Source organism: Mixophyes fleayi, chromosome 6 (genome assembly GCF_038048845.1).
Source record: "Mixophyes fleayi isolate aMixFle1 chromosome 6, aMixFle1.hap1, whole genome shotgun sequence".
Classification (NCBI taxonomy): domain Eukaryota; kingdom Metazoa; phylum Chordata; class Amphibia; order Anura; family Limnodynastidae; genus Mixophyes; species Mixophyes fleayi.
This window is the reverse complement of record NC_134407.1, coordinates 76,322,484-76,466,662: the sequence shown is the minus strand read 5'-3', so window position 1 is coordinate 76,466,662 and position 144,179 is coordinate 76,322,484. Positions and strand designations below refer to the sequence as shown.

Genomic DNA, 144,179 nt, shown 5'->3' with positions numbered 1-144,179 from the left:
GGATTGGTAAGGTGTTTTTTTTCTTTGTTTTTGTTTTTCTTCCTATCCACAGCGGGATATAGAAGGGGCAGAGTGAGGTGGCACAGCACGGATGCAGAGGAGGCAGAGCGCGGATGCAGAGGGAGCAGAAAGGATGCAGAGGGGGCAGAGCGCGGATGCAGAGTGGGCAGAGCGTGGATGCAGAGGGGCACAGAGTGTGTGGATGCAGGAGGCACAGAGTGTGTGGATGCAGAGGGGCACAGTGTGTGGTGATGCAGAGGGGGCACAGAGTATGTGGAGATGAAGAGGGGGCACAGTGTGAGTTAGCTGTAAATTATTCTTTGACAGAAATATAATTAAAAAAAAATATATATATAAAATACTTTTTTTCTTTGGATTTATTTGTATTATTTTTGCATACAACTAAATAAGTATCTCTGTCCTGACCTAAATACTTATTACGTTTTTTTGACTGCTTATAAAACGGGACTGCTCAATAATTATTTTGGAGGGGTGCCTTGAAAAAATTATGGAGACTCTAAGGGTGCTGCAAACTGCAAAAGTTTGGGAACCACTGGCCTAAACCCATTAGTTCCTCAATGTATCATTGATCCCTCTAATATCGTGGCTCTCACCAGAACTGAGACATCCAAGTCTCTTCTCACGTGCCTCGCTATCCGACTTTGGGAAGGACCGCGACCTGCGTGTCTCCTGCGGCGGAGTCCATACCTCCTTGCGGGGGTCCCTGGTGAATACCAGGGGCACGTTTGATTCCGCACCTTCCTCCGAGTAGTGCCAACAAATTGTCAACATTTCAGGCTGGTCATGATTTTTGCCAAGCTGGAAAGGGACCTGAATTCTTCCAAAATGGGAGTGGTATTGGTGGTCTGGAGACTGGTTTGATTGGATTGGGGCATGGCCTAATGTGTGACAATTTTCTATTCTGGAAACTTGTGTTTGAACATCCAAGTCTAGGCATGCCCATAGCAAACTAGCACAGAACCTGCAGGGACTTCTATTTCCATTGCATTTGAAGTGTCTACGTGGAATACAGTATAACAAATATATTAATTCACCTCCTGTTAACCTCTGTGGTGTAAAACTCAGAGGAGGGTATGCAGCAGATGATGTCAGTGAAGAACAGGAAGAGAAAGCTGTCTGAAGAGACACATCTGTTCTTGCAACATTCAAAGCATGCTCAACATTCTATAACATAATCTGATGTTCCACAAAGCTGCAGAACTCAAACCTTTCCAATAACATCCACTGTGAAGAACATACAGAAAAGGGATGTGCCATTCTGTAGGCTGAACCAACTTTTCATAATAATTGAGAGTTCTCTATCGGTTCACAAACAGCCAGTTACAATACTGAGGTACTATGGGGTCTATTTATTAATATGTGGTGATAAGGCTGTTTTTTTTTCCATCACCAACTATTGCTGCAATTTATCAATAAAATATCATCAGAGCAGCTGAGTGATATTGAATTGCTTCAGCAATACGGGCACAGAGTGGTAAGGGTAAATTTGCTGCCTCTTCAGGCCAGGCTGATGGGAAATATGCGATCGTGAACCAGATAGCTGATTCATGCATGCACATTGGCAGTGGCTACCTTGGGCTGGGTCAGTGGGCCACCGACATTTTTTGTCCTTTTCTATAGGCTGCTGAGTTGAGTCTCACCCCCCGAGCTAAAACTTGCCAGCCCTACCTTGCACATTGGAACTGAAAGTCCAGACTTGGACTTTCAGTTCCACTTAATAAAAAAAAGAGAATAAAATATGAAAATACAAAATTTAAATATTTTAAAAATATGGATCATCGAAAAATGGTTTATTCACAGAGATGGATATAACATAATAAATATTGTGGAGGCACTGCCATGATGTTTGTCTTATTGGGTTCCCCATGGTTCTCATGGGGAAGCTTATTTCTAGCGCCTGTTGCCTGCCGTATGGCTGTTTCAACCTTTCATAAATATGTCTCAATCAGTGGAGCCAACAATTTTGTGGATACATAGTACCTTTTACCTCAGTGATGCCACTAGTGACCAATGAATAGAATGGCTGCATTCTCATGAATATTGTTTCAGGCCATAAAATGGTTGCCTCCATTGTGCACACTAATACATCATATGTAGAATGTCCGCTTGAAATGTAAATTAGGCATGTCATCATAAAACCTTATTTGAGACTTTTAAAAATTGATCGGATGTAAATTGGATATACTTATGTCCGTATTCAAGTACAAGATGATCTCAAGAATGTTTCTATTTAAATTCGGGTGTAAGTACGCTCTGCCTATATGGTACTTGCCATATGTGCACAGACAGAACACGCTGCTAGATACGCACAATGCGTATGTGCCATATATAGTCCCATCAGAGCACAGGCAAACAATAAATAAATACATAACATATTTAATAAAAATTAATTTTAAATGTTTTTTATCATTTTATTTTTTATATGAAAAACTATTTCAGGATGTTCTTTATGCGTACTGTACATAAAATGCATTTTTACAGTTTGTCTTAATTGCAAATATATGTTCTGGCATTCATATGCGTCTGTCATCACTATCAATCAGCAGTTATACCTGCCCTGTAGCTGGTGCGAGTGATACAGCTAAAAAAATATGCCTTAGAGATGCCCAGAGCTTGAATCGCATGAATGTGCATGTGCTCTACCTTACTGTACATTGCCTACGTGCATACACCTGTTCTCTCCCATGTTCCAACATTTAAATCTTTGGGGCGTACTACCAAGAACTGATACCTTGAGATCCTACACTCTCAGGGTCATGATAAATGATCTTGCTGGTATATTTGTATCATTGTACAGTGATGCCCAAAAGTTGTGAGAATGACACAAGTATTGGTTTTCACAAAGTTTACTGCTTCAGTGTTTTTAGACCTTTTTGTCAGATGTTGCTATGGTATACTGAAGTAAAATTACAATCATTTCATAAGTGTCTAAGGCTTTAATTTACAATTAAATTAAGTTTATGCAAAGAGTTATTATTTGCTGTGTTGACCCTTCTTTTTGAAGACTTCTGCAATTCGCCCTGACATGCTGTCAATCAACTTCTGAACCACATTTTGACTCTGCATAAACTTAATGTAATTGTCAATAAAAGCCTTAGACACGTATGAAATGCTTGCAATTTTACTGCAGTATACCATAGCAACATCTGACAAAAAGGTTTAAAACTAACGAAGAAGCAAACTTTGTGAAAAAAAACTTTTGGCCATGACTGTACATTGAGTGGTAATTCAGGCATATGTCTTTAGTTACCATCACTCGAAGATGAGCCCATCTGTTACCGTTATGCAGTATTTTGCACTGACAACTACCACACAATCGGGGGCTTCACTTTCTCTGTTTTTGCATTTTCTCTCTGATTGCGATAAAAATTACCTAGTGTTTTATATTAGTTATTCTACATTGGCTTTTTAAAGTGTGGTTTACTTTTGGACGCTTCCCACCTTATGTCCTGCCTCCCTCATCTTTTTAATATGTGGGGGTCACTAGGACTAGGGCCACCACTGCTACCTGAAGTGGACTGCACCACATATCTGAAAGCAGCCACGCAGCTCACAGCGCAGGAGGACTGTGCAATTTAACAGTCTATGGAATTAGATGGATGGACCGCTGTGTAAGCTGCAGATAGCTGTGTGTTCTGGTTTCAGGTAATGGCCTAGCAGTGGTCCAGAGAAGGGGCCAGCCTATTTTATATGATGGATTTGTTCTCATTTTGTAAACAGTACTGGGAAAATGACAGATGGGATCTGATTGGTTTCTATGGGTTGATGAGCATTTTCTTGTGCAAAATTAAATCCTCCTATCAATATCCTGTGCTTACCCCTGGTCTACCCTTGATGTAACAGACTCCTATAGATGTGGCTGTGATGACATTTTCCATGAAATTTTAACTGGAGAGGTCTTTTTCTTCCACTGCACAGAAGGGGAATGCTTCAACCAAGTAATGCAATGCAGATATTAAGATACATACTACACTTTAACCCATAGAATCAGACATTCCAAGAATATTTTAAAATGCACTTTTCGTCTCAATTTAAAATCCTCTCTGATAAGTTTTTCTAATAGTCATATTAAAAGCAGGAGGTGAAATGTCAGTTACATGAACTCTAACATTAAGGTCTCTTCAAAAACATCAGTGAAATCACATTGTTTTTTTCCATTTAATCCTGGAATACGGACAGCTGTATATTCACTATAGAATGTTAATATGTACTTGCTAATTGCACCATGGTATAGGCTCCTTTGAAAATAAAAACATGATAATCTATGTATCAGATTTGTTGTCTACAGAGAGGCTACTAAACTGCTTGTAACTCTTGTACTGTGGAATGTTGAAGTGGAGTCACAGAATAAAGATTAAACTATGGAAAAGATTAATTCTTTTAATAGGAGTTCAGAGAATAAGTCTATATATTTTAAGGTCATACCTGCTGGCAACTTTCTGATCGCAACTTGTCCTTCCACCTTCTGCGGTCCTTGCTGTTATCCCTTCAGGCTCCCTCTAGCTCTGACAGTTATTTTCCTCGCCCACTTTCTATTTCTTTTTTTCCCCACCCTTTCTTGTTTAAAAACAAGCGCTTTGGTCTGACTGTGTAGGCTTTGCTGAGTACTAGCAGAATACATGGATCCGTTGGTCATTCCTGCAGTCTCATTAACCACCTTTATAAATGGACTATTTAACATCCGGAACTTTAGAGCAATTGTTATTATCCAGTATTTATAAAGTGTATTTTACTGCATACAGAAAAGTTGGAACCTCACACACATTTGGGCTCATTTGCTAACATTGCATTTAGGTGCAAAAATGCACTGAACCACAGAAGCCAGCAATTGGCTTAAGTCTGCCTAGTGCAAGTTATTCATGGAAGGTCATTTGTGAACCACAAAAGTGTAAATGGCAGCAGAAATGTTAATTTTGTGGTATCATACGCCAACTGTTGTGCAATTGCACCTGGTTTTATGGGGAAGCGCATGGATTTGTGGACTAAGATTGCATCTGTGGGGGTGCACAAATTTGCACCATCTGATGGGAGGGGTTGTTGGAAAACAAAGGCATTATTTCCTAAATCTGGATTAAGCGCACCTAGTTTTGCACTGAGTTTTCCAGCTTTCATTTTCTAGGATGAAGTTGAAGAGCTCTCATTTACACGTGCGTTCACTGCTTTACAGAAAGGCGAATAGCCATTTCCTTCCATTAAAAGGACTTGAATCCCAGATTTCCTTATAAACATTTATTCAGAAACGTAAGTGGACATTATATTTCACTGAGTCTTTCAGTTCATCCTTGTGTAACACCCCCTGTGGTGTTGCTGTTGATGCCTCCCAGTGGCTGAGTGTGTGGCTCGGCAATGAGACCCAGAGAAGACACACCAGGAGGGTTGCTTAGCAGCAAGGCTGGTATGGGAGGATAGAACCTGTATGGCAGTTGGGAGTGTAACAGTTGGGGGGAGACCTCTTTCAAGCCATGACCCAGGGGGTAGAAGGGAGGGGATAATGTCTGAACGTATTAGTTGGAGCACCAGATCTTCAGGGAAGGAAAGTCCTCTGAATAAGGACCAGAGAGAGTCCTGTGAGAGACCCCAGGATAGGTGAATAGCAGTGCAGAGCATATAAGAGATAGAGATCCTCTGGAGAGGGAAGTGCTGCAAGGAGCAGTGAGCTGCAGTTGAGATTTACACAGTGAGTGGACACTGCAATGAGTGAGAAATGTGAGCTAAAAAGTCACCAATTTAAACGTGACCTAGCAATTAATATTCTGTCCATGTAATGATTAAGCACTGTGCTAAAGGAGACAGGAGATGTATATATGAACTGTACATATTTACTTTATTACTGCAACAGTTTAAGAATGTGTTATAGTGAAGGAGTGTAAATAAAGAGTTTATTTTGCAATATAGAGAAGGTCTGGCGCCCAAATTATTGAAACATCTGATTGCACTGCACCACCAAGGTACATGACCTGTGTCCCCACATCTTCAAAGAGACTTTGTAATAAAATAACCTACATGTGTAGGGATCCCCTGGTAATTTACACCCATACCCATGAACTAGCCAGGGCTCAGAAGGGGGTGTACTGTGTAACCTGTGCACTTCACACTGCACACCGGGACAGGGGGTTACACTTATCAAGCATGATCAGCACTAACCTATCCTTAGGCTAGATACACAATGGAGGTTTTTTCAGCCAATCATTGGGCCAATCACCCTATATACGACTGTTCGGTCAGATATCGCGTTAATGTGTATACTTATACAATGAATGAAAGTAGTTCCAAAGTGCCGATTGTCGTTTCATTTGGTTGGTCGTACTGTTTGATAATCTCATTCCAATCACCTTCCGATCCTGCTGTGTGTTTGAATTCATGACCCGATTCCACAACCAACTGAAGATAGTTCCTCAAACTGCAATTCCTTTCGGGTTGTGTGTATGTAAATTTCTGATGTCTTTACCCAGGGCCGCCATCAGAAATCATGGCTCCATGAGCAACAGCGCAACACATACCTACCTGGGGGCCGCTGTCTTGCAGTCCGCTTGTCTCCGCTACTCTGTCTTCAGCCTGGCTGTCACCGTGACAGCCAGGCACCAGAATGCGATCGCAGGGGTGGAGGAATCATTCCCCCTGCGATCATGTGATTTGTTACAGGCAGATCACATGATCGCAGGCTTGTTCCTGACTAGCCCTATTCTGTGAATTGACCTCGGCTTCGTTATTGATCATTCTCTCCTGCGCTCCTGATACCTGACCCGGCTAGCCCCTGACTACGAATTAGGATTCTCCCTGTGGCATATCCTGATTTCTCGGTTCTGACCCGGCCTGCCTGACACTGCTTCCATTCTATCGTTTCACTGGTTGCTCCCTCTGAGGACCGCGACCTGCGTGTCTCCCGCAGCTAAGACCATACTTCCTTGAGGGGTTCCTGACGAAGACCTGGGACACGTTAGACTCCTCGCCTCTTTGGTGAGTAGTGCTAAAACCAGTAAGCAGAATACTCTGTGTTCGTGACATGTTTAGTGAAAATTTGAGCTCCACAAATGCGGTCGAAGAGCTCCGAAATGAGAGGAAGAGGACAGCAGTTCTTGATGGTTATGGAGTTCAGTTTGCAATAATAGATATAAGGTCTGAGCCACCCGTCCTTTTTCTTAACAAAAAAGAATCCAGCACAAGCGGGAGAAGTGGATTTACGGATAAAACAGCGTTCAAGGCTTTCGGAAATGTAGGCAGCCATAGCCTGAGTCTCCCTCCGGTAAGGTTAATGGGAACACTCTACCATTGGGAATCCTTTTGCCAGGGATAAGGTCGATGGGACAATCCCAAGGACGGTGAGGCGGTAGAGATTCCGCAGCAGTCTTGCTGAAGACGTCCAAGAAATCTGAATAAGCTTCAGGGAGGATGGGTTGAGCTGTAGAGGTGAGACAAGAGATCGAAGTCCTGGCAGGAAGTATCGGAGACAGTCATCGATGCTTGCATGTGGAACCCAATGAGATAACCTGGGCATGGTGCCAGTCGAATTGGGGTGAATGTGAACTGAGCCAGGGTAGTCCCAGAATTACTGGATTGATGGACTGTGGAAGAATTAGGAAACTTATCCATTCAGAATGGAGAGCTCCTACCGACAACCGTATAGGACTGGTAATGTGATCAATGGAGCCGTTGCTGAGGCGTTTACCATCTATCGCAGTCAGAACCGAGGGCTGTGGAAACGGGTGAATGGAGAAATGGAGAAATGGAGCTTGGAGGCCAACTTCAATAGGGAAAATGACTCATTCTCCTGTTTTATGTCACTGTGTGTACTGCAATGTGCATGGAGAAAAGCAAGAATGCTGGAGAATTGTCTGAGGAGGTCAGACATAAGATTGTAGCCAAGCACGGATAATATTGAAGCTACAAATTAATCTCCAGAGGCCTTGATATTTCCGTTTCTACCAATGTTATTAGGAATTTTAAGGCCTATGCACTGTAGCCAACCTCCCTGGAAACTTTTTAGAACATTGTAACGCAGGATTGTTTGAATAGTGGTGAAAGTAGCTTAATCAATTGCCAAACAGATTCAAGCTGTCCTTGAGACACAAGGTACGCCAGGTTCAATTTGCACCATTCGTCACCAACCCGATAAAAGTGGGTATTATGGTAGAAGGCCCACTGCTAAGAGCCCAATTTCAGTTTGCTAAAACACACCTGAACAAGCCAAATTCTTTCTGGGAGAATGATCTGTGAGCAAATTAGTGCTTTTTGGTAAAGCACATCACCCCATTTGTTTACAGAATGTAAAATGAAAAGAATACCTTTCCTACAGTCAAATATGAAGGAGGTTTAGTGATGTTTTGGGGTAGCTGTGATGTATTTGGAACTGGGTGTCTTGAACATATACATGGCATAATGGAATCTGGTCCTTACCAGGCCATTTTGAAGCGCAAAGTTGAACCCAGTTTCAAAAATTTGGGTTTCCATCGAAGAACATAGGTTTTCCATCGGGACAATGACCCCAAACACTTCACAAAGCACCCAAGAATGGTTCAAGACAATACGCCGTTCAGTTCTGAAATGGGCTGCAATGAGTCCACATCTAAATCCCATAGAACATATGTGAAGAGATCTGAAAACAGCAGTTGGGAGAAGTCACCCTTCAAATATGGGACAACAGGAGCAGTTTGCACAAGAAGAGTGGATCAAACTGCCAATAGAAGGGTGCAGGAAGCTCATTTTGGGTATAGGAAGTGGTTATTTGGCCCAAAGGCTCTGCTACCAAATATTAAATCTACGGTATCAATAATTTTGTCAATGCCATTTCTTACCTGATACTGAAATCTGTCAGTCTTGCTATACATCCAGATGTGCTTTGTGGAAGACGGGCTGTAAGACATCGGGCACACAAATGGTAAGTATTATTACTACTGTTGGTCCCTTTTGGACCAACCATAAATCCAGATGAGATCAGTGTCCTACAGCACCTAAGATCCCATTAACAACGTTGGTCCTTTTTGCTGCAATGTTAGCCATCATTCTGCAGCTTAGAAATGCACTTGACTTAATATACGTTAAGGTGCCGCCAACTTATATTAAAATGCAAGGTGGTAGGGACATGCACCAAGCCGTCCGTGTTAAAAATGGTTCAGGGAATCTGTGTGCTGATTGGGCCTTCCCCTGTACATGTTGTATGCTGAATCTAGTCATAATACATGAGCAACAAGTATACTTTGAAAACCTATTTAGAGACTAGTGATATCCTGGCTCCAGAGCTAAGAATATCTATCACACCAATTCTTTGTTAATTTAATAACATTCTGCAGTTGCCAATACATTCCTCATACGTCATCTCTCTTCATGGAAAATATATTTTGGGTCTGCTAGCACTGGATTTCCTCATGTTTCTCATCTAGGCAACTGACACCTGTGTAAAATTACACTGAGGCCGCATCCAGGCGGACTTTTTAACATTTATCTGAAACGCTTTGATGCTTCTAAAAGCCCTCTCCATGCAGTTAAATGGGGTTCTTAAAAAAAAAAAAAAAGACGACGTGCTGTATTGTGTTTTTAAAGAGAGGATAAAAGTATTTTGATGTTTCAGATATGCTTCTAAGTTGCCTCTCCATTCTCTTCAATTAGCTTCTAAAAAAAACATTCAGAAAGACCTCTGAGTGCGTTTACAAAAATGCAAAGATATAAAAGCCTGTCTGAAATAGCCTAAATGAAAGAAACATCTGCTTAATTTGTTATTGTATGTACTGACGCATGTAAAAGGGAGTTAGATCTCCCTTAGTGTGATATCTCTGTAAACCTGATACAGAGACATAAATAGTTATATTATTATGTCATGTAAGACAAGTGGTGTAATTAAGATATTGCAGCTAACGACACATCAAAATGATAACCTGTTGGATATTTCCACACTAATGAGCCAGTGTTACATATGGCAGAAATAATGAAAACTGACAAGCTTGGCTTGAGTGGGTGCTTAGTAAGGTGTTTATCATCAGATCACAGCACAGCTCCTGAAATCTAGCTCTCTAAATCACTCACAGGTAATTTATTCAAGATGAGAGCAGGATTTAAAGCAACTCCAAGGGGTAGGAAGGGATTTTATGAAATCCTTAGGGATTTTATTCTTAGTGGTCTGGAAACCATTCCTCTATGACAGGGGAAAAAACAAAAAAACAATTGAACAATTTTATTGAATCAGATAGTTGCCAGGAAAGAAGAAAGGGGGGGGGGGGATGGGGGGGTGATGTGTCTGTAAAAAAAAATTGATCAACTATCTTATCCATTTCATGTTTGCTAAAATTTGGATGCCAGGGGGATACTTTGTTTCGTGAATCCACAAATTGCATACATATCATGCCTGGAGTATTCCAGGTATTTGTGAAAAATAAAATGTATATTATCTTCGATATATATATATATCTGTGTTAATATTCACATTTCTTTTCATAGTTTTCTTCAGATTTGTAATTAATAACCCATGGCAGTTTCATATTGCTTCTTTTGCCAAGTTAAAGTGGAAGTTTTAGCATGTACGTTACTGGACAGTTACACAGATGGAGCACATATATAAAGGGAACCTTGCATGCATTTGCATATTAAGTGAAAATTCGTCACTTGTAGCCCGTTCGTGTATCCTCTGGGTAGCAGTATTACCCATGCAGCACCGCACCCCAACTGGGCTGCATAATATGTTGGGGTTTTATAAATGATGGATAATTATGTTTTCTGTGCAAGTTGTGAGCTGCTCCTCTCTACCCTTGCTCCTTAAGCATCAGTCTGTCAGTTTTACTGTACCTTCCATGTGTCTCTGCTTCCACTTGCACCTTCCTATAATAGGAGTGCAGGAATCGATAGTAAAGCTATTTCCACATACATGTTTTTCTCTTACATCCAATCTGGGGGACACTGCTACCATGGGGTTTTATGAGGGCGCATGGAGTTGGCACTTAAATAGTTAATGTAACTGTTGACAGAAGCTCCTCCCCTCTGCAACCCCTGTAGCCAGGGCCGGACTGGGACTAAAAATCAGCCCTGGCATTTGAAGCATACAGGCCCACCTCTATTGATGAGCAGGAAAAAACTGTGTTACCTCTGCGCAGCCGCACCAAGGGTGTGGCCACATTATGTTGGGGGCGTGGTCAACATGGGGCATTGATGCATACATTATAATGAAACATTACATTTATCATGTCCTCCCCATCCACATCATGCTACCTCCCACCCCATAAACACATTACAACAACCCAGCGCACTGTACTTATCTATGCTTCTGATGCTGCTGACATCCATCAAGGTGGGAACTTCCTGTAGCGTGAGCAGGGAAGCTCTTAGTCTCACAAGATTAAGAAATCTCATGAGACTTAGAGCTCCTCTGCTTGCTCTGCAGGCTGTGCCCTGTCCGGGAACTGGGAGTAACTATCAGATTCCTCCTGCTAACCAGAGCTGGAATAAGGCTCGGGGAGCCCTAGTCACTTAAGACAGGGGGGCTCCTATGATGTAATATGGTTATTAGACACATTTTCAACAAATACACAGGCAATACTGTGTGCACTACTGTGAGGTGCAGTTCTGCCTTCACAAGCAGTATAATGTGAAGTAGGACATACCTCCCAACTGTCCTTGCAGTCAGACCAAATCCCGACGAAGCGGGACAGTCACCCACCAAATTCATGACAGTTGGCAGACTGTTCTGCTTTCTCCTACCTGACTTGTGGCTGCTGGTGTCTTTAGATCAGTTGCTGCTTGTCTGGATCCTGAAATGTTGGGGGCCCTATTTGGAAATAAAATAGGTACATGAAATTTAGAAAACTCCAAACAGCACCGCTGTTAAATCAATATAGCACCAACGTTTTTAAAAGTAGGCCTCACTCCAGCCCCAGCATTAAAATAATTATATTCCCATTTAATAAATAAACCTATTTCCCTCCCTACATACAGCCCCAGCATTAAATTAATAGTATTTACTGCCATTAAATTCATAGTCACATTTAATAAAGAGACCTAATTCTCCCCAAACTCATCGCCACATTCATTAGCCCCCAAACCACCCCATCTTAAATTAATAGTCCCTACTATTACATTGCCCCACCATTACCCCGCAAACAAAATAGCACCCATTAATTAGCCAGCATCTACCTCACACACACTACATTGCCAAAAGCTCCCTGTGCAATCACACACACATTACTGTGCCCCTTCATCATCACCACGCTATGCCCCCTTATGATCGCACTGCGCCCTCCATGCTGCTATCCCCCCCTTAATCACACTCTGCCATGCTGCTTTTGCCCTTCCTCACACTCTGCCATGCTGCTTTTACCCTTCCTCACACTCTGCCATGCTGCTTTTACCCTTCCTCACACTCTGCCATGCTGCTTTTGCTCTTCTTCATCACCTTGTTCCATGCTGCCCCCACCTTCTTCATTCCCTTGTGCCTTTTATCTCTGCCCCCCTACTTCATCCCCCGTGTGGCTCTTATCCCCACCTTCTTCATTCCTGTGTGCCTCTTATCCCCACCTTCATTCCTGTGTGCCTCTTATCCTCACCTTCATTCCTGTATGCCTCTTATACCCACCTTCATTCCTGTGTGCTTCTTATCCCCACCTTCATTCCTGTGTGCCTCTTATCCCCACTTATCCCCAATGAATGTCAGGCGTGACGTGATGATGTCACGCCCGACATGCAGTGCAAGTGGAGAGGGGGAGAGGGACGCAGGCAATGATCATGTGAGTATTTGTATACTCACATGATCTCGTGCGCGCCCTCCCCCTCGCTGCGCAAAAGAAAAAGTTAAAGAGACCAAAAAAAAAGAAAGTGAGGACGGTTGGTGGGCTCAGGTGTTAGGAACCCCTCCAGCCGGCACAACACAACCCGGAGTCTACTCTGCCAATCAGGTGTTCACTGGAGTCCCTGATGGTGGGAACAGACTGGGCTGCAGACTGACAGAGGGTCGTGAAGTGTGTACCGGCTGGGGAGAACCCAGGCAAGCGGAGTGAGGTCCACGCAGAGGTCAAGGGCCGGCAGCAGGTAGCAATTCCAATTAACAAGCCGGGGTCAAGGGTCACAAGCAGACAGGAAAAAACGGTAAACAGGCCAGAGGTCAGGGTCACGAGATACACTAGCAAAGTCCAAATCCAAGCCAAGGGTCATACACGGGAGGTCAGCAGAAGTTCAAGAGATAGGAACAGGCACAGAGCAGGTCAGCAGACTGGGAAGCAGAAGCTATAACCGGCAATGAGGCAGCAGACCTCATTGCCTTAAGTACTGAAGCAGACCAATGAGAGCCCAGCTCTCCAAATGCACACAGACTGTCCCAATTAGCCTGCAGGCTTGCCCCGCTGTTGCGCACGCACCCGACTGCCCTGTAATGCCGGGACGCGGCGCAGGAGAGAAGAGCGTCTTGCCGTTGCAACGGCCGACGAGCCCTCTGAAGTGATGTCCCGGTCGCCATAGCGACGGCCGGGACGGAGATAGGGGAGTCGCGGCGGCTGAGCACCGCCGCTGCTCGTAACAGTACCCCCCCTTGAGGAGGGGTCGAGGGACCCCGACATCCAGGTTTTCTTGGAAACTTGCTGAAGGCCTCCTTCAACTGTTTAGGGGCATGAAGTTGTCTCCGCCCCAAGACCGCTCTTCTAACCCACGGTTCCTCCACTGCACCAGGAAGTGCACCTGCCCTTGCACTTTTTTTAGACTCAAGGATCCTCTGAACCACGTATCTTTGTGGTTTGTTAGAATTTTTTCCAGGCACACTTGAAGACTGGGTTTGACTAGGATATAGTACCGGTTTCAACAGCGAACAATGAAATGTGTTGGGGATTCTCAACGAGCCCGGAATTTTTAACCTTCATGCGACAGAATTAACCTGCTTAATGATGGAAAATGGCCCAATGAACTTAGGGCCCAACTTCTTGCAAGGCTGTCTGAGCCTGATATTTTTCGTAGACAGCCACACTTTCTGGCCCACCTTGAGAGAGCAGATGGTACGGTGGCGGTCCGAATTTTTTTTTGCAACAATTGAGGCTTGTCTCAATGATGACTGGACTTTCCTCCAGATAACTCTGAGATCCCTGGCAGTGGAGCGGATCTCCTGGATACCAATGGACTTGAGTGAGTACAAAGAGTTAGATCTGGGGTGAAAACCATAATTGCCAAAAAACTGAGAGGTTTTGGTAGATGAGTGACAGGAATTATTACAGGCAAATTCCGCCCAGGGTAACAAGGAGGACCAGTTGTCATGGAACTCCAATGTGTAGCATCGTAAAAACTTCTCTAAGGACTGGTTAACCCTTTCGGTTTGCCCATTTGATTGAGGGTGGTATGCGGATGACAAACTGACCTTGATTCTGAGAAGGGTACAGAAGGATTTCCAGAATTGTGCTATGAACTGAGAACCCCGATCGGAGACGATGTCAGTAGGGAGTCCATGGTGACGGAAAATATGTTGAATGAATAAGACGGCCAAATCTCGAGCAGTAGGAAGTCTGGTTAACGGAATGAAATGTGACATTTTGCTGAACCGGTCTACCTCGACCCAAATGGAATTGTGTCCTGTAGAGGGTAGCAGATCTACTATAAAGTGCATGGACAAGTGTGTCCATGGTTTTGCAGGAATGGCCAAAGGAACCAACTGGCCTACCGGGCGAGTCTTGGGAATTTTGTTTCTGGCACAAACCTCACAAGACAGGACGTGACTCTTGACGTCAGCAGACAAAGATGGCCACCATACAGTACGGGAAAGGATTTCCAACGTTTTGAAGACTCCAGGATGTCCAGCAGTCTGATTATTGTGTGCTTCAGCAAGGACTGCCTTCCTTAGATGAACTGGGACAAACAAACATCCTACTGGAGTATTATCAGGAGCTAATCTCTGAAAGGTACAGCTCAGGTCTTGGGTTAACCCAGCATGGATCATAGACACGGGAACAATAGGCTCTGGACTAGTAACCGGAGCATGGTGTGCCAGGAAGCTTCTGGACAGGGCGTCTGCCCGGACATTTTTAGAACCTGGTCGGTAGGTGATTATAAAGTTAAAACTGGTGAAGAACAGCGACCAACGAGCCTGTCGGGGGTTCAGTCGTTTGGCCGACTGTATATACTGCAGATTCTTATGATCCGTTATAACGAAGATCTGGTGTGCAGCGCCTTCCAGCCAATGTCGCCATTCCTCAAAGGCCCATGTAATTGCTAACAGTGCTCGATTTCCCACATCATAGTTGGTTTCCGCTGAAGAGAACTGGTGGGAAACATAGGCACATGGATGTAAGCGGTGAGTATGGGGATCTTTTTGTGACAAGATGGCCCCTGCACCGACGTCAGAGGCATCAACTTCAAGAATAAATGGTACCTTAGGATCCGGGTGTCTAAGGACCTGAGCAGACACGAAGGCTTTCTTCAGGGTTTCAAATGCAGTTATTGCCTGTGGAGACCAATTAGCTGGATCGCTTCCCTTGCGAGTCAAGGTGACGATAGGAGCCACGATATCAGCAAAGCCGCCAATAAATCTTCTGTAATAATTGGCGAATCCCAGGAATCTCTGGACCGCCTTGAGGTTTTTCGGTTGTACCCAGTCCAGGATTGCTTGGACCTTGGTTGGGTCCATGCAGAATCCTTTTGAGGAGATTATATAACCTAGAAAGGATACCTTCTGAACTTTAAACTCGCACTTTTCGAGTTTAGCATAAAGATGGTGTTCTCGCAATTTTTGTAGGACTTGTCTGACATGACCCTGGTGTACTGACAACGACTCCGAATATATGAGGATGTCGTCCAAGTAGACAACAACGAAATGTCCCAGAAACTCACGTAGCACCTCATTAATCAGATCCTGGAATACTGCAGGGGCATTACTAAGACCAAACGGCATGACCAGATATTCGTAGTGGCCCGAGAGTGTATTGAATGCCGTCTTCCACTCATCACCTGCTCTTATACGTATGAGGTTATATGCACCTCGAAGATCAATTTTTGTAAAGATAGTTGCCCCTCTTAGTTGATCAAAAAGTACGGAGATGAGAGGAAGGGGATAGGTGTTTTTAATTGTAATGAGATTCAGCCCTCGGTAGTCGATACAGGGTCTGAGTCCACCGTCTTTTTTGGATACAAAGAAGCACCCTGCTCCTACTGGAGACTTGGATGGCCTGATGAAGCCTTTCTCCAGGTTTTCGTCAATGTATTCCTGCATGGATTTGGTCTCTGGACCGGAGAGTGAGTACAGGCGTCCCTTGGATAATTTAGAACCAGGAATAAGCTCGATGGCACAGTCAAATTCCCGGTGCGGTGGTAGAGTATCAGCAGCCTTTTTGGAGAAGACATCCCAGAACTCATGATACTGTGAGGGAAGCTGTTCCGGAATAGACTGAATCACACGCAGAGGTAGTGTCAAGCACGACTGTGTACAATAAGAGCTCCACTGGACAATTTCTCCTTTTACCCAATCCATGACAGGGTTATGACGGGATAGCCAAGGGTGGCCCAGAATCAAGGGAACTGACGAACATTCGATAAGGAAGAAAACGATGGACTCCGAATGGAGAGCTCCAATGTTCAATTGTAGTAGCGGGGTCTCCCAGGTAATCTTTCCGCCGGGCAATGGACTCCCATCTAAGCCACATACAGTAATGGCAGACTTGAGTTTAATCATCGGAATTCCAGCAGAGCTGGCAAACCCAATGTCGAGGAAGTTGCCTGCAGCTCCACTGTCAATGAAGGCCGACAGGTTCACAGAACCAGCACTGGATGTGAGTTGTGCAGGGATTAATACAGCATTTTTTGGGGAAACAATTTGCAGACCTAGGTGAACCTTCCCCTCATTCCCTAGGCATGCTCTTTTCCCGGCTTATTAGGGCAGGCAGGAACGGGAAAAGTGACCTTTAGTGCCACAATAGAGACATAAGCCTTAGGATCGCCTCCTGTCTCTTTCCTCAGGGGAGAGACGATACGCTCCTAGTTGCAGAGGCTCCTCATCATCCGTGATAACAGCAATCAAGGCAGATGGAAGAGAAGATGCCTCCTTCTCAAACTTACGTTCCTTAATTCTTCTGTCGATTTTAATGGCGGGGTGCATCAGATCCTCGGGTATTGCACCAAAGAGTCTTTAATCTGTTCCGACAGGCCTAGACGGAACTGGCTACGTAAGGCGGGGTCATTCCATCCACTATCAGGTGACCATCTACGAAATTCAGCGCAGTATTCCTCTGCCGACCGCCGTCCTTGTTTCAAGGCCCGTAGATGAGCTTCAGCGGAGGCCATTCGGTCCGAGTCATCATATAGTAGACCTAATGCCTCGAAGAAAGCGTCTACTGACTACATGGCAGGACTGGTCTGTGGCAAGGAAAAGGCCCAGGACTGGGGGTCACCCTGTAGAAGGGAAATGATAATCCCGACTCTTTGCTGCTCTGAACCGGAAGAGTGGGGTCTCAGCCGAAAAATAGAGCTTGCAGCTCTCCCTGAAATTCCGGCACAGGGATCTATTTCCGTCAACCGATCCGGCAAATGCATTTTGGGTTCACAGGTGGAATCTGGAGTGGATTGTGAGGTTTTTGCAAGTTCTTCCTGAACGGACAAACGCTTAGCCAATCCCTGGATCATTTGGTACAAGGACTCAACATGGCCTGCTAGGGCTTGCGCCGGAGACGGTGTGGATCCGCTTCCATCCATCACAACCTCGTCTCAGTGTGTGGGCCGGTTATAATGTTAGGAACCCCTCCAGCCGGCACAACACAACCCGGAGTCTACTCTGCCAATCAGGTGTTCACTGGAGCCCCTGATGGTGGGGACAGACTGGGCTGCAGACTGACAGAGGGTCGTGAAGTGTGTACCGGCTGGGGAGAACCCAGGCAAGCGGAGTGAGGTCAACGCAGAGGTCAAGGGCCGGCAGCAGGTAGCAATTCCAATTAACAAGCCGGGGTCAAGCAGACAGGTAAAAACGGTAAACAGGCCAGAGGTCAGGGTCACGAGATACACTAGCAAAGTCCAAATCCAAACCAAGGGTCATACACGGGAGGTCAGCAGAAGTTCAATAGACAGGAACAGGCACAGAGCAGGTCAGCAGACTGGGAAGCAGAAGCTATAACCGGCAATGAGGCAGCAGACCTCATTGCCTTAAGTACTGAAGCAGACCAATGAGAGCCCAGCTCTCCAAAGAGCCCAGCTCTCCAAATGCACACAGGCTGTCCCAATAAGCCCGCAGGCTTGCCCCGCTGTTGCGCACGCGCCCGGCTGCCCTGTAATGCCGGGACGCGGCGCTGGAGAGAAGAGCGTCTTGCCGTTGCTACGGCAACGGCCGACGAGCCCCCGGAAGTGATGTTCCGGTCGCCATAGCGACGGCCGGAACGGAGGTAGGGGAGTCGCGGCGGCTGAGCACCGCCGCGGCTTGTAACATCAGGCGCCGCGATCAAATACTCACATGAATGCTGCGCGGGGTACCGGACCGGCCCAACTGACCATCGGCCCTTCTGGCAAATGCCAGAAGTGCCAGATGGCCAGTCCGGCCCTACCTGTAGCTCAGTGTTATTCAAGTGCCCGAGGAGTTGGGCTGTTTTCAGTACTGCTCTGCCGTACATGCTGTTAGTTAGAATAGATTTTCTTTTATTTATTATTGTTTATTTTTTACTTAGGACGGGGTAAGTGCTGTAAGCAGCACTTACACCCATAGGACTAAACGGAGCAACGCTCCGTTAATTTCAGTTACTCTGGAAGATCTCTTCACTTAGAGGCAGTGATAGCCGCGTGTTGACGAGGCTGTCACTGATTTCTCCTGACAGGTCCGCGCTGCCTCAGGCATAGAGCGGTGTGCCCTGATTGGTGAGCGCCCATTATAGGGAGATACCAAGTCCCCCGCTGAGGTGGAGGGGGAACTTGGATCTCACTGGGCAGAAAAATGAGAGAGCAAACAGTGCGGGTAGTGAGAGAAGAGAGGCTTCCCCCACAACACCTAAATGACAGATGCAGTTTACTGCTCTCCTCACAGAAGACTGTGACATCAGCTGTTAAATTACAGCGGGCGGCTCCTTCCCTATTCATCCTCCAACAGGCCTTGGGTCCTCAGCAGCTAAGTATCCCTTTGGGGAATAACTAGTTAATAAGGTTCCTTGTTGTAATAGAGAGAAAACTGTTTGTTTATATATATATATATATATATATATATATATATATAAAATCTACAGTATAGAGTGTTATTATAGAAGGCTCTAAAGTTAATGGAGACAGTATTTTACATGAGTGTTGAGTTAAATTATTATGAGACATTAATTTTATTACCCAGAGATTAATTTCCATACTGTTTTGAGGCATTAGCCAGGGTCAAAACAAAAGGGGTTATACTATTATCTCTGTGGTGTGATTGTTTAAAGCCTGTCTGTTTTAAATGATAACACATAATTTTTACTTGACAGATACAAGTACTATTACACACATATAGTGGTTAAAAACTGAGGAGGAGCATGTTGTGTTCATATAAGACTGCTCCCCCTACACAAATTGGTATGTTCCATTGGAGCCAGTTCAGGAGAAGTGACAGATGGAGCCAGTTGTAGAACCTCCTGTGCAGTTTTACCTCAGATGCTACTTAAAAAACAAACAAACTCTGCCCTAGACATGGTTCTGGAGGAACCATGAGTTTTATCTTACACATATCTGTACAATATTTACATACTTTTACTAATTCCTTCACATAGATAGTCTTACTGTTGGGATTCTTTCTTTTGTGAGGATTTTTCTTTTATATATATTAACACAAATTGTGTTTGGGAGTACAACTCTGGGTTTATCCCTGTAGGGTTAGGAGATATGTGTACGCATTTAATTATATATGAAAGTTAAAAAAAAATAAAAATAAATGTAGTATAACAGACTATTGATATAGAGTTACCTATTTATGTTGCATCATAAATATTGCAAAACATATCTGACAAAGGTAAAAGAAACAAGGTGGTATATTTTACCTCTACAAAATGTAAAACCAAACTACCCAGTGGATGGTAGGATCCGGGGTCAGTTTGTGTGGATGGTGATGCAGATGGCTAGGGTGGGTGCACACGAGGGCACCCCTCAGATGGGGGATGCAATGAAGGCAACTTTATTGGGACCGGCGGTGGCGGCACTATTTCAGTTGCTCACCCATCCTGCAGAGATACCCGCAGTGGATGCGATTATCAATATGGTTCAAAATGTATCAGTGCAGCCTTCTAAGACTGCTGCCTTTACGATATCTTCAAAGGTTGCAGGGGAAGGTTCTTCTGTCTTCCCAGCTCCTCTTCATATCCAGGGTCAAATCCAGGCGGAAGTTTATTGGTCTACTTCATTGGTACAGAACCTTGAAAAATGTAAATACATTTCTTGAGTCCACGAGAATTTGGACTTACCGTAAAAGGCGTAGGTCTGCTCATCCTCTCTTAGTGGTCTCTGATTCAGAGGCCCAGTGGGAAAGAGATGCCAGGGGTGATGACATAATCACTCCTGGCCCACACACAGCGTCCACGTGTGTGTGGTGAATCACCACACACACGTTGCCGGAGGTGAGGCTGGGAGTTTCCGGGTCTGGACTATAAAAGCCAGACCGAGACTTCCCCTCTCTCTCTGCCTGCTTGCCTGCCCCTGGACAACGAGCATTACACTACACTACAGAAAATATATATTACACTGCAATACACTACAGCAAAGGATATGAATACACTATACTACAGAAAACCTACACTACGCTACAGAAAAGGATTCTATACTACAGGAACGTTCCCTACATTGCAGATAAAGAATTGGATCCAGGATACAAGGATTTGATAAGTATCATTGATGATAATATATATACATCTATAAAGCTATATGTGTTTGTAATGTTGAGTTGACTATTTATATACATACCGTATTTCCCCATGTATAAGACGCACCTTTTTCCCAAACAGTTTGGGTCTAAAGCCTGGGTGCGTCTTATACAGGGGTAGCGGGGATGCAGGTGGGGGGGGGGCAGCGGGGGAGCAGGACAGCGGGGGGGATCGAGGGGAGCGGTAGCAGGGATCCAGCAGGCGGGGGACAGGCAGAGAGTAGTAGCAGGGATCCAGCAGGCGGGGGACAGGCAGAGAGTAGTAGCAGGGATCCAGCAGGCGGGGGACAGACAGAGAGTGGCAGCGGGGACCCAGCAGGCGGGGGACAGGCAGAGAGTAGTAGCAGGGGACAGACAAAGAGTGGCAGCGGGGATCCAGCAGGCGGGGGACAGGCAGAGAGTAGTAGCAGGGATCCAGCAGGTGGGGGACAACAGAGAGTGGCAGCGGGGATCCAGCAGGCGGGGGACAGGCAGAGTGGCATCGGGGATCCAGCAGGCGGGAGACAGGCAGAGAGTGGCAGCGGGGATCCAGCAGGCGGGGACAGGCAGAGAGTGGCAGCGGGGGTCTAGCAGGCGGGGGACAGGCATAGTGGCATCGGGGATCCAGGAGGAGGGGGGGAAGCGATTGCAGGGAGAGTGAGCAGCCGGCCATTATACTCTCCCTGCGTTTTTTGACAGCTACTATTTTTTTTTTTAAATTTCGGACCCAAAATTAAGGTGCGTCTTATACATGGGAGCGCCTTATACATGGGGAAATACGGTATATTGTTTGATATCTGTGATAGTTAAATCAATATTATAGATACTAATTCTTATGAAGGATACAAATGTAAAGCTAGGATAGTGTAAGGAATAAAAGTGGTGAACCTATGATTCATTTTATATTGATATGCCATGTTATGTTGAACAATGTTATGATATATGTGTGAGCTGTGAATACAAGCTTTTCTGTGTTAACAGTAAAATACTTTGATTTAAATACATACATATGTTGTGAGTATTGGTTATTTATAATGAATATATAATGCGAAGTACTGCTTAGATACAGTTGTTATTGGATAAATAATTCTGTAAAGCTTAAGTGTTATTTAGTGTGGTCAAAGGACTGATTAAGGCAACATTGTGTAAGGAAAAGTGCATAAAAGTGCGAGTTTTATAATGAGTGTATCTGAGAATAGAATAAGAGGATAGTGTGCGCATGTGAGGTGCAACCACAGGTCCTTTACAAAGAACATGCTTTCTTCCACTTCAGTGGTTAGAGAGATAAAGACCTGGGCCTATCAGCTTGCTGATGGTCTACAGGATTCTGATTTGCTTCCTCTGACATTACAACTTAAAGAAGACTCAGGATATCTATATGAGGCAGCTCAGAATGAATCTTCTTCCATCTCTGCATCAGTGGTTACAGATTGAAGAATTTTGTGGTTGTGTTCATGGAATGCAGATAGCAAATCCAGAGTTCTTGGAATCTCTTCCTTATGCCAGCTCTGTTCTTTTAGGTGCAGAGCTATACAACACCATAAGTCAGGCTACGCTACAGGTGGAAGAAGTTTCTTCCTCCCTGTTAATGTCCAGAAGCCACGAGGACCTTGTTTTAGTTGCTTTCGTCTACCATCTCAGGGTGGCTCTTTAAATCGTGGGCAGTCTTACAGAGTTAATCTTATCACATCCAGGGCCAGTCACAGAGGGGCAGGCTGTCCTATTCCAACAGGTGTCCAGAGCCTAAAAACCCTGAAAAGCCTGATTCCTCTTCACCTTGCGGTCGTTGTGGGTTGATGCCTTTTGTTGTTCCTGAACCAATGGGCGGCTTCCACTCAGGATTGGTGAATTACAAAAATCATGTACCGTGGCTACATGATAGACCTCCAAAGTCGGCCACCTCACCGTTTCTTTTCCACCACTCTGCGAGACAAAGTAAAGAGATTAGCTATGAGATAGTTGATGATTGTGTTTCTTACTACGGGAGTTATCTATCAGGCCCCGGAGGGACAAAGGGGTAGAAGTTTCTATTCAAACCTCTTCCTGGTTCACAAGCCAGATGGCTCCTTTTGTCCCATCGCATATTGCAGTGGGGAACTCCAACTTTCAATTCCATTAGGCCTTTCCAAGGCTCCTTATGTGCCTTCTAGAGACCATAAGTCTTTACAAATATGGCGGCAAAAGCAGCACATTTGTGTACCCTGGGAGTCTGCATCATCCCATACTTGGATGATTTGCTAGTAAAGGCAAACTCGAATGAGACCCTCCAGTTCCATCTTTGGCTATTCAAATAAGTGCTGGAACCAAAATTTGCAAAAAGCCCAATTAATCCCCTGAGGATGTTTTTCATTGGCCTTATACTGGATATCAGACTGTAGAAGGTGTTTCTACCAATCAACAAGGTGCATTTTCTTCAGGTCTACATACTACTATGTATGAAACTAATAGGCGAGATGGTCTCCACATTCGAAACGTTTTCGTATGGTTCCACTCTTGCATAGATCAGTGGGACTTCTAGTTCAACTAGTCGAGATTCCACCTTCAGCTGCTCCTCAGACACGCCAGTTGTCTCCCAGGATGCACCTTTCACTTGGTTGGTGGCAGGTCACTTGATGGGGGGCAGGTCCTTTGTCCCATGGTCCTGGATAATAGTCACAGGAGTGTTGGAGCCGGATGAAGGAGACTCCCCAGTTATTTTTCTGGGTGGAAATGTTTGCTTCGGAAAATTCTGCGATATTCATCCTGGGTGTAGAAAATTGGGTGGCCGACTACCTAAGCAGGTACACTGTGTTGCTAAGGGAGTGGTCTCTACTCAAGGAGATGTTTTGATGGTTAATCCAGAAGTGGGAACCTTCGGATGTGGCCCTCATGGCATCTTGCGGAAACCACTAGGTGCCCAGGTTCTGCTCCAGGGCCAGAGATCCCTTGGCGTGCACGGTGGATGTCATGAACATGACATAACATCAGACACTGCAGAATTCCAGTGATCCTGATTGCACCCGATTTGCCACGTCGAACTTGTTATGCAGATGTACTGCGGATGACAGTTGGTAAAGGGTGGCGACTTCCTACTGCTTCAGGGGCCATTTCAGCACCCTGACCCCCAAGGTTGTTGGTACCATGTTGAAGGCAAATAAACCGGTCTTTGCCCTAAAGTATCATAGTGTGGCGGACCTTCATCAGTTGGTGTGAACGCAGGACTTGTCATACGGCAGACTTTCGACTCTCCAGGTTCTTAGCTTTTTCGCAGGATGGTTTGGAGGCGGACTTTCGCCTTAGTTCCCTGAAGGTGCAGGTATCAGCTCTTTCTATATATTTTGAGAAAAGGCTAGCAGTTATATCGGAGGTGCAGACTTTCCTCCAAGGGGTTCTACACATCCAGCCTCCTTATGTACCACCTAAGGCCCCTTTGGAATTTAATTTGTTACTTAGGGATCTTAAATCATTTCTCTTTGAACCGTTGGAGTTGACTGAACTCAAGTTCCAAATTTGGAAGGTGATTTTTCTCTTAGCCATCGCTTCTGTGATGAGAATTTCAAAACTTTGGTCTCTCTCGTCATTCAGCTTATCTGGTATTCTATACTGACAGGGCTGTATTGTTCAAGATACCTTCCTTACAACCAAAAGTGGTCTGGTTTTCATCTTAATCAAGAGATTGTCTTCCCAGGAGGTGACTGCCTTTTCAGTTAAGGGATCCTTAATTTCATTGGATTTGGTCCATGCTCTAAAAATGTTTGTGGACAGGACGTCCACTATGCGTAGGTCGGCTTCCCTTTTCTTGTATGATGCTCACAGGAGGGGCTGGCTGGCTACAAAACAAACTGCTGCTAGGTGGAAAATGTTTCCAGTCAGGCAGGCTTATATTAGTTCTGTTTGGCCTGTACTTGATCATGTCGTAGCGCATTTCATCCGTTCCGTGGAGGACCTCTTGGGCTGCGCGCAATGGTGCATTGACAGATCAGCTCTGTCTGGCGCCAACCAGGTTCTCTGTCCACACTTTACCTGGTTTTACCATTTTCATGGTTTTTGTGTCTCCTGACGCAAGTTTTGGATGCAAAGTTTTGCAGGCCGGATTGACAGAGCTTTCCCTCCATCAAGGGGCTACTTTAGCAGTGTCCCCCAAATTAGATGAAAGAGAAAAGAGGATTTTTGTACTTGCGTTAAATCCTTTTCTCGGATTCCATCTGGGGGACACTGCGTTCCCGTCCTTTGCTCTTCTGTTGCTTTTGTTTGTTGCATGCTATTCTGTTTCCCTTCCTTGGGGCTTTTCAATTACACTGAGGAGCTACAGGGGTTGTAGAGGGGAGGAGCTTCTGTCAACAGTTACATTAACAGTTTAACTATTTAAGTGCCAACTCCATGCGCCCTCTTACAACCCCATGGTGGCAGTGTCCCCAAGATGGAATCAGAGAAAAGGATTTAACGTAAATACAAAATTCTTCTTTTTTTCTGGCGTTTCATCAGCATTACAGTGTGAAAGTCCTGCAAACATAATTTTACACTACTACAATTAATTTTTCCTTTGCATTTTACCCTCATGAGTAGAAGTAGCTTTACCAAGAACAGAAAAAAAAATACAAAAATAAACACCAGTTTTGCTTCAACATTATATACAGATCAGACGTGGGCATCGCATTTCCATTAGGAAGGGAGACTATTTCTGTCACCACCTGTGCAAAGTGACAAAAAAGGAGTTGCTACTGTCCCCGCTTAATCTGTTGAGATAGAACCCGGATTCCTGACCAGGATTACAACCTGTGGCATTTAGAGCATGGACCAGTTCTGGCAAATGCCAGAAGGGCCGATGGCTAGATGGGCCGGCCCCATTACTCGGTGCACAGACTGTCTTGCTGGAACCCGGCATGACAGTCTGTGCGCCGAGTAATGGGGCCGGTCCTACACTGACTTCCTGGTGGCTGAGCGTCCCCCCTCCATCCCTCCCCTATTAATGGGTCTCTGGCGATCATGGGAAGTGTGATAGGTGCCGTCCCATGCATGAAGAGAGTCTGCAGAGCGCGCCTTGGATCAAACAAGGTAAGGGAGGGAGAGGAGGGGAGTAGTTTGTGTAACAGGGTATGAATATAGTGTGTGTGACAGTGTAACTATAGAATGTATGTGTGTGTGCAGGGTATGAATATAATGTGTGTGACAGTAAATATAGTATGTGTGTGTGTGTGTGTGTGTGTGTGGGCCAGTGTAAGACTATAGTATGTGTGTGGGGGCCAGTGTAAGACTATAGTATGTGTGTGGGGGCCAGTGTAAGACTATAGTATGTGTGTGGGGGCCAGTGTATGTTTCATTTCTTGCTGGGGTTGTTTGGAGGGAGGGAAATAGATGTATTAATCAAATGTGAATACTATTTAATGTTGGGGCTGGAGGGACGCCTAATTTTATAACGTGGGTGCTATATTGATTTAACACCAGGGCTGGTTGGAGTTTTCTAAATTTCATGTACTCATTTTTTTTCCAAATAGGGCCCCCAACATTCCAGGACAAACCAACTGATCTAAAGTCACTTTCACCACTTGTAGCTGCTGGTGTCAAGACAGGTAGCAGAGACCAGGACAGTCTGCCATCTGTCCTGAATTTGGTGGGTGACTGTCCCACTTAGTCATAATTTGGTCTGACTTCAAGGACAGTTGGGTGATATGTCCTGCTTCCCATTGTACTGCTTGTGAAGGCAGAACTGCGTGCACCAAACAGTAGTGCTCACAGTATTGCCAGTGTATTTGTCGAAAATGTGTCTAATAACCATACTACATCATGGGAGCCCCCCTGTCTAAAGTGCCTTGGACCCCCGAGCCTTAATCCAGTTCTGTTAGCAGGAGGAATCTGATAGTTGCTCCCAGTCCTGGACAGGACACAGCCTATGAGCTCTAAGTCTCATGAGATTTATTAATCTTGTGAGACTAAGAGCTTCCCTGCTCACTCTACAGGAAGTTCCCACCCTTATGGATGTCAGCAGCACCAGAAGCATAGATAAGTACAGTGGGCTGGGGATGTCATAATGTGCCTGGAGTGGATGGCGTGATGTGGCTGGGAGGGCGTGATAAATAAAAATGTTTTATTATAATGTATGTATCAATGCCCCATGTTGGCCACACCCACAACACATTGTGGTTACGCCCTTTTCGGCGCCGCCGCTGCACAGCAGCACATAATTTCTTTCATGCTAGAACTGAGGTGGGTCTGTGTACTTTAAATGCCAGGGCTGATTTTTAGTCCCAGTCTGGCCCTGGCTTGGACTGATTTTTTTAATTGAAAAAGTATCTTTATTTTGTATGAAAGGTACAAAAAAACCCCGATACATTACATTCCAGTGTACTGTGTCGCAGCGCAACTGAAAGCACAATACACCGTGCAACATAAATCAGACATACTTTTTAATACAAGATATAATGTACAAAATATGACATCCCACACTAAACATCAAGTACTGCACTAACCATGCATCACTTTGACAGCACAACAGATTCAAATAAGCAATGGATGTGAGGAGGCATGCTTCTGCATACCCTTTTTGCAGGCAGAACAAATCACTCGAAACCGAGTCTTATCTACACAAACTATCTGCAGGACATTGTATTGATTTACTGAGCTCAGCTGTTTGTATCTACTGTGATCATTGCTTGATAACTATAAGATCAAGCTCATATATGGAATAAAAACATTTGTTTTATCTTACAAACCTTGCTTATCCTGTACACTCCCATTACACACCTTTCCTTAGCACCAAGGAGACTTTGGCCTTTGCCCCTGAAGCTTGCACAGGCCTGGACGAGTGCTGTCACCGAACGCTGGTCAAAGCAGAAGACAGTGATGTCATCCATGTAGAGTGGGCACTTGGCCACTAGTTTGTCTGGCCCTAGTGCGGTGATGCCTCCTGTCTCTGGATTCGTTGCCTTGTTAAAGCTTAGTAGAGTGAAACGCGCGTCGGCGTTACACGCGCTGTTTCTCCTCTGCTTATACTACTCTATATACATTTATAATATCTGGATGCTCTAGGGACTTATAATAACCGATACTTGCTGTATCTTATACTGGCTATTTACTCAAAATTAGATTCCTCTAGTATATCGTACCAATGCAGTAGCTACTGTCATATTGAGCTTATTATGGTCTCCTCCTGAAATATCAGCGGCTCTGCATTTCTATGACACTACACTCTGAGGACTTAATAAGCCATGTTTCCATCTCATATGTGAATATTGTGGGACAAAATGTATCTACATAGTAGGGACACTATATTCAACTATATAACACAACAGTAATCCCTATTGAGGGTTTCTCTCCTCTTTTTATATATGAAATCTAATGATGCGGCCAAATCTTGGAAAGATATGCTCCTTTATATGTGGGTATGTGATCATTAGACCTTCAATCTAACCTTACTTCATGTGCACTTAGGCAGAGAACCTATGATAATTCTCCATTTCATTTAGCATCCACTATGTGCACTTAGGTAGAGAACCTGTGATAGCTCTCTATTTATCTAGCATCCGTTATATAATATATATTATTTATCTATTGGAGAAACAGCGTGTTCCGATAGTTAATCTATCGGTCTTATCAGTTACTTATTTCTGGTTCATTTTGTCATATACTCGTTTTTAATATTTCACTACTTCTAATTTTCTATTAAGTAACATATTTTTTAATTGAAACTAATAAAATTTGGATATGTTTTAATATAATTCTATAATCCTTTGAGTGCCCCATGACACATAAGGTGTTTTCCAAGTTTTCTCTCAGATTTTGTCTCTGGATTCTGTCTGATGCACAGTGCAAAAAGCTCTATACAACAAACAAAAGGAAGAGGTGAAACCCTTGTCTGACCCCAGACATAGCAGAAAAAGGGTCAGTTTTCCAGCCGTTCACTAAAACTGAGCTGTAAATGTCCAGGTACATAAGGGTAACATATGAACAAAAAATTTCACCCAAAACATTTGTGCAAAGCCCTACGCATAAACTCATGGAAAACTCTGTCAAAGGCCTTCTCCTGATCAAGATTGACCAGGGGCACATGTGCATAGCTATCATTGATCTAATGGACCATGTCGCTCAGCAAAGCAAGGCTATTTGCAATCCTACAACCAGGAATGCCGCAAGTCTGATCTGGATAAACAATCTGCCCAATGACAACCTTTAGCCTGTTGGATAGTACCTTGGCGAGGATCTTGTAGTCCATGCTCAGGAGAGAGATGGGACGCCAATTTTTAAAGTCACATTTCTCCCCCTTGCACTTATACAGGATCATAATCAGTCCCTTTCTCAGAATAGGAGACATTCTGCCCTCCACCACCATCTCCTCGTACAGTTCGAGAAGATCTGGCCAATGAGGTCCCACAGAGGTACATAGAGCTTTGCTGGGAGACCATCACTGCCCAGGATCCTACCCAGCCTAAAAGATCTAGCGGCAGAGAGCAGTTCCCCCAACAACAAGGGAGCATCCATGGCCTTTTTACCTGCAGGATCAATAGTGTTAGTGATACCTCACAGGAATAAATTAGCTTCGGTATCAATAGTCTTAGGGGAGTAGAGGTTGCTGTAGTAGTCTGTGACTACTCCCAGGACGTCCTTCTTCCCCTTTTCTGGGACTGCCAGTCTTATCTTGCAGCTTAGTCAGGGGCGAGTGTCCGGAGTGGAGTTTTCTTAAAAACGAAGAGTTACATTTCTCACCTTTCTCCAGATTCAATGCCCTTACCAGGTGTATGAGGATTTCTCATAGAGTTTCCCACAAAAGGGGCAAATTCCGGTCCTGCTAACTTCACCGCCTCCCAGTATCTCTTGCAGATCTCAATGAAGGCAAAGGTGATGTAGAAAATACCCTTGATGTAGCTCTGGATGCTGAGGGCTTCAGCCTTCAATAAGCTTTGTTGAAGGACCATCTTCTTACAAATGTCTCAGCAGTGAGGTCTGGAACTCTTCCCTTAACTTCCTTCAGCTTGAGACGACCAGGGTTCCAGGGTGGGCATTCTCTGAGGGGGATCCTGGCTAGGCTTCCCTTGTCCTGAAACAGTTGCTCACTATTATCTCTCTCTCTCGCATATAATATAAAGATCAAAAATAGTACTGAAACAAAGCAAAGTATTGGACCCATTATGGGACTTTTATTAACATGGAACAGTTATGATTTGGAAATGTTGATAAATAAATTTCACAACTTGTTAAGTTTTTTTTTAAAGTCAACAACTCTTACAAACCAGTTACTATAGACAGGTGTGTGTGTGTAATTTTATATATATATATATATATATATATATATATATATACAAACACACATACACACTATCCCCATAGTCAAATATTACCAATATTATTTAGTGTGGCACTGTTATAGAATGTCCCCTTTCCAGGATGTCGGTTCCTCAACTTTCTGCACCGCTGGAACTGCCCGGTCAAATGTAACGGCTGTTTTTTTTAAGTGGAAATGTCTAGGAGCAACAGCAACTTGGTGGTGAGATGGTAAACCACACAAGCTCATAGAATGAGACCACTGTTTGTTAAAGCGTGTAAAAAATCATCTGCCCTCATTTGCAACACTCACTACTGAGTTCCAGACTGCCACTGGAAACAATGTCAACACAAAAACTATTCGTCCGGAGTTTCATGCATTCAGTGTCCATGGCTGAGCAACCACACACAAGTCTCAGATCACCATGCGCAATGCCAAATGTTGACTGGACTACAGTAACATACATCATCATTAATGGACTCTTGTGCAGTGAAAATGCGTTCTCTGGAGTGACTAAACACACTTCACCATCTGGCAGTCTCGCGGACGACTCTGGGATTGGTGGGTGCCTGGAAAACCCTTACTGCACAAATATGTGCTGCCAACTATAAAGTTTGGTGGAAGTGGAGTTAATACTGGTGTAGTACTATTTTTTCATGATTTGGTCTTGGTTCCCTAGATTCAGTGAAAGGAAATCTTAATGCTACAGCATACAATGACATCCCAAAGAATTGTGTTCTTCCAACATTGTGGGAACAGTTTTGGGAAGGCCCTTTCCAGTTTCAACATGACATTGACCCTTTGCACGAAGCACCATCAAGGTCCATCAAAATAGTTTATTTTGGAAGAACTTGATTGGCCTGCACAGAGCCATGACCTCAACTCCTCTGAATACCATTGGGATGAATCAGAGCGCTGCCTATGAACCAGGCCTTATTGGCCAACATCAGTGCCCGACCTAATGCTTGTGGCTGAACAGATGTGAATCCACCATCCCTGTTTCAAAATCTAGTAGAAAACCTTCCCAGAAAAGACAAGGCTGTTATAGCAGTAAATAGGGAATCAACTCCATATTAATGGTCCTGGTTTTGGAATGAGATATTCGGGTGTCCACATACTTCTGGCCATGTAGTATTTTATATTTATTACATATATAGTTATCACCGTGTAAATTTAGAAGTAGCTCTAATGGGAATGTAAGTGAATGGAATTTGATAGTTTTAAAATTAAAGCAGTAGGAAAAGTTGCGGTATAGCATACCACCGTATACACCTCCACTTTGACCAATATATGTGTATGTGTGTGTATATACACTTGCTGAAGTACCTGCCACTGAGCGGGTTTAAATCTTCAATTTATTAAATTATCAATGAGTGGATGTAACTGTCAACCTTTTAAAAATAATTAGCAGCTTATTAGCTCTTCCAACATAACCATGAGGTGGCTGTCCAGTGTCATTTTTGTTTCTATATTAAATGTCATCCAAATACATCCTGTGGGAAGCCCAGAACAGGCTCTTCAAGTTCTGCCTAGCATACACCAATGGGAGGTAGGACTGGGACACTAACCCCCCTAAAACCTGGCCAGGATCCAACTGGACCACTTCATGTTGGTTTCATTGCAATTGGTGCAGGGGTGTTCGCATGTATATGCAAGATATATATATATATATATATATATATATATATATATATATATATATGTAGTGCCAGTGGAAATGATGGCCTGCACATGTGCACTAATGCCAGGGATTGATAAAGCTTTGCTCTCAGTGATATCACAGTGACCAAGGGAGCGAGGGAACAGTGACCGTTAGGTGGGAGGAATGACTTTAAACTGGCAGTTGCAGTGTGACAGTTGTTCTCGGTCAGCAGTGAAACCTGTGAGTTTGTCAGGGAAGAACCCTGTCACGTTGCCAGCAGAAGAAACCCTGTGAGTCTCTGAAGAAAATCAGCTCAGGAGGAAACAGCCAGGAGGGACAGAAGAGTATCAGCTCGGACAGGAGGGAGAGCCCAGTCAAACTCATGAACCCTGTCCTTTGAGGAAAAACAGCTGGATTTTCCTGTGAGACGTCTGAGGAGAAAACCGAATCTAAATGGATAAGTAACCCCAGTTTATTTATTATTTGATGGGACTTAGTATTGTGAATCTTGTTATTATGTAGATAGTTACTTAGTGGGAAGGCCCGAAGATAACTTGTACACCCCTTTGCAGGACTATGATAAACTATCAGGGGTAGTAATAATGAAAGATCGTTAGTAATCAGAGACTGAGATATATTGTGGACATCTGCACTAAACAACAAAATTGACCTCAGACCAGTGACAATTATTGCAGTGAAGTACAGGGGAGAGATAGCTCAATGCCGGACTGGACCTGTGTGAAAGGACGAGGCAAGGAGGAAAGTGAAAAGCTAAGGAAAACTGACTAGCGACTTATGGAGCCTATTCTACCATAGTCTGTTTCTGGAATAGTGAAGTGGAGAGACATTTGCTTGTCACTAATTTCCTCATAATGCCACTTAAATGCATTTTATTGCTAAATATGCATATGTTTATGTATAACAAGTTAAATTAGTGGATATGTGTTGAGTTTAGAATGTACTATTGCTAGACATTATTACAGTTGGAGAATAATTGCAAGTAAGCATTTAAGGTAGCGGTACCTCTTGGCTAGAGTAAGAAAGGGTAAGGTATTGCATTGTATTCTTGTACATGTACTATATTTCATCTGTTTTAAAGCAATACTTTTAAAATACAATTTATATGAGATATTCTATTTTGGTATATATAAAGTTTAATTAGACATGAAAATCCTTTGAGAGCACGCGCCCAATCAATAAAAGTGCCGGCGTGGCTATCAAAGACCAATTTGCCTATTGCTGTCTTTTTCTGAGTGTACCTGTGGTTTTGTTAGTGGGGGTGGAGGGTTTTTGGTCTCCCTCTGTTGTTGCTTGTCAAGAACACTACCCAACGAAGAACCTACTGCACTCAGACCAAGGTGGAGACACTGTGCTTGCTAACTGAGAATAGAAGTAAAGGAAACACCACAAATCACAATACATTTTACATAGACACCTAGCTGATCTATGGGAATAGAGATGCTATATCATCATCAGTTATTTATATATCGCCACTAATTCCGCAGTGCTGAACAGAGAACTCATTCACATCAGTCCCTGCCCCATTAAAGCTTAGAGTCTAAATTCCCTAACATACACACACATAGACTAGTGTTAATCTGATAGCAGCCAATTAACTAGAGATGAGCGGGCTCGGATTCCGCTAATCCGAGCCCACCCGAACAGTGCGGATCCGAACGGGATCCGAGCACTGTTCGGATACTTCCGGTGGGCAAAAAAATTGAAAACGAGGCTCTGTCGTCCAAGTCTCGCGTCGAATCTCACGAGGGGTGGGAGGGAGGGCCCAGAACAATTCCATCTTGTACCTCTTTTTTTGGCATTATGTGCTCAAGCTACCTCGGTGCAACCTTTTGGCCTAAAAACAATATTGTGAGGTGTTCAGAATAGATTGGAAATTAGTGGAAATGATTGTTATTGAATGTTATTGAGGCTAATAATAGCATAGGAGTGAAAAAAAAACCCCACAAAACTGTTTTTTTAGCACTTTTTATGCTTTTTTAAAAATAAATCAGAACCAAAACCTTTCGTCGGATGTTTTGGCAAAACAAATCAGAACCCAAAACCTCAAGCTAATCAGAACCCAAAACCCAAAATACAAAACACTAAAAGTGGCCGGTGCACACCCTTACAATTAACCTACTAGTATGTTTTTGGAGTGTGGGAGGAAACCCACTCAAACGCGGGGAGAACATACAAACTCCACACAGATAAGGCCATGGTTGGGAATCACCCATGACCCCAACGCTGTGGCCACTGTGCTGCTGACTAATAGACATAGCAAGGATGTATACATAAAATATATATATAGTGATGGCCTATTGATAAAGTATGTAAGACACTTGCCGTTTCATATCACTTGCCTTTATTGTCTGTTCACTTTTGATACACTATGTGTGGCGTTTGTTTTTTGTTTTGTTTTTTTAGATTTTTCTGTACTTGCAAAAAAGTGCTGAGAATAAGAAGCTGCCCACTGTATGTTATATTAATATTTGTTTATTTGGCTGGTTTACTATTGCACTTTATCACTATGTTTTAACATTTGATGCATTATCACCTCACATCTATATTACTTATTTTCATTTTCACTATATATTATATAAATTATATTACACATACACACACATCCCAATCAGCCACAGCATTAAAACCACTGACACGTAATGACTGTTAAGTGCGTATTGTCGCTAACCAATAACGATTGTCGAATCTCGATTTGTGTTTCCAACGCACAAAGATTTATTCTCAAAAGGTAGCAGAATATATTCAAGCAAAGTAATAATAAGTACAGCCGTTACTTATCGCAGGCGCTCTGGATCCAGTGTACAGTCATTCAATCCTGAAGTCTGGGGACAAGATGTCTGCACACTAGATGAGGAGCTGCTGTTTATATGCACACAGAATTACAGTAAAACAATGCAGATGGTATAGCTGGCTTCTATTGGTCCAGGTTTCAGGAAGGTCAAAGGGGTTGTCAATCATTGGCTAGTTCAACCTAAAGAATCCAAAGGAGGGGGGTCATCTCTCCAGGGGGTTGGCTCCGATCTTCCCGCCAAGATTCCTTAGTCTTAATAGTCCATAACTCCTTATCATTCATAACTTGCGTATGCACTATGCGATTCCTTCGCAGAGTGAACCGGACAGTAGCAAATGTTAAGGGGATTGTTATGATACCACACATGATATGATTCCTACAACCTGTACCATATGTTTTACTGATATGCATATAACTTATAATATTACACTTAAATACTACTATATTTCGACATAAATGACTATGTGTTGCAACTACCATTTAATGTGTACTATTTTACAAGTATGCGTGTTTGTGCGAATGTATGTAAAAGGCTAAATACTGTTGCTGCCACGTGTTGCAGCTGCGTACGCCCTTTTACGCCGTAGCGTACCGTACGCATCTTTTCAGACAAAGACAACCAAGTTTGCTCGATTTTAATTGAAATGACTTTATCCAATTTGCTGACTTCGACATGACTTACATTGATTATCTGGTTACAATAGCACATGTGAAGTCGGTTTGTTGAAAGTAGGAAAATTGACAAGCGTAATGATCTGAGCAATTTTGACAGGGACCTAATTGTGATAACTAGATGACTGGGTCAGTGTGGCAGGCTTGACAAAATGACTGCTGAAACCCCATTTTGTTGTTTATACTTTGATAACCAAGTGATTTCACAATGCTTATATAATAAAGACCTTTCTAGAAACTTCACATATTTTGTTAGGGAGGTGTCTTTGTACTTACTGCACAAGTGAGCTTCTTATCACTATTAAACCAATGGAAAGTCCAAAAATCATGTTTATAACTTAAATGCAAATGGTTTTAGGGTCCTGGCCTATAAAAGCAACTGCGATATAACCTCGGCCTCAGCTTGGATCCCTGTGGGGATGCCAAGCACCTGTGTTGTTTCCAGTTTGTTCAACTTGGCTTTAAAGATAACGGCAGAGACACGGCGAAAGACTGGGTCTAGGATAATCTGTGAGTAAACATATTTACTGGGACAATCTATTTTCAGTAGCTAAGTAACAATTTTTATTTACTCTTTGTACGAATTTCACTTTCTTTTTATTTTATATGTCACGTTATTAATCCATGGTAACCAGAGCCAATTATTTCCCATGAGAAACAGTCAGATCATCTACAAAACGGCAGGTCTTGGGTGTTCCTGGTATGCAGTGCTTAGTCCATACGGAAAATGGTGTAAGGAAGGACAACCGGTGAATCAGTGACGGGGTCATAGGCACCCAAGACTCGCTAATACACCTGGGGAGCAAAAGCTAGCCTGTATGGTCTAATCTCACAAAACAGCTACTATAGCACAAATTGCTGAAAAGGTTATTGCTGGCTATGCTTGTGTCAGAACTCGCAGTGCATCGCAGCTTGCTGCGTAGTTGCAGTAAGATTAGTGTGCCCATGCTGACCCCTGTCAACTGCTGAAAGTGCCTACAATGGACATGTGAGTACCAGAACTGGACAATTGAGCAATGGAAGAAGGTGGCCTGCTCTGATGAATCACATTTTTACATCATGTGGACGTCCAGATGCATGTGCACAATTTACCTGGGGAAGAGATGGCACCAAAATGCACTATAAGGCAAGCTGGCGGAGGCAGTGTGATGCTCTGGGCAATGTTCTGATGGGAAACCTTCGGTCCTAGCATTCATATGGATGTTACTTTTACACCTACCATCTGCAAAAACATTATTGCAGACCAAGTACACCCCTTCATAGCTACAGTATTCCCCGATGGCAGAGGCCTCTTTCAGCAGGATAAAGTGCCCTACCACTCTGCAAAGTGTTCAGGAATGGCTTGAGAAACATGACAAACAGTTCAAGGTGTCGACTTGGCCTCCAAATTCCCTAGATCTCAATCTGATCAAGCATCTGTGGGATGTACTGCAAAAATGAGCCATGGCAACTCCTCCAGGCAACTTACAGAACTTAAAGGATCTGCTGCTAAGTGCCAGATACCACAGGACACTGCCAAGTGGGGTCAAAGCGGTGTTGGTAACATGAGGGGTCCTACACAATATTAGGCAGGTGATTTTAATATTGTGGCCGATTGGTGTATGTATGTGTAATATATCTATCTATAACTATAGACATGGTCTGAGGCAACTTTATTAGGTACACCTTTGTCCCAACACAGCTGGCCCATGTTGACATGATAGCATCACACTGTTGTGTCCTGTTCCACCACATCCGAAAGGTGCCATTGGATGAAGATCTGGTGACAATGGAGGCCACACGACTACCCTGAACTCATTGTAATGTTCGTGGAACCAGTTTAAGATGACACGTGCTTTGTGACATACAAAACAGAGGATAACAGAAATGGGCGCTAATGAATATCCAGAAGCTGCCAAAGATATACACGAAAGTCCACTTACTGTCAAATAATGGCTGTTATGGATGCAATAGTAAAACTCACAGCGCTAACCGGATGATCACACACACAAATTCGTCAGATAATCATGGAAAACTGTAACGAATAATAAGAAACATAGCACAGTACTGTCTTTAAAGTATAAGAATAGGTGACTATAATGTCCCAGAGGTGATCCCTTGTAAAGTGTGCAGCGGGTATTGAGCCAATTAAAGTAGAACCACGTGAGGGAATCCCCGCAGGGTATCTGCTTACAAGAGGACTTCTTTCACACTGCATTCAATAAATCTCTGATGTTGAAAAGGGAGTCCTTCTATGGAACTTGACTCCAGCGATTAATATATAAAGCCAAAAACAGAATGACATAGTGTAATTCCATTTATTGATGGCAAATATAAAACATTAAAATAGAAGTGGTGTCCTTCTATCAGCGTACCATAAGTCTGAGATAACATGCACAAAACGACAAGAGGATGAAATTACCGGATCCGGTTATTCTTTCCACTGTGCAGTGTAGCGATTCTCAGCCGTGCTTTGTGACATGTTATCCTCCTAGAGGTAGCCATTAGAAAATGAGTAGACTATGGGCATAAAGAAATGCACATGGTCAGCAACAATACTAAGGTAAAATGTAGCATTTAAACAATGCTCAATTGGTTTTAAGGAGCCTAATGTGTGCCAAGAAACCATTCCCTGCACAATTACACCACCATCCCCTTGCCACAGAGCAGGATGGAATCATGGTTAATGTTGTTTTAAACAAATTTTGACTCATCTACATCTCATAGCAGAGATTGAAATTAGTCAGACCAGGTAACGATTTTGAAATCTTCAACTGTTTATTATTGGTGTGCGTCTGCCTATTATAGCCTTTACTGTTCTTACTTGACAGCAGTGGTACCTGATATGGTCTTCTGAAGCTGTAGTCCATCTACTTCAAGGTTTGCTGTGCTGTGTGTTCAGAGATGTTTTTCTGTATAACACTGTTGTAACGCCGTTATTCGCGTTAGGCTGGGTACGTTTACAGCTGATTGATGCTAAACGACCGATTCCAAACCACACTGTATCGTTGATAAAATCGTTAAGGATATCGCATCAGGAGAAATTTTGTATAGTGTGTACTCAGCCTTACTGTCGCCTTTAACCACTGACAGTCTCCTATGACCTCGCTCATTAACAAGGCGTTTTTTGCCCACAGAACTGCCGCTCACTGGCTGTGTTTTGCTGTGTGCACCATTCTCTGTAAACTCTAGAGCAGAGGTGTCCAAACCCAGTCTTCAAGAGCTACTACAAATAGTTCATGTTTTCAGAATTTCTTTAATCATGCACAGGTGAGTTCATCTATTTGGCTGGGTCAGTAATTATCCCACCTGTTTCTACAGAAAAAAAATCCTGAAAACATGACCGGTTGGTAGCTTCTGAAGACTGGGTTTGGACTAGGGATGTGTACCGGCCAATTTTCGCGTATTGGGTTCTGATTACCTTCAGGTTTTGGGTTCTAATGGGTTTTGCCAAAACACCCCCCCTCAAGGTTTTGGGTTCTGATTTTTTTTTTTTAAAAAGCAAAAAAACTGCTAAAATCCTGTTTTTTTGTTTGTTTTCATTCCTACGCTATTATTAACCTCAGTAACATTCATTTTCACTCATTACCAGTTTATTCTGAACATCTCACACCTCCCAATATTATTTTTAGGCCAAAAGGTTGCACCGAGGTAGCTGGATGACTAAGCTAAGCGACACAAGTGGACAGCACAAACACAAGGCCCATCTAGGAGTGGCACTGCAGTAGCAGACAGGATGGCAGTTTGAAAAACTAGGCCCCAAAGAGCACATAATGCCAAAAAAAGAGGTGCAAGATGGAATTGTCCTTGGGACCTCCCACCCACCCTTATGTTGTGAAAAAAGGACATGCACACTTTAACAAACCAATCATTTCAGCGACAGGGCCTACCAAACTACTGTGGCTGAAATGATTGGTTTGTTTGGGCCCCCACACAAAAAAAAGCAATTCATCTCTCCCTGTACAAAGTAAACTGGCTCTACTGAGGCAAGATGTCGTCCTCATCCTCATCCTCTGATTCCTCGTCCGCTTCAGTGTGTACTTCCTAATCCTCACACATTATTAATTCGTCCCCGCTGGACTCCACAATCACAGGTCCCTCTGTAGTCTCTGGAGGCCAGCGCTGGTCTTGATTGAAGAATTGATAATTCATTTTTATGAACATCATCTTCTCAACATTTTGGGGAAGCAACCTCCTTCGCCGCTCACTGACCAGGTTCCCCGCTGCACTAAAAACTCTTTCCGAGTACACACTGGAGGGGGGACAACTCAGGTAAAATAGAGCCAGTTTGTACAGGGGCTTCCAAACTGCCTTTTTTTCCTGCCAGTAAAAGTAAGGACTGTCTGACATGTCTACTTGGATGGTGTCAGCAAAGTAATCCTCCACCATTTTTTCAATGGTGACAGCATCCAATGCAGCGACAGTAGACATGTCTGCAATGGTTGGCAGGTCCTTCAGTCCAGACCAGATGTTCTCATCATCCCCGCCAGCGGGTCATTTCTGAAAACTCAGCTGTTTCCTCGCAGCCACAGGTGTGGAAGAAAATGAAGGAGGAGCTGTTGCCATGTAACGGTCCTCTTCAGATGACAATCTCCTGATCAGCAGGTCTTTGCACCGCTGTAGACTTGTGTCCGCCGGAAACAGAGACACAACATACGCTTTAAACCGAGGATCGAGCACGGTGGCCAGAATGTATTCCTCTGACTTTAAAAGACTGACCACCCTCGGATCCTGGCAAAGCGTACGAAGGGCTTCATCCACAACAGCTACATGCTTTGTGTAATCGCAATGCTTTACCAGCTCCTCCCTCACTTTCTCCAGCTGCTTCTGCAACAGCCTGATCAGGGGAATCACCTGACTCAAGCTGGCAGTGTCGGAACTGATTTCTCGTGTGGCAAGTTTAAACGGCTGGAGAACCTTGCACAACATGGAAATCAGTCTCCACTGCGCTTGACTCAGGCGCATCCCCACTCCTTTGCCTATGTTGTAGGTGGCTGTGTAGGCTTGAATGGCCTTTTGCTGCTCCTCCATCCTCTGCAGCATATAGAGGGTGGAGTTCCAGCGTGTCACAACCTCTTGTTTGAGGTGATGGCAGGGCAGGTTCAGGCTTTTCTGATGGTGCTCGAGTCTTCAGTAGGCAGTGGCAGAATGCCGAAAGTGTCCAGCAATTTTGCGGGCCACCGCAAGCATATCCTGCACATCCCTGTCACTTTTCAGGTAATGCTGCACCACCAAATTTATTGTGTGGGCAAAACATGGCACGTGCTGGAAATTGCCCATATGTAATGCCCGCACAATTTTACTGGCGTTGTCCGACACCACAAATCCCCAGGAGAGTGTAAGTGGGGTAAGCCACTGCGAAATGATTTCCCTCAGTTTCTCTAAGTGTTGTGCCTCTTACTGAAACCGGTGATACACAACATTGCCTGCCTTGGAACGAGCAGGCGTTTCGGAGATGCTGCTACTGATGCAGCTGCTGCTGCGGAAGGCGATGCATCTATCCAGTGGGCTGTCAAAGTCATATAGTCCTTAGTTTGCCTTGAACCACTTGTCCACATGTCCGTGGTTAAGTGGACAGTGGGTACAACCGCATTTTTCAGAGCACTGAGGACACTTTTTCGTACTTCTCTGTACATCCCGGGTATCGCCTGCCTAGTGAAGTGGAATCTAGACGGGATTTGATACCGGGGACACAATACCTCCATCAACCATCTAAATCCCACTCCACTGATAGCGGACACCAGACGCATGTCAAACACCAACATAGCTGTCAAGGATGCAGTTATCCGCTTTGCTATAGGATGACTACTGTCGTACTTCGTGCTCATGGAAAACGACTGTTGTACGGTAAATTGTTTAGTGAAAGACGTAGCGGTCTTAAGACTTCCCCTCTGGGAAGATGACAGACTCCCAGCAGCAACAGCAGCAGCGGCAGTAGTAGGCATACCGCTGCAGGATCCTCCGGAAGAATCCCGGATTGAAGAGGACTCAGTCATGCCGGTGACATGGCCTGCAGTACTATCTCTGATCGAGATCGTGGAGGAAATTGACGAGGAGGGTGTTGCTGGTGTGGATACAACAGGACCAAGGGATTTAGGTGTCCCTGGACTGCTGACGGTCCTAGCCACAGTTCCTAAACTAAACACTGAATTATGAAGGGTCTTCAGGTGACGTAGAAGGGAGGATGTCCCTAGGTGGCAAAGTTCCTTACCCCTGCTTATTGCAGCTTTACATAAACTACATATGGCAATACAATTGTTGTCCGGATTGGGATAGAAATAATTCCAGACCGAAGAGGTGGATTTTTTGGTCTTCTGCCCAGTCATGACGATGGGCTTTTTTGCCCCATGGACAACAACTGTTTCCCCCCCTGTTGCCTCATTTAAGATAACCACATCAGCATCCTCCTCGTCAAGCTCCTCCTCAGCGCCAGCTACATCAATATCCTCCTCCCGGTGTGCAACATTGACACCTTCATTATCCAAATTTGTAACTGAACTGTGGGTGATCCTCCCAGCATATGCAGAGGGCGTGCTGCAAATGGTGGAAGGAGCCACCTCTTCCCGTACAGTGATGGGAAGGTCAGGCTTCGCAACCACCAACACCCTTGGACTCACCTTGGGGATTTGTGATGCCATCTCTTTAGAAGGCAGAGTTGTTTGCTGTGTTGTTGATGACAGCTTGACTCTCTTAAATTTTTTAGGGGGGGGGGAGGAGGGCTTAGATCGCTGTGTGAAGCTGAACCACTAGTCATGAACACAGGCCAGGGCCTAAGCCGTTCCTTGCCACTCCGTGTCGTAAATGGCATATTGGCAAGTTTACGTTTCTCCTCAGATGATTTTAATTTCTTTTTTTGATCATTTTAGTGACCTTTGGCTTTTTGGATTTTACATGCCCTCTAATATGACATTGGGCATCGGCCTTGGCAGACAACGTCGATGGCATTTCATCATCTATGTCATGACTAGTGGCAGCAGCTTCAGCATTAGGAGGAAGTGGTTCTTGATCTTTCCCTAATTTATCCTCCAAATTTTTGTACTCCATTATATGCAGCACAAGAGAGCGTACCCCTAAACCACACACACCCGGCAAAGGCTTTAAAAATTATATGCGGCACTGGACAGTACCACTGGACTGGAGTTATACAGCGGCACCAATGGACTTATATACTGCAGGAACAGTGAACGTAGTTATACAGCGGCACCAATGGACTTATATACTGCAGGAACAGTGAACGTAGTTATAGAGCGGCACCAATGGACTTATATACTGCAGGAACAGTGAACGTAGTTATACTGCGGCACCAATGGACTTATATACTGCAGGAACAGTGAACGTAGTTATACTGCGGCACCAATGGACTTATATACTGCAGGAACAGTGAACGTAGTTATACTGCGGCACCAATGGACTTATATACTGCAGGAACAGTGAACGTAGTTATACTGCGGCACCAATGGACTTATATACTGCAGGAACAGTGAACGTAGTTATACTGCGGCACCAATGGACTTATATACTGCAGGAACAGTGAACGTAGTTATACTGCGGCACCAATGGACTCATATACTGCAGGAACAGTGAACGTAGTTATACTGCGGCACCAATGGCCTCATATACTGCAGGAACAGTGAACGTAGTTATACTGCGGCACCAATGGCCTCATATACTGCAGGAACAGTGAACGTAGTTATACTGCGGCACCAATGGACTCATATACTGCAGGAACAGTGAACGTAGTTATACTGCGGCACCAATGGACTCATATACTGCAGGAACAGTGAACGTAGTTATACTGCGGCACCAATGGACTCATATACTGCAGGAACAGTGAACGTAGTTATACTGCGGCACCAATGGCCTCATATACTGCAGGAACAGTGAACGTAGTTATACTGCGGCACCAATGGCCTCATATACTGCAGGAACAGTGAACGTAGTTATACTGCGGCACCAATGGCCTCATATACTGCAGGAACAGTGAACGTAGTTATACTGCGGCACCAATGGCCTCATATACTGCAGGAACAGTGAACGTAGTTATACTGCGGCACCAATGGCCTCATATACTGCAGGAACAGTGAACGTAGTTATACTGCGGCACCAATGGCCTCATATACTGCAGGAACAGTGAACGTAGTTATACTGCGGCACCAATGGCCTCATATACTGCAGGAACAGTGAACGTAGTTATACTGCGGCACCAATGGACTCATATACTGCAGGAACAGTGAACGTAGTTATACTGCGGCACCACTGGACTCAGCAGGACAGAGCACAGGACACAGCGCCACTGGACTCAGCAGGACAGAGCACAGGACACAGCGCCACTGGACTCAGCAGGACAGAGCACAGGACACAGCGCCACTGGACTCAGCAGGACAGAGCACAGGACACAGCGCCACTGGACTCAGCAGGACAGAGCACAGGACACAGCGCCACTGGACTCAGCAGGACAGAGCACAGGACACAGCGCCACTGGACTCAGCAGGACAGAGCACAGGACACAGCGCCACTGGACTCAGCAGGACAGAGCACAGGACACAGCGCCACTGGACTCAGCAGGACAGAGCACAGGACACAGCGCCACTGGACTCAGCAGGACAGAGCACAGGACACAGCGCCACTGGACTCAGCAGGACAGAGCACAGGACACAGCGCCACTGGACTCAGCAGGACAGAGCACAGGACACAGCGCCACTGGACTCAGCAGGACAGAGCACAGGACACAGCGCCACTGGACTCAGCAGGACAGAGCACAGGACACAGCGCCACTGGACTCAGCAGGACAGAGCACAGGACACAGCGCCACTGGACTCAGCAGGACAGAGCACAGGACACAGCGCCACTGGACTCAGCAGGACAGAGCACAGGACACAGCGCCACTGGACTCAGCAGGACAGAGCACAGGACACCGCGCCACTGGACTCAGCAGGACAGAGCACAGGACACCGCGCCACTGGACTCAGCAGGACAGAGCACAGGACACCGCGCCACTGGACTCAGCAGGACAGAGCACAGGACACAGCACCACTGGACTCAGCAGGACAGAGCACAGGGCACAGGACACAGCAACACTGGACTCAGCAGGACACAGCACCACTGGACTCAGCAGGACAGAGCACAGGACACAGCACCACTGGACTCAGCAGGACAGAGCACAGGACACAGCACCACTGGACTCAGCAGGACAGAGCACAAGACAGCACCACGAGAAAGAGCAGGACAGAGGACACCTAACACACCCTCCCTCTTCCCTGATCAATGCCCGAGTGAAGATGGCGGCGGCAAGCGGGGAATATAAAGAATCCGGATCTCGCGAGATCCGACGGCGGGATTATGACGTTAAGCCTCGTTTTCAGTTTTGCGATCAGCGGGAATACCCAAACAGTGCTCGGATCGGGCTCGGATCCGCACTGTTCGGATTGCGAGAATCCGAGCCCGCTCATCCCTAGTTTGGACACCTCTACTCTAGACTGCTGTGCGTGAAAATACCAGATCAGTAGTCTTATTTCAAATATCGCAATGATCCATATAAACCCCCGAAAGATTTGTAGATGTAATTGTGATTTATTACTAGCTCTCTACATAACTTGACTTAGTATTTCATTATATGTAACTTGCATCCTCAGTTATTATGCTATGAATAAAAAGACAAGGCTAGTTGTAGTAAAATGACAGGCATACTGTAGAATAAATCCATAACCTGATGTGTAATTTCTATAATCTGGGGCAAATTAATATTGTATGAGCATGTGTGGGTTATATTTTAATTAAAAGGTCTCGATTCATAATGCACCACGGTATTTGTAAAATCTGGATACACTGCTCTATGTTTCTTTTGACTTGGCCAAGTCAACTTGGTGGCATTTGAAATAAAACAAGGAGCATTCCATCTATTTTTTCAAGCAGTTTTTATTTCATTCCAACAGAGCTAGAATACACACAGCTCTGCCCGACAGCTCAAATCACACACTCCTGTAAGCCCCAGCGAGAGAAAACACCATGAAGGGGGAGGTTGACTTAAAGCAGAGCTACACTCCAAAGTCTTGCTGGATGAATAAATTAACCCTGTCACCGCCACCTACTTTAACAGGACACTGCAGGAGGGGGGCTAATCTCATTTTGTAACCTTGCTTCCTAGCACCCAAGGTACCTTATTGCCACAGACTTGTGTCATAAGCAACCTTGGCAATATGAGGAGCTTTTTCCTAGCACAGCTTGGGATTCTAAAGGAGAAACAATGATCGGAGACTGCAAATGAATAAAATATGCCTACAAACTAATTTCTGTAGACCTGAAATGGTACACTTTAATTTATTTTTCAACATGGTTTCTGTTAAGTGAGCATACTGTACATCGTCGGCCTCTGGCTTCCTAGAAGTGAGGGGACAAACAAATAAACCTGTGCGGCTGGAACATTATAAAAAGCTGGGGAGCCAGCTGGTATTTTTTTTTTGCATGACAATAAGGCACCATCCACTTTGGTTGACAAATGCATCCAAGATGCTTACTGTCCTTTTCCTTTACGAGTAAAAATCATAAGAGGGTACAGCCCTGCCACAAAAAGAAAAAAAAAGTTATCATTGATTAAGAGAAAATGCGGCTCTCCACTCACTATGGAAACAAGATGTTGTGTGAGTAATTGTTTCCACATTTAGCACTTGGCCAATTTTAAAATTTAAAGGGCTCTGGTAGGCCTGGGATAAGTAGGTGTGGGGACAGCAAACAAACAGGATCGCTGCATGCAGAATAACAAACCAGCAAAACACTGCTCGTCTGCCACACCACGCAATATTACCTAATACTACCTAATCAAATGCTTACCACTGCACTAGGCCATCTAATGATGCAGGCCTGTAGGATATTTTCCTATCACACATTACTGTACTGTAGTACCATATATATGTTCAGAGTATACGCTTTTTAATAACGACTCACATTTAAAAAGTTGAAAATTCATATATCATACAACTGCAAAATAGAAGCCCCCCCTCAAACCCAATTAAATAAACAAGCTGGTGGCAAAATAAACAGGAATCAGCAAATGACTAGGGCAGCATTAATAAGGCACTCTGCAGAGATATACGGAGATTTTAGAATGTGATATTGTAATCCTTAATCTGAATGTACTGCACCATATGGGTTAACCGTGAGAGCCTTGGACAGATTGTATCTGTCCAATCTTCTGAAATGTATACATTACATGCAAGGTTACTGGAATGTGCAAATACACATGTTTGCTTTTAATTGAATATTTTCCACTGTTGAAGTTCCTAATTGAAAATAATACTTGCAAAACACATTAGTGGTGGTTAAAAAAACGGAATACTTTCCAAAGCTGGCATTTGCCTGGCACTATTCCCAAATATCACTAATGACAAGTGACATGACACTGTGCGATATCTCCAAAAGATACAAAGGGACTGGTGCAAGAGCTGGTTTTCAGTAAACTACATGCTCAATGAAACCAATTTTTAAGACATGGTTGACTTATCAGACTCCATTTCAAATTAAGGAGGTGTACATTTTGCATGGGTAAAAAGGTAAATAAGAATGGGTTAGGATACTAGCTCCACTCACAACACAGACAGTCCTGAAGGCAATGCAAGGAAGTTAAGATGTCATCTTATCAACCCCCCTCCACCCAGAACGGGCTTGCCTCACTGTGTCATGATTGGTGGGTAAGTAAGCTTTGGCTCCCTACATACTACCATTGGCTTTCCAGAGAGAGTGGACAAACCCAAGACTCCTCCCTTCAAGCAATGTGATAGGGTGGGGCTTGCTGGAAGCTTGCTTGCAAAGGACAGCTCTCTGTAGGAGGCCTCTCTCGCCAGTCCCATGGTCAGCAGTCTGATGTTAGGTCCGGGGCAGCCGACACATCTCACACTGGTCTGTGCCAGCCTGATTCATGAAGGTGCAGTGCAGACAGGACCACATGGAGGATGAAGAAGCGGCATGTGTGGATCCTCCCGTTGCCCCATAATCATGAAGCTCTGATGGCTGTACCCCAACTGTGCCTGAGGAAGGAAAAGGGAAACTTTAGTGAAAGGGAGAGCAATAAAGGAAAAAGTAAACAAACAAAAAGTTGTCCCACAAACAGACATGGACATAAACCCATTAGGAATTGCTAAGCAACCCAAAAACAAGTACAACCATTTTTGGCAAGGGTAAACTCCCCCCCTCCCCCGAGAAACAAAGCCTATAAACTAAATGTAATTTTGCCAATAACCCCACATCATAACCACTAGTAGAACCATGGCATGACCACGAGAAAATGACCTCACATTACTCACCTCTGCCAGTTGCTATCAAGGTAATCTCTTCTGCAGTCACACCATGAGCTCCATCAGTGTTTCTCAAATCCAGTCCTCAGGGACCCCTAACAGAGCATGTTTTCCATTTCTCACAGTATCACAAATGAAACAATTAGTAACATGTTGATCTTTTACAATGTGTCAGTAGGCAACTACTACAGTAATGCACCACCACTGAGATATGGAAAACATGTCCACGAAGACAGAATTTGGTAAACACTGTACTACATTAACAATTCTCCAATTAATATAGTTTACCAGCAAATGGCTGTCAGCCAGGTAGACGTTATAGTTAAATAAACTGGCAGGGATGAGTAATCCCTAAACACTACAGGTACTGGAACTCCTGCATGTTTATTAAGGGAGAAAGTGGTATAGCCATGAACAAGTACTAGGAAACTGACCCAATATTGGGTTGTGTGTGGCCACTAAGAATGGAACTGGACCATATTGGGGCATAAATTTCTTTGTGGTGTGTGCTGCTGTGGCCAAGCCCAAGACGTGGCTGTTACATTTGCATATTAAGTTCTCTGTTAAAAAGAGCACACTCTCAGCCGAAATACACCAAAGTACAGCGCTTGACTCTGATCCTGGATGCTGCATGTTTTCTGGAGTATGTTTGTAATTTGACACTGGATGTTTCGCATGGGCTGAACTGAAATGAGTGAAAGGCTTCCAACACTATATCATCCACTCACTAAAAAGTGCTCCAGTCAGCTGGCCTATAGGGGTGCCAGTTTCCAGGCTTCCCTCCACGCCAACTGATTTGAAGAAGATCACAAATTAAATATAATCCAGAAATAAGACCAAACGGCATAATCAGAACACTGCATGCTGTATTTCCAGTTTCAGTAGAAGAGGATTTTTTTGTTTTTACATACATGGAATCTATTTCTCACCGATTCCACTTGGGGGACACTGCTACACCTTGGGTATAAAGGGCTCATGCTGGAGCAGGCATTTTACTTGAAACTCTTCAAAGTTCCTAAGCTTCTCATCAACCTTACTCATCAACAGAAACTCAATTATTCACCAACTCTCATAGGATTGAAGAGGAAACCAACCAGTATAATAATTTCCCTTTTGGGAGGACAACATTGAAACCTTACCAGAACAAATAAGATCAGAAGAGGTGTTCCCCAAATGGATTTTTACATATGTACAAGAATGCTTTTTTCTCTTTCTTCATGTTTGGAGGACAATTACCTTAGGGATGTCCCAAAGCTGCTCCAAGAGAGGACACGAGCATATATATATAGCTGTGCACAAGACTTTCTTTAAAAACCTAGCTTCTTTGGAGGTAAGCACATTAAAAACTGCAAAAGTTTGTGAAGGTATGGACAAAGGAGCAGGTGGTTGCCGTGACAGCTGCTCAGCGGAGGTTCCATGCCGCAAAGCGCTTGTCAATCTGGTAGAGTGGGCCCTAATATTTTCTGGAACCGGCATCCATGCACTGATATAAGCCTACTGAACCACAGTCTTAATCCATCTGGCAATGGTCTGCTTTATCGCCGGCCCACCCCTCATCTGTGCGAAGTAAAAGAACAAGATGAAGCTATGAATAAATCCAACAAATAAAGCGACTCTTCCCTTTCCAAGGACAGTCTGTCTGAGATTAGGTATGCCATACCGCCACTTCTACTGCTTTGAACGCAAAGCTATCAAATTCCATTTTACATACTGTCATGTGCAAGCTAATGTTTAGGCATAAATCTGCAAATATATGTTTGTGTATTACTTCCTAGAAATAGTGTGACCTGGTTCTCTTAGAAGCTGTTAGATCAATGGGTTTTGTGGATGTTAAACCACCCAGGGGGGCTGGTAGATAAGGATAGCACCTTATACCATTTATGGCAGGATGGCAAATGTGAATGCCTTTGAGGAGATCTCTTGCAAGACAATGAAATCTCACACATGTTTGGAAGGCCCCAGACAGGCCGACTGCAGAGACTGGGTTGTATGTTAATGACAGATTCAAGCTGAATAAGGGCACAGGAAAAGATCATATCATTTTCTCCAATATCATACATACCAGAGGCATGTGTGGTATGCAGATGCAGGGAAACTTAGGACCTGTTGTGTGAATGTAAAATCATGTTCGTAAACCATACTGTTGAAAAGTTAGGATGGTGTAAAGAAAACTTGACTTAGAGGTATTCAAACAGCAAAGTCATAAGACCCTAATTTGCATTCTCCCCTCCTGTTGGTTCTGACCTCACAGGGAAGGGGGCTGGGGGGCCCTGTAGCTTGACTTTAAAACTGTATTGAAAATGTAACTCTGGGTTCTTCTTCTGAGGGAGTTTACTTGAAGAGGTTCCATTTTTTCCTGCTCCTCCCGGCACCACAAACTTGATTCTAAGTGAGGTATCAATTCTGTGTTTTATCCTTTTTATTTTATAAGAAACAATTGCACTATATTTGTATGTCATTTTATTATCTTTTTATCTTAAGCATTGTGGATGTGTCTTCCATATTAAATTACACTTAATAAGTTCTAGTCTCTGTGTTCTTATGAATTCACGCGGCAGTTTGGTCCAGACGCTACCTAATTGAAACTGTGCAAACCTTGTGGTTTAAGTGAACTCTGATTAAAGTAAATTGTGTTGGATTAATGCTAGGGAGAACCGAAGGCTTCCTAAATAAGAGTGTCAGCTCTTATCCGAAAAAACCTTGGTGGTGGTAATTAGTATCGCAAAGCTAGTGTGTGGCATAGATAGGGAAGTATTTAATCATCTTAGACATACCAAGTGGTTGTTGTGTGGTTAACCCTGTGTCACATAAGCGTCACGCAGACTCAGGTGAGTGCTGTTCGTGACACATACCATCACTTTTAAATTTCCACTTCATCCACTGGAATAGGGATAATAATGTCCTGGTTCAGGTGAACCTTTGACACCACCTTTGGCTGGAATGATAGGTTGGATTGATGTTTTGGTAAAAGGTCTTCCACAACCTGTGGTACTTTTTGTGGAGAGTGGCTTTCTGGTTTTATTCATGGTGTCAAAGACCCTCTTAGACTTATCCTTGGTTTGGCTGGCTTTTAACGGTATGGCTGTTGATGATCCTAAAAGCCAAGTCTTGTGCAGAAAGAAAAGCCGATAATTTCTAAGAGGTAGCCTCCATGACAGGCCTTTCGTCATCTTGTCAGCGTTCCAGGATCTTCTCAGCCAATCCAACCCTACCAGAATTAAGGGAATACGGTTCCTTTTGGCCTTTTTCAGTAATGACGGTAAGGCTGCAAATAGAATTGGAATTGTGATAGATTTTGAAAGGTGGGTAATAGATGCATGTGCCATTGGAGGGAACTCCATTTTCCTCACTAGAAAGAGGATAAATAAACCAGAACCTTTGGGGAATCTGAAATTTTCTGTCAGGTTTAAGCCAGGCCTCCCTTAATAGTTCTCAATTTTGGAAAGGAAAGAATAAAAATTAATGGCTTATTTTTCCTCTTGAATAGAGAAATATCAGGAACTGTTACTATGGGTCCTAAATATTAAGGACAACACTAGGTTATCAACCTAGTGTCTACTAGAGGACTTTACCGCAAATCCTGCATGGTCCTAATATCAGAATGGCCCAAACGTTGCCATCCTTGTGAGGATAACTTGGATTCAGAGTCCAAAGAGGGCTGAATCTGGCTTGTACTGTGACATTTATGAGATTACTGAACTGAAGTAGATACTCTTAATCTCTCCTGCAAGAAAGACACTGGGGTAAGTCCTTGTATAGAGTTTTCCATGTTCCTACCCAACCTGGTTCCTCTGCCAGTGGCGTGGGCTCTGACAGTTCCTGGGCAGAAAATTAGCAGGTGGAATGGGAGTGGGGTTGTCACTTACCTCCTTAGGACGAGCAGCAAGCCTGATCAGCACCACTATGGATTTAGCCAGTGGCTTTGCCCAGACTGGCTCCACCATCTCAGCTGCATCAATGCCAGATGTGCGTTGACCACAGTCATCAGCCTCATAAGTTGCACATTGGGCATCTGGTTCCTGTTGTCTATTTCACAATTTTGCCTGGCATTTGAAACAAGTGTAAAACATTTCTGACTTTCCCCCATTCTTAGTTCTCGAACTGGTCTGCTTTTCAGACATGACTGGAGGGCGACAATAAGGCAGTTACTGTAGAGCACAGTCTAAATGGAGGTACAAAGTACTTCCCTGTTGCTTTGATAGGATTAGCACCTACTCTATGGGTACTTTAAAAAAAAATGTTTTGGTTGTTAAGGGGGGGGGGGGGGGGTATAGAAGGGTAGAAAATTCAGAACATTGACAAAATTTTAAATGGACTGCCTACTCCACCTAGAGCCCTCTATACCACAATGTAGCAGTGTCCACCAAAATAGAAAGAAAGAGTAAATAACATTTTCAAGCATTCAGGTACTGAGCTGAGCTCAACACCTTGCCAGGAACACTGCATGCTGTATTTCCAGTTTCAGTGGAAGTTAGTGCAGATATTGTTTTGAAAGCCAACTCTATTCTGAGTGCAATGTGCTACAATCAGTATGTTCAGACCATGGTCAAAACATAGCACATGCACAATACTTAAGTGATAATATGTAACCAAAGACTAACACTTTAGTCATCCTGCTAGTTGAAACAGCAACTGAAATATGCCACTCTCAAACTCCACATAAACGTGTGTATTAGTGCCAAGTCACGTCTGTCTATTCCTTTTCATCTGCAAGTTAACTATAGTTAAAGGATTCTAGATACTGACAGTCTACTTCCTACAAAGTCCTGATTTCGGCAAACCCAAAAATGTGGCCATTGGGTATCCTTTGTTGTGTTAATCGTCCTCATCACTGTCTGTCCTTTACACATGAACTCTTGTACAAACCTTCATTGCCAAAAACTGGGTTTTCTAAGGTCACTGTAAATTCATCCCTTCCATATAAAAGAGCAACAGACGGCACTAATGTTGTATTAATACAACATAGATAGCGATACAGCAATAGCACTGCTTTTTTTAAGGGTCTCCTTTCCTTGTTGGCATTTTCATTCTTGCGATAGAGCACCCAAAATGATTTTTTTTTTACTTCCATATAAAAAGTGGATTATTTTCCTGGAAAAACAACCAGAACAAAAAAAAAAAAAAAAAAAGGCTCAGACAGCAACAAGTAGTAAGTCAGTGATTCCACTTCAAACTCACAGTGACAGCACCAGCCATTCCCATGTGAATCCACCAGCATGTACTGAGAATTACTGGAGATTGCATGCCTATCACTCAGCTTCAGCCTATTGCACGGTCAGTTTAAAGAGGTGGCAAATTATCAGGGATTGGATAAACATATTTAGTATATAGAGAAACAAGTTTGCTATTTTTAACCTTTGTGTTGTTAAGTAATATACAGGTGTGGTTACCAACTAATTAAATACATACTGATGTGAGAGCTCCAGTTAAATCCCATTTCTGTAAATGTTTTCCTCATCTGTCACAATATCCATGTGAACATCTATTTATAGCACGGTGTGTGCTGAAGCCAGCTAGTAGTCCTTTATGCTCAGTACTTCATTCAGTTGCCAAAAATTCTGTGCTAACAATTGTCATTCCCTGTGAATCTAGCATCAATGTTCTCAAGTTACTAAAGAGTGTACCGTTCAACAAGTAATATGTACAATAAATACCCCATCAGCTCCCTGCTGCTGACAGAAAACATAGGTGACAAATATAAAAAAAAAAAAAGCATTTATTTGAATATTTTTTTTTTAAACAAACTTTGATTTTAGATGCAAAATCATTTATATTAATGTCTGTAGCCAGCTTCCACACTTGGTTGACAGTTATTGTAACTGGTAAGGAACTCTCTATTTTCACTAAAAAACAAAGGCAAGAGACAAGTGATCTCTAATTTCCATACGAAAAGTTACATAATATCTAGCGAAACTGCTTGAACTACATTCAACACATGACAAGCATACCTGATGCCCACGATGGCTAAAATCCACCCAGTCGGAAAGGAACACGCATTTTGTTTGCATGTTCCCTTTCATGCCATGCAGACTGAATAACATATTTCTTTACTTCTGATTACATTTTAGTGGTCTGGCTACAATGAATTATTGTTGTTGTGTTGTTCCATTACCACTTTGTGCTGTGATTGGTTTAGATAGAAAAGGGGTGAGGATAGCTCTTGTTTGTCAGTGATTTACAACATTTGGATAAAAAGAGCACTCACTGCACAGCTGTTCGATGGTAGCCCACTGCTCTGATTTCTTCCACGTTTGAGCAAGGTCTTCATTCCTGGTTCTCAAAGCCTCCAACAGCAAGCTAATACTGTCCTGTAAAAGGAGGAGTCACTTGTGTATTAATCATAAATTCTTATGAAGGAACATTAAAAGTATCTACTGAGCAGAGTAGGTTTAAATGACCAACATTACGACACTAAGGGGGTATTCAATTGTTTGGCTTGACGGCCGAAATACTTGCGCTGTAAAACTATTACCGTTAATACGGTAATTACTTGCTGAATTTCAGCTGCGAGCTGAAATTCAGCGAGTAAATTACCGTATGAACGTTTTTTAAGCGCAATTTTACCATATTAACGGTAATAGTTTTAGAGCGCAAGTTTTACGGCCGTCAAGCCGAACAATTGAATACCCCCCTAAGCCTTTAAACTAAGTAGTCTGTACAATGGATTAACTTTTACCACTTATGAAACTTAAAGGTGTGAGGTTCAGGAACCTTATAGGTCCTGATTACCAGGCAAGCAAGGACATCCCAGCTGCTTTGCACATGCTCTATGTGTATATATGAATTTCCTGCCAATGGGCAGCCAATAAAATGGGGACTGGTCTCCTGCCAGTTGCACAGCCTGCCAAATCAGTCACAGCAAGTGTTAAAGAGGGGCTCTGGCCCGGCAGAGACATCTGTGTATGATATCTGCTCTTGAGGAATGCTCACAACTGGCATGCTGACAAGCAACTGCACAAATGTGTTCCTGCTGGTTTAGGGGGTATAATGGCACAGGGGAAAAAAAAAGTTAATAAACACTGATGAGAGAAAAACACAACATTTAAATAATAACACTTCAATGTACACTTTGTCTAGTCTAAATGAAAGAAGGAGATGAGAGCTTCATTTAAATATTGTATATCACATATATTCAAATCATTATTTATTGCATTTCTTTCTCAGAAAGCCGATGTGTTAGAATAAGAGAATAGAAACAAAGTCTGAAGGGAAGGGGGGTGTTCCATTTTAATTTACCCTTTTTATACAGAGGAACCTCTTATGTTATTTCACCCAGTATGCACAGGAAATACTTCTCTGCACACTGCTGTCACTTTACCATTTAGGAATCTGGTTGGCTGATCTGTTTCCGAGAATTTTAAACTGTATCCTTGCACTTTTAAAAAGATCTATAGGTTCATGCATGTGTTACACAGCTGTGTACATCTTCGCTCCTCCTGTTCTAAATCATCACAATAGCCATTCCTTACTAAAACTTGTCAGCCAACAGCATGTTAAAATGCTTGCCACTGTATCGTGCACTAGAACCTGCCTTTGTGAAGGAATTGTACAATGCATTCTTTTTAAACCCAAAACATACAGGGGAAATACAGAAAGTCACACAATATGTCAGCTACAATTTCCAGGTGATATTTCCCATGGTTTAGAGATAATTGCATAATTGTGCCTTATAAACTCAAATATGCTAAAGGACTTCTGAGCCGAATGGGCAGAGCTGTTCATTTTTCCTGGGTACTAGATTGCTTCATAATTTACCTGCCTTCTCTAGGTTACATAGTTTATATCTATTTATGGTAATAGGAAAGTTACTGACAGAAAAAAAAAAAGGACATTACATAAAGAAAAATATATACATTTTTCTTTCATTAAGATTTGGCATATTATCCCTATTTTAAGAACTGTTAATTCATGGTGTATGACCCCCAAGAAGAGATTATAATGTCAATTATTCATTTTTTTCTGCTGCTTATGAAAACATTTAGAAGTTGTGTCTCTACAATTACAAATAATTAGTGACTCATAATTACCAATAGAGGGATATTAAAACAATGTGTGTTAACCCGTCTATGACAAATTTTGTAGCCCGAATGCATTAAAATACAAACAAGTCTCTTCTTAGGGCTACATCTTAAGAGCAAAACCAAGCAAGCACAATGTTTTCCCTGTTTCTGGCAACAACCAAAAAAAAGACCCATTTGTTCTGATAAGTTTAAATATAGGTCAACACAATGAAGTAGGACAGCAAGGTATATCTTTACATTTTATCCTTTGGACAGTTTCTGTAAAAGATTGTGATGACTTTTTGTACTAACTGACTTTTTAACATTTATTTTAAAATATTACTTTGTAGTTTGTAAGTACTTTATTAAAACTCTACATACAATGTAAAATAGTCTGTTTCTTACATTTTATAGTAACTTCCTCCATGCAGTACACTGTTCTTAGTATATGTTCCATAACTGGTAATGCCAGTTGATGTACAGCTTGCATTATTTATGTACTTCTGGAACAATTATTCAAGAGAGAACGCGAGAGGAGTTTGGACTGCTCTGTGAGCAGCAATGTAAAAGAGTGCATGTGAGTGTTGGATGCAGAGGTAGGAAGCTGGGTCAATTAGAAGAAGGGGTAGAGGAAAGAGTGTCAGAGAGGTTCTTCCAGATCTAAAACACCCCAATTCTCATGAATTGATTGACATTGGGGATTGCCAGAGAAGAACATATCCACTTGCAACTAGGGGGTATGAGTGCTCCAGTGTAGAAGTACTACATGTTTCCTACTTCAGCCATGTGTGCTCCGTTTCATAGGCAATTGTGGTTTTTGGTTTGGGTACATAATTAAATTGTACCCACTCAAAAATTTACGTATTATAGATCAGTTAATTGTTTATAAAAGGGTTATAAATCTTGAGAACATGGGCTCATTTATCTTACCCTTGTGCTACTCATTGATGTTAAAATCATTTTTTATCTTTGTGTTTGTTACATTACTTTGTTTATATAGTAAGTGAAAAGTGCCAATATTACCAGAGAAGCAGCTTTCATTTCTATATTATAAAGTACATGGTGACTGAAAAATTATTCTGCTCCTCTTTCCTGTTGCATCCCTCTTACACATAAGCATACCAAATGGTGCTCACATCAGGATGCTCTCCTGGAGGATTTAACAGTATGGGTGCTTACCTGAAGTGGCATCACATCGTTTGTGACCAAGAAGAGGAGTAAGTGGAAATCTGAGATGATCTCAAGGAAAATGGAGGATGGATTCTGGGAAAGGTACGTGGCCAAACTGTGGAAGTTCTGCGTGTCAAAAAAGACATATATTAGTCCGGTTGTAGTATACATACATGTAATCTATCCTTAGCATACAGTTGGAATATGTCTCTTCCAGAAGTAAAATGTATTAAAAGATAACTCTCCCCAAAAATAAAATGTTAGCTAAGGGTGGAATTTTCTCTCCTGCTCGGTAAGGGCTTTTTTCAAGATGCTTGCAGCAAGGTCCCATCCATCTGAATGAGAATAGCACAGGAGAGGGGTCTGAACAGAAGTGAGAATGATCCACTACAAGCATCGTAGGACCGGCTGAATCATTGGATCAGGAAATGCAGGCGAGTAAGACTTCTTTTCTCAAACTCATATTCAATGTTGGGTTTGGGTTTAGCCTTTAAATAGACATGCTGAACTTACCTGAGTCTCATCCAGATCGTCTCTGTTTTCAATGGGAAACAAGTTGGAGGAGGTGGAGAAAGTATACACCGGATCCTTTGGGAATGTGGTGGTGATCTACAGAAGAACCAGACATCGGTAATCAAAAGGAATTACAATATTTTTGAGTATAATAATTTGGCGACTGTTTCCCCTTTACGCTTACAGTATTTACCAAAGTTCTTAAAGACGTTAATAGCACAGCTATTTGGATAGATGCTAGAACCTACAAAAAAGTCTGTTGCCAATGTAGCCTTGAAGTTAAACAGTCATACAAAAGCTAATTGCAAGATAGAAAGGTTGCCTTATAACCATGAGTTAAATGATGTTAACAGACACTAAGAGTTATAATCTGTCAGTAAACAGTTCTGCTCAGCATTCTCTGGCTAGCAGTAGAGTCCTCACAAGAGGAATCCAGAGGCGTGAAATATGGCAGATTATGCTCTACAAAATATATTTTTGTTACAGTGAAATGTTGTATTTATAGCTGGTGATATATATATATATATATATATATATATATATATATATATATATATATATATATATATATATATATATATATATATATATATACACACACATACACACACACACACACCCCCCCTCCCCCCCACCAAATGGTATATAGTTGGTGAGAACATCATTTGTCCATTTGTCTCTTTACCAGCAATCTTCCTAGTTTCTTCCAAAAAATAAAAACTGCATTAGTGGCGACATATTACATATATTATTTACTAGATCCAATCGTGGAATACTCACATCAATGATCAAATACTCTACAGGTAGAGGACGTGCCAATTGGGTAATTTCATTGCCAAATTTGTCAATATCCTGTAATTGAGAAAGAATCAGCATGAGTCCCTACAGTTTAAACACCAAAATGGTTAGAGAATAAGCAGTTCATTATGTTGAACGGACTTACTGAATAATATGATGCTACATACAGACATATCTGCTGTAACCAACAGTAACCTGTCATAGTTGCTGAAAATTTCTAAACTTAGTAAAAAAGTGAAAGCTATAATCTAGTTTTGTTTGTATGAGCCACAATGCATTATGCATTCAGCATAATTTTATTAAACAATATTGTGTTACAGGCCAGAATTGTACTCACTATAGACACTTAGGCGTTAAAGCAGTGATAAGCAACCGGATACAATTCAGGGGCTACATGGGCGGCACTAACTTTAAGAAGGGCTGTACGTTACTCTTAGGGGGTTATTCAATTGTCCGTTCGAGCGCGGAAAAACTAATACCGTTAATACGGTAAAATTACCGTATTAACTGTTTTTCCGTGCAGGATTACCATTATTACGGTAATCCTGCGCGGACCGAGGGATTTTCGGCAATCCAGTGGACAATTGAATATGCCCCTTAATCTCAGTAATAAGTTAAAGCAATAGATTTAATTAAAGAAAGATAAACTTATCTGTAATAACATATCAGCAGACATTTTATACAAATGTTACATGCTATAAGAAATCTGAGACGACAATAAAGTAGGAAAGAGCTGGGGGCTGTAGGTGAAGCATGGAGTGCTGCATGTGTCTATCACCGTGTTAAAAGGTGTTTTAGACAGCTTTGAAAATTACAAATGCTGCTACTAATCAAAAGAATGTAGATCCAACTGCATCTGTCAAAAGCCATCGGTAAATGTATAAAATATTAGATTTCACCATTTACAATCTGCAGGTGTCAGTTTCCACTGCTTTATTCGGAAGGGTCTAGTTGTTGACCAAATACTTCTGTAGACAGCAATTCCAGCAGTAAAATCAGAAGATTAAAAAATTGATGCATAAATAAAAATTAAACTGTGGAGCAAAAGAATGTAAATCGAATGTTGTATTATTATCCAATTACATTTAATTGTACCCAATATGTTTAAAGATCACAATCTAAGGGTACTATATTAAAAACAAGTCCAATCCTTCTCTACACCTTTATATTCTTTGATCTTTCATGATGACAAGCATTTTCAGAGTGTTCTCCTACAAATTTTATCACTTAAGATTATTATTAATGAGGCAGCACTAGGCATATTTCCCAGCTAATGGTAAAGTTAGGAGGTATGTACCTCCTAACTTTACAATCACTTTTGTGATGAATGGGAGATTTGTAGGGAGTGTAAGAGACGGGCCTAGCACATCAGAAATATGATACAGCCCCCATGGGGTGTGTGATCACTCCTGCACTAACCAGTCAGCCAACAAAAGATTATTTTTTAATTGGTAAATGTGTCCAATATATCTCCCAATTCCAGTACATTCAGATACAATTACACCATATAAAAGGTCCTAGGGGATCCATAATAATAAATCTTTATTTTAGGTTTATAAAATTGCACTTATATCAGACAGTACTTAAGAACATTAAACAAAATTTACACTACCCTGTAATTAAATATTCAATATGGTTGAATAATCAGCTTACATATACTGCAAATATCTTAATAAAAATGGTAACAAGTTAAACAGCATGGGGTCTGGGTTACTAAAGGGTAAAGAGTAGGTATGCACTTCCATGCAGAATGAAGGAGTCGTGTGTGGGTGAGTCATAGCAGCAGAGCCATCCTCAGGGGGATACAGATGTAAGGGGTTCGGTCTGGCTAGGGGGCCTGGCATGACCTGTCTGCCCTACCCACTTTACTTTAAAAAAAAAAGAAATAAAAATTGTTGTTCGTGTCCTTGTGTCCAGTCTTTCAGCGTCTTGGAGCTGCCGTATCACATGAAGGAAGAATGGAGGCAGAGAAACACAAGGTAAATGAATTGGGGAGCGGTTTAATGTGTAGCACATTGTCTGGAGCTTTGACGGCATATGGGGAGGTATGATATGGGAGTGTGAAAGCTAAGGGATCCATTAACACACACAGATTTTTCCATAAAACTGAAGTGTATTAATGCTTAAAAAAGTTAAATCCAGTACAATTGAGCCTTCACCAAAATTCAACATATAAATGCTAAAAGTCTGAAGTAGTGTAAGAAAATATATAACAGGTAATACAATTAATGTTTGCCTGTGCTTAGGATGGGCTAGGTCGTACTGGTCAGCTTGGTAAATTTCATCTCTGACATACTTACTCTTGCAGATGGCAAGTATGTCAGGTTAAATATCACCAAACTAAACAGTAGAATTCAGAGAAAGATCAAGCACTCCACTCAGATACATGCATGGAAATGCAGATATTGAGTTCAGAAAAATATAACGCAAGTAAATATATACTAAATAATACTGCATACACTCCAAAAACATACTAGCAGGTTAGTGTGTGTGTATTAGGGAATTTAGACTGTAAGCTCCAGTGGGGCAGGGACTGATGTGAGTGAGTTCTCTGTACAGCACTGCGGAATCAGTGGTGCTATATAAATAAATGGTGGTGATGATGATGATACAATGATGCTCAAGTCAATGCTTTTTACATCAATTTTAAAACATCAGTGTAGCCCAACACTTGAATCAGTTCAATTTCCTTATTCCTTAGGTAGTCTTTGTAAATAAAAAAACAAAAAACAAACATACATTCTGCACAAGAAGAGCTACCTTTAAATATCATTATTTATATAAAGACCCTGTGAATACACTCAAAAAATATAGCAAGGCAAACTCGCTATTCACCTATTAACATTTTAAATAAAATAAAAATAGAGGAGAGAAAATAAATGGGGTTGAAGGGGGCTGCCTGTTCCATTTGTTCTGGGCCCCAAAATATCTGATGACAGCCATGCATAGCAGAGGGTTAGGTATTGTTAGGAGATATTCTAAAACAAGAGTACAGGATTTGACAGCAACCAATCAGTTTCTAGAGGTCATTTTTGTAGTTCAGATTAGAAAAAAAAAAAAGAAATGAAACTTCTGATTTGACTGCTTTGGCAATACAGCTGTGCACTGTGTCAGAACTATCACCTATTAAATGATGCTAGGCTTCAGCTTTACATTATAACTGTCAGATGGATCCTATCTGACCTATAATTCTTTAACCTACTGACTTAGTCAGCCCCTTTCATAAATGCTGAGGAGATGCTGGAGACCATTGTGCATCAGAAGTAGTTTAATTAAAAAGCCATGGTTCATGAGGTTACGTTTCAATACACAGAATGTGCGAATATGCAACATGAAAAAGGAGATGCCCAAGATGGAGAAGTACTGGCTGTCTGAAGGACAGCTAGAAAGATTATGTTGACACACAGCATGGATTCAAACAAAAGGCAAAAACTGCAGAAGGATGTACAGAAACCTCAAACAGATGTTAAAAAAAATAAATAAAGACTTTTACAGTAGGTGGTGGAAATACTAATCAAGAAAGTGGGAAATGTTGTCTGTTTGATGTATTGGGATAAGACGTTTTATATACATGTAATAACATGGTCAGTTTTACAAATCAGGTACCTATAGGCTCCCTTTCACAAATCCTCACCATACACTGACCATATCACACTCAGTAGATTTCCACATACTCTCTGCGGACACTTCATTTTGCAGTAGTTTTATATCCTCTACACCAAGATGATAAAAAAGGAAAGGTTGACCTCTACCAATATCTTAGCTATTTTTGTTCCCAACAAGGACATGCTTGAAGACATGTCACAGATGCCATTACTACATTTTGAGCTTACTAAGAAAGATGGCTCAGAAACAGCTTACATAGTAATTAGTACAGTTCGGGGGACAATCAAAGAGTAAGAAGTGTGAATAAAATGAATCAAGTTCTTTATTTGGAAGCGTAAACATCCCAGAGTCTATACTGAAGAATCCAATTAGAGTCCCATAGTAGATATACTATTTCATAGCATCCCAGTTTTCTCATCTTTAACCTCTAGGGACCAAGAGATGATACTGCTGTCCTGGAGTGTCTACCAGAATACAGCTTCACACATAGATCCCCTTCCTCCCATCTTTAACCTGTAATTAAATGCTTCTGGAAATCTGGAATAAAATAATCAATTTTGGCTGTCCAAAATTGATCTTCCTTCCTCTGATATAAAACAATCCTGATGTCCCTTCTACAATACCACCCTCAGTGATCAAAAGATGGTCAAACAAAGGGCAATTTAAAAGTTGGCAATCATTCCCCCCCCCCCAAAAAAAAAACAGTTTCTAAGCTGGTTAATGTTGACAATTAAACATTCTGATTAATTATTCTATATATAAAACTACACACTGGTTTACATACAATTTTTACATTGCCATGATCTTCAAAATTAGACAGTTTTGGAAAATGTTGTGGTGCGTGTGTGGTAAGCATCCAAAGTGGTAGCTGTGTGACCGAACTGTGTTGTGCAGAGCAGGTCACGTGACATGGAAGTCTGCTGCTCTCATTCAGTCTTATTCTATGCTTTATAAAAATCCAGAGAAACAAAAAGAGAAGATATTAAGAACTAGAACTCTGACAAACCAATGAAAAATAACATGGAACCTATGTATAAAACCTAACTTTTATTAGTAACTATAAAACCAGCGAGATATATATAAAAATATACTGTATAAAAACAAATGTGTGCATTAAAATCAACTGGATGCACCAATAGCCATATATACAATGTAATCAGGGGAATATTCTTCTATGAAAGAATGTATATAATATGCTATTATCAAAAGGATTCCTCCTAAAAAATTTCCTCCAAAGTAATCAATCCATTAACCACATCTAGTGGGAGCAAAAAAACAGTGGGCTGATATATGAGGATAGCTGCAATTTCCTCTCTGACGTTCTGTTACACAGAATAAACTCTGTAAATATATGGGAGGTGTTTTGCTAATTACATATCATTAGCTCCAACTAACTTTAGTTTTAAACGAGCAAAATATCAATATAAGAAACCCCTTAAAAATTCGTAAGGCAGTAGGAGCATCCAGCGAGACGCCGACGAGCGTTTCGCTGTGTATGCTTAATCGTGGCACGAAGAGGAGGAAGAGGCTGACCTTCCCCGAAGAGATTGTCTCCTACCTCCAGAAAATCTAGATCTGGCCGTCTGAACTCTGCCAGACACACCCCCATGAAATGGCTGTCTCAACCATAGAGTTCTTCTGGCTGCTACAGCTGTAGCCGAAATAGAAGAAGATATAGATGCCGAATTCTAAGTTGCTTCATACACATAACCTGCCGCTTCCTTCAGGTACATAACCAAAGGAAGCAGCTCTGAATCCTGCAAAGCGGATGCCAACTGCCCAGCCCATGCTTCTATCGCCCTGGCAACCCAAGCCATTGAAAACGCGGGTCTGAAGTTTGTACCAGCAGCTGTAAAGACTAACTTCAAACAAAAGGTTCCAATTTACGGTCAGTCGGATCCTGCAAAGAAGCATCCCAAGGTCTGACGTACTGCCTATAGCAGATCGTCCATACCTTGGTACCTAGAACCCTCCTCTGATTCTACCAGTGAAGGATCAGTGTCCTCTAGCAATTCGCCTTCTTCCTCAGAGGATCCCTCCGAGTCAAACAAAGATAACAGCGGGTTTGCTGATCTATGGCTTTTATTTTTAGGTAAATATCTAGGATTTTCCAGCAAATGGTTAAACCGATCCAAACCTTTAACCACTGCAGATCAGCCAGAGTCCCCAAAGGGGGTGATACCCGAGATGCCAGGGAAGGAGATTGTCCTACTGCCGAGGGCAAAGAATCTATCATCTCTATAGAACCGCCTGAACTAATGGAGGATTCCTTTCCAGAGGTAGAGGGTAACACCGCAGCTACCGCTGGAATCTCAGATGGCTTAGATAATAACTTAACCAGGGTACCAACCCCCTGGTGTCAAAGCAGCCACCCACTCAGGAGGATCTGCAACCTGAATGTAACTGTCCTTAGACTGCACCACAACAGGCGCCGCAGCGCAATCAGCACAAAGCACCCCTGGGTCCAGATGTTCAGCTAATTTACCATTACATTTGGAAAAGGCAAAATACTTGGCACGTGTTCCTTTACTTTTCTCAGCCATTTTAAGCAAAAATAAAGTCACACACAAGAAAAGAATAGGCACATACACACAAGATATTACACAGAAAATACTAACTAATCTATGAACAGGTCAAAAGATAGTATTTCTGTCAAAAGAGAGAGCTATAATCTCTTATAAAATGAAGCTCTACCCATATATGTGCCCACAATGTCTATACGTCCCTATCTAGTAATATAGAGTATAAATGGTACTTAGCAGAGAGAAGCCTGTCCAGCAGCTGCAATCCCTCTAGAATGGCTGCTGTCTCCTTTCTATTTCCTCAATATTTTGTCGCCAAAGGAATCCTTTATCTGCTTCTTCCGCAGGGAGGGGGGGGGGGGGGGTTCTGTACACAACTCCCCTTTTGCTCTGTCTCTCTGCCTCTTTGCAGTATGTCAGCGATTTTTACTTCTTTGCTAAGTAAAATCGCCTGGCATCTGCCCCTTCTGAAGCGCTGTACACAGCACGGCCATACCACCAAGTCCCCCCTCCTCCTTCACAGAGGAGGGGACTTGGTATGCTCCAGCTCGTTTACCACATGGCCCCCGGGGACAGCAGGCGTCCTGGCGCACTCTGCCCCTGGCAGCGCCGGACCCTGCAGCAGTGTGACAGCGTTCTGAACAGACTGCTTGTCACACTGTGAGAAGTCTTACAGTTTAGTGCTGACAGCTGCTTCTCAAACAAGTGTGCTCTGTATCACAGAGCACACCCGTCTATAGGCTAGTAAAACATAGAAAAACATTTAAAATAAAATCAAAACACCTAACCGCAGTGATGCAGCAGCTCTTTATCTTCAGCCCAACTCCGTGGGCACCTACATCAAACTGAGTTACTAGGGGGTTGGCAGTGGGAGGGGCCTGTCGGCAGCTTGAAATTTAACTTTTTTAGGTGCCAAATTCCTCCCTACCCTATTCCCCCGATTACATAGAATATATGACTATTGGTGCATACAGTTGATTTTGCACCCCATACGGAAACTAATGACAGGTTTTTACCTGCTTAATACTACAATATTCGGTTGTTGTTGTCAAATCATTGGTGCGATAGAAGGAAAGAAAAATAATCCTATTTCTTTTTCTACTATATATGGATCAAAAATCCAGGGAAGTCAGATTGGGAGCAGCTGGCTTCGACCACAGGGGAAGGCCACCTGTTGCCCACCACTATATTATAACCTTATAAATCAATTACTAGCTATAGATATATCACTAGGCTCTTGGACATGCCCTCTGTGCCTCCCTTCTCCCGGTAATTATTCCCATTGGAATAGATTAGTATCTAATCTCTTTAATGCTTCTAGTTGTACTATTGGAAGAGTCCGACTGCTCCACTGATCACCATTTGTAAAGGAAATGCTAGGAATGAAACACATAACAGGGCAGTAACACCAGCTATTCCACAGAACTTACCTGGATGCACTTGATGCTCCAAATTTGGTACTAGAAATCACACTCCTGTTCCACTTATCTAACCTCTAATTTTCACCTTCAGTAGCTCTCATACGATTTTCATTTATCTGTGATGAATCTGGATGTCCTGCAAACCCACAGGCTTGGTGCACACTCAACTCAATCTTGATAACTGATCACCTTATATAGAGTTAAGCTGAATAATACAGAATGACGTCTTAGATCTACATATTTATCTGTATATTTAAATATGCATTTATGTTACACAAATACTTCTGGACATACACATTTGCTCATATGTCCAGTTATGGTGTAATAATGTCAAGATTACCAACATTAACACTGATCCTGAAGGTTTATGCTTTCATTTTGTTTCTTCTATTACTTCTATGCCACAACTTATTGGCACAAGTTGCCATTGAATCATCAGCCCTATTCTCTTCTATATCCCTGCCCTATCCCCTCACGATATTGAACAATCAATAATGTTCTGGCTACAAAATATTAAATATGAACATTATAACAGTCCCACTTTGGAAAGTAATGGTAAGCCTGAACAGGTCAGGTCCTTTAACCACTTATTATTATGACCTTTTATTTATAAAGAGCTGACATACTATGCAGCGCTGTACACTGAGGAGATCAGGACAAAAGAAAAGTACAACTAATCCAGCTATTAAAGGTTGCACTGACCTTATAAAAGACATCAGGAATATATTGCTCACTGCTTGACTCTTTGGCATAGCCTAGTTCTGGCGCATCTTTACAGGGCAAGAGGCACTCGTCTCGTACAAGCGCCATACACTGATTGGACACTTGGTAACCTTCAAAGTGCACCTGGTTATCCGGTCCTCCTAAAACAAAAAAACAGACAAGGTCTGAATAGAAACACAAGACATATTGGATAGGGAAAGTAACAAGGCTTTACAGGTGCTGTCTCTCAGTCTCCACTATGTACTGTACTATGTTATATTATCCATGGCCTTTTGCACATCAACATTAATTCCCAAGTAAACTCACAGAAGGAAATTAAACAGTAATAACATGTTAAAATGTGTATTAGTCAAAACTAGGATACGAATGATTGGGACCTGATATGTCAGGGAGAGCCACACTGCCAGTACATATAAAACAAATGTCACAGGTCTCCTAGTGATAGATAAATGGTGATTGCATTCGAAACTGGCTTGTCCTGCTAAATTGGTCAGCACTGTGGCACAGCGGTTAGCATTGCTGCCTCACAGCGCTGGGTTTGATTCCAACTAATGCCCTCTGTATCTGTATGTTCTCCACTGTCTCCGCTGGTTTCCTCCAGGGTCCCGGTTTTCTACCACAGTACTAAGACTTACCGGTCCATAAAAAAATTATAAGGATGGCATACAATTATCATTTTGTTTGTAATATTACAGAGGAACAAATAATTTAATAAGTCATTTTTATATTTAATATGTGTTCTTGCTCGAGTGAGAGTTAATGTGTGGGTTCAAAGATTGTGAATTAAATAGGTTAGGCAAGTATACAGTTTAGAATACATTACATTCTTCATGACTGTCCAAGTAAATGCAACAACATAAGAGCAGCATGGCTCTCCTGACTACATCCTATAAGTTATTGAGTATCAGCGCTAATGCGGTCCTAACAAAATATAAATTCTAAATACGGAACAACTGATCCCCTTCCTACTCTTCCCTTACAAACCACCCTCCTTACTCTTCCCTTTCATCCCTCTGGGGGTGTCTTATCATTAAAATTTTGATTATTTTCAGATTTGTTTTGCTTAATGTTGTCAACTTATGGTAGAAGTTTTATTGTGTTTTACCGTTTTGGTTGTGATAATTGGGAAAAATTGCTTAATTGATATGCTATTGTTAACTTGTATTGACTGACCTCTTCCCATACTTTCTTTTTATCAAAATGCCCATCGGATGTCGAAGTGTATGAAGCACACGGAGATGCTATATAAGCTACTCCATAGACTTTATATGACCCTGGATAGACTGCATAAGATATGGCCTGCCCAGACCAGGGCTTGTTGGCGTGAGTGTGGGGAGCTAGGCGACATCTTTCATGTCTTCTGGAGTTGCCCCATGGTCCATGTTCTCTGGGCGCAGGTGTATACCTTAATAATCAAAGGTCACTCAAAATCCAATTCCTAATACTCTGGAAGTGGCACTTTTACACTTTTTTCCTCCACAAGTTTTACTAGGAGAACAGTAGGTCATAGGTCACATTTTCATAGCTACCCGAGTGGTGATAGTCAAAGCGTGGAAATCTACTACCTTGCCTTCCATAGCCAAGATAATTTCTGAGGTTCAGTTAAGCTGTGATATGGAACAATGGGAGTGCCTTACACCTCTTCTGCCTCCTCTCCCTAAATCAAATGCTTTGGCTGGAATCAATGAGTCTCCAAAACGCTGGTATGGCCAGATTCTTTGAGTTCCCCTTTAAATCTGTCGCAGTAATATCTAGAGATCGCTCCCCATGCAGTAACCTGAATGAGCCGCAATTTGTTAGGATGTTTAAATGTGTACTTTTTGATTGTATTGATATGTTCTACCTGCCTTTCTCCTTCCCTTCCCTCTCCTATCCCCTCATCCCTTGTATTTTATTGTGTATTTTCTTTGTGCCCTGTAATTAAAAGCTTTAACAAAAATCATTATAGAAAAAAAAAAAAATAAAGTTTGAAAATAATATCACCCTAATCCAGTGTTGGCTAACCTGTGACACTCCAGATGTTGTGAAACTTCAAGTCCCAGCATGCTTTGCCAATATATAGCAGCTTATTCCTGGAAGGGTATGCTGGGACTTGTAGTTTCACAACACCTGGAGTGTCACAGGTTAGCCAACACTGCCCTAATCTAACCAATTTGTTTTTCCAACGAAAGTTCGGGCCACTGAAGTCAGCACCTATACAGGCAACTATAGGTTTAATGGTTTCACGACTGAGCTATTTATTCAGCTATGATGAGAAGGTCTGTATCATTCAATGAAGTATGAAAGAAAAGGATTTAACAGTAAGCAGCATTGTGAGACAGTAGGATGCCTCACAAGGTGTCAAATCAAAATATGGGTGGGTCAAGGGGTAGAACTTGCTGAGTCATTTGTAACCACTCCCTTAGAAAGCTGGTCTAAGCACATAACAAAGCAAGCTGGGTATAAATTGGGAGAATATACGAGTAATGCAAATGCCTCAGTTTGCAAACAATTATGTTATAGTGAATTATTTGAGCATGTGAAGTTACAATACAGTGAATGTAAACCTGAAGTCAATTAGCTAGTGCCAAAAGAACCAAGCAGACACAATGGGTAAAGAATATCTACTACTACTTGTTCTGGTCAGCATTTAAACTTATGAAATCTAAAATGCTGATCAAATAACGTAGAAAGAATGATGCAGCGAGTGGACATAGATATAAAGGCACTGCGGAATAATTTAATTTGTATGGAAAATCTAAGGCTAGGTACACACTGGCCCGATGATTGCACGCAAAACCTCCAATCAGCCGACATCCGATCGTTTGTACACACTCGCACGATATCTGAACAGTCACACAATGATCTAAAGTCATCCCAAAGTACCGATCATCGTTTCATTTGGTTGGTCGTACTGTTTAATATTTTCCTGCCAATCACCAACCGATCATGTAGTGTGTATGCACTCATGCTCACGATCTCCATAGAGTTTACAGAGTCGGGTGAATAAATGTGGAGACTGCTGTAGAAGTAATAATTAATTTGTTTGACATGAAACATTCTGTCTCAAAACGGAGTCACAGAAGTCACAGAAGCTAATGAAATTCGTTAGGACATGTAGATAGCTATAACAAGGCAATTTTTAATCAGTGTGACAATGGGACATGAATGAATATTGTGCTGTCATTCTCTGAAGATTAGAGGACCAGATGAAGAGCACAGATCTGAAGGTAAATCGTGTCAGTGTGTATGCTTGAATAATCACAGACTGATCAGACTTTTACTCGTAGGTACAATTGTTTGAGATAACACGTCTGTCGGAAAATTCTACAGTGTGTACCTAGCCAAAGTGGTTGAGGAACCTGGGCCCGTCTCTGGAGGACACTAAGCTGTAAGGTGTGCTGCAGATAGTGTGGAGGAGGAGTCTAATCTCTAACTCTGAGGCTGGCCTCACATAAGCGGATCCTGCCACTGCCCTGAAAATACAGGGACAGGATTGTTCAGTTTTTCCACACACATTGTGGCCAAATCAGATGAGATCTGCTCTTCATCTCTCAGGTGTCTAACCAGCTCATTTCCAGCTTAATTTTTGATATTGCAGTCATCTGTCTAGCACATTTTCTGCTATCCCAATGTAAATCGTATTTATGTAAATAGAACCACTGTCTGGCATCATGGTTGTTTTAGGGCCACATAAACTGAAGTATTGGGCCAACTGCAGTAAAAGCTGTACCACCATGGCTCAGTGTCATCCAATAAGAGGATTTATGTACTTACGTTAAATCCGTTTCTCCGATTCCGTCTGGGGGACACTGCTTAACATGGGTTGTGGAGGGGAGCTCGGGAGTTGGCACCTAGCTAGTTAACTTTAGCACTGTTGACAGACCCCTCCCCTCTACAATCCCCCTGCCTCCTCCTGTCAGTTAATTAAAAAGCCCCAAGGAGAAAAGGCCAATCAACCAAAAGCACACAAAAGAAAAGCAGAAGGGAGGGATCGCAGTGTCCCCCAGACGGAATCAGAGACTGAAAAGCTTCCAGATGGAGGGACTACTCCCCTGGCATCATCGCATTGCGACTGAAATAAATCGGCCTCCCAGTTCTTTATTTCTGAAATGCACACAGCCGAGATTGCTGGAACACACTGTTCCGCCGAAGCGAATATCTGAGCCGATAACCGCATTGCCGTTGCTCTTCTCGTTCCTCCTTGTCTGTTGACCTATGTCACAGCCATGGCATGACGGATTTAACTCTGAGATGACCCTGGAGAAAGGTCAAAAGGATTGCCTTCAACTCTAATAAGTTGATGGATAGAGAGGACTCCTGGACTGACCCTGGAGCCGGAGATGAAGGGATACCGCCCCAACCCTTCAGGCTGGTGTCTGTGACTTTCTCGCATCCGGAGACAGAGAAACTTCTGGAGCTCCAAATGTAGGTGGGATCCCGACCCTCCTGTGAAGAGGTCCCACTACAAGCACCGAAGGGGACCATTTCGAAGGAGACCAACATCTTCCCTTGGAGACGTATGCACAAGTGTATTGAAGGACTGGGAGAGGACAAGACCTGCGATGTTATCCTCTGAACCGATCTGATCTCTTCTGGCAGAAACATTTTCTGCTGTTTGGTGTCCATGCCGAGTCCCAGGAAGGTCCTGCGTTGGCGCGGAATCACCTGGGATTTCCTTGAGTGTATTAAACACCCATGGCTCTTGAGGAAAGCTATGTGAAGGACATGTGCTGTTGCAAGCAAATCTCGGAGGCGAATCTTATGAGAAGATCGTCTAAGTAAGGCACGCCCTGAACTCCCCTTGAATGAATGAAGACAAGCTGCCATTACCGACATTCTCGTTCCTCCTTGTGGAAAGACTGATGACCGTTCCAGACAGGAGCGTGGAGGTATGCATTCTTTATGTCTATGGAGGCCAAACTGATTCCTTTCCAATCCGTTTATTACTGACCTCAGGGACTCCATCCGAATTTTACCCACTTTTAAGTGGATATTTAGGTTCTTTATATTTAAGATGGGTCGAAAGAAACCGTACGGCTTCTTGACAAGAAAAAGGGTTTGAATAAAGCTTTTCCCTTTCTGGATTACTGGGACCCTGCAAATAACTCATGCTGAAAGAAGAGAGGCGATCCAATCTTGTATTACCCACCCTACTTTGTGGAACTCGAGCTAGCAGGGTTACAAAGAGACCATGCGGAACAGGACCCAAGAGATCTATCCTGTATCTCCTAGTTATACTGCACCGAAGCCAGGGACCCTGAGAAGACGCTGTACACTGTTCTAGAAAAGAGACAGGCACCCCCACCCCCCCCTCTCGCTACCTCCTGGTGGGCAGAATGGCAGTCAGGGTGCAGGCTTCTCCTGAACCTTGGAGGCCTGACATGAAGCTGAGAAAGAGGGTCTACTTCTGATTGAGAAGCTTCTAGAATTTGAGTTGTCTGACGCAGGATGACTGGCCCCTAGGAAGGAGGTCCCCTGAAAGGACTGCCTAAAGGAGCTGAAAAAGCGGGAGGCGGGCTCTACCCACATTCACTGGCAAAAAGGTGTTCTCCTGGCACCAGTTTACTGAGAAATCAAACCCTGTAATTCCGGCCCGAACCAACCTGACGCAGAAAAAGGAATGGTTTCTAGGGATTTCTTAGATTCCGAATCAGGCTTCCAGGATCTCAGCCATAAGATTCGTTTTGCTGAAATTTTCGAAGCCTGAATAGAGGAAGACATAGACGCTGTACTCTGAGCTGCCTCTTTCAAAATGTAAAGGCCGGGGAAGCAATTATGAGTTCTGCAAGGCCTCAGCCAGCTGCTCTGCCCATGCTTCCATGGCTCTAGTGACCCCAGCCAAAGCAAATGTGGGTCTAAAGGAAGAACCCGCTGTTACAATATAGATTTTTTCTGAGCTTCAATTCTGCGGTTAGTCTGTTCTGCAGTGTTGCAGTGTGCAGGACCGGCAAGGTAGCATGGGGGGCTATACGGGCTACAGGAGTATCAACCCTAGGGATTCCTTCCCCGTGAGCCAGATCCTCTTCCTGTAATGGATATAAGGAAGAGAATCTTCTGAAATAGAAACCTTTAAATCAAGTTTTTTCTATATTCCCTCAGCAACATTGTGCAATTCCACCAACGGAGGAAAACGAATAACCTTTCTTCTGGCCTTCTTAACGAGACTTGTTTCTAGGACTAGGATCCTCTGACTCTGGGACGTCCAAGGCCTGCTTTACCGTTAATAGCAATCATCAATGGCCTGATATCTGGCAGTTTTTTCCTGATTAGACACGTGAACCTGATCAGGATTAAATTTTGTTTCCCCTTCCTCAGAAAAGGATTTGCGGATCTACACAGATTTCTTTTAGTAGGGGCCAAATATGTGGATTCAGAAACTGGTCTAGCTTGTCGAGACATGTGTCTGATCCGTTATGAAAAAGAGAAGGGCCTGCTACAGCCATTCCCCGCAGCAGGACCCCCCACCTTATCCAATATAGAAGAAAGTGTTGCTGAGCTTGTCAATAATTAAGTAGATTTAGTGAGAAGCTGAGCTAAAGAGTAAACTGACTGTGGTAAGTAAACCTTGCATTTATAACAGGTAAAATATTTTTCCATAGGACCTTTTCCTTTATCTAACATTTTACAAAGGAAAGCGTCACAAGCACACCATTGACTTGAGGGAGACAGAGAGAAAAAAAAAGTAATCAACTAATCTACAGTAAAAGTTGCACTTGTTCCTTTAAATAAACAATGTTATTTGCGTTTTGGCAAGTAAGAGTACTATAATATTACCCATACTAACCCCATTTTGTCAGTAAAGCAATACAGTTTTTATAAATGCTTAATAATAAAAAAGAATACCGCCGGCATTTCTTTTTATCCGATAACCGGCGCTCTATGCCTGCATTGGTAGCGCCGGTTATCAGGGAGACTTTAAGAGTGACAGCGGTCCGGTGAGACCGCTTGTCACTCTGTTCCAGACACACAAGGCTGTGCCAGTGAGAGCCCTCGGTTCTCATCTGACAGAGCCGTGTCTGCGCTGCAGGCTGGGAGTGTGCTCTCTATAGTAGAACACACTCCCAGGTCTGCCTTCAAAATAAAAGTCTCTGTACTTAAAAAATAAAAAATTTAAGAAAAAAAATCAAATAAAAATTAAATATAAATTAATAAATTAGCACTAGCACTAAAATATCAGGCCAACTCCTTTGGGCACCTAGAAAAAAACTGACAGGAAGAGGCAGGGGGATTGTAGAGGGGAGGGGTCTGTCAGCAGTGCTAAAGTTAACTAGCTAGGTGCCAACTCCTGAGCTTCCCTCCACAACCCATGTTAAGCAGTGTCCCCCAGACTGGATGAAAGAGAAAAGCAATTATTTATATTTCCTGCTCATAATAAGTTATCCTTCACAAAGTATTGAGACTGATATTCTATGCACAGAAATATTAGTTAATGTTTTGTATAAAACAAAACAGGCGTAGATGAGGTAAAGTCAGAAAGTGAATGGCCCAGTCTAGATAACTGTATGGACCCAAACTTTCTACCTACCTGTGGCTACCACTGTAACAAATTTGGAGCCAAAGTCTCCATCTGGTGAGAGGCGGCATTGGTTCGGGTGCTGGTTCTGGAAGAAGCCAGCTGTGATGCATTCTTCTGAACTCAGGAAATAGGTGTCCTGGGGAGAGGGAAATGTGCTAAATATGGTATACAATTATAGCTGTGAATAAAGAATCTGGACAAGTAATAGCATCCAATTTACACTTACCTTGTTCCTACTGTACCGGACAGTACCTTTCCTTGTGTCTTCTGATACAAGGTCTGTGAAGATCCAGCCAACCTGTAGAAAACAAAACAGACACTGGGCTCTCACAGAGGTTCTCCGAGGCACTTGTGTTCTCCAAGACATGGCATTCATTATAATATTATAAATATATACATACACATTATATATATATATATATAAAAAAAAAAAATAAGAGTTCTACAGTAAAGTGCTTCACAATAATGAGTGCCAACCCAAAGGTACTCATTCAACCTTTTCTGCTTTTTCACTTGCATTAATCAAACTTTTTATATTTAAGATGTACACAGGCACGTGAATGCATTTGAAATTCTTGTAGATTTTACTATGTTCCGGGGCTGTTCAATCTCAGTAACTGTGAACAGGGGTTGTTGTTACGTTAACTTTATTCACTGTACACTACATAATTAACTTTGATTATTAGATTCGTATCTGCACACCTTAATGATCTGCATTTTGCAGTTTTATTAATTGCATTCAGACATTTACTACAGCAGAACGGTCTTTATACCATGGCAATCATTCAAGTGGGACCGTTATTCTGCTTAAATTCCCATGACCTACATAAAGGAACTAGCAAGTCTTTTTGCTTCACCCACTATGCTCAAGCTTGCTTATAATTCAGTAACTGTGGTGATGTCATCTTTGCTTTTGATTATTTTGGAGCACTGTGCACTTCGCTATGGTACTCCGATTATAGATCTGTGTTTAAACACTTTAATTAACTACTTTCACACTGCGCCATCATTGAAAGCCGGTTATTTTGCTAAAACTGCATACTTCAAACACTTGCTATAGCCATATATAATGTGATGTTCAGTTTTTTCAGTTTAGTATTATTTGCTAATGTTTGTAGACAGTATTTCCAGAGGCTGCCTTTCGTATAATAAAGATTATCTAATCGGACTCTGCCTCAAGTATTTCATGTTTAAATGCCTCAAACGTCCATGTATAATAAAGATTAGAAGGTAAAATAATGAGGATGTATACCCAAGCTATATCCTAATCCTAGGCAGTACTCCCACAGTATACCAGTAAGTTAAGGGTCCTCCCGCCACCTAAGTCTTTTGATCCATAAACCCTAATTTTTAAATTTTTCCATGTTTCTTATATACTATACATGCATGCAAATGAAAAATAGAGAGGGGGAAAGAGTCAGCAAGAAAACTAGTAGTGGAAAAACTAAAATGACTCCAGTCTCTATAAATTTAGGTAAGAGAATTAAATAATACTAGCTGAAATTCTTATCCAGGAAAACTTGCAGAAAGCAAATTAACAGTACTAACAACTTCAGTTCTGTATTTAATCTTTAAAAAAGGACACCAATAAGCTTTTATGCAAGCGTAACAGATTTAATCAGCATACAATTATTATTATTATTAATTTTTATTTATAGGGCGCCACTAGGTGTCCGTGGCGCCGTACAGGGACAAACAAAATTACAATACAAGGTGAGACAGCACAGTACAGTAAACAATAATCACAGTAACTCAATGAGCTCAACGCTAGGGTAGGGGGAGGGGAGAGTCCGCATATGACGGAGCCCAGAAGGGAGGGCACGGGTGACAGGGAAATTCCCAGAGGGGGAGGAAGGAGCGAGAGGGGACCTCGAGGAGACCTCTAGGAGGAGGGCTGATAGCTGGAGAGCAGAGTTGAAAGTGGTGGCGACAGGAGGAGAGATGACCCTGTCCAAAGGAGCGTACAATCTAAGGGGCGGGGTAGACAGACAGAGAGACACGGGGGAGGGAGGGAGAGAAGGAGGAACGGAGGATAACTATGAGGGAAGGGGAGTGAGGAGGAAGAGGCAGAAGAATGCAGTATTGTATGTATCAAGAATCTCCTACTCTCATGTACAGATATTGGAAAGTAGCATAAAATTTGTACAATGAGATTATTAAAATTTATTTATATAGCACCAGCATACTGCAGAGCGGAACCACCACACTCCTAAGTGTATATTCACGGGTGTATTCCCCATACCAACACATTGAATCTTCTTACATTCAATCACATGTCCAAAAAGGAGTTGCACACCACAATGATCGGCACAGAATGTTACAACAGTTGTATCTTCCACTACACACTCAGAATGGTTTTCAGTTCTTACCTTTCGGATTCCAAGCTTGGCTGCAATCTCATCCACAGCTTTTGCCTTTGGATCAACAAGCAGCTCCAGGCTGTTCTGTGTCCCAATCTAGGAGTAGAAAGATAGCCAAGAATGTATATGAGAGAATACTTACTCTGTGGCCGAGTTTGTCTGTACGCTTTGGGCCTCATTTAGAGATAAGAGTAACTCCAGGGTACACATTTGCTCCTGGACAAACCATGCTGCAATGCAAGGGGTGCAAATGCAATTTTTTTCCTACATGGAGGGAAGTATGCATGTAGTACACAAATACTGGGCAGATTTATTTTAACGTTTTGTTTAACAAGGTTGGGGTTAGACAAACAGATACAAGAGAAGAAAAATAAAATAAAAATGTAAATAAGCATTGGTGAGACTCTAAATGAACAAGAATTAAGGCAAAATCAATGAAGGAGAGCAATTCCACCATAAAAAGACAGCTGTTCTTCATATACAGTATAATAGACAACCAGGGATTTTCAAAAGATATAAAAGAAATACAGGAAGGAGAGGAGCTAGAAATAAATGAGAGAGAAAAGAAAATTCCGAAAAGAGGAGAAATGGGGGAAGAGAGAGGAAGAAGAAAAAGGGAAGACCCAGGGGAAAGGATGAAGAAATGTTGCCAATATGAAACTGGAAATCTCAGGGCAAACTAGTGTCAGGACTAACTGTGGAATGGAAGGTACATGTTATTGTAAAATCACCCAGGATTCCCAGGTTTTGCAAAACTGTTTTGTGGAATCATTGAAAGTTATGTGCTTCGTTCGATAAACATTCCATATTCTAGTTAGGACTGCAACAAAAGGAGGAGGAGAGGCAGATTTCCAGTCCGCTGTGAGCTGGCAGATGGTAGCAGAAACAGAGTGACGGATCAGTTTGAGCAGGGCCATCTTAACAACATTATGGGCCCCCGGGCAAAGCAGTGCACCGGGGCCCCTAGATATAGATATAGATATATACAGATACAGATACAGATATATAGAGATAGCGATAGATAGATGTACTTGCTCAGTGACCCTTGAAGGTTTTTTTTTGCAGGTTTTTTCTTTTGCAGGATTATTTATTCTCATTAAGAGCCGTGCCTATGGGGCCCCCTTGCACGTGGGGCCCCCGGGCAGCTGCCCATCGTGCCCAATGGAAAAGATGGCCCTGAGTTTGAGCTGAGATTTCAAGATGTCTGGGGGGGTGGGGGGAAGGCTAAAGGGAGGAGGAGATAATTGGGCAGGAGTGGAAAGTCACAAAGGAGCACTGAGCGAATTAAGTTACGTAGAGAGGACAAATAGTTGAGAGCTTAGGGCAAGAAAACCAGATGTGGATGAATGTACCTGGAGCAGAGCATCCTCTCCAGCATCTGTGAGAATAGTCTGGGAAAATTTTAGACATTCGAATGGGGACAAAGTGCCAGTGATACAACTACTTAAAATAGTCTTTAATTTTGACATAGATGGAGCTGGATGCAGTAATTTCTCAGATCTCAGACCACTCTTCCACATCCAAAGACTCACCAAGGACAGTCTACCAGGCGTGGACATGGGGATTGCCTGTCAGTGGGACAGGGAGTGCAAGTTCAGCATAGAGCATCGAGAGTATGCCTTTAGTAGAGGCTCGACGTCGACTTAACAATTCAAATGTAGTTGGAGATCTGGACACAGAGGAGGGGATGCAGAGGCATGAAAATTACGGATATGAAGGAAGTGGAAAAAATGTTTGGGTTTTAATAGCAGCGAGGATTGGAGATCCGAAAACTGATGGAATACCGTAGAACAAGAAATGTCAGTAAGAAATCAGATGCCACCAGCCAGCCATAGAGAAGAATACAGTAAGTCCTGATGCAAAAGCAGGGTTCTCAAAGGACAAGGACAAGTGGGGAGGGATCAGGGGCCAATTCATATACCTTTTGACTCTATCCCAGACTAAAAGAGAGAAGGGCTATTATCAGGTGCGATTTGACCAGCGCTGGGTGGCCGGACCAAGAGTAAGCAGGACATGTTCGTTAATGAAGCGACCCAGCTTCAATGGAAAACCATAGACTGCTCGGGGATAGCAACATTCCATTGGACACACTGGGCAAGCTGTGCAGCCTGATAATGTTTGAAATTGGGGATCGCCAAACCACCACCCTAGAACGATCGCTGGAAGATTTTGAGGCAGACTCTGGGTCATTTCTTAGGCTTGGCAGCTTTATATTTACTCAGTGACTTTGAGCTGAGCTATGAAATGCTCCCCTCCCAACTCTAAATCTGCCCTACATCCTCCAATGCAGCGCAATATAGTTTTGCCAAGGGGCAAAATTGCACCTTTAGCTGGATTTACCCTAACCCTTATTGAAGCCCTTGATGTATGTATACTGGGTGCTCAAATGTAAGAAGGTGTGGAATTAAATATGGAAAACATGACCAAATGCATCAAATCAATAACAGACCCTTTTGTATAAAACAAAAAAAAACATTACTATGAATGATAAGCCCTGCTTTTCTAATCACACACTGAAAACACATTACCCCTCATACCTGTGGAGGCTCATAGATGGCTGCCACCTCTGCCCGGATGCCTAGAGGGATGTCCTTGTGTTCAGTGTAACGCCCATACAAGTAGCCAATGCGCTGGTTTCCAGTCTTGCGCCAGAAGTCCAAGAAACGGTCAGCAATTGTGTGATTCTCAAACATAATGTTGTCAACGTGTCTGTATTTCTATAGTATGGAAAAGCGACTTTACTCACAAGTAGAAAAGTTTGACATATTCTGTACAGTTTAAGAACAAACCAACATTATTTTATAAACAATACAGGAGAGAAGAAGCATATACTTCCCCCAAGGGTTCAGTAGTACGACACATTGCGGTATTAATGTGGAGTTTCACTTGTGAGCTCTGAAGTAAATACTATGCAATTCTCCGAAAATGTCACTTCATACTCCAACTCTTTCATAAACAACCTTCAATGTCTCACACAGCGTAAATCCCTGGTAGAAAAGAAGACATTTTCACCTGTCGGTTGAGGGTGATGGCGCTAGGCTGACATTTGGTACATATGCCCTCTGGCCACGGTGGGTGCCCCTCACAACCAGATTTAATCTTGCAGCTGATATTTTCCAAGGCCACAAATTTTCCCCTGAAATTAAATAGATATAGGGTGAGAATATAAAAAAAAGCAGCAGATTTCCAAGATTTTGCAGAGTAGCTTATTTGTGGAGTAGGAAGTATTATTAGAGTACAACTTTACCTAACGTAGTTCAGATGCTAAGTAACCCTAAGTTCAAAAATCATATATTGTGTAATCTTATATCATGCTGTTACATCAATTCTCTCCTCTTAAAGTGACCCGGTCACAGAGAAGGTTTTTTTTTTGTTTTTTTTTATTATTTACTATAAGTTCTGGCTTGTGTGCTGTGTACTTTCCACCCTTTCATCTGAGAGAACTTTGACTTCCAACTGTGCTATGACATGTCACAGGTTTAGTTTGTCTGAAATCGTTTATAGATATAATATAAATATATCCGCATACAGTTAAAAAAAACGTTCTTTCCCTTAGAATACCAAGGTCTACACCTAGGGGGAAATTCAGAGAACATTATCGTTACCATGGTAACTGATGTGCATTATTACCGTTAGTACAGTAATTTCAACGCTGATTTTCGCTTGCAGCTCCCTGAGCCTCGAGCAGAAATCGGTGTTAAAAGTACTGTACTAACGGTAATGATGTGCGTCCTGCGTTGTTCTTTAGAACAATGCGGGGAATTGAATCTACCTTCTAGTGACAACTATACGGTTTTCACATAAGGAAGTACCACATTTCTAGAGTAAGACCTGTAGAGCAATGACTGCATTATGTGGTTGAATCAAACGGTGACCTATGGTTCACGCCATAGTCAGTTTGCTACACAAAAACCATAGAAAGTAATCTCGTTAGAACAGTACTCTTAGATGTTGGATTTCAGTAGTTCTGATCTGAGGATTTTACAAAAACGGTTGTATCATACCAATTAAAATCAGTTATTGCAATGTTTCCGTCAAATAATTGTATTATAGTATATCTTTCAATACTACTAAATTTTGTGACTATACAAATATAAAATGTAAGTATGAACACATAATATGAGAAGCTAATCCAAGAATCAGGGATGGTGGAATGAGACTCCCCCCATTCAATAACAAGATGAGTGAAAGAGGTGGCAGCCATAGGCCAGCTCCCTGAAAAGACTACACAACAGACTGCAAAAGCCTACCAATATAATTCCCAGAAGTACATGGCCCTGAAAACATAACCAGCAGGGAAAGGAGAACATAAGAAATATTCACCAGCTGACACTGGGGAAAAGCAGAGATTGCAGGACCCACAAAGTCCCATTAATCATGCAGTAAAGCATTGATGCACTTACAAAACTGAAAACAGCCATGAAATAAAGACTCGCAGCCACCCACCACATAAGCATTTCCAGGCTGTGAGGAAAGAAAAGTTAGAAGGTTGTAGAAGCAGAGGTCATTGTACCAGCAGATGGACACTCTGCATCATTATTCTAAAAGAGGCTGCAGCAGTTACCAACTACTGAAAGAATATTGATTTGACCTGCACCATAAAATTATTTCTTATTTATTTCTGTATCTAAGAAAAGGATTCATCTGCCTCTCATTCACTGATCAACAGACAATATGTGCTAATTTCACCAACTACCTACTGGAAAAGACATTTTCATCTTAGGCTATCTACAGTCTGTAAATAAATTCACATTTTACAGACCTTAAAGTGGGAGAGAATCAATATCGGCCCATTTCCGCTTACACATAAGACATGTGAAAAGCAGATGAATATCTAATTTAATATACAATGTCCAATGACACCTGTGCAGAATGTACAAGATGCTTGTAATGCTGCCTCTTACTTGTCTGCACCTCCTGTCAGCTTCCGGATGTAGGCATGGAAGGACATGTGTTTGACTGGGGGCTCCAGATGGTTGAGATAATCCTCATCAAACGGCTGCAGGACAATACAATAATAGTAGAGCTTGTCATACACATAAATCTTCAAAACAAATAGCAAAAGCTTACAATCTCATGGTCCTTACCTCTAACGGGACGCAGTGCACACATTTACCCAGTGGTCCATGCCGACACCTACATGAGGAAATATCATGCATTTCAGTGTAAGATAGAGGGTGGTGGATATAGAAACTCGAATTTTAGCAGGTTATATGTTTTATTACATAAATTACAGTAAAGGACAAATAATACCAAACTTTAATCAGGTGTTTTATCTCCCACCATCTCAACCAGCAAAAAAATAGATCTTAGACAGGTAAAAAAAAAAAGCTTAAAATATAAAGAATAGCAAGTCAGTTTTGCTTGCCCCGCCATGTCAATTGCAGTGCCCCTGTCTATGTATCCACCAATCAACAATCCGTAGAGAGCAGTTCCGTAACCTATGTGACTGCAAGCCAAATCACAAAAGTACTGGCTCTCCAATGCCTATGAGTGATGCAAGATAAAGACATCCCACCCTCTAAGTATGAAAATGATAGCTTTCTAAGAAGGTTAACTTATAGCATGCTGGACACATTTCATATGCAGCCAGTAAAATGTAAACATCTGTTGTTATTGCAGGTCTGTTACTTAGCTTAGGAAGAAACAGGCTTTGATGTTATAATATTATGTCCAAAAGTGGCTTTACTTAATAATCTTAAACTAATTATAAGCATCCATGTTGACTTCTAATAAGTGTACAATTACTCCATATAAAAATAGTGTCATCATTATGTACATACAGCTGAGGGTCTTTGTTCCTGTAAATCTTTCCATCTTGTTTGTATAGATATTGGTCAATTTCATCTTCTACCACTTGGGGAGCACTTGCAGGCCTGGGAGCCTGAGTCAATGTAGTTAATGCAGTCAATGCAGATATATCCATAACCTCAGAGGACGGCCCAGCGGAGCTGGACGGGTAAAGGAACAGCATATCGCCATGTCTACAAAAGTAAACAAAGTGAAAATAGCACGTCCAGCAAAGGCGATTCATTATTTATCTGAAGCAAACAGCATCGGCTATACAACAGTTACAATCAAGTGATTTACTACTAGCCAAATTCATAAAGACACAGCAGAATGGATGGCTATAAAAATAACAGCATTTTAAAATTAAACCCATTCAATATCAATAATTAAACAAGTAATTTCAACTTCCATTACTCAACAATCAAGGCTATTAGTATATGTGCCAAAAAAAAAAAATGTAAAAAGAACACGTACACTATTAAGTAGCCTCAATGCACAATGATAGTATAAAAAAGCATTACAGACAATAAATATTTATTTATAAAATTATTTTACCAGGAATAACTACATTGAGAGGCACCTCGTTTCCAAGTATGTTCTGGATACATCAAATAACAGACCGGGGACATAAGCATTACAAGATCTGACAGGTGGCAGATTGAAGTGACTAAGAATGTACCAAACATTAGGAGCCCAGCAGGAGATGGCACACTATCCAAATTGCTTATTGAATTTATAAGAAATAGGAAAATCTATCAGGACTAGTAAACAAACTTGCGGTCCTCCCAAATGGCACTTATGCTACAGAAATGTTTACCAAGTTAAAAAGGGCATCCTCTTTACATAAACATGTCATAAATGTACTATTTTTAGCAGTACAATAACATTTGAAGTTAGTTTACAAATTCCATTGCCTCCCATAGTGGATCTGCTGCACTATGTACTACCCTCTGGTTGTCAGATTCTGATCTACGTTGTCTGGTGCTACCTTCAGTCATTATAATGGATAAGACCAGAAGGTAGATTTAGGAAAACTGGATGTGTAGTCCATATCAACCAGATTCTAGATCATTTATCTAGTACTTCTAGAAAATGATAACTAGAATCTGATTGTTTGCTATGGGCAACACATCCGCTTTTCCTTTTTATGAGTTTTAGTAAATGCATCCCAGGTCTGCAGAAGAAATTGCAAAGGGAGGAAGGTTGTAAATATATAAATATAAAATTAAAAACAGATTTTTTTTTTTAATTGCTATTGAAAAGTTTAACTTTAACCCCTACACCCATTCACCTGACTCTGCAATGGAAGCACTCCTCCTACTCAAGTGAAGGCGTGGATCAAGCCCTGCCGCTTGGTGAGAGCACCAGGATCTCTTCCAGCATCACTGGGACCTGTTAGTGCAGTCAGAATATAACTGCACATAAAGGCTGATAGTGGTCCTCATACGGCCACATTTATGAACATGACCCACAATAATGAAAGCAGCCAAGGTCTAGCATGGTTCTTCTTCTTACAGATTGGGCTGACGTTTTGCCCTTCACCCCAAAAATTTTTTTTTTAATAATCTGCACCTACGGCACATCCTGCTACAGATCCCACGTATTGGACATAGTAGCAACCCCAATAATCAATGCCTTTTGCCCACCTACAAAGCATACAATTATCCTACTCTTTAAAATCGGGGTGCAAGAGCTGCTTTAGGGTTATATACAAACTATATTGTATACTGTAAATATACCTACTTCTGCATTACACCACTGACAAGTTAAGAGTTAACCCTGAGTTTCAAGATTTAGCATCTAAAACGAGGGCAGTGGAAATAAGATAATAAGGGCTGTTTGGTAAGATTGCTTAAATGTGCTAAATTGCATTAAACCCATAGCAACAAGACATTTGCTTTCATTGTGTAAACTGCACTAGCCAGATGATCGCATCTTTTGGGCAGTGTAAATAACCAATATGTTATCTGAAACGGTTATGTGCAGAATATATGGCTGTATGAATGTTGGATTGAATAATTCTATAAAATAAAATCATTGCTTCTTAGCAAATTAAAAAGTTGCATATTGGTTCAACCCACAAAATCAAAACCTCTAATGTGTTTAAGTGATGTTTTAGAAAGATAGAACGCCCTAATTATGTTAGATTAGCTATGGATATTTTTTTTAACAACAATGGCTCTATGTTAGTGCAAACTGTGCACCTCAATCCAATCAGTCACTTACCTTCATTGTCTAAAGTGTAGTTGAAAGATAGAAGATAACTGCCCATTGCTGTGGTATGTTGCAAATTTTACATCCAAATGCAATGTTAGTAAATGAGCCCATAATCTTCCCTCTGATTTCTGCTCACAGGGTAGAAAATTCTGCACACCATTTAACATATCATATGCCAAGTACAAACGGAATAAAGGAAATGTAAGGCAGAGCCAGACCGATGCGTAAAGGGGAATGAGAGGGAGAGATCCCTACAGGAAAATGCTGCATTTACAAGGAAGAAATGCCCTATTGATGTTTTGATTGACAGACAATTACTGTATTTAAGAACATGAAACTAAAATAAATAATATCCACACACTGCATTATAATAATGTCCCTACTGAAGAAATCATCATAACATTGGTTGGACGATCATTTGGTGGTTTCAATTTCCAAAGCAACAGCTTCTGAACAAGGTATCTCTGTTTTATTAAGGAGAACAGTCACTTCACCTGTCCTAATAATGAGCATATAGAGCAGTGTTTGGCTTCTTCTCTAGGGGCCTGTAACTACCAACTTCTACACTTCAGGCTGTACAGTACAGAGAAATATGAAAGGAAGTGATAACGTGTCAGTGTGCTGAATAAACCTGACTGAATACGTAGCTTTAAGAGGTCACCTGTTGTAGTACAGTGGCTGATGACTGGATAATGTCCATTTATGTTCTAAAGTGTGTCACCAGCCTTATGATTATACAGTCTTCCCTACACATGGAATTATTTTAGCTTCTGTGAGTGTATTGCTGATTAATCGCAGAGATTTATTGCAACAACATCATGATTTTCTAAAGGAACAAGAGAATTACTTGCAAAATTTGATTTTGGTGTTTTGTGGGGGGTTACTGTCAAGCAATTCCCTATAATGGCATTTGTAAAAAGAGGTGTCTCGTAAAAATCAGCAAATGAATAAAACATGCAAGTTCTGTTCCTTCACCAAGGATGAAAGTTTTGCTAACAAATATTGATCGTGTGGTTATGTTATTTATCCAGCAAGTCCTGTCTATTCAGAAAGAATATATCTATTAACATAATTTACCCTATGACATATGACATTACAAGTCACTGAGAAGTTCTGTTTCCATACAGAAGGATCAGGTTGTATGCGGAAGTGGCTTCCAATTGCCAAAATAATAAATCAGTAGGGGTGGGTTATTCCTTATAATACACATTGGATTTTTTATATATGGGGAAGGAAGATGAGTAGACCAAAAGCAAACATTCTCTGAGCAAAATATAAAAAAATGCAAGTTCTAATTTAGAACAAAATGAATTATTTTTAATACATGCATACTAGTAGCAGTAAAAGGCTGAGACCCTCATTCTGGATTTGGGATGAATAGAATTGTGGCGGCATTATGACTTAGTTATAGCATGGAAACATATACAGTTACTTTTGACAACACTCATAACACTGACAATGAAGATAAAGATCGGTATACTCACTTGATTTTTAGTAGAGTAAGTGACTTGTTTTGGGTAGCTGATATTTCTCCTGTCCGATTTCTGTTCAGGTACACAGAAAAGCCGTTATTCCTAAAACCAAATTCCATTGCTACCTAGAATAAATATGAAGAAGAAAAACAAAAAAGATATTATTGGAAAATTCAAGAAAAAATCAGCATAATATTGGTTTACAAAAATTGCCATTAATGTAAACCAACTGTAAAATGCCTTATTGAGTTATAAGGTAAAGCATCTTTTGGGCAGGGCTTCCAGTAAAGCCTTATTTCTGGCACAATGCTCAGATTCAATAATAAGGCGGCAGGCAGGCAGATTCATTCTTTCAAGGTTTGAAAACCCTGGAGAGATTGACATTACAAATTACACAGAGTTCCTATATATTAATAGTGTTAGATCAGCTCTTTTAGTTCACCAAACATATCCAGTTACCGTGATCATGGCCATTTTAAAAGCCCTTCCACAAATGAGATGTGACATTGTACTGAAAACAACTGGGAATCTGGGAAACAACAATAACTCCTGTCCTGAAGGCAATAAGAGGATTTATATACTTACGTTAAATCCGTTTCTCTGATTCCGTCTGGGGGACACTGCTTACCATGGGGTTGTGGAGGGGAGCACGGGAGTTGGCACCTAGCTGTATAACTTTATCACTGCTGACAGACCCCTCCCCTCTACAATCCCCCCGCCTCTTCCTCCTCAGTTTATTTAAAAAGCCCCAAGGAGATAGGTCAATCAACCAAGAGCATACAGAGGAAAGGCAGAAGGGAGGGATCGCAGTGTCCCCAGACGGAATCAGAGAAACGGATTTAACGTAAGTATATAAATCCTCTTTTCTCTTTCATCCAGTCTGGGGGACACTGCTTACCATGGGGACGTTCTAAAGCAGCCCCCTAAGGGTGGGACCGCTCTGAAAGCCCCGCTCATAGAGCACTACGAGCGCAATTTGCATCCGCGGATGCGAATATATTAAATTGATAGAATTTGGTAAATGTGTGGACATAAGACCAGGTGGCTGCCCTGCAAAGCTGGTCAGCGGAAGCCCCATTTCTTGCTGCCCATGACGCCCCTACCGATCTGGTGGAATGGGCCGTAAGTCTCTCCGGCACAGGAAGGTTAGCTGTTATGTAAGCCTGCTTAATAGTTGCCGTAATCCATCTTGCAATGGACTGTTTAGATGCTGGCCAGCCCCTTTTGTTAGAATCATATAGGACAAACAGAGAATCAGTTAGTCTAACTTGAGATGTTCTTCTGACATAAATATGGAGAGTTCTAACCACATCTAACTTTTCCATAGACTGCAGATCAGACTGAAAAGTAGATGAAAAAACTGGAACTACAATTTCCTTGTTCAAATAGAAGGAGGACACTACTTTTGAAACAAAAGATAGGAGTGTTCTCAAAACCGCTCTGTCCTTGTGAGAAACCAGATATGGTTCCCGGCAAGACAGAGCTCCCAATTCAGATACCCTACGTGCCGATGCAATTGCCAAAAGAAAGACGACCTTCCAGGTCAACCACCTAAAATCTGCCACAAGTAATGGCTCAAAAGGAGGCCCTTTAAGCATATCCAGTACCAGGTTAAGATCCCATGGTGCTGTAGGCGGAATATAGGGAGGCTGAATATGCAAGACTCCATGAAGGAAAGTCCTAATATCCGGTAAATCCACTAATTTCAGGTGAAAAAAGACTGAAAGTGCCGATACCTGAACTTTTAGGGAACCTAAACGAAGCCCTGCTTCCAGCCCATCCTGAAGGAAAGCCAATAAGCGAGGGAGACGAAAGGAAGACGTGTGACATGTCCTATCTGATATAGGCTCGCCAAATCTGGTGATAGATGCGAGCTGAAACTGGCTTTCTAGCTCGCATCATAGTGTTCACTACACTGGAGGAAAAACCCCTAGCCCTCCAGAGGCTGGCTTCAACAGCCATGCCGTTAAACTGAGCTGAGGTAAATTCTGGTGACGGAAGAAACCCTGAAGAAAAAGGTCGTCTCGTGACGGAAGACGAAGTCCTTGTCCTTCCGCCATAGAGATTATGTCCGCGTACCAGACTCGGCGCGGCCATGAGGGAGCTATTAGAATTACTGGCAGACCGCCTTGCCTTACTCGTCTGAGCACTTGAGGAAGCATGGGAATCGGAGGAAACAGGTATCCCAACCTGAACTCCCATGACATCGTCATTACGTTCACTGCCACCGCTAAGTGGTCTCTTGCCCTTGCGCAAAACTTGTGAACCTTTCTGTTGTGTCTGGAGGCCATGAGATCTATATCCGGAAGACCCCACCTCTGAACCAGAGACTGAAAAACTTCCGGATGGAGTGACCACTCCCCTGGCATCATCTGATTTCGACTTAGGCAGTGGGCCTCCCAATTCTTTATTCCTGGAATGAATACTGCCGATATTGCTGGAACATATTGTTCTGCCCAAACCAAAATCTGAGCTGCAATTTTCATTGCAGCTGCACTCCTGGTTGCTCCCTGCCTGTTGATATATGCCACAGCCGTGGCATTGTCGGACTGAACTCTGACAGGGTGGCCCTGGAGGAGGGACTGGGCCCCCCGGAGGGCTAAAAGAATTGCCTTCAACTCCAGCACGTTTATTGAAAAGGCCGATTCCTGAACCGACCAAAGTCCCTGGAGCCGGAGGTGCAGGATTACCGCCCCCCAACCTTTCAAGCTGGCGTCTGATGTGGCAATGATCCATGACCATGGAGCGAAGGACCTGCCCACCGACAGGTGATCCGGATTCAGCCACCACTGGAGCGATTCTCTCGCCCCCGGAGACAGCAAAATCTTCTGGAGATCCAAGTGTATGTGGGATCCTGACCATTTCCGTAACAGATCCTACTGGAAGCATCGAGAATGTGCCCGGCCGAAGGGGATCGTCTCGAAGGAGGCCACCATCTTCCCAAGCAGACGCATGCACAAATGAATTGAGGGATTGGGAGAGGACAAGACCTGAGTTGTTATAGTCCTGATTGAACGGATTTTCTCCGTAGGCAGGAACACCTTCTGCCGACTGGTATCCATGATAAGCCCCAGGAATACCATGCGTTGACAGGGAACCATCTGGGATTTCTTTAAGTTTATCAGCCATCCATGGCTCTCGAGAACTGCCAAGGTGAGGGATAAGTGCTGACGTAAGCAAATCTCTGAGGAGGATTTGATGAGCAGATCGTCCAAATAAGGCACGACCTGAACTCCCTTTAAGTGAAGACACGTCGCCATGACCGGCTTGATCTTCGTGAAGACCCTCGGAGCTGTGGAGAGGCCGAAGGGAAGGGCCCGAAACTGATAGTGGGAGGACCCCACTGTGAATCTTAGGAGACTGATGGTCGCTCCAAATGGGAACGTGGAGGTATGCGGCCTTTATGTCTATGGAGGCCATAAACTGATCCTTCACTAAGCCGTTTATTACCGACCTCAGGGATTCCATCCGAAATCTGTCCAATCGTAAGTGCACATTGAGGCTCTTTAGGTTTAAAATGGGCCGAAAGGACCTGTCCGGCTTCCTGTCCAGAAACAGATTTGAATAAAACCCCTGTCCCTTCTGGTTGTCTGGGACCTTGCAGATGACTCTTTGCGAAAGAAGAGAGGCAACACAAGCCTGTATTGCCTGTCTTCTTGTTGGGTCTTGGGGTAGAGGGGTTACAAAGAAACGATGTGGTACAGGGCCCAGCAGATCTATCATGTACCCCCTTGAAATAATGCCCCGAATCCAAGGGTCTTGGGAAGACGCTGACCACTGTTCCCGAAACAGAGACAGACGTGCCCCCACTGGCGCTACCTCCGGCAGAGTAGAGTGGTCGTCAGGACGCAGGCTTCTCCTGGATCTTGGAGGCCTGGCGCCTAGCTGCAAACGAGGATCTGCCCCTGACAGAGGAGCCTCGAGCATTTGGTTGTCTACCTCTAAAGGACTGTCCTCTAGGCAAGGAGGTCCCCCTAAAGGGCTGACGAAAGGAACTGACATGAGAAGTCCGGCCTCTATTTGAAAATACCGGCAAAGAAGTGCTTTTGCCCCCTGTTGCCTGGGAAATCATAGTATCCAGTTCCGGGCCGAACAAACCTGCTGCTGAAAAAGGGATGGCTTCAACAGACTTTTTTGATTCCGCATCTGCTTCCCAGGATTTCAGCCATAACGTTCTTCTTGCTGAAATAGATGCAGCCTGAATAGAGAAGGACACAGACGCTGAGTTCTGGGCCGCCTCATAAAGGTACCCTAATGCTTCCTTCAAATGCAAAGCCAGGGGAAGTAAATCAGAGTCCTGCAAGGCCTCTGCTAGTTGGTCTGCGCATGCTTCCATGGCTCTAGCAACCCAAGCTGAAGCAAATGTGGGTCTAAAAGAAGAACCCGCAGCCACAAATAGAGATTTCAGCTGGGATTCTACTCTGCGATCATTGGCATCTTGCAGAGTTGCTGAACCTGGGACTGGTAGTAGAGGGTGTCTGGCCAAACGGGCTACTGGAATATCCACCGTAGGAATAGTCTCCCAGCAATCCACGTCTTCCTCCTGCAATGGACACAGGGAAGAGAACCTTCTGGGAACAGAGAACCTTTTATCAGGCTGTTTCCAGGCTCCCTCTGCAATATCTCTGAGTTCTACCGAAGGGGGAAAACGGGAAGCCTTCCTTTTGCCCTTCTTGAAGAGACTTCTTTCTCTGGGAGTAGGATCCTCCAGTACTGGGAGGTCCAACGCTTGTCTCACTGCTAAAACCAAATCATTAATAAATTGGCTTTTAGAGTTTTCTTCCTGTCCCAAAGGTTGAACCTGGTCAGGATCAGAATTAATTTCCCCCTCTTCCTCTGAAAACCCCTCAGAGTCTGAAAGGACCATAAGGGTATTATCAGATCTAGGCCGCTTTCTTTTAGCAGGCGGGATGTTTGGGGATTCAAGTAACTGGTTCAGTTTATCCAAACCCTTTATAAATGCTGCGGACCATGCCGGTTCTGTGGGAACAGGGGCTTGGTCCGTAAGTAATGAGGAAGGTCCGGTATAGACGTTCCAATAGAACCTGTGGTAGCAGGGAGGCCCAAAGGTGTACTATTATTAGTAGCCACCGAGGTTGCCACAGTAGATAGCAATTGATTGGATTGAAAAACCATCTGTGCTAAAGAGGAAACAGACTGTGTCAGGGAGGCCACCCAGGCCGGTTCCTCAATCAGTGGGGCTGAAATATGCTGGGTTTGCGCAGGGGGGACCCCTGCTTCGCAGACAGAGCAGAGCGTCCACGGATCCAAGATGGCCACCGTTATTTGTAATCTCCGATAACCGGCGCTCTATGTCTGCAGTGGCAGCGCCGGTTATCGGGAAGGCTCCAGGAAAGACAGCGGTCCATGAGACCGCTTGTCACTCACAATTCAGGCACCATTTTCTTCTGTCCCTGTCAGTGAGAGCCTCTGGCTAATGGGCATAAAACTGTATCACTGAGCTAAATGACCTAACTAAAATATCAGGTGCATAAATCCCCAACTAAATCTGGTTATCACATACCTCCCAACAGTCCCCATTATAACAGGAGTGTTCAGATTTCTGGAGCCTGAAAGGGTCCTGGTCTTGTGATAATGTGGACATGGTTTGGGTGGACTGAGGGAAGGGCTGATTTGTGTCCCTATTTTGCTTTTTGTAAATGTTTGAAGGTATGCCATCATGTTATCTACACTGGAATATTATGAACTTAAATGGACCGCAATATATTTTTGGTATATAGTTATCTCTTAATATTCTATATAGGGATCTACCATAATTCTGTTTTAATAAGAGGGTGCTCACCCAGATTTTTTTTTTTTTTTTTTTATAATAAATACTTTTGTGTATGTATGTATGTATGTATGTATGTATGTATGTATGTATGTATGTATGTATGTATATGCCATGTTAAGTTACAGGTTTTGGTTTTTTTTACCCTTTCTTTAGCTGGAACTGTTTTCCTTTCTCATATATAGCTGTTTATCACCTGGAGTATTTATTTCTGCATTTATCCCAAAACAATTTGGTGACAAATTAATTGTGTTTAGGTGTCCCTGGCAGGGTTCATCTATTCGTGTTGTGTTTATTTGTAATATTTATATACATTTCTCTTAAACCTGAAGATTATATAAAATCTCAGATCCTACTTCTAGTGTTAGGAATGATTAATAAAATACCTCATTAGTTATTAATCTAGATGTAACATTTATCATTCATTCTTCGGTGAAAATTATTTTATTCTTCTTAAACCACATATATCAGGTACAGTTATACATCTCTCTGTAATGGATTTTTTTTTAGTGGTTAAATTTGTAGCAGATGATACTGCTAAGGTAACTTATGTTATGATCTGTAGTTTCCCCACATTTACAGACTGTCAGATCCTTATTATTGATGAATTAATTCAGATTTATTCAGTATTTGCAAGTTTGTCACATTACATCTTTCCATTAGCCTGGTTGTCCTTTTTTACATTCTTGGGACATTATTAAGGTGTCCATTATGTTCATGTTATTAAGGAAGCAATTTGATCCAAGAAAGTTTTGTAGTTACAGCATTCAGAGGATAAAGATTCTCATAGGAGTGACTTGTTAAGTCTGAAATGAAGCTACAAATCGATAATTTACTTATGGGGATTATATCTCTTCTGTTGTGCTATTAAATTACTACTATGTGACATTAAATTTTATCTTTGCATCTTTCTGAGGTTAATATCAATTTAGTTGTGAGAATTGTTGCAAATTATGTTGCTCATATGTTCGAGGATATAATGTAATGTATATCTCTCTTGGATGCCACTCTATTATGTCCGCCCCAGTGTTTTAGACTACCAGAACTCTTGGCATATTCACATACTTCAATTTATAATTATTAAGATCTCACCAATTTTCCCAGATTCATGCTGTGTCCTACCATTGATCTGACAGTCTGTTTGTGTATTACCTAAACATCTATAACATGACCTTTATTATGTCATTAGTAGGGTGATTCTTTGCAACATTCAAGCGACACTATTAACAGAGTCTCTGTATTCAGTGCTCCGCCAATATCCTGATCATTATTGCAGCATTCAGTTCCCCACTACAATTGTGACTAGTGTCTCCATTATTCAGACTCCTATCTAGCGTTCAATAACGCATATTGACGTATGTTTCTTTCATGTACCAACCAGTCTATTATACCAATTAGGTATAAAAGCACTCTTGTCTAAACACACCGCAGTTTCCATTATTGGCAGATAGAAACTCCAATTATGTTTTATATATATATATATTTATATATTCTATTTTAGATCTCCGTCCCAATGTGAATGGCGTCTCATTGACAGTAAACTTATCCATCATGTTATCTGCCCATCCCATCGCTATAATCAGAAATTATTAAACTTAGGGGAGTATTCAATTGACCGCAAGATTTTGTTTTCCCACCACGTTAAAAAAAAAAATGTAAATCACCCGCAGGTTTTTAGCTGGTATACTGACCGTTTTTAGTTAACCCAGCGTGAAAACTCATGCAATTGAAAAAGAGAGAAAGCTGCCCCCCGCGCGTTAGTCATTGTGTTTGCTAGTTTTTAGGAGAGTGAAGGGGAGTTTTAACGCGGTCATGTACATTCTATTGCATTACACAACCATTCTAGTTGTTAATATCGACATTACGGTACTTTCTCTAGCATATTTTTTTATTTAACTATTTTTTACTATAGAATCATCTATACCATGTCAAAACACATTAGTACAAAACATATTTGTACCAAAAACATACATAAATATATTTAATTATTGATTTTTTATTTCATTCTTTTTTCACCAGAAAATTAACAAAACAGCATATTGGCCTGTTTTACACGCCCCGCTAAAAAACAATTGAATTGCTTTTAACGCGGCTGTCTCTCGCACACCCTATACTTTCAATAGACCTTCTACTTGAGCGCGAAAGTTTGATGAAAAAAATGGAGCGTTAAAAATGGAACTGAATCGCGGGTAAAGTTAACCCGCTCGAAAATGATAAAAAAGCAGCGTTAAAATGACTTAATGCTGTGAAAAAAAATTCTCGCGGTCAAATGAATACCCCCGGTTAACATTTTAATCACTCTGTTGCCATGCAGAAGCCTACGTGTGAGAAAAGCCCTGTACTGATTGGAGGATTTACCCAGAGGGTTATGGGCCAATAGTACATAACTGACATGCAATATTTTGCCATTTCAGTTTTTTGTTCTATCAGCTTTCTGTTGAAGAGTTGTAGAATATGTTTTTTGTTTTTTTTAAATTTGCGATGGAGGAAAGAAGAATTACTGCATTAAACTTTACTTTTTTTTTTGTTACAGAGCTTTGGTGGTAAGTCAGGGTAAAGCTGAACAGTAAATTTTATCCTTATGTATTTCAGTTAAACATTTTAAGGTTTAGCTGTCTGTCAAATATTTTTATTATTAGCATCCCTACTTAGATGGGAGTATGTTTTCTACACTGCACATGCATTTATCCCTATTGGAGTTAAGTATTTTAATTTTCTCATTATGATGAATTAAACACACTGGGTTTTTTTCTTTTTGTTTTTTTTTTTTTTTTTCTTAATCATACAACCTTTCTATAATAAAAAAAAAAGTTTGGATAATTAAATAACATGGCTCCCCAGACTGAGATTTTTAGATAATATACATGATGTGAAAGATTACTAGCGAAGTTAACTGTCCACATTCAACACAGTCAAGAAATAATCAGCGCATTTTCATCATCGGATGCACTCATTTCCGGGTTCTATGGTATCTGAACATCAAGTATTTTCCTGTGCACCTCTGTGGGGTGCGAGTAAACATCTGTAATGTCCCAGCACAGCAGAGTGCATTCTGGAGGCACTCCGTGGCACGCTGCATGGAATTCAAATCCCCCTTAGGAGCTAACCAGGTAACAAAGTTTTTACAATTTTTGCCAGGGGTGCTTCTCTAACTAAACTAGTTAAAGCAAACAATGACAGATAGGTCATTTCTGCAAACCTGTGTCGATTGGTGGACTAATACACATGAGCAGGGCTACGGAGGTCATACTTGGTCAAATTAGTTTTCTTCCCACTGTATCACCTGCATCTGATCCCAACAGGCAAACTCTCAAAAAGGAGGTAGGTCCATGGCTCTGTTATGGAGTGGAAAGGAGCTATTTTTCTTTAAACAGACTGTACTGGAATGCGTAGTTCACAATGAACAATGGATATTTTTTTTTTAAATCATTTTATTGAATGTTTTACTCATTTTCTTATCCTCAAAAAGAGGATTTTTACTCACCGTAAAATCAATTTCTCTTACTCCATTGGGGGACACTGTGAGACATTGGGGTATAGTAGGTGGGACTAGGAGTTTAGCCACTATCAACTTCTTAGTTCCCTACACTCCCCCCCTACTATGACCCTCCTATCCAGCTCAGACCTCAGTTTTGTATAACCAAGCCAGGAAAAAAGGAGAAGCAATACAGAAAATAGCCCTTAAAAACAGCACTACTTTTAGAGCAAGGGAGGGTGCGCAGTGTCCCCTAATGGAGTAAGAGAAATCGATTTTACGGTGAGTAAAAATCCTCTTTTCTCTTTCCTACCATTGCGGGACAATGCGAGACATTGGGACATACCAAAGCTGTCTCTAAGGGAGGGATTGCTCTGGAAACGGCTGTACACAACATCCTGTGCCCAAAACTCGCATCAGCGGATGCAAAGTCATGCAACGAAGAACTCTGGAGAGATGTAAGCGTTGCCATCCTGCACAACAGTTTTATCGAAGCACGCTGACATGCCGCCCATGAAACGCCAACCATCCTGGTGAGAGAGCTCTCAAGTCCCCAGAATCGGATAAGGGGCGCAAATATATTGCAGAATGGTGGAATGGATGTAGCGGGCATGAGGCTGTCTGGAAACTGACCAGACCCGCTATTGAGCGTCCAAAAGGACGAAGAAGACATTAATTTCACAAGATAGAGACTCTGCGGTCAACCTGGCACAGAGAAGCACGAGCCACATCCAGCAGATGAAGAGTGTAAGAGTGGAGGAAGAATAACAGAATGCTTAACCACAAGCTCGAGTCAAGTATAATGCAGATACTATCCTATGAACCAATCCTGGCCGGAGCGACGCACCTCTCTATCCTTGTGGAAAGATAAAATGTGGGAGTGCAATCCACCCAACCGCTACCGGGGCCATGTGAACCAGGCGTTATCGAAGGGAAAGCCCCCTACCCTGGAATAAAGCATATTATCTCAGAGTCAGCAAGTCAAGTGTCCAAAGACAAGTGTTATGATTACCCAGACTAGATTTCATGGCTTCACTTTACCAACCAAAGGTCGTTGAACCGGCAGACAGCCCTTGAAGAAAGGACTGCAAATACAGTGATCCTGTAAAGCCGCGCTGAAACTGATGTAGAGTACCTGGAGCTGCGCCTTGCAGAAACCTAGGCGGATATCAGAGCTAGAATGTGAAAGAACCCGACCTAGAGGGTCAGCAGTGGGACATGTAAAAACTCTAGTATTTACACCAAACGCTGTACTGTATTCAGACGTAGGAACTCGGATGAGGGGAATGCCCTAGAGGCTCTATTCGAGGTACCAAGCAGCTCCCTGCGAAGAACCTCTGGGCCTAAGGTTAGAGATTTGCAACGCTACTGCGCCAAGCTAGATGATATAAAGAGTGGTAGAAGGAGGCCCCTAACCGTTCCAAGATCTGGCCACAGAGGTAGGCAGTAGAGAGGTGTCACCACTAGCCGCCAATGCCTGAGAACCCTACTCTGCGAGGTGACTGAAAGGCCTCAGTATAGCTGTAAGCCACACGGTTTTAGAAACTTCTTAGTACCCGTGGGAACCTGGGAAGTGGAAACGACAGGTACATCAGACCGAAGCTTCCTGGAGCATCGTGGTATAGAATTTCACTTAATGATGTCTAGATTATGACCAGTAAAGGGTTGACCTGATAAAGGAGTATGGACACCCCGGGTACAAGATCCGAAGTGCCTCCGAGGCTCCACCTGGAAGGCAATGGTTGTCTCCGTGGAGAAACCCTTCTCCCTGGTAAATAGCCTTGCCCACACACTCTCGTTGTCCCACTTATTCATGTCGGGATAATGTTCAATAGTATGTGAATAAGACGCTGCTCGGGCCATAACCTGGTTATTTGTCACACTGCTTTCCAACTGCGGACTGCTACAGAAATGCCACAGCCGTGGCAATATCTAACAGATTGAGTAGATGTATCGTGATCGGGCCCTGCTGGGCCTGACGTCCCATCCTGTGCACCAGATCTGAAGTTACAGTCCTTTTTGGGATGAACCAAGAGGACCCTGGAAGCCTAAGGATCCTAAAAAGGCCGCCTCCATCTAACAGACTGTAGCCTGTCAAGGCCGGGGTGCAAGACCAGGTGAATGACTGACTTCACTTCTGACTGTCTGGCTAACCACTGTGAGAGAGCAAGACGTGTGGGCTTGGACAGGGTGATGATCTGTGAGTCCAAAAACCCGGGGAACCAGCTCCCTTCTGGAGAATCTCCCGCTGGAGATTTTATGAGAGGAACACGCCAACATTTCTACCCTGGATGTTGGTACCATGTATTTCAGAACCCTCCTGGAACTACGGAGTGAAGCCTCTCCATGCCAGGAGCATGCTTTTCCTGCGCTGAAGTGGAAGGGGCCCTTTCCTGGGGTAGTAAGAGCCTGAGGGACCCAGTATAGAAGCTGGGGGTGTAATAAACGTATCTGTTATGGCAGATTGAGTGGGGACCTAAGTGGTTTCTGCACCCAGCCATGTGCTTTTAAGACTCGGAACCGCCCTGACCGCCATAACCTCGGAAATCTACGAGGCGCAATATGCAGGATGAAAAGGCAGGACCCTGAGCCAGAATTGAATCTACTGTACTGCCAAAGTGAAAGAGACACCAGTGCCCCCTTCCCGACTGGAACGTGAAGGAAGACCTTATGATGTATATTGAGGACGGGAACTTTCCCTGTTCACTGTCTGCAAAGACCATGCAAAGTGACTACATATAAACAAGAGAATGCAGGCCTGCCTGTTACTGGAGTAACCGCGTAAATGGAAAAAAAGGATTCGTTTGTGGTCTACGGAAAAGTTTGGAATAAAATACCCCAACCATCCGGGATACCACCAGGAAAACAGGTTCCTCACTTAACTGCACCTATATGCTCCTATGAGAGCCAAAAAGTGAGTACGCTATGGGGTATTTCGCCCCTGGCTATGCCCCTGCAATTATGAAAAGGGGGTGGAGGGTGTAAGACGGCCCTTAACAGGGCCTAAAGGAGCCGACGGTAAGAGATGAACTCTAACCTCCAGTGGGCCGTGGAAGCTACACTGCAACTGAGCCAAAGTGAGAAGCTCTGTTATTGTAACGTCCTTCCAGAACACCTCTGGCTTACTGCTAGCTCATGGTTGAATGGCTTTTTCTAAACCCAGCTATGACCCAGTTGGGTGTAAGTAAACGGTCAGCTGACACTTAAGCTGAGTGGCGGGCAGATTATACTTCTTTTGTCAGAGACAACCTCTCATAGGCGGCTGCCCTGCGTAGGAACAGCATAATTGTCACGATACCAACGAGGGATAGTTGGACCCCGGTGGTTCAACCGGGATTGGCGTGACTTCAGCTAGAGGCGCGGAGTCTAACAAGTGAAAGGTGTTCACCAGTGATTCCCGCAAGGGAATATGGACTTCTCGGCTTCCACTTGCAGGTCGCGGCCCCCTAGAGGAGTTCCCAGCTAACCACGAGAGAGCTAGCGTAATATTAGGAAAACAGTAACCCAGGGAGATTTCGGGAATGAAGAGCCACTGAAGATCTATGAGTTACTATTGACAACGGGAGACGAAGTGCACAGAAGTACCACTAGGGAGTGATACTAAGGATGGTCAGCAGTGTTGCCACTAGGAGGTGGTTTGTAGGGATGATCTGCAGCGTTGCTACTCGGAAATGGTTTATGGGAGGATGTCCTGCAGCGTCGTCACTTGGTAGTGGTTGGAGAGAATATACTGCAGGCACGTCACTTGGGAGTGATTAACGGATATAATCAGCAGCGTTGCCACTAGAGAGTGGTATTTTTATAGAGAATGTTCTGCAGCGTAGACGCCCAGGGGAGCTGGAACACTCGAAAGAGGAGTACGGAGCTCACAGGAACAGGACTGCAAAAGCACAGGAGCTGCTTCCAGCACAACAGTCAGGAATTAACTGAAAGAACCAGCACAGAGTTTAGGTTAGAGGGCTAGATATAGTGTAGTTTCAATTAGGCAGCCAATAGAGGGCAGCAGGAGAACATAAAAAGGATTGACAGGTGGCCTCTATCCGGGCCTGCCCGAACATACGGGGTGTGCGAACGGGGAATCTGGAAAGCAAGCTCTCTCTCTTTGCGGACGATGTCCTTCTGACTCTCCTGCAGCCTGAGAAGTCTCTCCCTGGACTCTTTAGCATATTACACCACTATGGGCACCTCTCAGGTTACAAGATTCATATTCCGAAATCGGAAGCTCTCCTCCTTAATATTCCCTCCCCAGAAGGACTAGTACTCACCTCCCGCTTTAACTTTCGGTGGCAGAAAAAGAAAATTAAATACTTAGGTATCTTCATTACCGACTCCTATGACTCCCTCTACCGGGAGAACTACCCAGGCCTCTTTGCTAAGATCAGGTCTGAATTGTTCTCCTGGCACTCATTGATCATTTCGTGGCTGGGCAGGGTCATCTCTGTCAAGATGAACCTCCTTCCTAAGCTCCTCTATTATTTCCAGACCCTTCCGGTCCGAGTCCCCCTTTCGGATCTGAGATCTATCCAAAAATGTCTCTCTAGATTTATCTGGAATGGTCGGTCTCCCAGGATTAAGCTGGCTTTTTTTTTAAAGAGACCCACCAGAGATGGTGGTAGGGGTTTCCCGGATTTGAAAATTTACTATTGGGCGGCTCATCTGAGCCAGATTGTAGTCTCCTTTGCCCCCCGCGGCACTGTCGTGGGTTGACATCGAATCCGCTTATCTTAATTTTCCAATTTTGTCCTGTATATGGGGTCTCTCAAAACAAGCTAGATCTCCCCTCACCTCCCAATGCCCTACCCTTCTATTCTCAGCTGCAATATGGGAGACCTGCCAACCCCATCTCAAGATACCGGTGTCCTCTCTTACTGTCCTACCTCTATGGGGTAACCCTGCCTTTTCTCCTGGGCTCTCCTCTGCCTTCTATAGTCCCTGGGTCACTGCGGAAGTTCGATTTGTCGGAGACCTATTATTTCAGGGGGCCTTCATCTCCTGGGATGACCTACACTCTAAATATCCAAGTCTCCATCCTAAACTCTACGAGTATTTCCAATTACGACACTTTGTGGGCTCTCTCCTAGGGGGGCTCCTCTCCCCCCTCTTAGGTCTCCCTTTGAATCTCTATGTCTCTCCTCACCCTTGGGTAGGGCATGATCTCCTCTATCTACAGCTTAATTCTCAATGTACTTTTACCTCCTGGGGGTAGGCATGAGAGGGAGTGGGAGAGGGATCTGGGCCCCCCCTTCCAGAGGAGGATTATTGGGAAATCATAAGGGATCAAGTTGCCACCAGCTCTATTTCCACTTTGGTGAAGGAGAACGCATATAAAGTTTACTATAGGTGGTACTACACACCTGACAAACTCACTAAAATGTTCCCCTCTAGTTCTCCATTATGTTGGCAGGGTTGTGGCCAGATGGGCTCCTTTTTGCATATTTGTGGTCCTGCCCTAAAATATCCTACTTTTGGGATCGAGTTAGGGTCCTCCTCTCCTCCCTCCTTCCATGCCCTGTCCGGAAAGACCCATGGTCTTTTCTTCTCTGTTACCCTTTGATTGATGATTATGATAGACAGTCTGCGAAATTGGCCTCCCATGTCCTGGCTGCTGCGCGATGTATAGTAGCTAAGTCCTGGAAACAAGTTGAACCCCCTACTATGGTGGCGCTGCGATCCTATATCTGGTTTATTGCCCGCATGGAACAGATTACATACCCTCTGCATGATAAGGATGATAAAATTTCACCAGATTTGGGCTCCCTGGCTTTACTTATAACCCCATACCTCTTGTACCAACTCCTTTCTCCTAAAAAGACTCCCTATGCTCATAGGTGGCCTGACTCTTGATGCTGTTTCCCTTCCCAGAGAATATAAAGTAAAGTCCTTTGAAACTTTTATTGCCCCTCTTATATTTATTTGTTTCTCTTCTTAAAAAGGGAAAGATAAGGGTAAGGAATTGTGTGGATAAAGGGAAGTGTGTTCTCTTTTTCTTTCATTCTCGGTGGCGACCAGTGGCCCCCCCCACCCCTCATTATATTGTTATAAAATGTTATAGTGTCTTGAGTATTCTGGATAACAATTGTATACTTACCTGTCTGTTTATTGACAACCTCTGGCTATCTTGGATATTTGCTATTCAAATATTTTCAGCTTCACTGACAGATGCCTACGATATGTACTGTTCTCTGTTTTTGTTTCTAATCCTGCAAATGTACTAATTGTTGACTCTTATCTGTACATGATTGCTATTTTTCAAAATAAATAGTTAAAAAAAAAAGAAAAAGGATTGACAGTTCTCACAGAACCGCTGAAGCGTCGAAGAGGAAGAGATAGAGACAGCGCTGGACGGTCAGGTAAGTCAGATTTTAGTGGGGAGAGCGCAGGAGAGCAGGAAATGCACACGCCGGCTCCCGGGGGGACACAGCGGGAGTCCGGCGTGTGAGAAGAATAAGAGAAAGAACGAGTCATGAGTTGACAACCCTAGAGACCCCCTACTCTTTAGCTATTCTCTCTGTGAGGAGAGAGAAAGGAAATGAAACTCTGTTTAGTAAAATAATTGTTTATTTGGCTTTCTGCCAAAAGTCAGACACTCTGCCCCGCATTCGAGGAGGTGCGGATGGAGCCGCAGATTCAAGATTAGCAAGGGTCAGAGTGTGCCTGATGCTTAAGCTGAGCCTATCCATCCTGAGAGTGGATGTGGAACTTTCAGAGTTAAGCATGTATAGTCTGTAAATCAAGATCCACTAGCCATCCTTTGTTGAAGAATGGACAATATCCCGATTGTGGCTGTGAACAACTGTGAAAGGAAACAAAATTATGATTACCCCTTGTGAGGTGGTGATCAAACGTGTGTATGACTGGGTGGACTTGGACCGGAACAGAACATAGCAGCTTCTGTCTGGGTAGCTGTGCCTGCGACAGATCTACACACACTCAGCCAACACAGATCAGAAGCATGAGAAAAAGGGGATCTACCTACCTTTTCAGACCCCAAACATCACCTTAGTGAGCTCGGCCATTGATGCTGGCGGAGATTTAGCCCAGCTTGGTTTCTGCGGAACTGCCGACACCGAAGTGGGGGCATCTTGTTCGCAGACTTTAGATTTATAAACTGCACAGAGAGCATCCGAGCTAAGCTGTAGAAAAGGTAACATTTAAATATATTTGGTACAGACATAACGCAATTTAGATGTACCAGCGAGTCCGTATGAAACATAAGACAATGGTAAGCAAAGGGTCAGAGAGTTAAAAAAAAAAAAAAAAAAGAAAAAAAGAATTTCGTCATTTGTACATAAATACTGTCAGTACAGATGGAAACCTCCTACTGGGTGTGCCTTTCCAGCCAGAATGCAATGGTGGGATAGGCGTTACCGAATATATTTGCATGTTATTTCTTGGGCACCTTACTTATATACACACTGCAACAAGTACATGCGAGCTGGTTTCTTACCACGGATAAATATAGAGCATACATATAATTTCTCTCTTCTTTTTTTTAAACTTATAAGTAAATACATTGTATGATATATATGTATATATATAGATAACCATATACAGAGCATCTTGGATAGGTTGAGCAAAAGATAATCCAGAATGACGTATGGCCCATGTATATCATAGTACAGACATACCAGTGGATGTCTATTATTCTTGGAAGCTCCTATGCAGACGCATTGAAATGTAAAGGCACAAAGTGACAATAACAAGCCTTTTATATCTATTAGATGTTCTCTGTAGCATAGAAAATTTTCTTGTCTATATACTAGGTATTTTCTAAGTATTAGACACCAAGTCCCCAGACTCTGAATCAGTCCTAGTCTATATGCAAATAAAGACTGAACAAGTTAACATCTGTTTAGTAAACAAGTAAAGACAATACAGAGGCACTGACAGATTAGAGGCAGAGAGGTTACAGCATGATGTCTCCGTTTGGCACAGTCTCCAGGAAAGGCCGCCGTCCGTGCTCGGAAGCTGAAAGGGGGAGGAAGTTCCAGCCTCCATCCGTCCTCCATGTACCGCCGAACCACACATACAAAGTATGGCTGTCGGCTTATATGCATCCTCTGCTTAAATTGTTAAAGTGCCCAGGCTGCGGGGAGCATTAGCGAGCAAATCGCCTCCTATGGAGTGCAATCACTTCGCTGTCTCCACTGCTCGTTATCTAAGGGGAGGGGACTTGCCGGCATGTCGGTCAGGCGGAGGAGGAGAGGCTATTGCAGCTTCACTCCCGCCCGTACTAAAACTTGAGACCTCGGCCGTCTATATGGCCATCCTAATCGCAGTGCTGGTTGAGGCAGACTGCTGCCTGTATGGCAGACATATCTTGTGGGCCAACTGCTCGTTTCTAGGGGAAGACTGCTGGCAATGGTGCTAGGCAAGCGAGCCAGGCTGCTGCTTACCTTGCGCATGGACCCAGAGTGAAGGAAGCCGACAGGCTATTCACCCCTCTGGGTCTTAGGCTCAATCCCCGTACAGCACCTGAAAAGGAATTAAAAAGAAAAAAATAAATCTAATTAAAGTGTAGGCAGGAGCCTATACCAAAGTGACCCATCTCCTAGGCACTAAGAAAAAACGGAGGTCTGAGCTGGATAGGAAGGGCATTGTAGGGGAGGAGTGTAGGGAACAAAGAAGTTGATAAGTGCCTGAACTCCTAGTCCCACCTACTATACCTCAATGGTAGGAAAGAGAAAACAACAACTAAGCACTCGCAGGCGTCAACAGTGTCATGGAAATCAACAAAGAGCCGAGTAATGACAACAAACATTAGCAATCAGAAATGCAGTACAAAAAACATAAGGGAAGAAACATAGCTGGCAGAGCATATTCATCTAGCGGCTGCTGAGAGTGGCAGCTGCCAAACAATGGTACTACACAAAGTAGGAGACATAAGTAGCATAATCACTGCGCATGCCAACAGTGAAGGACCCAAATACCGCTGGGAAACGCTATACCTTCACAGCTCATATCTGAACATAGAAATTTTGGGGTTCAGTGGGTCTTTAATGACTTTTAATTTATTTTTCTGGGTGTTGACACACCGACCAGCTCTGTAAAAAATTAAAAAAATGTATAATCTTTTCCCATTGAAAAGATGAAACTGCAGTCTAAAAAAAATACATAATCTTATCTGAAGTCGGATTTGCATTTAGGGATTGTACTTCCCTAGGCCACTGTGTGGGAATGTATTATATACACATACAAACAATATACACATGCCAACATATAGAACATTATGTGCCTCTCTCTGAGATAAGATGTCTGTATCAGTCACAGATGGCTGAAATATAAATATATGTTGTTTAAATGCAAGGGGGAATGTGACAATCTGACCAAGCAATCAACCCTCCTTGTTCACACAAAATTAAATAATTAAATATTGTGCTAAGCAAGCATAAAAGGAAGTGTCAACCCAAATTCATTTTTTTTTCTATAATATTAAAATTAGGCTGATGACCAGTGCAGATGGTGTTCAGGATATACCAGTCACCCCCGCCTCCCACGGGTACTTCTCTAATGATGACTTTTTCTGCTGAGAAAATTTAGTACTTCTTACACTTAAGTATTGGTGGACATTTCCTAAGGGTTGTAAAGGGAGGACAGCTCTCCTTGCTTTGCTATAATTATATTCAATAACGGCCACTTTCATTAGGTACTGTAATAGAAGACAAACCTTTTTAAGAAATGCTGTTGCTGTATCACCTTTGCTTGCACTAACGCGCTTTACTCCTTCAGGAGACTGAATACGAATTGTCTATGGGAAAATATAAAGCAAAGTCACAGTGAGAAACTATGTTGTAAAATAAGTGGTTTTAATGTGCACATGCTTGGCAAAAATAACGCAAGTCAATGAATTGTCACAGAAATCAGACTACAAAGTGTGCTAGTCTGCTAATGAAAAGTATATAACACTATGGTTTAGCAAGATATATATATATATATATATATATATATATATATATATATATATAAAATAAAATTTTCATACTTGCCTACTCTCCCGGAATTTCAGGGGGTCCTCCCGGACAAGTAGGCAAAGCTCCCGGACCCTGTAGAATGTCAAAATTCACGGCATTGAATAGCAGGGGGCAGGGCTTAATCGCTTCATTAAGCTCTGCCCCCAGCTATTCAATGTCTTGAATTCCTGTATTTTTTGGTAGGGCAGGGCTCTAGTGACATCATCACGCCCCCTCCTACCCTCTTGTCACATGATCAGTACTCCGATCTCCCGAAGTACAGATTTAAAAAGTAGGCAAGTATGATATACAATATATACATACAGACACACATACATATATGCATGCATACACACACACACACACACACACAAACGTGCAGACAAATATGTAATACATAAATAGTGCAAAGTATGTAAATAGATTGAGAGCTAAAATATTATAAAGAGTTTGTGTATGCAAATCACTGTAGAACGTCATAAACAAGTGTTGTTTCTTGCAGTTTCATGTGTAAAAAGGTAGAAGACTGCCAGAAAGCAGTATCTAATAAATCAGCAATGTGCATGCCAGGACTTGTAATGTTGATCTTACAATTTCCTCTTTGGTACTCGTGTGTTGCTGTAGGATGTCCAGCCACAAGCTGGACATTTACACTGTCAGGATAGAAGAAAAGCTCCCTATATTTAAAGCAGCTGCCAGGCACTAATACTGCAGATTGTATCCACATCGGAACTCTATTCTATTAGATGTATGCTTTTACAGTTTTTTATGTACCTAATTAAACAGTGTTAAACAGTACTTCCCCTCTGGTCTCATGAGCATGACAGCTATTGAACCCCACAGTGAATTAGCATGAACTCTGATGGTCCAACGCCACATTCCTCTCATGAATGGGAAGCTCAAAGTGGAGGGACATTAAAACGTACACAGCCCTATTTGAAAAAGCAGTAGCTTAGACAGGAATAAGATGTGGGCACCCAGGTGGAATCAGCAAATGGCGCATCCAAAGTACACTTTCAGTTTTTGTATATGGCAAGTGCAAATAAGATGGCAAGCAAACTCTGTAATAAAGTTATAGCAACCTAACCAGCTGCTGCACACTGGATGGTCTGTTTCTACAAGCGATGTAGAATCCATTGACAAAATAGCTCTGTACATCGTGCCACCATATTTTAAAAGTATAGAAGCTTAAGTAAACCGTAGTATCCAAAGCTTTCTCACATGGAGTCTGGCATTCAGGATACACAGCGGGTTCTCTGATGTCCTGGCAAGAAGAGGCAGACATCACTCTCTCTGCAGGAGCAAGAGCAGCACCAGGCAGACAAGATGTCGTTGACCCACCAGATATCCTCAGTGAACTTTTAGTTTTTGATGGAATTAGTCTTTAAAGCTTACAGAAGGTTTTGGGTGGGTTTTTGTACAACATAAAACATTGCATATTAAATTTGGGGTCCAAGAACCATCGGTAAACCTTAAAAAAGTATTCTATGCTGTACTGACATTGCCTAATGAATGTATGACAGTATGAGATTTTTAAGGTACATCGTGTATAAGTGAGGGAGGTAGCAGAAGGTATATAAATACACTAAAAATAATACTTTCAACAGTATTTTCAATAAGTGATCAGTCACCTATAACATAGGCATTCCCCAATCTTGTCTTATCCTGGATCGAGGGGGCTATGTATGCGACTGTGTGTGTATATCATGGGACAGTAATGCACATATATATATATATATTACATCAATAAACACACTGGTACAGATGACAATGAAAAAATGTGGACATGACACAGATACATATATGTATACATGACAAAGAAATATACACATACTGCTATACATGACAGAGACACATTAGAAGACATGAGTGACAATAATATACATGAAACTGATACACACACACTATATATATATATATATATATATATATATATATATATATATATATATATATAGTGTTTGATGAGATCAATGGTCTCAGGTGTGCAGGTGAATTGGCAATCCTAGTAGATTGAGGGACAATGCCATGTTTGGCAATGACAAAACAATACACACATACTTATATACATGAAACAGTGACACACCAACATACATTACATTGACACAAGACACTGATTAACATGATGCAACATATGTATATAGGACATGACAGTAAGACACACATATTATAAACATAGAAACATATGAACACTGATATACATGTATATGTTAGAAGTGACAATGACACGTATGTAGACAGAAGGATATACAAGGCACAGAATTATATATGAATACAGGACAAAGCAATACACACATACTTATATACATGACACAAAAACATATGAATGTAGACATGGCACAGTAACTCACTGGTATACATGACATACACTGCTATACATGACACAGCAACACATACACTGCTATACATGACAAAGCAACACATACACTGCTATACATGGCAAAGCAACACATACACTGCTATACATGGCAAAGCAACACATACACTGCTATACATGGCAAAGCAACACATACACTGCTATACATGACAAAGCAACACATACACTGCTATACATGGCAAAGCAACACATACACTGCTATACATGACACAGCAACACATACACTGCTATACATGACACAGCAACACATACACTGCTATACATGACACAGCAATACATGACACTGCAACACATACACTGCTATACATGACACAGCAATACATACACTGATATACATGGCATAGTGACAGATGTATGTAGATATGATATAGTGATACACATATGTATATATGACACACTAATATAAAGGACAGTGACAAACATAGGAGACATGACACAGTGATACTTAGGGCCTGCAGGGTTTCTAGGGCCTAGGACACTAGAGTCCTAACCTCTGGCCTGTTCTCCACATATAGACAGCTCTTTATACTTACAATACTTTCCGCCATGTTCCCCGTTGCCGGGTTACTCTCCCAGATCCCCGGCCTCTGACGTCTGCAACCGGCCGGTCCGGGCGTACTGGAGCAACCGCGAAATGGTTCCCTCGATAATAGGACTGAGGAAAGGTTCCGGGAAGAAGGTTTTGCCGTGACAGTGCGCAACAAAATGCTTCCGTGTGTCCACCCCTCCTCCCACAGTGTGTGATACGAGAGGTATAACATTGTGTGCAAAGAGAACATTTACCATGTATTTACATAGGTCACATGCGACCATATCAGCAGGATACTAATGCATGCAGGCTTCTTCTTCACTGAGGCAGCAAGTTGTCTTGATGCAAAGGTTTAAATGATGTGGTATTTACCTCCTTGATCAGTCTAATAATGTTTAAAATTACAATTTGTGTCTTTAAAAGTGTACACAAGTCATATACAAATGTTTATGGTATGGTAACACAATTGCAGTTGTGCCTCACAGCCCGAAGCACGCATCAGACAGTAACAATTCTATACTTTGTGTATCAAAGTAAATATTTAGCATACACAGGTTATAATGATACATTGTTGTGCTCTTTATGCAGCACACATATTGTGTGGTATGGACAAAAGTAAATACTGTGCAGATAAAACCCAAGTGGTCATATGTTCAGAACATACATTACATCTTCTTGTCCCTTTTCCCACAATGTGTATGTTTAACACATATTTGGGAAGATAAAAATTAGGACACATTGCACATTACAAAGTGTGATGTTACACCACCAAGACATTGATAACTTTGGGATGAATAACAACTTGCTACATTTGTATGATATGTAAGAAAAATAATACATTTAACTATTACCTTACTCAATGCCCATGAGGATAACAAGGATGCTTTTCCAGTAAAAGAAGGTACCTTTGCTTAAAGCAGTTGTACAATACACGGTCTAAAATCCCAATTGATGTTCAATACAGAGCACCATCTGATGATTAGTACATAAGAAAGAGTCATTACAATACATATTATCACACCCAACAGTAGTAAGATCTCTGGTCAAAGTGGGGGTTTACAGTGACAGTGGTATGTCATAGCGCCACTTCTACAGCCTTTATTGTAGAAATGTCAGATTCCATTAACTTACATTCCCATTACATTTCTCATACTGTCACTTCTAAATTTCCAGACCACCACTTTTAAATTTTCACTTTGACCACTGAGTAAGATGACATTTAATTTTCTCTTTTCTAGTAGTAATATGTCCTGGCTCCGTACTAATGTGCAGATTGTTACAGATCTCTCTCTTTTTGCCTTTAAATTCACAGATTCCCTGTTACACCAGTGGTATAAAGCTCTCCTGTTGTGGCCAGAAGTGCACTACTTCGCCGCTTGTTGGAGGAGCTAAGAAATTGTCTTTGCAGGCCTGGACATCAGAGAAATCCTGCTCAGATTCTTCAAAAAGAAGACAAACCTGGGGTTTACTAGGCAGATAGTAAACCTAACCAACTACATAGCTGGCGTAGCAGACCCATTCCACCATGTACTTACTGCCTCATCATGCCACCATATATTACAGTAATACCCAATACAGATTCATGGTAGAACTAGAGCCATAGCAGCCCAAGTGCATAATATGATGATGATGATGATGATGAAGAATTATGAAGCATATAGGGTCTGTGACCTGGCTTCCTCACTGGTATATGATGTTTAAGATTTACCACACTCTAGTACTCCTGTAATCAGCAGTGAACAATTACAAGGAACATCCTACAGAATATCTGCACGTTTGTGTGAATGGCAAAATTGTGAGAGTGCCCATGTACTTCCTCAGGGGTCGAGGTTAAAGCTAAGGGTGACAACAGCAATTAGTTCAGTAGCAGATTATCCACTGGATAGCAGAGAACAGGGCTGGTCTGCAGTAGTGCAGTACACAGACGTTATAACTGGCAGGGAGGCTAAGCCCTCCCTGCCCTAAATACCTAAAATGACTAATCAGGAGCCATTCTCCAGCAACCCCTTAACGGTCCCCCAGGCGTTGCTTAATAATGAAAACCCTAAATGCACATGCGCCCGGCTGCCACACTTGCTGGGACGCGGCGCTAATTATCTGAGCATCCCAGCCTTCTCCATCACTTCTGCCCTTCTCGTCACCATGACAGCCGGCACACGGGCCTGCAACAGAGGAAGCCAGACGTTTGCGGCTCGTGACAGTACCCTCCTTCCTTGAGGAGGGGTTAAGGAACCCCAACATCTTGGTTTCCTGGGGAACTGTTTGAAGAACTTCCTGATGAGATTATTAGTGTGCAGAACAATCATGAAATGTTGACGGTTTCTATGGTTGATGAAATCTTATCTTGCTCGAAGAGATCGCCTGGCTTCAGGAGAAAGTAATGGAAAGTATTTGGGATTCTTAGAGAACGAGGAAGCATTAGACTGAAAGCAACAGGATTGACCTTTTTAATGATGGTAAATGGGCCAATGAACCTAGGCCCGAGTCTCTTGCAGGGCTGCCTGAGCCTGATGTTCTGAGTGGAGAGCCAGACCTCCTGACCGACAATAAAGGAGCAGCATCTTCGATTGACTGTCCACAAAATTTTTGACCGAAAGGAGGCCTGGAGCAGCGCGGAGTGGACTTTTTTCCAGATGGCCCTGAGACGGAAAGCGGTGGAGTGTATCCCTGGAAGTCCAGAACGCAAAAGGGAGGACAAGGAGTTAGATCTGGGATGGAAACCAAAATGACAGAAACATGGAGAGACATGAGTGGAAACATGACAAGAATTATTGTAACTTGCAAACTCAGCCCAGGGGAGCATCAAAGACCAATTGTGTGAAATTCAGAGGTCTATAATTGCAAAAATTGTTCCAAAGATTGGTTAACCCACTCTGTCTGGCCATTAGACTGTGGGTGATATGTTGATGAAAGACTGATGTGAATTCTGAGAAGGGTACAAAACGACCTCCAGAATTGAGCAACAAATTTGGGAACCACGATCTAAGACAATCATAAGAAGACCATGGAGACGGAAGATATGCTGAGCGAAGAGTGTTGCCAGACTTTGTGCACTGGGAAGACCGGACAAAGGAATGAAGTATGACATCTTACTGAACCTGTCTTCAACTACTCATATTGTGTTATGCCCAGATGAACACGGGAGATCCACAATATAATCTATAAACAGATGTGCAAAGGTTTAGTAGGAACAGACAAAGGCATAAGTTGGCATGATGAGCACTCCCTGAAAGCTTTGTTTTTTTGCACAGATTTCACAGGAAAAAACAAAGTTCAGAATGTCCAATGATTGGGAAGGCCACCAGACAGTGTCAGACTGGGGCATGAATGGCCCACCGGGGGACTGCAACGCTAGGGGCCCACCAGAGGGGGTGTGGCCAGCCATCATAAAGACCAGAGCAGACACTAGAGGGGGAGCAGTCAGCCCACGAAGGACAGCTAGCAACATAGTGTAGTATATAAAGAATGCAGTGTGTATATAAAGAGTACACAGTCTTGACCTGCCCCTTAGATTGTGCAGAAAAGTCACCAAAAATCGGGATTGTCCCACTAGATCAGGCTTGGCTAACCTGTGGCACTCCAGGGGGTAAATGTATCATGGTCCAGTTTTTTCAACTCACCGGAAATTGGTGAGTTTACAGCTAAAATTTAAAGCGTAGCTGGCTTGTAAAGGCAAACTTGTAAAGGCAAACTTGCCTTTACAAGCCAGCGCCGCTTTAAATTTTAGCTGTAAACTCACCGATTTCCAGCGAGTTGAAAAAACCGGACCATGATACATTTACCCCCAGGTGTTCTGAAACTACAAGCCCGTGCATGCTTTGCCAATATATAGCAGCTTATTGCTGGAAGGGTATGCTGGGACTTGTAGTTTTACAATACCTGGAGTGCCACAGGTTAGCCAAGCCTGCATTAGATTCAGAACATTTGACAGACTGTCCTACCTGTTCTTATCACTTTTACCACCTGTGGCTTCTGGTTTCTTTAGTTGCGGCTTGTCTGGATCCTGGAATGTTGGGGGCCCTATTTGGAAAAAATAATGGGTACATTTAGAAAATTCCAACAAGCCCCGGTGTTAAATCAATAGTACTCACAATTAATACTTAGGCCGTCCTCCAGCAACAACATTAAAGTAGTAGTAGTCCCATTTAATAAACCTATTTCCCTCCCTCCAGACAGCCCCTGCAATAAATTAAACGCATTTACATATAATAAATATACCTATTTCCCGCAACCGTCACTGCCATTAAATAATTCATATTCACATTTAATAAATAGAACTCATTCTCCTCAAACTCAGCCCCACATTCAATTAATAGCCCCCAAACCACCCCATCTTAAATTAATAGTCCCACTATAAATTAAATTGCCCCACCCTTCACCCTACAAACAAAATAGCACCCGTTATTTAGCCACCTACCACACACAAATTACATTGCCACAAGCCCGCTGTACCATCACACACACATTACTGTGCCCCTTAATCACCATGCTGTGCCTCCTTATGATCACACTGCGCCCTCCATGCTGCCTTTGCCCCCCCTTCTCCTGGCCCCCCTTCATCACCCTGTGCTATGCTGTTTTGGACCCCCTTCATCACTCTATGCCATGCTGCTTTGGCCCCCCTTCACACGCTACTTTGGTCCTCCTCCACACTCTGCCATGCTGCTTTGGCCTCCCTTCACACTCTGCCATGCTGTCTTTGCCCCTTTTCACTCTCAGCCATGCTGTCTGTGCTCCTCCTTCACTCTTTGTCATGCTGTCTGTGCTCCCCCTTCACTCTGCCATGCTCACGCCTTGCCGACCACATGTTTATCATGTGGTCGGCGCAGTCATTGGTGCTTAATTTAGGCAAAAGAAAGGCCCTATATTAAGCATACTAATATGAGGCCACTGTTTCCACAGAGGCTTTCAGGGAAACTGAAACAATGCTGTTTTTCCCTCAGTTTCTGATTTTCAAATTTGACGAAGCAAAACATTTCCTATCAATTGCTCTTATGCCCTTTGTTCCACATTTTAAGATATTGCACTGTTGCGATTTAGCCATGATAACTGTCATATCACTTTGATTAGTTCATCGTCCATAGGTATGCTTCTAGAGCTTCTTCACACACGACAACATGCTAGTCAACAGATCCATTCACAGTGGCATAGATTCATTGTTTCTACCATTCTAGACAGAATTGCATGCATAGAACATAAACAAAGGAGAATTGTTTTATATTTTGCACAGACTGCCTGCTCCACCACACTTCACTTACTTTTTATATAGACTCCTTTCTTTTCTTCTCTTCTTCTTCTATCTTCTATCTTCTTCCCGACTCCTCTCTGCGGCGCTTCTCACTGAACGTTGGGCATGGTGACGTGACGCCCGACATTCAGTGAGAATTGAGCAGAGGAGGGGCACCGGCGCTGCGGTCAAGTGAGTATTTATTTTATTTTTTTAAAAGTTTTACGCTCCCCCCACCAATGAACAGGGGAGCGATCAGGCTCGGGGCCTACCGGGGGATAGCCCGTTTCCCCGGTGGCCCAGTCCAACCCTGTCACCAGAAGGACCGTGAAGGGATCTGAATGGTCTTGGAGATGCCCTGATGTCCAGCGATCCTATCATCATGACACTCAGAGAGAACTGCTTTTCTAAGGTGCACTGGTACAAATGAATAGCCCACAGGTGTTACTGAAGGAGCCAGTTTCTGAAACCTACGGAGAGTTGTGCCCAAGTCTTAAGTCAAGCCAACATGAATAAATGAAGAGGGAATGATAGGCAAAGGTCCAGGAGTAGAGACATGCGAAGACAAAAAAACATTGAAACAATGCATCCGCCTTAATATTCTTAGAACAAGGTCTATAAGTAATAATAAACCTAAAGTGAGTAAAAAATAATGCCCATCGTGCTGGCCTGGGATTCAGTCGCTTAGCAGACTCATTGTACTGAAGATTTTTGTGGTTGGTGATAATCAAAATAATGTGGATGGCTCCCTCAAACTAATGACACCACTCCTCGAAGGCTCATTTGATGGCCAAAAGTCCCCTGTTGCCCACATATTAATTAGCCTAAGCAGCAGAGAACTTATGAAAAAGTAGGCACAGGGATGAGTTTGATCACCAGGGTCCTTTTGGGACAAGACAGTGCCAGCACCTACATCAGAGGCGTGCACCTTCAATACAAATGGTGATTAAGATGTCTTAAGACAGGAGCAGAAATAAATGCCCTTTTGAGAGCTTTGAATGAAGCTATGGCCTCTGAAGACCAACTACTAGCATCTATCCCTTTGCGGGTAAGTACTGTAATGGGAGCCATCAAGTTGGAAAAGACACAAATGAATATATACGGTAATAATTTGCAAAGCCTAAAAACCACTGAATGGCTTTCAGATTGGTAGGGCGTGCCCAATCCAGAATGGCTAGCACCTTGCTAGGTTCCATAAAGAATCCATTGGGAGAGCTTACGTATCCAAGGAATGACACCTTCTGGACTTCTAACTCACTTTTTTCAAGAGGTGATGTTCTTTAAGCCTAAGGAGAACCTGTTTAACATGGAGACGATGCTGTGCCAGAGACCGAGAATATATCAGGATGTCATACAAGTACACTACAACAAACTGGCCTAGGAAATAAAGGAGGACTTAATTGATAAGGTGTTGAAAGACAGCAGGTGCATAACAAAGGCCGAAGGGCATGACCAGATATTCATAATGGCCGGATTGAGTGTTAAACACAGTCTTCCACTCGTCGCCTTTTCTTATGTGAATAAGGTTGTATGCTCCACATAGATCAATCTTGGTTTAAATGGTAGCACCATTAAGCTGATCGAACAAGACTGAAATGAGCTGAAGTGGGTAGGCATTCTTTATAGTAATCTTGTTGAGCACCCTAAAATAAATGCAGGGACGCAAAATGCCATCCTTGGATACAAAGAAACATCCAGCTCCCAGTGGAGACTTTGAAGGCTTAATAAAGCCTTTCTGTAAACCTCTTCCTCTTCATAGTCTTGCATCGCCTTGGTTACAGAAGCGGAAAGTGAATACAGTCTGCCTTTTGGCAATTTAGATCCTAGAATTAGATCAATAGCACAATTAAAATCGCGGTGAGGAGGCAGAGAGTCAACTGCTATTTTTTGAGAACACATCATGAAATTCATGATAGGGTGGAGGAAACTGTTCCGACAGCGGCTGCAAAAGTCGAAAAGGCAGGATCAGACAGATTTGAGAGCAATGGGTACTCCAACTAACAATTTCCCCTTTTTTCCAATCTATAATATAACTGGGTTATGGAGATGGAGCCAGGGATGACCCAGGATAAGTGGAACGGAGGGGCAATTAATAAGATATAATAGTAGGGTTTCAGAATGAAGTGTCCCCACTATTAGTTGTAGTGGAGGTGTTATATAGAAAATCTTGCCCCCAGGGAGAGGCCCTCCATCTAAGCCACAGACAGGGATGAGGGAGTTGATCTCCACTAGAGGAATCCCAATAGACTTGGCAAACTTGATGTCCAAAAAGTCACCAGCAACTGTCTAGGAATGCCGAGATGGCAATAGAGCGTGGATTAAAGACAATATTAGCGGAAGCCAATAAGGAATTTTTGGAAGAAATGATTTGTAGGTCTAGATGAACCTATTCCACATCCAGTACGCCTCATCTTATCCTGGCTTATTTGAACAGGAGTAAAGAAGGTGTCCTTCGTAGCCACAATATAGGCAAAGACCCAGGGTCCATCTTCTAGTCCTCTCTTCTGATGAGAAATGGTATGCTCCTAACTGCATTGGTTCCACTCCTTCAGCTGATGCAGAGAAAGAGGCAGAAGGAACGAAGGATGAAGGGGCTTCTTTTTCTGCATTTCTATACTTGATGCGCCTATCAATTTTGATAGCAAGCTGTATAAGGGTTTACAAGGAAACAGGGGAAAGATGCTGAACCAGAGTATCTTTAATTTGTTCAGACAGTCCTAACAGAAACTGACTGCTTAGGGCAGGGACATTCCATTCGCTATTGGTAGACTACCACCTAAACTCAGCACAATACTTTTTCCTGTATTGTTGTGGAAGCCAACCTGATTGACACTATATTGACCTTTTATGGTTAATATTGTATCAATTAAGCAATACAGTCATGGCCAAAAGTTTTGAGAATGACACAAGTATTTGTTTTCACAAAGTTTGCTGCTTCAGTGTTTTTAGACCTTTTTGTCAGATGTTGCTATGGTATGCTGAAGTTAAATTACAAGCATTTCATAAGTGTCAAAGGCAATGAATTTGACAATTACATTAAGTTTATGCAATTAAGTCAATATTTGCAGTGTTGACCCTTCTTTTTGAAGACCTGCAATTCGCCCTTGAATGCTGTCAATCAACTTCTGGGCCACAAACTGACTGATGGCCACCCATTCTTGCCTAATCAATGCTTGCAATTTGTCAGAATTTGTGGAGTTTTGTCTACCTGCCTTTTGAGGATTGGCGACAAGTTCTCAATGGCATTAAGGTCTGGGGAGTTTCCTGGCCATGGACCTAATATTTTGATGTTTTGATCCCTGAGCCACTTAGTTATCACCTTTGCTTTATGGCAAGGTGCTCCATCATGCTGGAAAAGTTATTGTTCATCACTAAACTTTTCTTGGATGGTTGGGAGTAGTTGCTCTTGGAGGATGTTTTGGTACCATTCTTTATTCATGGCTGTGTTCTTAGGCAAAATTGATTGTGAGCCTACTCCCTTGGCTGAGAAGCAACCCCACACATGAATGGTCTCAAGATGCTTTACTGTTGGCATGACACAGGACTGATGGTAGCGCTCACCTTTTCTTCTCCGGACAAGTGTTTTTCCAGATGCCCCAAACAGTCTGAATTGGATTAATCAAAGAAAATTACTTTACCCCAGTCCTCAGCAATCAAATTTTTCTACCTTTTGCAGAATATTAGTCTGTCTCTTATGTTTTTCCTGGAGAGAAGTGGCTTCTATGCTGGCCTTCTTGACACCAGCCATCCGCCAAAATTTTTCACCTCACCGTACATGCAGATTAACTCACAGCTGCCTGCTGCCATCCCTGAGCAAGCTCTGCACTGGTGGTGCCCCGATCCCGCAGTTGAATCAACTTTAGGAGACGGTCCTGGCGCTTGCTGGGTGTTCTTGGGCGCCTTGAAGCTTTCACAACTATTGAACCTCTTTTCTTGAAGTTCTTGATGATCCGATAAATGGTTGATTTAGGTGCAATCTTACTAGCAGCAATATCTTTGCCTGTGATACCCTTTTTGTGCAAAGCAATGATGACTGCACATGTTTCCTTGCAGATAACCATGGTTAACAGAGGAAATAAATGATTTCAAGCACCACCCTCCTTTTAAAGCTTACAGTCTGTTATTTTAACTCAGTCAGTATTACAGAGTGATCTCCAGCCTTGACCTTATCAACACTCTCACCTGCGTTAGCGAGAGAATGTCTGACCTAATGTCAGCTGGTTCTTCTGTCGCAGGGCTGAAATGCAGTGGAAATGTTGCTTTTGGGATAAAGTTCATTGTCATGGCAAAGAGGGACTTTGAAATTAATTTCAATTCATCTGATCACTCATCATGACATTCTGGAGTATATGCAAATTTCCATCATAAAAACTGAGGCAGCAGACTTTGTGAAAAATAATATTTGTGTTATTCTTAAAACTTTTTGTTATGACTGTACTCTTCAACGTTGTTTGACTAAAATAACTTCAGAAAGAGAAATGAAAAAAGTACTTTCATGCATATTTCCCAGCTCCATCTGAGGCACAGTATACAAACTGAAATAGCATTCCAAGTTTTCCAGAGCAAAAATACTAGCTGTGTCCACTAACACATCAAAGTTTATGAGTGTGTGTATATCTATCTATCTATCTATCTATCTATCTATCTATCTATCTATCTATCTATCTATCTATCTATCATAATATATGGATAGATAGATAGATATAGCCTTTAACCCCAGATGGATTAGCTCACACACAGTATATATACAAATAGGCAGGCAAATGCTTTGGTCCACGTGCTTTGAGGGCAGAGAACCTTTGTGGGCACAATGCCCAACATTAATACATTAATTGAACCTATGGATTGTTCGATGATGCATGTAAAACCGTTCAGTCCAAGCTGCTGTACTATGAGTCCAGTTACAAGTCGTGCTTATTCATGGTAAATATCATCCCATGCCTATGCATCAGTGTTAAAACTGAGTATCTGAATGTGTTTTGTTTTTTTTGAATCATGGTATGTTGTTATTTTCATTGTTATTTTGTTGCTTGTTTGTTTAAGATTTTTATTGCCGGTACTGTGAGTCAGTGGGGGCTGATTGATGTTACTGATAAGATATATCTAACCATATATAATCAGTGTCCTAAGGCACATTGACACTTAGAAAATGCGTTTAGTTACAAGTGCACTAGAATTTTTATAGCTTAATTCAGAGTTATCCCACAATTAATATGGAGATAAAAAGGAGATGAACATGCTACCCAATACTCCTGCAACAGAAGGTCAGAATCCTACAGATCTGAGGTGGTTTTGTTATTTTATATTTAATGTATACTTTGCCTTTTAATCTCTGACTGTCTTTGTAATGTGTTATTAGTGGCGGTTCAATCACTTATTGAACAGACAGAGGCTGTTCCAGTCAGTGTGTATTTGTTACAAGTGCATACACCATTTTGTATAGCAAAGCAAAAATTACACAAGACTTGAACAGTAGGAGAACAGGAGGGAAATATTCTTCCAGGAAATACAGCTGGCAAACAAGTTCCTAAGTGTCGGGTTTACTCACTTTCCCGGCCTGAGACTCAGGTCATGTCTCAGTATATAGCTGAAAATCTACAACTTGGAGTTGGGTTCTTCTTTGTCAAGAAGAAAGATGGGTCTTTACGTCCCTGTATTGACTACCGTCCACTCAATCATATAACTGTTAAGAACCGTTATCCATTGCCCCTCATCTCCAATTTGTTTGACAGAAACAGCTGATCTCAGATTTTTACGAAACTTGATCTTCGAGGAGCTTACAATTTGATTGGATACCTCGTGATGCCTTTTGGCCTTTGTAATGCCCCTGTAGTCTTTAGTTGCTCATCAACAAAATTTTGCTAAATTTACTGTACACTTCTGTAGTTGTCTATTTGGATGATATTCTGGTGTTTTCCAGGGACCGCTCCTCTCATCGTGCTCATGTCAAAGAAGTTTTATCCAGATTACGCAAACATCGCCTCTACTGTAAACTAGAGAAATGCATTTTCGAAGTGTCTCAAGTTCCATTCCTTGGATACATCGTGTCCGGCAAGGGGTTACAGATGGATCCTGTTAAAAGTGTCCGCCATTTTGGATTGGCCTCAGCCCCAGGGCCTTAAAAGTATTTTGAGATTTATAGGTTTTTTCCAATTACTACCGGAAATTTATTCAGGGCTTCTCGTCCATCATCGCACCCAACAGCATTAACTCGGAAGTCTGCCAATCCTAAAGTCTGGTTCCCGGAGGCGGTAACAACTTTTCGTACTTTAAAGAAGGCTTTCTCCTCTGCTCCTCCTCTCCCTAACTGGATCAGGAACGGCACTTTTTCGTTGAGGTAGACGCCTCTTCTATTGGAATTGGAGCTGTACTTTTTCAAAAATCTTCTACCGACATTCACACTCCTTGTGGATTTTCCTCTAGATGGTTTCTCCCCAGGGAGAGCAACTACAGGATCGATGACAAAGAACTCTTAGTTGTCAAATCCGCACTCGAGGAATGACGTCATTTATTGGAGGGCACTCTTCATCCAGTCACCATTTTCATGGATCATTGAAACCTTGTATTTATTTGTGAGGCCTCCTGTTTTAACCCTTGACAGGCTCGTTGGGCATCCGTCTTTGCATGGTTCAGTCTGGTCCTTACCTTCTGTCCCAGAGTTAAGAATGGCCGAGCGGATGCACTATCACGTTCTTTCGATGATTCTGACCGTCTGACGCTCTTGGAGCCTAACTTATCATCGAACCCTCCTGGTCATTCCTTTCTGGAAGCTCATTTAAGACCCAAAGCTTTTCCGTTGGGCCCATTCTTCTTGCATTGCTGATCATGTGGGAATAAAGAAGACTGCTGCATTGTTATGCCGTCGTTTCTGGTGCCCCTCTATTCACCGTTTTTTCTTTATCATAGCGCCATTGGTGATAGCGCTGGGCTCGGCCTGGCCCGGAAACTCCAATGCGAGCCAATATCTCAGACTTTAGGCACAGATAGTCAGAGGCCCGTTCCTCATCTAGATCCATATAAGCTCGCTGAGCTTCACCAGTCAGATATGGCGCCAGCCTCTCAGCCCAGTCTTTAGGAGGCCATTTTGCCCTTTTTGCAAGTCTCTCAAAGGACACCAGATATGCTTCTATGTCATCACCTGGCGACATTTTCTGGAGAACAGGACCAAGTGGTTCTTTTCTGTCATGCCTCACCTGGCTTAACTCTTCTCTTAAGAGCCTTGTGTTTTCCATCTGTGCCTCGGCAACTCGTAGTATCTGAGCTTGCTGTTCTTGCTGCGCAGCGGCCACATTCACGAGGGTTCTCAGTACTTCCTCCATGTTGACGTCTGTGCGGGTTGGGGAGCGGAAACTTGCTTCCTGGAGCATCCCACTTCTTACACCACTTGTGGTAAAAGCCCGCTACTGCAGAAGCACACGCGAACAACTTCTTCCTTTTTATGTAGTTTTATTGTCAGGATGGTAAATGTTTTGACACCGTACAGATTTCACAGCATTTCTTGGAGACCCTAAACGCTAGCTAGACATAGCTCAGCTCTCTCAAGACCAGCCAGCTTCCCCAGCATTGATCTCCCTGAACAAATGGCACAAACAAGCTTTTATACATGTTACTCCCCCCCAGCCTTAGCTTGATGGACAGGTGACACACCCACCTTCTCTTTAAAAGAAAACACCCATCAGTGGCTCTGTTTGCACAGCCACACCCTGTCTGTTTGCTGAGAGGAAATCATGTAAGTTAACAAACTTTAAACTACACATACATTTTTACCTGGTTTAATCTCCACCTAGGTGCATAACTACGCCAATGTTTTATTCTGTTTGTATACTTTCTCTGCCTCTTTTCAGAAAAATGCCTCCCTTTGTTACAATACATTATCTGTACTGATACTAGTGCTATGCACATTATCCCACAGAAAGGATTCATGGTGCTTCAAATTTCACCGTCCGCTTTTTGCAGTGAGACGCGTGGACCCAGGTGTCTCTTCCTTCTAACTTAACAGAAGAGGAAGTAGTCAAGACCACTTGATATCGACCATCAAATCTGGGTTCCAAAGTTTTCCTCATGTGCCTTGATAGATAGACCAAATCTCCTGGTTGTAAGGCATGTGTTCCTGTATCGTTATTTGGATCTGGAATGGAGGAGAAAACTTGAGAGTGCACATTAGTCATTATCTTTGTAAGCTGTATTAAATAATCAGTTTGATCTGCATGATTATGTTGCAATTGCTGAGTAAAATAACACCCTGTCTTGGGAGCTCCCCCAAATAAAATTTCATAAGGGGACAACTTATGCTTCTTTCCTGGTGTTGTTCTAACTGAATATAGAGCTAAAGGTAGACAATCTACCCAGGTTTTTCTTGTTTGTGCAATCATTTTCTGAATTTTTAACTTTAATGTGCCATTCAATCTTTCCACTTTTCCACTTGCCTGAGGCCTATACGAGGTATGAAAGTCTTGCTGTATCCCCATATCCTTCATTATATTTTGCATTACTTCCCCCGTAAAATGCGATCCTCGGTCTGATTCTATTGTTTCAGGTATTCCATACCTGCAAATTACTTCACTTATCAGTTTCTTGGCAGTGTTTCTAGCTGTTGCCTTAGCCACTGCCCAGGCCTCTGGCCAATTTGAGAATAGATCTGTATACACAAGGACATACTCATATGTTCCTACCCTAGGTAGCTGTATATAGTCAATCTGCAATCTCTGAAATGGGTACAATGGCTTTGGTGTGTTCTTCTGTGGTGTTTTGACTACCTGACCTGGATTGTATTTTCCGCATATCACACAGGCTGCTGCATATGCTGTAGCAGCTGCATTGAATCCTGGTGCTATCCAATGTCCTAAGACAATATTGGTCATAGCTTCTTTAGAATTGTGGACCAGCCCATGTGCCAATTGAGTCATCATAGGGTATAGGCTTCTGGGCAGACAATACTTATTATCTGTTTTCCAGAGCCCTTCCTGACACGTAGCACCTTCCTTTTCCCAGGCTTTTTTGTCTATTGAGGAGACTTGTTCCTGGAACTTTTGCACTATGTCAAGGGTTACAGGCTCTACAGGGTTTTCACCCTGTGTCACATGACAGACCTGCACCCTGGGCATAAGGACTGCCTGTTTAGCAGCAGCATCTGCCTTGGCATTTCCCATAGCCTCCCTAGTCTTTTCTTTAGTGTGTGTCTGGACTTTCAATATAGCTACCTTCCTGGGTAGCTGCAGAGCTCTAAACAGAGCCCTTATCTGTTCTGCATGCTTGATAGGTTTTCCTGCTGACCCCACAAAATCCCTGCTCTTCCGTATTGGCCCAAAGTCATGGGCCACGCCATATGCGTACCTGGAGTCTGTGTATATGTTAGCTGTTTGGTTTTCTGCCATTATACATGCCTCAGTGAGTGCATGCAACTCCGCCTCCTGCGCTGAGCAGAAAGGTGGGAGTGGTTGTTGTAGCAAAGTCTCTTCCAGGGTGGTCACATCATACCCTGCGTGTGGTAACCCTTCATAATAATACCTGGAACCATCAACAAATAAGTTCCAATCTGCATTAGGTATAGGGACATCTGTCACATTTTCTAACTCCTTCATTTCCAGTTTTATTAGTTTAGCACAGTCATGTGACTCAGAAAAGGGAAAAATTTTGTGTGTATTTTGTCTGATACTGATACATTCCTCCCTTCCTGATTCATCAAGGGTGGGTAGGTCCCCACCCACCTCTCTCCCCTCTGTTGAATCTGCTTCAACTGGAAACAGTGTAGCAGGATTCAAAACTGTGCACCTTTTAATTGTTACATGTGCATGACTTAATAATGACACCTCGTACTTAGTGAGCCTTGCTGTGGACAGATGCTTTGTTCTTGCTTGGTTTAGTATAGTTAAGGGATGGTCTAGTACTATGTCTTCCACTCTACCTTTTAGCAAGGCTGCGGCTGCTACCGCCCCCTATGCAGGATGGGGCTCCTCTTATGATAATGTCTAGATGTAATGAATAGTAAGCCAGCGGTCTCTGTTTATGTGAGTGTATCTGTGAAAGGACCCCTTGTGCATGTCCCTTAGATTCATTGCACAACAAGGTAAATGGCTTATCATATTGTGGTAATCCTAACGCTGGTGCCTGCACAATGGCTTGTTTTAATGTTTCAAACGATGTTAGTTGTGATTCAGTTAAATATATCCTGGACCCTTTTACCTCACTAAGAGCATCATAGAGGGGTTGCATTAGGAGGGATGCTCCGGCAATCCATTCCCGGCAGTACCCTATCAAACCTAGGAATGCCCTTAATTTCTTGGTGTTCTGTGGTGGCTTTACCTGCTGGATTGCAGTTATCCTGTCCTGTGTGAGGTGTCTGGTACCTTGTGAGATGCAATGTCCTAAAAATATTACCTTACTCTGCGCTGTTTGTATTTGTGTGGGTGATATCTTGCAATGTTGCTGCCCTAAGAAGTTAATTAATGATATAGTCTCTTCCTGACACCCCTCAATCGTTTGGCAACACAGTAGTAAGTCATCTACATATTGGAGCAGTTGTGTGGATGAATATTTTGGTCTCCATCCCTGTAATATGAGGTTCATTGATTCTAAAAATGCTGAGGATGAGGTGGCTCCCCCCTGTGGTAATCGAGTCCAACAGTATTGTTTTCCCTGATGTGTAAATGCTAGGCAAAGCTGGCTGCCCTCTGTAAGAGGGACAGAGAAAAATGCATTTGCAAGATTTATAACAGTAAAATACTCTGCTTCTGCAGGGATCTGATTGAGGAGGGTATGTGGGTATGTGGTTTGGATACAATAGGTGCATCAATCACCATCCTTTTGTTAATTTCTCTAAGATTGTGAACCATTCTATATTCCTGTGGTTTTCCAGGATCTAACTTCTTTTTTACTGGGAAAAGGGGCGTATTCCAGGGAGACCTGTATTCCCTGAGAACTATAGCCTGTTGGTATGCCACTAGCAGTTTGGTTATAGCTGTATCTTGTTGTTGAGACAGGGGGTATTGCCTCATCTTAACAGGGACAGTATTTGGTTTCATTTAAATGTACAAGCTGTACTGCCAGTAATCCTACATCTGTCTTTCCCCTTGACCACACTTCCTGTGGCACTTTTTCCACTGAGCCACAGGGGTATTGAGTTTGGTTTTTCTGGGGGAATACTTTGAATCAAATATATGGCAGCATGCAGTTGACAACTCTGATTTTCTGACAGGGAAGTAATCTGAACCCTCCCATCCTTGTATGTTATTTTGGCCTGTATGGCTGACAGTATATCAGCCATTAATAGATTGACTGGACAGGTAGTTGAAGTTAGAAATTGCACAGGTACCGTTAAAGTCTTATCCTGTAATTTAACAAATACTGGTTCGCTTTGTTTAAGCTGAACTCCATCCCCTGATAAACCTGTGCCAGTGATTTTTACTTTACTCATGTATTTTTTTGGTACCTCTGAGGCCCTCAATACAGTGAGGCTTGCTCCAGTGTCCACTATGCAATCAATAATTTCCCCTTGGGGTAATTCCAAATAAATTTTCCCTGTGGGCCCTGGGGTATTAATAGTGGGTTGCTGGGGGCCTGACACTGGGTAGCCTATTTCCTATGGGTGTGGGTTGGGTGTGGAGGTAATAAATGCTGAGGCTTCTGGGTTTTGGTGAGTATTTTTCTGCTGTCAAACTTTATATTTCTGACAATCCTTTTTCATATGACCTGGTTGGTTACAAAAGAAACATAATCCCTTTCTTTTTGCCTCTTCCCCAGTGACTCTCTTTTTCTGGTTAAAGCCCTTTGGTTTGGGAGTCTCCTGGACCACATGGACAGTAACATGAGAGGACTTTTCTTGGCTCTTTTTCTTTTCTCTCTGATCCTCTATAGCCCTTAATACCTCTAACAGGGAAGCTACTGTCATTGTACTGGCCTCTGGCCTTTTGCCCATTAACTCACTCCTTAGGGATTTTTCGAGTCCCTGTAGGAAAGCGGTACGCAGTATCCACTGATGGGTAAGGTTATCTTCCTGGAATCCCTTTCCTGATGTGCCTGATGAACTTGATCATAATAATCTTTCACTGACTGGTCCCTCCTCTGTCTACCCTCTAGAAAAGCTGGCATTCTCTGCTGTTGCGCCTCACACCAGTGTCTCAAACTGATTAGGAATAGATTACCAGACTCTTCTGTTCTCTGTTCTCTTCCTATTGGGGCTGCCACTATTCCATCCCCAACAGGTATTGCAAGTATGTCATTTACACTACCCATTCCAACTATCATTTTATAAACTTCTTCTAAGTCTCCCCAAGTGGCGGCCCAAATTGTCACCAGTCTTTCTATATATCTATGTAAGGCTAGGGGATTCATCCTGTAATCTGGGGCTTTCCTTACTATATCAGTTAATTCCGCCAGTGCCCAAGGTCTATATTGTTCCTGTCTTCGAGTTACTCTTAATCTAGGTGCATCGGGGTGGTTTAATTGACCAAATTCTGGATTTGGTTCGTGCACTGTCTGTATAGTAATTGGGTAACTGGAGACAGTACTATGAAGATATGGGGGTGGCCCTACTTCCACTGGATACATTGTAGTCCTCCCACAATTACATTTGGTACCCTTGGAATCAACCTGACCACAATTGCAGATATTAACCTTACTCCTAGTCCAATGTGATGAGGGTGACCACAGGGGAGGTTTTCTATTTAAGTTTCCTAGGAGGGAGTCACATGGTTCTCCTTCAACTGATACCTGATTATCACAGTTTGGTTTGGGCAGGTACTCCCTGCCCCTGGGATACAAAATCCACAAGCTGGACCCTTTTTATCCCCTTTCACACCCCATTGTCACTCACCGGACCGTGAGTGCCTCTTCCCGGACATTTAGGAACCGTGGCCGTCCTCCATCCTGAGGGTCTGCGCATGCGCAGCCCTTTCCTATACTTCAGTGTATGTCCCTTTAACTTAATTGGCAGATCAGGCAACCTCCCTATATTAAGCACCTGTGGTCAACACCACGTTGCCTGATCTTGGAGTCTCATTTCCTATGAGTCTCTGAAGGTGTTCCTGTATTCCTCGTGTTTTCAGCGCTGCTGATTCCTGTGGTTTCCAAACCACTTCTACCTCTGTGGTTTCCAAACCACTTCTACTACTGTGGTTCCCATACCACTTCTACCATCAACTGTATCATCGTGACTGTTAGCTGATTCCTATCCGCTGCCTCCGTGCACTTCTGTCCTCTAATCCACATCATCGCTATTATATTTCACTGTGACTGTTTGCTGATTCCTATCCGCTGCCTCCGTGCACTTCAGTCCTCTAATCCACATCATCGCTATTATATTTCACTGTGACTGTTTGCTGATTCCTATCCGCTGCCTCCGTGCACTTCTGTCCTCTAATCCACATCATCGCTATTATATTTCACTGTGACTGTTTGCTGATTCCTATCCGCTGCCTCCGTGCACTTCAGTCCTCTAATCCACATGATCGCTATTATATTTCACTGTGACTGTTTGCTGATTCCTATCCGCTGCCTCCGTGCACTACAGCCTCCAGCCTACAACTCGCCTGTGTTCATCATCGTGACAAGTTAGCTGATTCCTATCCGCTGCTCCTGTGCACTGCAGTCTCTTCTCAGCTCTCAAGTGTTTCCTCGAGACTGCTGCTCTCATTGCCATTTGCTACTCTCCGTGATCAACAGCTCCTGGTCTACTCTGCTCTCCCGTGTTCCATCGCTACTGACAACTATTGGTTGCTACTGGTTACCTCCGTGTACCGCAGAGCCCTGCTGCTGCTGATCGCGCTATCATCCATCTACTGCTGATCCGCTCTCCACGCCTTCACGTGTCCCGCAGGTCTACCCTCCTGTCTGCATTGGATTTATATCTCAGCTACTACTCCTCTGCTGGATCATCTCCACTCTCCTGGGTCCTGCGTGAGTCCAGTTCCACGTGTTATTGGTTCCTGTGGATTCGTGTCCCTGTTGGTCTACTTATCTGTGCGCTGCACCTACTGACCGCTGCCTCAGGTATCCTGGGTCTTCTCATCCAGCCGGCCTCCTGCCGCTCAGGTATCCCTGCACTCCTATCTGACTACCTGCTTCTGAACCACGGTATGCATACTTCTCATTGACTGTGCTGGTGTATTGCATATCTTGCTGGACTGTGTTGGTTCTCCTGTGGAGTCTGCTATCCGCTAAGTCTATTGCCATCATTGACTGTGTTAACTTGTGCTGGACTACTTCAAGAGACTTCCTATATTTGCAGACCTGTTCAGTCATTTATATATATATTGTGCATGTTACTGTGGATCGTATATAAGGTGCCTGTGTATATCCTGTGTTGCAGTCTCTCCCCGTGCACCTCCTCACATATATATTCAGTGGTACAACTTGCTAGTAGCAGACCACTGATCCCTGTTTCCAGTATCACCTGTTCCAGTATCCTCTCACATAGCAGTGGTACAACTTGCTATCGCAGACCACTGACTCCCCGGATACCTCCACTTGGATTCCATTCCTTCACTCAGACAGCGGTACAACTTGCTATCCGCAGACCGCTGACTCTCATCACCTCCTCGTTTCTGTCGGACATTCCTCCTCACTATAGCAGTGGTACAACTTGCTATCGCAGACCACTGACTACCTTCACGTGTCCTTGTCCTACAGTTCCTCGTTTACTATTACCTCCATATTACCAGTGCTGCTAGTCATAGACTTTCCTGAGCATCTCATCATCTGCTGTTTCCTGTTCCGTGATCACCCAGCTACCAGAGTACCCTATTACCATCTACATTGCTCTGGTAAGCCTACCACCTGGTGATCCCTGGGTAAAGACTCCTAGTGCCCGTGACAGTAAGATCAGGCCATGACAGACCCAGATACGGAACCTACAGCCAAAGAGATGCTGCAGCATCTGGTCAGCCGTGTAGAGCAACAGGATGCCCGCCAACAGCTGTTACTTCAGTGTTATCAATCGTTAACCTCCCAAGGAACATCTGGACAGACAGTGACAGCTACTACTGAGGCTCCTGTGCTTTCCTCCGTTTCCCCAGTGCCATCCCAGGTGTCTACAGCTTCTACGCTTCACCTGCCTACTCCGTCAAAGTACGATGGGGACCCCAAAACTTGTAGGGGTTTCCTTAACCAATGTTCAGTCCATTTTGAGCTCCAACCTCAAAATTTTTCTACCCATCGTTCCAGAGTGGCCTATCTTATCTCTTTGTTTTCTGGACAAGCCCTGGCTTGGGCCTCCCCTCTGTGGGAAAGAAACGACCCAATATTGCAAGATAGTGCCAAATTCATTGCTACATTTCGAAGTGTGTTCGATGAACCAGGTCGTGTGACCTCCGCTGCTTCCAGCATCCTCCGTCTGCGACAAGGATCTCATACAGTAGGACAGTACGTCATTCAATTTAGGATCTTAGCCTCTGAACTTCAGTGGAACACTGAAGCTCTAGTTGCCGCCTTCTGGCAGGGGCTCTCCGATAAAATTAAAGATGCACTGACTACCCAGGAGCTTCCTTCGTCACTTGAAGATCTGATCTCTCTTTGCCATCGTGTTGATATGAGATTTCGTGAAAGAGAGGCTGAGAAAACAACTTCTGCTAAAGCACCTCTTCGTTCTAACCCTCAATTTCGTCCAGTTTCACCCTCTGTGATTCCCATGGAGATAGGACGTTCCAAATTATCTTCAGAGGAGAGGAAACGAAGAGTAAAGAATAGACTCTGTATCTATTGTGCTGATTCCACTCATATGCTCAGCTCTTGCCCTAAGAGATCGGGAAATGCCAGGCCCTAACTAGTTCTGGAGAGGTGAAGTTAGGGTCCCTGGAGTCCTCTCCATCTTCCATGAAATCTAAAGTCTGTGCCTTTGACGTTACGATTTCCTGTGCTTCCAAAACCTTTGAGTCACAGGCATTGATTGATTCCGGAGCAGCAGGAAATTTTATTTCCAAATCATTAGTAAATCAATGGTCCCTACCAGTGATTACCTTAAAAACACCCATTACTGTGACGGCTATAGATGGATCACGTCTTATCAACGGTCTCATCACCCAGAGTACGTCTCCAGTAACCCTTCAGATTGGTGCCCTGCATCATGAAGAAATATCGTTTTTAATCCTTCCTGTTACGACAAGTCCAATTGTCTTAGGCCTTCCATGGCTTCAGTGTCACTCTCCCCAGATTGACTGGCGCACCCCTCAAGTCACGTCTTGGGGGTCTGAATGTCACCATCGTTGCCTCTCCCAAGTCATTCCTCTCAAAGTACAGCAATCTTCCATTTCATCTACCTCACCGGGACTCCCTCCTCAATATGCTTCATTTACTGATGTTTTTGATAAAGCTCAGTCTGAACGTCTTCCTCCTCATCGTTCTTGGGATTGTCCGATCGACCTTCTACCTGGCAAGACTCCCCCCAGGGGCCGGGTCTATCCACTCTCGTTACCTGAAACTCAAGCTACATCTGAGTATATACAGGAGAACCTCCAGCGTGGGTTTATTCGACCTTCCACCTCTCCCGCTGGAGCTGGGTTCTTCTTCGTTAAAAAGAAGGATGGATCTTTACGCCCTTGCATAGATTTTCGTGGACTCAATGCCATTACTATCAAGAATCGGTACCCCATTCCGCTGATCACTGAGCTATTCGATCGCATCAAGGGAGCCCGTATCTTCACTAAGTTGGATCTTCGTGGTGCCTACAATTTAATCAGAATCCGTTCCGGTGACGAATGGAAGACAGCGTTTAACACCAGAGACGGGCATTACGAATATCTGGTAATGCCTTTCGGGCTGTGTAATGCCCCCGCTGTTTTTCAAGGTTTCATTAATGAGATCTTCCGGGACTTATTATATGTATGTGTCGTCGTCTACCTGGACGACATATTGATCTTTTCACAGGACCTGCCTTCTCACCACCAACATGTGGCAGAAGTCCTTTCCAGGCTACGGAAAAATTCATTGTTCTGTAAATTAGAAAAATGTTCATTCGAATTACCCCAGATTCCATTCTTGGGGTATATAGTTTCCGGAGTTGGCCTGAAAATGGATCCCGACAAGGTGAATGCTGTACTACATTGGCCCCAGCCAACTACTCTTCGTGCCATCCAGCGTTTTTTAGGTTTTGCCAATTACTATAGACGCTTCATTCAAGACTTTTCTTCCATTGCATCTCCTATTGTGGCCCTGACTAGGGGGGGGGCTAATCCTAAGCAATGGTCACCTGAGGCCCTTCAAGCCTTTCAGATACTAAAAGAGTCCTTCTCTTCGGCTCCAATCCTTCGACAGCCTGATGTGACACTCCCCTTCTTCCTGGAAGTAGATGCCTCTAATGTGGGCTTAGGAGCTATTCTCTCCCAACGCTCGGAACAGCAAAAATTTCATCCTTGTGCCTTCTATTCTCGGGGTCTCCTGCCCGCAGAGAAGAATTATACTATCGGGGACAAGGAGTTACTGGCTATCAAAGCTGCATTAGAGGAATGGAGATACTTATTGGAAGGAGCTCGCCATCCGGTGACGATCTTCACAGATCATAAAAACTTGTCATACCTCCAGTCCGCCCAATGCTTGAACCCTCGTCAAGCAAGATGGTCTCTTTTCTTTTCCCGTTTTGAATTAATAATAACCTTCAAACCAGCTGCCAAGAACAAAAAAGCTGACGCTTTATCTAGAGCTTTTATGACGTCCTCTGATATAGAAGAGGTTTCCAACCATACCATTCTAGACCCCAAATGTATCTCACTGGCTGCTTCATCCACCAAAACGCTACCATTTGGGAAGACCCTCGTGCCTCCTACTCTAAGGAGGAAAATCCTTTCGTGGTTCCATGCCTCTCGTTTTTCTGGACACGCCGGTGAACACAAGACCTTTGAGATTCTCTCTCGAAGTTACTGGTGGCCTTCAATGAGGAGAGACGTCAAAGAGTTCATTGCTTCCTGTGTGCTATGTTCCCAGTTTAAATCCTCCCGCAGAACTCCAGCAGGGTTGCTGCGACCACTACCCATTCCGTCCAAACCGTGGACCCATATTAGTATGGATTTCGTTACTGACTTACCACCTAGTAAGAATCATAACACTATTTGGGTGGTGGTGGACAGATTTTCGAAGATGGCTCATTTCATTCCTCTGGCTGGTTTGCCTTCCTCGTCCATTCTGGCTGAACATTTCATTAAAGAGATCTTCCGTATCCATGGATGTCCGTCTGAGATTGTGTCGGATAGAGGAGTACAATTCGTTTCCAGATTCTGGCGAGCCCTTTGTAAAACCTTGGGCATACGATTAGCACTCTCATCTTCTTACCATCCGCAATCTAACGGTCAAACTGAACGTGTCAATCAGGATCTTGAGACTTTTATAAGGATGTTCTCATCAGCCAATCAAGACAACTGGGTAGAGTTACTCCCTTGGGCTGAATTCGCCCATAACAACATGTATCACGAGTCATCATCCAAAACTCCATTTTTTGTGGTCTACGGTCACCATCCGTCTTTTCCGGAATTTCCTGCCCTCCCGCCCACCCAAGTTCCTGCGGTGGAGATTGCTTGTCAGACCTTTAAAAATATCTGGTCTCAGGTCAAAACCTGTTTAAAGAAGACATCTATCAAATATAAATCTTTCGCAGATAAGAAGAGGCGGGCTATTCCACCACTAAAAATTGGAGATCGTGTCTGGTTATCTACTAGAAACATTCGTTTGAAGGTTCCATCTATGAAATTCGCCCCTCGTTTTATTGGTCCATATAGGATCATTCAAGTAATCAATCCAGTATGTGTGAAACTTCTTCTTCCTAAGAATCTTCGGATTTCCAATGCCTTCCATGTGTCTTTACTCAAACCTCTTATCATCAACCGTTTCTCAACTCCTCCCTCAGCTCCGCAGCCAGTTCAAGTTCATCAGGAGGAGGATTTCGAGATTACTGAGGTATTGGATGCAAAAATTTCGCGAGGAGTCCTCCGTTTCCTTGTTCATTGGAAGGGCTTTGGTCCTGAGGAGCGCTCTTGGATCAAAGCTGAAGATCTTAATGCTCCTGCCCTTTTGAAGAAGTTCTACTCCAAAAATCCGGACAAGCCCGGTTCCAGGCGTTCTGTGCCCACCTTTAAAAGGGGGGGTACTGTCACTCACCGGACCGTGAGTGCCTCTTCCCGGACATTTAGGAACCGTGGCCGTCCTCCATCCTGAGGGTCTGCGCATGCGCAGCCCTTTCCTATACTTCAGTGTATGTCCCTTTAACTTAATTGGCAGATCAGGCAACCTCCCTATATTAAGCACCTGTGGTCAACACCACGTTGCCTGATCTTGGAGTCTCATTTCCTATGAGTCTCTGAAGGTGTTCCTGTATTCCTCGTGTTTTCAGCGCTGCTGATTCCTGTGGTTTCCAAACCACTTCTACCTCTGTGGTTTCCAAACCACTTCTACTACTGTGGTTCCCATACCACTTCTACCATCAACTGTATCATCGTGACTGTTAGCTGATTCCTATCCGCTGCCTCCGTGCACTTCTGTCCTCTAATCCACATCATCGCTATTATATTTCACTGTGACTGTTTGCTGATTCCTATCCGCTGCCTCCGTGCACTTCAGTCCTCTAATCCACATCATCGCTATTATATTTCACTGTGACTGTTTGCTGATTCCTATCCGCTGCCTCCGTGCACTTCTGTCCTCTAATCCACATCATCGCTATTATATTTCACTGTGACTGTTTGCTGATTCCTATCCGCTGCCTCCGTGCACTTCAGTCCTCTAATCCACATGATCGCTATTATATTTCACTGTGACTGTTTGCTGATTCCTATCCGCTGCCTCCGTGCACTACAGCCTCCAGCCTACAACTCGCCTGTGTTCATCATCGTGACAAGTTAGCTGATTCCTATCCGCTGCTCCTGTGCACTGCAGTCTCTTCTCAGCTCTCCTGTGTTTCCTCGAGACTGCTGCTCTCATTGCCATTTGCTACTCTCCGTGATCAACAGCTCCTGGTCTACTCTGCTCTCCCGTGTTCCATCGCTACTGACAACTATTGGTTGCTACTGGTTACCTCCGTGTACCGCAGAGCCCTGCTGCTGCTGATCGCGCTATCATCCATCTACTGCTGATCCGCTCTCCACGCCTTCACGTGTCCCGCAGGTCTACCCTCCTGTCTGCATTGGATTTATATCTCAGCTACTACTCCTCTGCTGGATCATCTCCACTCTCCTGGGTCCTGCGTGAGTCCAGTTCCACGTGTTATTGGTTCCTGTGGATTCGTGTCCCTGTTGGTCTACTTATCTGTGCGCTGCACCTACTGACCGCTGCCTCAGGTATCCTGGGTCTTCTCATCCAGCCGGCCTCCTGCCGCTCAGGTATCCCTGCACTCCTATCTGACTACCTGCTTCTGAACCACGGTATGCATACTTCTCATTGACTGTGCTGGTGTATTGCATATCTTGCTGGACTGTGTTGGTTCTCCTGTGGAGTCTGCTATCCGCTAAGTCTATTGCCATCATTGACTGTGTTAACTTGTGCTGGACTACTTCAAGAGACTTCCTATATTTGCAGACCTGTTCAGTCATTTATATATATATTGTGCATGTTACTGTGGATCGTATATAAGGTGCCTGTGTATATCCTGTGTTGCAGTCTCTCCCCGTGCACCTCCTCACATATATATTCAGTGGTACAACTTGCTAGTAGCAGACCACTGATCCCTGTTTCCAGTATCACCTGTTCCAGTATCCTCTCACATAGCAGTGGTACAACTTGCTATCGCAGACCACTGACTCCCCGGATACCTCCACTTGGATTCCATTCCTTCACTCAGACAGCGGTACAACTTGCTATCCGCAGACCGCTGACTCTCATCACCTCCTCGTTTCTGTCGGACATTCCTCCTCACTATAGCAGTGGTACAACTTGCTATCGCAGACCACTGACTACCTTCACGTGTCCTTGTCCTACAGTTCCTCGTTTACTATTACCTCCATATTACCAGTGCTGCTAGTCATAGACTTTCCTGAGCATCTCATCATCTGCTGTTTCCTGTTCCGTGATCACCCAGCTACCAGAGTACCCTATTACCATCTACATTGCTCTGGTAAGCCTACCACCTGGTGATCCCTGGGTAAAGACTCCTAGTGCCCGTGACACCCATGCTCTAAGACTGGGGTATTTTACTGGTGTTACAAATGAATTATTGTGGGGCAATTGTCCTGACATCCCTTCTAATGTGTGATTATGTGGGTCTGATGGTGCACTTGGGGGTGGCTGAGTAGGAGGCGGGTTTACAGTTGTATGTCCCTGGATGTCTTCTAACATCTCCTCCTTTACCATTTGTTCTTGTTCTATTTGTCTACATGCCCTTACCCATGCTGACACTTGGTGTTCTTTCTTATTCCTAATAATCCATATACTATGTTCTTTCTGAAAAGTTTCCCTTCTTTTAGGATCTAATGACCCTATATCTGGCATGCCTGCCTTCCTGAAGATGATATGGATTCCTTTAACAGCCACAATACCTTCTCTTTCGTTAACTAGATCCGCAGGAGTGTATGATGTCTGTACCATCATACCTTTACTGCCCTGGGCCCCCATTACTGCAGTTATGGGAATACCGGCCCCTAGTGTGCCTGAGAAGTGACTGTTATTCTAATTTTATACACCTTTTACAATTAAATCCTGTTATGGATTGCTTGATCAATTTGGGTACATACTTTCCTGATATTTTATTAATTAATGGACATGTAAGTGGCCCTATCCTTCTAATGTTTTCTGGTAAAAAATGACATATTTGCCACCATCCCAATCCTATTTGGGTTTTTAGATAGTCTGGACAACCGTGACTTCCAACTATTGCTGTATATATCGTTGGATTAAAAATTCCCTCCTTATGTTTACCATATGTTACTGAACAATCAGTAACACATTTACAGTCTGGACAACTAAGATTATTTTCTGACATTTATACTCCCCACAGCATGTCTCTAATTCCCTCCGCTCCCCTTGATGTTTTTAAGAAACAATATATTAATACTAGTACAATTATTACTATTAAAATAATTCCACCAATACACTCAGCTATTTCTTCTGAAGGTGTCATCTAATCTTTCTAAAGACAATTGACAGTAGACAGACCTATCCTCCGACCTCAGGCGCCCCTTAACAGAGGTACCTACAAGGAACTGCGGAGAAACCTTACCAGAATCAGTGAGCAACCTTTTTACACTTTTACTGTGTTACTCAGTTGTTATTTCTTTCAACCTCTAAGAGAGCTGAGGACCCTTGTAGACTGATAGCTGGCCCAGTGATCGCACGTTACACAAAACAAGGTCAAGCCTCAGTCGCATGTGCAAGGTACAGTCTTTGATCAGATCAGTCTTTTCAAGGTTATGTTGTCCCCTTATACATCTCTTATCAGTACAATATCACTCAATCTTTACAGGAGCGAAGGATTCTTATAATGACCTCTCAAACCCAAGGACAATCATCTACACAGAACAAGGTGAGGTCTCAGCAGCAAGTATAGAGGAATGCCTTTGATTATCGAGGTCAATTAATAAGTTATGTATTTGCATCCTTTTATATACATCCTGTATCGACACAAACACATACATTCACTTATCTATTTTCCACAAAAAACAAATATGTCAGGAAAATAGGTTATTCAGTAATTGTTCAAATACCCGTTATACCATCCCCTACTGAACCCCATCTTACAGGGGAGTAGAGCAGATAGAGTAGAGAGGTGCAAATGCACAAAACTTCAACTACTCACCGCACAGATTTGTCTGCTGTTCCTGAAGATTGAGGAGGTCTCTGGTCAGTCCTGGGCTGGTATGTTGAGTATCCCGGACGAGCCCCCAGTAAATGTCGGGATACCGAGGCTTGGTGCCCCTACTATCGATCTCTGATAACCTGATTTCCTATGTGGTATAATGCTGTCGACAGCAGAGTGAAGAAGTGAAACACAAACAAGGTGTTGCAGTTTCAAAATCAGCTCTGAGGGTCTTTGCAGGCTGGTCCTTTATTTATACCCAGGGTCCAGCATTAACTGGTTAACAAGTACATATAAGGAAATCTCTTTAGCTCAGCAAATATTTCTTTGCAACATCAATACATATAAGGCAACATCCTTTGTTCAGTGCTACGTGCTTTTCCTCCCGGCCGTTTCCTTCAGTCTGGCATCCTGCTATTGTCTGTTCTATAGGAAACACTTGTTTTTCTTCAAGGCGTAGTTCTGCATCTGTAGTATAGTTTTTAAGGCATTTCACACATATATTTTTACATCTTAATAACTATTAATTGTTTTATACTCTCACAATCCCTTCTTTTTATTACATTAAACAAATATACATGTGTTTCCTGACCCTTCCTATCATGTCATGATACATTGCTACCTGGTTCTCAAGCTACATTTACCCAGATTTTGACCTATCATCATCATCATCATCAACATTTATTTATATAGCGCCAGCAAATTCCGTAGCGCTTTACAATTGGGAACAAACATTAATAAGACAATACTGGGTAATACATACAGACAGAGAGGTAAGAGAACCCTGCTCAAAAGCTTACAATCTATAGGACAATGGGAGTTAGAAACACAAGGGCATGTGCTACATCATATTGCACAATGGACCAGCCAGACTGCAAAGGTAAAAGTACTGAGTGGGCTATGTGTGTTGCAATGTTGGTCAGAAGGTTGTTGTCTTGCGTTAGCAGTGTAGAGGATGGCAATAGGGTAATCTAGGGAAATTAAGATGATGGTTGAGGAATATCATAACCTTGTCTGAAGAGGTGGGTTTTCAGTGAACGCTTGAAGGTTTGAAGACTAGAGGAAAGTCTTACTGTGGGAGGGAGGGAATTCCACAAAGTAGGTGCAGCCCGGAAAAAATCCTCTAACCGAGAATGGGAGGATGTGATGAGAGTGGAGGAGAGACGTAGATCTTGTTTAGAACGGAGGTGTTGAGTAGGGAGATATTTCGAGACAAGTGAGGAAATGTATGTCGGTGCAATTTTGTTGATGGCCTTGTATGTTAGTAGAAGAATTTTATATTGGATTTGTTGAAATACAGGCAGCCAATGTAGAGACTGACAGAGTGGCTCAGCAGAGGAATAACGGTTTGTAAGAAAAATCAGTCTAGCCGCTGCATGCAAAATAGATTGTAGGGGTTCAAGTCTGCCTTTGGGAAGACCAGTAAGGAGGGAATTGCAATAGTCGATGCGGGAGATGATGAGTGCATGAATTAATGTTTTTCCGGTGTCTTGTGTCAGATATGTGCATATTCTGGAAATGTTCTTTAGGTGTATGTAACATGATTTAGATATAGAGTTGATGTGGGGAATAAACGACAGTTGTGAATCAAGGATTACACCTAGGCAACGAGCTTGCGGGGTGGGATTTATGGTCATGCTATCAACAGAAATAGAAATGTCAGGCAGGAAGCTTCTGTTCTTGGGTGGGATATAATTAATTCAGTTTTTTAAAGATTGAGTTTGAGTTGGCGAAAAGACATCCAAGATGAAATGGCAGAAAGACAGTCATTAACGCGAGACAACACAGATGGCGAAAGATCAGGAGAGGATAGATAGATGTGTGCATCATCCGCATAGAGATGATACTGAAATCCAAAGGAGCTTATTAGTTTTCCAAGAGAAGTGGTGTAGATGGAGAATAGCAGAGGACCTAGGACTGAGCCTTGTGGAACTCCAACTGATAAAGGAAGCGGAGCAGAGGTGGATCCAGAGAAATTAACACTGAAAGATCTATTAGATAGGTAGGATGAGAACCAGGATAGGACAGTGCCTTCAAGACCTAGGGATTGCAGCGTTTATATGAGGAGAGAGTGGTCAACAGTGTCAAATGCAGCAGAGAGATCCAGGAGAATTAGAAGAGAGTATTGGTTATTATTTTTTGCTGTGATCAAATCATTGACAACTTTGGTCAGCGCCGTCTCTGTGGAGTGTTGAGAGCGAAAGCCTGACTGAAGAGGATCCAATAAGTTGTTTGCTGTAAGAAAGTGTGTGAGGCGTGTGTAGGCAATTCTCTCGAGAAGCTTGGAGGGGCATGGGAGCTGGGAGATGGGGCGGTAATTTATGAGAGAGTTAGGGTGTGGATAGAGAATTAATCATTCACAAGAGAAAGTATCCTCACATCATTTATTCTTTCCCTAGCAGTATTTCACTGCAGTATACACATGTCATTTTTGCTTGATTGGGGTTATTCAGTTTACATGAGGTACATACTATAGTTTTTAAGGCATTTCACACATATATTTGTACATCTTAATAACTATTAATTGTTTTATACTCTCACACACACACACTCTGTGCCCTCCTTCATCCACACACTCTGTGCCCTCCTTCATCCACACACTCTGTGCCCCCTTCATCCACATACTCTGTGCCCCCTGCATCCACACACTCTGTGCCCCCTGCATCCACACACTATGTGCCACTTGATCCACACACTCTGTACCCTTCTTCATCCACACACTCTGTGCCCTCCTTCATCCACACACTCAGTGGCCCCTGCAGCCACACACTCTGTTCCCCCTGCAGCCACACACTCTGTTCCCCCTGCATCCACACACTCTGTGGCCCCTGCATCCACACACTCTGTGGCCCCTGCATCCACTCCCTCTGCCCCCTCTGCATCCACTCCCTCTGCCCCCTCTGCATCCACTCCCTCTGCGCCCTCTGCATCCTCCCTCTGCATCTTCACTCTGCCACCATTCCACTCCATTTCTTTACTTACCATACTTGACCTTCTTTCTTCTATTTCTTCTGTCTTACCAATCCAGCGGTGCCTGGGACCCAGCATCCTCTCTCCTGCCGCTTGTCACTGAATGTCGGGCGTGATGACGTCATTCCCGACATTCAGTGAGAAGCGAGGAGGGAGGAGGATGCTGGGCCCTGGGTGCCGCCGGATTGGTAAGCTTTTTTTTCTCCTCCTGGCCACGGCACCCTTGTGACAGCGCCGCCGCACCCCTGGGAGGCACGGCGCACACTTTGGGAACCTATGTGCTAGTCAATTAGCTGTTACCTACATTAAGAAAATTTTTAGGATTAATGGATGTCCTAAGGAGATCATCTCTCAATCGTGGGGTCCAGTTCATTTCTCGTTTTTAGAGAGCTTTTTGTAACAATCTAGGCACTGACTTAAAGTTTTCATCCAGGTATCACCCCCAAACTAATGGCCAAACAGAGCGAATAAATCAGGACCTGGAGACATTCCTTCGGTGCTTTTTTTCCAAGAATTAAAACAACTGCTCTCAGCTCCTTCCTTGAGCCGAATTTTGTCATAACCATGAGTCTACAGGATTTTCTCCTTTCTTTATTGGGACCCACCCCATGCTTATGGACCCTTTTATTTCCTCTGGCTTCTTTGTTCCCGCTGCTGATTCTTGTCTTCGAAAGTTTTTGCTCATTTGGTCTCGGACTAAAGTAAAACTGCTTAAAGCCTCTCAACATTATAAGACCTTTGCAGATCATCGTCGGAGGCCTACACCAATTCTTTCTGTGGGGGACCAGGTGTTGCTATCCACCAGAAACCTGAAACTCAAAGTACCCTCTATGAAGCTGGCACCCCGTTTTATTGAACCCTACCCTATTTCACAGGTCATCAATCCTGTCTGTTACAAGTTAAAATTACCTCCCTCTCTCAGGTGCCACAACACCTTTCATGTCTCTTTTTTTATGTCATGTCTCTGGTGCTCAATGAATTCTTACAGCCTCCGCCTCGCCCTGTACCCATCCAGTGTTCCTCTGGTTAAAAGTATGAGATTATTCGGATCTTGGATTCTCACACACTGCATTGTTGGCAACCATTTTTTGGTTCACTGGAGGAACTTTGGTCCGGAGGAGAGGTGCTGAGTGGACAAACAGTATTTACAGTCCCTCGGTCACCCAAAGAATTTCGTAAACAACAGGGTATACTGTCAGGCGCCATCCCTCCGTTCTTTCGGGACGGTTGCCTGTCACTTTCCCCGCCTGGCAACCAGATGCGTTACTTCCGGCAGGACTGCGGGCTCCTCTGCTCATGCGCGTCCCGTTGCTAGGCAACGGAACTCTATCCGGATCCCTGGCGGCGGCTGATGACATCACGCCACCAGCATCTCATTGGCCACTAGCACTATTTAAAACTGACACTGACAATATGCTGGTGCCAGAGTATTGGGTCATCCTGTTCCAGTGTTTCTGTGTACCATTTGGCTTTCCTGACTATTCCTTCTGCTCTCCAGTGTTTCCTTCTGAACCGGCTTGTCTGACCATCCTATTGGATTTTCCTTGTGTATTGTTCTCTCCATTGGAAGTTACCGACGCAGCTTGTCTGACCATTCCATTGGAATCTCCCTGTGTACCTCCGCTGCCAGCACTTTACATACCCGGCTTGTCTGACTACTTTCTCTCTTGTACCTGGCTATACGGCTCAGTAAAGGACAGCGACCTGCGCGTCTACTGCTGCAAAATTTATACTGGAGAAGAACGGGGGTGCATTAGACTCTGCACCTACTTCTTGAGCCGCAACGTTAGCAGGTACTTTTCGTATCAAGTTGTGACAACATCCCTTATCTCCTCCCTGTCCAATAAACCCTGACGCTTCGTTGCTACCATTAATTCTTTACTGTGTCCTCCCCCACCTCCTCCCCCCTCATCTATCACCGCTCTTGAAAACAATAATTGACTATTCACAATGATATCTGTTCTCGTCAGACTTGCCACCCCCCATCTGTCCTCTCTAACACTCATTCTGCCACCCTTAGCTCCTACCCTCCTGTAACTGTGCCTGAGATCTTCTCTCTTTTCTCCTCCTCTTCTTCTACAACCTGTCCTCTTGATCCTGTCCCCTCCAAGTTCATCCCCTCTCTCTCTTCCAATGCCTGTTGTCACCTTGTTCACCTCTTTAACATCTCTCTTTCTCCACTGGTATATTCCCCTCTGCCTTCAAGTATGCTCTTATCTTCCCTATTCTCAAGAAACCTTACATTGAACCATCCTCTTTATCCAACTATCGCCCCATATCTTTGCTGCCCTTTACTTCTAAAATTCTCGAACGTCTGATCCACTTTCTCTCTTCCCACTCTCTATTTAACAATGTTCAGTCTGGCTTCCTTCTCCTTCACTCAAATGAAACTGCCCTCACTAAAGTAACAAATTCCTTACTCTCGGCTAAGTCCAAAGGTCAGTTCTCCCTTCTTGTACTCTTCAACCTCTCTGCTGCTTTTAACACCGTCGATCATTCTCTTCTCCGCACCACCCTTCACTCCCTAGGTCTTTGCAAAACAGCTCTCTCCTGGTTTACCTCCTACCTCTCTGGCCGCTCTTTCATCATGTCTGCTTCTGACTCTTCCCCCCCTACCTTCCCCTTTCTGTTGGAGTGCCACAAGGCTCTGTCCTTGTTCCTTTGCTCTTCTTTCTCCTCTCCACCTCTCTCGGTGAACTCATTCAATTATTTGACCTCCAATACCACCTCTTTGCTGATGGCACGCAAATTTATCTTTCCTCTTCTGACATCTCTCCCACCTTCCTAACCCAGGTATCTAGTTGTCTCTCTGCTGTAACTTCCTTGATGTCACAGCGCTTCCTGAATCTCAACATCTCCAAATCCAAGCTCATCATCTTTCCTCCTGCCAATGTTGCTATCTCCCCCAATTTCTCCCTCTTGTTTGACAACAACACTCTTTCTCCTGTCATCCAGGCCTGCAGCCTTGGAGTCACCCTTGACTCAGCCCTCAGCTTTGCCACTCATATCCAGTCCCTCACCAAATCCTGACACTTCCTCCTCTGTAACATCATGAAAATCTGTCCATTCCTCTCTCAGGAACCAACCAAAATCCTGGTCCATTTACTCATCATTTCTCCTCTTGACTATTGCAATCTCCTCATTAGCCTTCCTGACTTTCATATTTTGACCATCAATCTGTAGAAAATGCTGTGGCTAGGCGCATCTTCCTTTCCCACCACACCTCTTCCGCTTCTCCTCTGCCTAAATCCCTTCATTTGCTCCCTATCCTATTCAGAATTCACTCCTTACCCTCATTTACAAAGCTTTTACCAACACTTTTCCCTCTTACATCTCTGACCTTGTCTCGAATACATACCTATCCGGCCACTCCGCTCTGCCTCTGACCTCCGTCTCAATTCATCTCTCATTACCTCCTCCCATGCTTGCCTCCAAGACCTCTGCTGTGCTGCCCCTAATCTTTGGAACTCCCTACCTCATCTCACTCGACTCTCCCCCAACCTTCAGTCATTCAAACGCTTACTCAAAACTTGCCTTTTCAAGCTCTCATACCCTACCACCTCCTAATCATCCTATCCATCACCTCCTCTTCCTCGTCTGCCATCACCATCTTTTCCCAGCTGGTCCTACTGTCTCACCATCCCTCCCTCTAGAATGTAAGCTGTCGCCGGCAACCTATTGTCCCACGTCTGTCTACTGACATTCCTCATTTGTCCTGTCACTTCTTTTGCTGCACCCTATGTCCCCACAGCATTATTCATTGATTGGCGAGAATGGGGTGAAGGTGCCACGTCTCCTGACGAGGACTCAGATTGGTCCGTATTACCTAACTTGGTTCCCCTGAGAGACTTTGATTGAGACCAACTCGGAGATACTACCTTAGAGAATGTTGGTGAAAATGTAATTGAGGTAAATGGTGTAGAGAAGCCTGTCAGGCCTTCAGAAGGTATTGATTATTATATCTTGAAAAATTATTTGTTGTATAGAATTGTTGAAGTTCAACATAAAATTGTAATGCAATTGTTGGTGCCACAAATTTATGTTCCACTTGTACTTAAAGCTGCACATATACATCTGTGGGGAGGACACTTGGCAGAAGACAAAACTTGGTTGTTAAAATTACTCAGGGTTTATTGGACAGGGGTGTTCATGGCGGTAAAGAAGTTTTGCCTGATATGTTCAGCATGTCCAGGAAAATGACCATAGCCGGACTACAGGGCCCTGCTAGTTTCCATTCCCATGGTGCAGACCCCACTCAAGTTCATTGGTATGAATTTGATAGGTTCATTAGAACATCAGTCTGTGGCCATCAGTATGTGCTGGTCATAGTGGATTACGCCATCAGGTATAACAAAGCTATACCTTTGTGTCATATAAAATCCAGTACTATAGTACTGCACCCAATTAGGTATCCTCAAGAAAATCTTCACTAATCAGAGTCTTCCTTTTATGTCTCTTCTCATGATAGAGGTGTGCCTATTGTTAAAAGTAGAAACGTTGCACACATCAGTATACCACCAACAGGGTTAGTGGAACATTTTAACAGCACCGTCAAGCATATGGTGAGAAAAGTGGTAGCGCAGGAAAAATGGACTGGGATGTGTTGTCAACCTATTTAGCGGGTCTGAGACATGTTCATTGGCCATTGAGAAGCCAACTACCTGGGGTATATGGTAGGACAAGATGAAGTCAAACTCAAAGTGGATGCTGTCAGACATTGGTCTAAACCGATGCGGAAGACCCAGCTGAGAACTTTCTTGGGTCTAGTAGGGTACTGTCATGGCTATGGATAATTATGGATCCCCAACCTCTAAATAGATGGTGATAGTAGAGAGTGGTGGAGACAGGACACAGTGGAATTAAAGTCCTCAACTTGAGAGCATCACTGGGAACAATAACACAAACGATGGTAGTAATGTTGCAACTTGATATATTGATAGAAGATACAACAGCAATTATAATAAAATACAATCGTAGTCACAGATGCACTTCAGTTGGTAACCAATGGCAACAGCATGTGAAATAGACAATATAACAGTTCAACGCTAGATGGTAATAGAACACTTGGATCCTACACGAAACACACAGCAGATGAAGGTGAACCAATGACACAGCTAAAAGTCCAATAAGAATAGTATGTAGACTTGGCTGATCCAACAATAATAGGATTCACTTTAGCAGTTAGTTATAGGTATCACAATAGTTCATATAGCGGAACAAGGAACGTTATATGTTATCCAGGAACTTGAGTATAACTGGAAACATGCAGGAAGATGTTGCCTAGAAGTACAGCGTGATAACGAAATCCAAACTGAGCGTAGAACTACAGTTCACAGGAGATCCGGTTAACAGGTAACAAGGGTTCATCACAATTAGACAACAGCTGGTAATGCGCACAACTTGTATTGAAGTAAAGACTCCCGGCTTAGCAGTATATTCGTAATAACAGTCCAGCAATAATAATCAGCAGAATAATAATAGCCGTGCCAGACATAAAACCACAGTTGACAAGAAAACTTGATTGTAGTTCAACATAGCATACCGCAACATAAACAGCCGAGTAGAATAGTCCTGGAGCCAATCAACATGAGCGCAGGTATAGCAGACAACTCATGAATAGTTCTGTGTGCAGATGATAACACCACGT

At 43.0% G+C, this 144,179-nt stretch overlaps 1 protein-coding gene across 1 annotated transcript; it reads right to left on the bottom strand.

The window, feature by feature from the left end:
- Window positions 1–45,031: 45,031 nt before the first annotated feature.
- NPLOC4 (NPL4 homolog, ubiquitin recognition factor) lies at window positions 45,032–107,775 on the bottom strand. Its single transcript, XM_075216876.1, has 17 exons — window positions 107,638–107,775; window positions 104,445–104,525; window positions 85,524–85,636; window positions 81,816–82,016; window positions 81,120–81,168; window positions 80,937–81,031; window positions 79,045–79,168; window positions 78,570–78,749; window positions 76,042–76,128; window positions 73,899–73,970; window positions 73,682–73,808; window positions 66,154–66,314; window positions 57,885–57,956; window positions 57,105–57,200; window positions 56,601–56,717; window positions 53,627–53,729; window positions 45,032–47,154 (listed from the first exon to the last, which is right to left on the bottom strand). Exons 1-17 carry the CDS (start codon window positions 107,650–107,652, stop codon window positions 46,994–46,996), a joined length of 1,854 nt encoding a protein of 617 aa, XP_075072977.1. The 5' UTR covers window positions 107,653–107,775; the 3' UTR covers window positions 45,032–46,993.
- Between the last annotated feature and the right edge of the window lie 36,404 nt (window positions 107,776–144,179).

Coding starts and splice junctions, on each gene's coding strand:
- NPLOC4 (XM_075216876.1), bottom strand. Junction 66,315..73,681: donor TGTTACAGTGGTAGCCACAG/GTAGGTAGAAAG, acceptor TTTTTGTTTTAG/GAGGACCGGATAACCAGGTG. Junction 56,718..57,104: donor ACGATCTGGATGAGACTCAG/GTAAGTTCAGCA, acceptor TTTGACACGCAG/AACTTCCACAGTTTGGCCAC.